Source organism: Mauremys reevesii, linkage group 10 (assembly GCF_016161935.1).
Source record: "Mauremys reevesii isolate NIE-2019 linkage group 10, ASM1616193v1, whole genome shotgun sequence".
Classification (NCBI taxonomy): domain Eukaryota; kingdom Metazoa; phylum Chordata; order Testudines; family Geoemydidae; genus Mauremys; species Mauremys reevesii.
The window spans coordinates 40168442-40311036 of NC_052632.1; the positions used below are offsets into that span (position 1 = coordinate 40168442).

General features: G+C 51.9%; 1 protein-coding gene and 1 long non-coding RNA gene across 4 annotated transcripts; both read right to left on the reverse strand.

Annotated features, from left to right (window-relative positions):
- Positions 1–9653: 9653 nt before the first annotated feature.
- On the reverse strand, positions 9654–58222 carry RBPMS2 (RNA binding protein, mRNA processing factor 2). Of its 3 annotated transcripts, XM_039491405.1 has the most exons (8): positions 57714–58221; positions 35735–35812; positions 33330–33368; positions 31719–31781; positions 29680–29830; positions 28862–29010; positions 11703–11772; positions 9654–10907 (listed from the first exon to the last, which is right to left on the reverse strand). In XM_039491405.1, the coding sequence occupies exons 1-7, from the start codon at positions 57771–57773 to the stop codon at positions 11710–11712; spliced, it is 603 nt and encodes a 200-aa protein (XP_039347339.1). In that variant the 5' UTR covers positions 57774–58221; the 3' UTR covers positions 9654–10907; positions 11703–11709. The 3 variants fall into 3 exon arrangements, with proteins under 3 accessions (XP_039347339.1, XP_039347340.1, XP_039347341.1); XM_039491406.1 differs by lacking the exon at positions 9654–10907 and having other exon boundaries at positions 11699–11772; positions 57714–58222; XM_039491407.1 differs by lacking the exons at positions 9654–10907; positions 11703–11772 and adding an exon at positions 24818–24835.
- Positions 58223–92812: 34590 nt separating this feature from the next.
- On the reverse strand, positions 92813–125811 carry LOC120373795. Its single transcript, XR_005585722.1, has 3 exons — positions 125401–125811; positions 111408–111584; positions 92813–93279 (listed from the first exon to the last, which is right to left on the reverse strand). It is a non-coding gene; the product is annotated as an uncharacterized LOC120373795 (long non-coding RNA).
- Between the last annotated feature and the right edge of the window lie 16784 nt (positions 125812–142595).

Consider the following 142595-nt stretch of genomic DNA (forward strand, 5'->3'; position numbering starts at 1 on the left):
TTCAACAGCCCACGGGCCCCAGCTAGGCCTGGGGAGATTCTAGACAAGCTGAGGGGGATGGAGAACGTGGCCCTGGCGTACATCGATGACATGTGTCTTTAGCCAGACCTGGGAGGAACACGTGTCCCAGGTGAAGAGGGTGCTGGGTTGCCTCAAGGAGGCAGGACTGACGGTAAAAGCCAAAAAGGGCGAGGTGGAGATGATCAGAGATTTGCCCATTCCCCAGACCAAGAAACAAGTCCAGGCCTTTATCAGGAAGGTGGGGTGTTACCAGAGATTTATACACATTAGCCCCCTAGCTGCCCCCATCCCTGAGCTATGTGAGAGGGGTAATCCAGACAAGGTGGTCTGGACCAAGCAGTGCCAGAGGGCTCTCTGTATACTGAAGGAGACTCTAATCCAGGGCCCCAGTGAATCTGGTAAACCCAGACTTTGCCAAGCCTTTTGCAGTGTTCACCAACGCCCCAGACACAGGGCTGGGCACGATGCTGATGCAAGCCGATCTTGATGGGGGGAGACACCCCATCGGGTACCTGAGCAAGAAACTGCTGCCCTGAGAGCAGAACTATGCAGCCTCAGAGAAGAAATGCCTGGCCATGGTGCAGGCCCTTAGAAAGCTGCAGCTGTATCTATGTGGGTGGCGCTTTACTGTGTATACTGACCACTCTCCTCCAACGTGGCGTCAAATGCAAGGGGCTGATGCCGAGCTGCTGGAGACAGAGACACCTGTTCAGAGGGTGGCCAAAGTCAAGATGGAGGTCTTAACCAAGGGAGCCCAAATTGCAGCCCTCCAAACTGGATCACTGGGAAAAGACCCAATCTCAGTTTAAACCCCAGGGGTATTGGGGTGGCAAAAGGGTACAGGCCGCATAAACCTTCCCACATGCAGCCTGCAAGCACCATCAAGCACAACAGACCCACGGGAGGGTGTGAAACTGGGAGGGCCTAGTGTAACTCCCACCAAGGAATGGGAGAGCTGATGGGGCATCCATGGGAATGCTGGTGGGTTCGAACTTCCCCAGGTCACCGGCTAAAGTGACCTCGCTCAGTTCAGTCTCGAAGGGGGGAGAGATGTGATGAAGTGGGACTGTTCTTAATGTTTCCACTGAATACTGTGTGTGTGTCTCAGTTTCCCCAATGCATTTCTTAAGTCTCCAGTGTGCATAAATGGCCAACACTCTGTAGCCTGGCAACAAATGGCTGGGGACCTTCCCCCCAGCAAGTGGATAGCTAAAGGTGAATAAAGAGATCAGGTGATCTCCTGGTCTGGGAAAAAGACAAAGGTCAGAAAGGAGGGGCTGGAGGGGGTTGCAGTTGGAGCTGGCTGGAGATGGGAAGTGAGGGCAGATGGGGTTGTCTGGCTCACTGGGCCCCAGAATGGACCCGGCTGAGGGGTCCTGTTCTCTGTACCTACAAGCTCTGTTTTAGACCTTGTTCCTGTCATCTAATAAACCTCTGTTTTACTGGCTGACTAAGAGTCATGTCTGACTGCGAAGTGGGGGTGCAGGACCCTCTGGCTTCCCCAGGACCCTGCCCTGGGTTGACTCGCTGTGGGAAGCGCACGGAGGGGCTTATGCTGAATGCTCCAAGGAGAGACCCAGGGTGTGAAGCCGTGTGAGCTTCTTGCCCTGAAGACAGTCTGCTCCAAGGGAGAGGAGGCTCCCCAGAGTCCTGACTGGCTTTGTGGGGAGCAGTTCCAGAGCATTGCCCGGGAACTCCGTCACAGCCTGCAGCCAAGGGCCAATGCGAGGGAGCCCAGCTCCCTCTCCCAGCTGCCCCAAACCAACACAGAGGCTCCTTGTCCCATTGCATCCTGCCCAGCCCAGTCTACTGCTGCCCTTTGTCCTCCTGGAGGTGCCAGGTGGGTATGTGGGGCCCTGGAGTCTGTTCAGAGCAAGCAGGGGTTGGAGGGTGTCAAGTGAGCTGGGTGCATCTGTCCCCCTAGTGCTCACTGTAGGACCACTCACTGCAGGGTGTGGATCAGCAGTAGGGTCAGGGTGGCGCTCAGCAGTTGGGCAGCCACAGGGCCGAGACAGAGAAAGCAGACGTGGGGCTGGGGTGGGGCAGGCTGGGGTGGGGCTTGTGTTGAGGGAGGTGTTCACGGTACTAGCCGGGCCTGATGCTGATCCACCCCCAAATTGCTGCCCCTCACCCTGGCACCCGATGCCCATCCCCAGGTCCCTCCTGCATCAGCTGTTCTGTGCCTGTCTGCCCGGCCTAGGGCAGCTCACAGGCAAAGGCACCAGCCACTCCCCTCCGAGCTCAAAGCTGCTACCGTGGCACAGAAAGGTGCCCAGCACGAGAGCAGCAGAAGAACAGGGTGCTGCTGGTCAGGGAGTCCCGCCTGGAGTGTACACCCAGCAAAGGAGCGGGCAGCCAGGCGCTGCATCTCCATGAGCCCTCAGCGCAGCCGTCTCCTTCGCTCAGTGCACATGCCAGGCCATTTGGATAACTCAGCTGCCTGCAGTGCCAGTGTGGCTCTGGGTGGGGCTGGCAGGTAGTACTGCCCCACCCATGGCTCTGCCCCCATCCTGCCCCCAGCAGGAGGCAGCAGGCCCCTGGTCACAAACCCACGCGCGCACACATACACCCCGTCTGTAACACACTGGGCAAAGGTAGGACACAAGGCAAGAAACAGACACCAACCCCCAGGGCTGGCAGCGTTCCCCAGTTTAGTGTGACTCTCGCAATATTTGAGGTGTTTCCTAAATCCCCAGCTCCTGGAGGCAAGTGATTACCGGAGAATCTCAGCTTTCCTGTTAAAAAAAGGAAATCTTTGCCCTGGTGGCTGCAGAGAAAGGTTTGAAAAAATTTGACCTGAAAGCTCAGAAACCAGCTGGCAACGGACGAGAGCCTCACGCTCCCTGTAATTATAAAAGCTTGTGATTTTAGCCAGTTGTGTGATTTTTGGGGACCTGGCTTGTGAGTTTTGGGCACATGGAGGTTTCCTTGCCCAGCCCCCTGCTTTGGCAGCAGATTCTTCACAGCCTCAGGGACAGTAGTCTGGATTTCCCCTTGGCACCGCTGCTGACCTTCCCAGAGCTGTGCCCATCAGAGCTCCCCTGCCAGCTGTGCCCAGGGACAGGAAGAGGAGGCTGTTAAAGTGACAGGGATGTGCCACCTAGCTCAATGGTCCAGATTTCACTGACCATCCCCAGCACCCAGCTGGAGAGCAGCCCCTGCCGCTGCCCAGCGGGAGTCCCACAGGCTCCTGTGGGGCAGACTGAGCCAGAGCCCTTCAGGGCAGGAGTCAGCACCACCACCAGGGCAGGGGAAAGGGAGCCGGGAGGAGCCAGAGCTGCTGGGACATGCTAGGATGGCCCCTGCCCAGGAGAGACCCCATGGGGGGTGAGGGGAGGAACTACACAGCCACAGCCACTGCTGTACCCACCCCCAGGGACAGGGTCAGTGCCCAGCCACACAGAGACAAGGCCAGGCAGGGGCAGCCTGTGATCCTCACACACAGGGAGGGGCACGCACGCACACACACAGGGAGGGGCATGCATGCACACACACACACAGGGAGCGGGTGGGTCAGCGCACACACACAGGACGGGGTAGGTCAGTGTGTGCACACACAGGGAGGGGGTGGGTCAGTGCCTACACACACACACACACACAGGGAAGGGGTAGGTCAGTGTGTGCACACACATGGAAGGGGGGAGTCAGTGCACACACACACACACACACACAGAGGGAGTGGGTCAGCATGTGCACACACACATACAGGGAAGGGGTAGGTCAGCGTGTGCACACACACGGAGGGGGTGGGTCAGCGCGCGCACACAGGGTGGGGTTGGGTCAGTGTGTGCTCACAGGGAGGGGGTGGGTCAGCGCACACAGTGCGGGGTTGGGTCAGCATGTGCACACACACAGAGGGGGTGGGTCAGCGCACACACACACAGGGTGGGGGTGGGTCAGCGTGTGCACACACACAGAGGGAGTGGGTCAGCGCGTGCACACACAGTGGGGGTGGGTCAGCGCGCACACACACAGGGTGGGGGTGGGTCAGTGCACACACACACAGAGGGAGTGGGTCAGCGTATGCACACACAGGGAGGGGGTGGGTCAGCGCACACACACAGGGTGGGGGTGGGTCAGTGTGTGCACACACATGGAGGGGGTGGTTCAGCGCACACACACACGGAGGGGGTGGGTCAGTGCACACACACACACAGGGTGGGGGTGGGTCAGCGTGTGCACACACAGGGAGGGGGTGGGTCAGCGCACACACACACACACAGGGTGGGGTAGGTCAGCCTGTGCGCGCACACACTCGCAGTTTCTACAACAGCCACGGCCGAGGAGTGCTTGGAGCAGCCGTGACCTACTTCGGCGGCAGCACAGGCTGGGCTGGGTCCCTGTGTAAAAGCTGACTAGCACTGGGTGTCAATTATTCATGGCCCAGGCCATGTTAATGCATGTGCTAAAGGTTTTTTAAAATCTTCTCTATAATTTAAAGCCCCGCAGCCCGGCAGCGCTGGCCCCCGGCTCTCCCCTGGGAGGCTTTCCACTTAGGTGAGCAAAGCTGAGACATGGCTGGATCTGGCAGCCAGACGGAGGGGAGAGGAGGTGAGGAGAAAGGCTTACCACAAACCCAGCCAGAGACTTGAGCAGGGAAGAGCTCTGAGGGTGGGGGGAGGCTCTGGGGCAGGCCCTGAGAACCCAGCCCAGTGACAAAACCGGCCCATTCCAGGGGCAGGGCTAGGGGCCCCAGAGCCAACCCTAGGAGAGGTTGGGGGGTGCAGCCTCCCAGCACAAGGGAAGGAGGTTGAATCAGTGATGTGTGGCCCTCAATGCAGTGGGCAAGGTCCTGGTGGGTGGGGTACTAGCATCAACCACTTTGCTCCTGGAAGGGAAGGGAAGGGAAGGGGCCCATTGTAGGCTCCCCAGAGCTCTCTTCCCCCAGCACTGCCAGCCAAGGCCCCAGCCTACATCCCTGCTGCTGCTCACTTTCAGGAGGATACAGCAGAGTGGAGGGGCTCGGTCTCCTGGCCTGGTGCTTGGCCTAGCCCCTGTGTCCCCGGGCCATGCTGATCTCAGCTGCAAGGAGCTGCCCCCAGCCCCACCTTCCGGCCCAGAGCAGAAGGTGAAGCAGCTCTAAAGGCCCTCCCAAGCAAGGAGCCAGGGAGGGAGTCGCTCAGAGACATTTGCTCAGGCTGCCCTGCTCGGAGCTGTTTCTCCTGCCCAGCGGACCTCAGCATGAGCCAATTCCCAGGCATTGTGGCCAGAAGGGCTATTTTTAGAGCTGACTTTTTAAACTCCTTGGTTTTGCTTGTTGCCTTTATTAAGCTGCCTAGTTCTGCCCTTGGAAAGCTGGGCCCTGCTCTGGGGGGAGAGAGAGCGAGCGAGAGAAAACAAGTCCAAGAAGCCACAACCTTTGCAGGAGGAAGCAGAGCCATCAGCAGGCACAGCTGGTTGTGAGATCAGAGCCATCACATGGCCTGCTGGGGACCAAGGTTGCCGGGGCTGCTGGCACAGGGACAGGTCAGCCAGCAGACTGCACAGAGCCATCTAGAGCCACTCAAGGGCAGCGTAGGGCCCACAGCAGGAGCTGGCCCAGGTAAAGACCAGGAGGGTCCGGTCCCCTCCCCTCCCCTCCTGTGGCCAACCATTAAATGCTCCCTCCCCACTCGGGCTAGTAGTGGTGACACTATCCCTGTGCTCTAGCAATGAAAATACCCAGAGGCACTAAGTGCTCCCCTGCTGGGGCTAACTCCACTCATCACTGAGTTGTGCCACAGCAAAGGGGAAGGCAGACCAACCCCGGCCAGCTACACCACCCCACCAGTGGCTAACTCGCAAAACAGGCGGCCTCCTTTTGCCCCACACCACTGTTGCTGGGACACCGTGGGGCATCGTGGCTGTCCCCCCTCCCCCAAAGGCCCACCCTAGCATGGAATTCTAGCAGCTCCAGGAGCAAGGGAAGGAGCTGGCCCAGCTGCACACAGCTACCCCAGAGCAACCATCCTGCAGCTGGGAACTGGCTCACAGCTAGGCTTGGAAGGCCCATGCAGCCTAGGGTGAGCAAGGCCACCCCCTCCCCATCAGCTGCAGGCCTGTTTCTCCTCCAGCTGAAGGGATCTGGAGTGATCACTTCCGCCTGCCTGGCTCTTTCATCATTTATTCATAGGAACACACCTCTCGGTTCAGAGCTCGGCGTAATATTCCACTGGCCCCCCGAGTGGCCCTGAGCCTGTGCAGGCAGAGGGGGAGGGCTGCCCATTCTACCAGCCTAAACAGCAAGAGCTGGTGTCGACTGGAAGCCCACCATGCAGAGCTGGCCCCACCTTTGCTAGCTCCTAGAGCGCTCACCCAGCTGGCTTCTGCAATCACAGCAACCCTTTAAACAGGGGGCAGATGGGAAATACTGGAAGATGGAAGGGGCCTGCCAGCTGCCTTGCTGCAAAGAGCCAGTCAGTCACCCAGCACACACTGCTCCCAAGTCAGGAGCACAGCAACACAGGAGTAGAAGCCTTCCAGCCAAGCCCCTCTTGGCAGCTGATCAGAGCATCAGCCCTCCATTGCTGGAATCCCAGAGCAACCAGGGTGGGCTGGGCTCTTCTGCTCAAGCAGCTTTGTTTTTGGCTAAGATCTCAGGCTAATCTAGCTGTAGGTCACACCTGAGTCAGTGTTCAATGGCTGGGCCAGCAGCAAAGGTTGAAGTGAAGGGAGAAGTGAGCAGCTGCTAACAACATGGGACTGGGCCCAGCACATGGCCTGGGCTGCCAGACTAATGCTGCCTTGTACAGACTTTGCTATGGCTGCAGCCTCGTCTCCTGTTCCCCGCCTTGCCTTCTGGAGCTCTGCAATACTATGGCATAGAGCAAGGGTTTGGCAGCTGAGCCAGCCAGCTCACTGGAGCAAAGGAGTGTACGAGTACTCAGGAGGAGTACGACCACAGGCAGCAGTGGAGGATGTTTTCCTTCTATGGAGATCTCTGCTTTCCCATCCTACTCAGGAAAAACAGCAAAACATTCCGCCAGCCAAGGGAGAGCCCTTCCTATCCTCAGCAGAAGGCTAGAGAGCAGCCTTGCCTTGTGAGTGGGAGCTCAGGGGGCAGCAAAATGGATGAGCGCCTCTGACTGATTAACTTAGAGGTGGTGACAAGCAGAAGTTGCCCCCCCCCAAAAGGTATTACCTCTCACACACACCCCTTGTCACTACTAGCCAGGGACCAACACGGTTACAAAACTGCATCTGATTGCTACAGGCAGACAGCACTTCAGCCAGGAATTGACTGCTCCCCTCCAGCAGCAGAGGCTAAAACCAGAGCCTACAGCAATGTGGAGCAAGGGAAGGGGGCATGGGTAGCTTGTGCTGAGCAGCAGGAAAAGTGCTTGCATGATGCACTTTGGAGGAGCATGTCTACAACCAGGAAAACGTCAGAAGCAGCACCTGGCCAGGACAAACACCCAAGCCCTTAGTCCTGGGGAGAGCATGTCTACAGCCAACTGTTACTCTAGCCCTGGGAAATGCCAGTAAGGGTCAGAGGGGAGAGAGAGATTTCTAGAAGCCAAAGGAATGACTCGGGGTGGGGGTGGAAAGGAGCAGGCTCCACTTTGCCTACATCTTAGTGCTTCACACAGCAAGCTGCTTGGGGAAGTGTTTGACCTCATCCAACCCCTGCCAAGAGCAGAGGGCCTTATGTACAACAAGCAGAGGAAATGTCTCCTTTTGCCTCTGACTGGGGTGTGAGCTAGACCTGAAAGCTTCAGGGCTACACAGACCGAAGTCCCTAGAGTCATCCTGAGATTGGCTGAGACCTTTCTTTTGCCCTTCAACCTGTGCTTCTATGCAAGACCTGGTCAGGTCAGGGCCTGAAGCAGCCACAAAGGGATGGAGAAGAGGAGAAGAGCCTTGGGAATGAGGAAGTGCCTCTGACTTGGGAGAAGCCATCCTGTACACATAGCAGGGCTGTGAAGACAATGCAGGTGGTGAGGTGAAGTCTCTCCATCCAGGCAGGCTCTGACACTGAGTGAAGCAGCAGGTTACTGACTGAGCAAGGTGACGACCCTTTGCAGGCATCAGCCAGGGTGCCCCAGAGTGGGCAGGAAGGTGCCTACTCAGTGTCCTTGCCAAGGTACATCAGATGCTGAATTTGACTGGGAGGGGCAGGCTGGAGGATTTCTGCTGAGAGGGAGTCACAGCATGTGATCACAAGAACCAGGAGACACTTGAGGTGACGGTGAAACAGGGCCAGCTCTAGGTTATTTGCTGCCCCAAACAAAATGTTTTTGGCTACCCCCACCCCAGCCCTGAGCTCTCTTCCCCTCCTCCCTGACCCACACCCCCTGCCACCCCAGCCCTGGGCTCTCCCCCTGCACAAATGTGACCTCATTCATCACAGCAATCCCCATTTACACTTGCAGTGGGGAATCAAACCATTTCTCCTATTTTTATTTCACTTTAGTATAAATCTCATCCCCACCCTGTCCCCTGCAACCCCATCTGTAGTGCTCCAAATGCACATGGAAGGCCTAGGGACTAACCCGCAAACCTTGAAAGGGATGGGGATCTAGTAAAGCGGGTTCAGGCAGAGGAGTGGGTGGAGGGGTGCTTGGGGGCTCTACACTGGCAGAGAAGTGGGGTGTGATGTACTTGTGGAGGAGGAGGGGGATATCAGGAGGGCTGCAGGAGAAGAGGTGCAGGGGAAGTACAAGTGAAGAGGCTGCAAGTGGGATCGAGGGGGGGTGCAAGGGCTGAGAGGGGCAGGTGCTGACAGCTGCTTCCCCAGCCCCGCGCAGGCAGAGCTAAGAGGACAGACACTGACCCCCAGGTGCCTGAGCCATGGGGGTCCCCCGGCAGGGCAGTATCCCCCATTGCCCTGCTTGGATCTGGGCTGTACCTCTCCTTGCCCCAGCACTGTGGGGGCCTGGGACAAGCAGCACAGGGCTGAGGCAGGGGGAGGTGTGCAACAGGCTGGGTCGGGGGGAGCAGCTCTGGCTGCCCAGCCACTTGCCCCATCATCATGTGAGCCAGGATCTGCAACCCCCTACCTGACCCAGCAGCACCCTGCACAGCCCACTGGGGTGGGGAAAATGCCATGCTGCCCTGTGGAGACTCAGCAGCAGGACCCCTCCTCCCTCCCAGGCCCTTCTTCCCTCCCTTCCTGGCTCCTCCAGCTCCAAGGGGATGATGCTCTGGCTCTCCAGCGGCAGCGCTCTGGCCAGGGCCAGCTCCTGGCTTTTTCCCCCACCCCAAGCAAAAAAGTTTAATATAATACATAAAAATCAAGCCAGAGTGCCACCCCTTGGAAAGTGCTGCCCCAAGCCCATGTTTGGAGCACTGGTGCCTGGAGCCAGCCCTGCACGGGAGGCTCCTAGCTTGCAGGGGGAGAAAGAAACTTTAGGGCTGGTAAATTTGTGGCTTTTCAGAGAGACAATCAAGCTGCTCCCCATTTGAGTGCGCAAACCAACCCAAGCGCTTTTTGCTACAAGAATGAGAAAGTTTGTACGTTTCTACCAGAATGCCTGCATTCAGCCACTGACTTGCTGTGACCTTTCTAAGGTCACTCAACCCTGGTGCCTCCCTTTCCTTACCTATGATAGGCATGACAAACCTGCCTCCTAGGGGTGGTGCAACACTCCTCTCAGGCTGAGGTGCTTTGAGAGTTCTGGTGCTCAGAAGAAGAAAGACCACAGACAACAGAAAAGAGTCACAGCAGCCTCTGGGTATATTTTTTGCATTTCATATATTATCCAGTTTCACATTCTCATAGGAACAGCAATTCTCTAGCAACTTATTCTCAGAAGTCTTAATACAAGCAAGACAGCCATGGTTGTATATAATAATACTTAAGCACTTCAATACCAAGCAATAAGATGCTAAAATAAAAAACAAAAATTGCACAGTTTGTTTACTACGCCTGACAGAATCATTGTTACAGAAAAACTTTTCTTTCAAGCTTAACTAAACATTAACTTATCTTACCGGATTACAGTTTCTCTTCAATAATTGCACACAAAAACACACAAAAATTCTTTGATGCATAAATATTTCCTTATTACACATAGTACAAAAATACTCGTACTTTTTGTTCTGAATTCCCATAAGGATAGCTGATTTGGCAACACTGGAATCTCTCCAATCAGAGGGATGTAGGGGGAGGAGAGGACGGAGAAAAAAGTTAGATATTTTACAGCTGTCCTATATATAAGTCTGAGGAAAAAAAAAACCCTGACTTTTTAAAAACGAGAAGAGACCGGACAAGAAAAGAAACCCAGTGCATTGTACTCTAAACAAACATTTTTCAAATCTTCTGGTCAGACTGGAGAACGCAGGGCGGGGGAGGCGGACAAGGAGGGGTGAGACAAGGATAGGATTTTTGAAAGCCAAGTCTTCACAGAAGCAAGATGAAAAACCTTGCTGGATCAATAGTTAGGCCAAGACCTGTTGCTACAGTTACACAAATGCTAGAACAAACTTACACACTCACACATACACAAGTTAAGTGTTCTAAATTCATGCCAGAAAACATGCAAAACTGATTGTCTTTCATTTCCTTCAGCAGAGCTGCATAAAGTTGAGGGCAAGGCAGCCTGAGTTTTGCTCTGTACAGCTAGGCTTCATTTGGCACCAGTGTCTTGGTAGGGACAAACCCGTCTGTTACCACCAGGATTGAGTCCCTCCATCTAGGCTTCAGTGGCACAGGAAGGAGAAACTCACTCTGGGAATCTGTTAGGAGGGGAGGCGGGGGAGGGAAGGAGAGGACAGGCAGAATGCAGTCCACTGAGCTGGGTATGGATATATGCACAGTCTAACGGGGAAGCCCACAACGCCGTACCAGGAGAAATGTGACATTACTGTGGAGTGTCCACAAACCAAACTGATTTTGATGGATCCATTGCTTCATCCCTGGCACATCGCTCCATGGAGAGACAAAGAAGGGAACAAGCCAAGAGACTCTAGAACATAAGAGAAGAGCAATGCTCAGTGTGCCCTGTAATTCATTTACCAGACTATTGTGATTATCTGCAGGGCAGATGCTGTGTCCTGTGGTGAGGGTGAACACACTCACCACAGGACACGCAAGTGAGGGGCTGCCTCCTTCCTGCCGAGATGGTAACATTTAGCAGCACTGGAGCTCTGTCCAAGTGTCAGTGTTACCTGGGCGCTCATGTTAAGGAGTGGGTTTGGAGAATAGTTGTGCTGGACTTGCAGCAGGCATGATGGGACTCAACGTTTACTACCGGGAATCTTCAGTTTTACACACTTACTCTTCATTACCTTTAAGGATTCTCCAAGCCAGCTGCAATCTGAGTGAGCAGATTGACATTCAGACCTTTAATGTAACACACCCAGGCCAATATTTAGCATTAATTTAGCCAGTTTCCTATGCAGTCCTTGGGTTGGGGTCAGTGTATTTACACACCAGCTGTCGGGAACAAGAGAGCCCCAGAACTCATGCAGTTAGTAGAGGAAGAAAAGGGAATTCTGCTACTCTAGTCCCTGCATCATCTAAGCAGGATGCTGTAGGAGACGTGGGCTATTGAGAATGCTTGCCACTCTCTGCCTGGATGAGAGGCTCTTCCCTCCACACCCCTACAATGATACATACTCAAATCCCACTCAAGGCAGTACTGCAAGGCCAGGCCAGATTTTCATGCAGCCTGGAGGTCAGGAATGCAAGGATCCTGAACAGATCACAGCACTGTCCCCACAGCACTGGCCCAGGCCCACTTCCAAGCTGACATACTTACTGAAGAACTAACAAAACTGACGAGACTTCCATCCTTGCTGGGTAGCTTCGGAGGGAGGATACCAGCGCATCTGGAAGAGAAAGCCATTCTGCTACTGTGATAACACGTCGCACTGAGAGACTAGAGACTGGGAGCTGAACACCCCTTCGCACTACAGAACGCCAGTTCCACCCAGCACATGTGGGAGAGTGGCCTCTAAACCAATACCTGGATGCTGTCCCTCAGGAGTGCCTGCTGCTCAAGTCTACCATTATGGCTGCATGCTGCTCCACATGCTGAAATCCAGACCCCAGCACCACCAAGGGCTCTTTGTACAGCTGAGCTTAAGTTACTGTGGGATAAATCAGGAGACTCCTATTCCCATTTTACGCCCTTTAGCCTAAGAGAGCCTCTTCCCCCATTTAGCACCTAAGATTTGGCTTTAGGAATGGGGCCAATATGGAGTTCAAATCCAGACAACTTCCACATCTTGGAAGGACAATCTTAGTTGCCCCTGCACCCCAGAGCACACAAGCTGGCATTGCCAGTACATCAATACAACAGGAGCATGGCTTGGCATCCAGAACTGTTAGAAGCCATCTTGGTAGGAGCCCACAATAGTGGGCCTGTCAAACCTGCAGCATCATATCCCTTGTCTTAACACACTGACAAGTCATTAACCAGAGTACTTGGTCACACCACTCAGATTCGAGTCTAAGGCTAGGTCTTCACTGGTGGGAGTCAACCTAAGATACACAACTTCAGCTACGTGAATAGCAGAGCTGAAGTCGGCGTATTTTAGGTCGATTTACCTGGCCGTGAGGACGGCGGAGAGTCAACTGCTGCTGCTCCCTTGTCGACTCAGCTTCTGCCTCTCGCCGCGGTGGAGTTCCGGAGTCGACGGCCGAGCAAACACGGATTGATTTTATTGTGTCTACACTAGACGCAATAAATTGATCCCCAATAGATCGATCACTACCCACCCACCCCCAATCTGGCAGGTAGCGTAGACATACCCTAAGACCCCAAGCACAACAATCTGCCTTTTTAGGCCTGAATACCATGAGCCCTGGCAACGGTTTCCTAGGGGAGTTTACCTGGGGGCTTGGAGAAGTGTGACACCTCCAACACCATTAGAGCGAGAGGGTCCTTTCACACACCACACTTCTCCCAGTGGAGGTGGGGAGAAAGACTTCCTATAAAGGAAGAGGGAGCAACCAGCTGACTGCCATGCACTCCTCTGAAAAGGTCACTCATGGAGTCACTTAAGGGCAAGTACATCTGATAGCAGCAAGACAGACTAGCATGGGGGGGCATAGGTTGTTACAAGATATACAGGCTACAGAGTTTGGGGGGTAGAAAGCTTCTCAAGTTGGCCTGCTGAGTTCCAGCTGTACAGGAAGTGTTTAACATTGCAACTCATGAGGAAGCTGGGGGAGGGGGAGGGGGTTTCCCCATTGATTATCTAGATGTAGCTATGACATCAAGTTAGTTACAAATTCTCACTGACTCGAACCTTAAACTAAGGACATATGAGACTCTGGGTGGAAGGAGGCAGAGTACCAATGCCCAGCAGCCCTGGTTAGCATTAGGGAAGGAATCTTAGAGTATACTCAACTGGAAGGAAGTCATGGGACATTCGATTCTGTCCCCCAAATAGGGCATATGGAGGGGGAGGGAACCTACCTACACCATCAGGTCTCATGCCCTGCCATAGGGTCTTTAGTGTCCAGACCCACACAGGACCATAGCCTTACATCTCATCCATAGTCCAGCAGAACTGCACCCCCTAGGGGAGATTGAAAGGTGGCACAGCACTGCCACAGAACATGGCTTCAGCCTCTCTGCCTGGGCCTGGCCAGAGGTGGCTAGTACCTACATCCCAATCCTCCTCCACACGACCAGCCCTAGCACATCGAGAAAGTGAAGGGAAGACTCCCTATTGCTTGCCAACCCCTTTCACAGGAGGAGCAACACTAATCAGTCAGGAGATGCTCAAGCCACCAGCAAGGGTGCTGGGGGTTATCAAGCCATCTGGTATTTGTGAAGACCCCAGCAGGGTACATCACAGTAATTATACTTGTGATCCTGGCACATGGAACCCATAGATCACCTGCTGTGGCATTCCTGCTTCATGCCAAGTCCCCCCTCCTTATGGCAATGCATGCCCACCCACCCCCATTTCACCAGGGCCTGCAATCCTGCCCCCAAGAGAGAAACCTGAAGGACAAGCCTGACTCGATCAGACAGCTGGTACAAGATGGGGACATGCCCTTGGCACAGCTGAGTCACAGGGCCTACTTGCTGCTTTCCCCTTCACTAAGTGGACCGGACCCAGCACTGCAACCCCACTCCCAGTCACTGGCTCAGTACAGCTGGGAGGCCAGGTGAGAACTTTTGCCAGAGTAAAAAGGAAATAGAAATAAGATGGGCAGAACAGGCATTTGGCCATCTACTTTCATCCAGCCTGCTAGCAGGGGTATTTGATCCAGTGAAGAGGCCACCAGTATATGGGAGAAACATCACTAGGATGCAGTAGTGTTTGGTCCTCATGGGAAATTCAGTCACATGTCCATAGCACAAGGAGGGATGCTCTGGAACAGCCATGACCACCACTGGTGGATAGCTGCTACTTAGGGGGATTGGGAGCCTTGGCCAATATCAAGACCTGATGTCCTAGAGCTTCCTCCCCCAAGCAGGGGGACACTGCAGCGCCAGCCTAGTGGGATCAGCCCTAGAGAAGGGGGTGCACCCAGGATCCTGGGAGCAGTAAGAAGTGGAGGCATTACCATGATGCAGCAAATAGGGAAGACAAACATTTCCTGGGCCTCACGGTGACCTGCCCCACTGCCTTAGGCTGGCCCTCGGAGATGCCACATACCTAAGCCAAGCGTACACAGCGCCTAGAGCTGAAGGGGCTGTGCCACTCTGAATGGGGAAGCTCCCAGAGGACAATCACTGGATAATCCCAGCTCTGCCAGGGGAATGAGACTAGAATCCTGGCAGGGGAAGAGCAAAGACTGCACAGGCCACTACCAAGCTAGAAAGCCTGATTTAGCTCAGGTTAGCAGAAGGTCCTTTACCTTCCAATTCCTCCATTAGAGGGCAACACCATACTCCTGCCCTGTGTTTATTTAAACACCCATTCACTCGCTAACAGCTGGCACTGCATAGCCCTGCAAGGTGCCAGCCTCACCACTGACAAAGCATCAATGCCAAGAAAGAGCTAGAACTCGGTGAACCTTGGCCTCTTTGCATCAGAGTGAGAATGGCAGCATCAGGAAGACTATCCATTTCAAAGGGAGACGCTGCAGAGTTACAGGAGCAGATGATTGTGTCCAGGCTACTGGCAAGTGGCACCTTCCCTGTGGTAGAGGCTTTAAGCCGACACCACTAGAAGTTACCTTGGAAGAGTCTGCAATAAAGTTCCACCTCCAGCCTGAGGAGGGGGAGGGGGGGCACTCTCACTTGGAGTTTAGAGCTGTAGCTGCAGCCTGTGAGGGGTTAAGCCAGTTACTTCCAGCTAATCCCTTACAGCCAGCTGCTTGCAACAGGCACACTAGAAAGCAGTGGTTTGTGTTAGTCACCACACTGGCTCTCATGCAGGCCAGGCTGGGGGATGCCACAGGAAGCGCATCAAGAGATCTAGTCCATGTTTGATGAAAGCTCTGCAAGCAGAGGCTGTGCACCTCTGGGTATGAGGAAGAGGTTGGCATGCTGGGAGAATGAGGCTGACCGCAGGCAGATGAAGATACTGGAGGTTTTCCAACCCAAGCGCTGGAAAGCCAGACCCCTCCAACCTGCTGATCCAGCTGCACAGACCCAGTATTGAGGGCCCAGGCCTGGTAGTACAGGCAGTAAACTTGCTCTGGGCTGTGGCCTCTCCACAGAAGGAGCAAGCTGTTCACAGAACAGACTCAGTTGTTCTTAAAGTAGATTCCAAGGCAGCCTGAGTCCCATGTGTACAGCAAGTCTTACTGTGCAGGTAGGACATTGGATTCCTAATATTACCTCCTTTCCAGCCAACCAGTAGATTGCTGCAGAAAAATGCCATTCAGAGGCTGTGCTGGAAGCCCCCCTTGGTGGGAGGGGTTTGCAAGTGGGCTGGCTGACAGACCCCCTGCTTAGTCACTGAGCATATTGCATCATCTAGCTCAATAGCAGGAAAGCTAGAGGAGTCTTCCACCCTGTGGCATAGGTGTTCTATGGGAACTGGCACAGTCCTCTCACAGGAGGAGGAACTCCTCCTGATCAGAGAGGCCAAGGGGCTCAGCTGTGTGACTTTATGCTGTTTCTTTCCTTTGACACATTTGCTGCCTTGCTCCCAACTCTACTTGGCAGCAATAGGGTCAGTCAGGAACAGCCTTTCAAGCTTAAAGGTTGGTCCAGGCTGGGGCAGGGTGAGCAGACTGAAGCTGCATTTGAGCCCAAGAAGTGAAGTTCAGAAACAAAACCTCCCCAGCATTGGGATCTGGGGCTCATTTGGCCCATCAGGGAGATGGGATGTCTGGGGGGGTTCGAGATTGGGCCAAGAATTTCACAGCCCTGTAAGACAGGGCATTCTGCATTGATTGAGCCATAATACCTGCAGCCTTCTTTCAAGGAGAGAGAAATCACTCCTAGGAGATGCAATGGAAGCAGACTTGAGCTACTGCAGGCAGCCACATGGCCCTGGACTGAGTTACTTTTAGGGTAGCTGAAAGCCTGAGATTGTCAGAGCTAGAGCATTGCTATGATCATGTCAGAGTTCAGGGGCTGGATTGACAGCCATAGAGACTGGGGTGCTGTGGGTTTACAGGACAGGAACAGCAGAGGCTGAGGGGAAGTCCCCCCCTCCTCCCCCGCAACAGCCCTACTAATCTAGCCTAGTGGGATGACTGAGGCTAATGGCCCTGTTAGTCTCTGGCCCCTTTGAAACTGCTGATGAGTCCAGTTCCAAGTGGACTTCTTGTGACTAGCACATGCATGGTGCTTCAGACATAGCAGGACCATCCCTGCCCCATTGAGCTTGCAATCAAAGCCTCTGTTCCCACTTGTCATTGGCACTCAGGTCACTTCATGTTGCACCCATTCATTCATTTTAAGGCTAACTGGCATCCACTCAGACATGGCTCCTCTTCTGCAGGTGAAAGTTAAAGCCTGAACCCTCTAGTCCCTCCCAGGCTGCAGGAACCTCACCAGCCCAGGGCATGCAGAGGCCATGCCAGGCACTGCTGGGTTGTATAATGGTAGGGTCTCCCCCACTCATCCCCTTCAACCTACCAGACTCTGGACTGGATGCAGAGCCTCCAGCCAGGGGATCTGGCTTAAGTGGCATTGCCAGAGGGCAGTGGGGAGCAAGTTTCAGCTAGGAAATAACTGGGTGTGTCACACTTCGCCCATGGTACTAGTGGGAGGACAAAGGCCATAGCAAGTCTGAGCTGGAATTAGAATTCCATGCCTCAGCCCATTAGGGACTGTCTACACTGCACACCAAGCCTGGGCTTGAATCAGGTTTGAGCCCACCCCACCCCCTCAGTCACTCCCTCTTTGTGTGGATTCACATCAGCAAGCACCAAGGACCCTGCTGGGGGAGAGGCAAGTCAGACCTGAGTCATAGCAGGACCTGGGCTCTAAGCCCCATCGTTCTGCCATGTAGATGCAGCTCAAGCAGCAGAGCTGAGTCAGAAGCAGGGCCGCCCAGAGGGGGCAAGAGGGCATTGCCCCAGGCCCACCGCCGCAGCCCCCCCCCCCCTTTCTGTTTTCTGGGGTCCCGGTTGAGGTTGAGAGCTCGCAGTCATGCCTGCGGCAGGTCACAGGACCAGTGGAGTGGACAGACCGCAGGCATGACTGCGGAGGAGAGCGGGTCCTCGCGGGCTCTGCTGACCTCCTCCGGCAGGTCGGGCGGCGGGACGGGACCGCCCGCCCGCACCAGTCGCTCGGCCTCTGCTCTGTCTGACACCTGCGCCAGCGCTGCCTGCGAAGCTCAACCGAGCCCGCCCCAGGAAAGGAAGGGCCCCCCCCGCGCTGCCTTGGCCGCTGGGGGCCCCTGTCCCCCCGCCCGGGGCCCCCCCCCCCCCCCCCCCCCCCCCCCCCCTTGCTCTGCGGCCCTGGTCAGAAGGCCTGAATTGCACAATATGTATGTGTTGGCACAGCTGAAACACCTAGATCCAGCAGCTGTAAACCCATGTGTTTCCAAGCCTATGTCCCACTCCTGGTTTACAATGCAATGTAGACGTAAGTTTAGAGACCATCATGCCCATCCTCTTCAGGAAGATGCAGTCCTGCTGTGGTGAGCCACCAGGGCCTAACTTTCCAGAGCCTTCTCCTGGGGCAAGTCCCCCTTGCTGCTTATCCTCTCCCTCAGCTCTCTCCTGGTCCCACTGCGCCAGGGAGAGGAAATCTGAGCCACAGGTGCTGAATCCAGTTACAAATTCAGGCCAGTTACTATGATGTCACATTTCAAAGTCCTCCTCCCCAAAACATCTCTCCACACACAGGGACAGCTCAAGCTTATACAAGTTTCCCATACTCCATGTCCTGTCCCTCCCCCACACCATCTGGAATTAGTTTCTTCCATCCTCCCCCTTTACTATGCAGTGTAACTCTTTAACCTGGGCCAGCAGCCTCTGCTGCAGAGAGGCTCCAGCCCCAGAATGGAGCTGAGCCTCCTTTGCAGGGGGCTGAGGAGACTGGAGGTGCTTTAAGCCAGGTGAGGGGGCCCCACTTCAGGGGTTAAACCTCACATTCCACATGGCCTGCACAGCACTGGAGACATCCACCTCCTCACCTGCTGCCCAGAGGCTCATACCAAGCATCCCCTACAGGACTGGGGCTGGAACAGACACCAGCTTTGGCCCTAGGGGAGCAGTGTATTCTGAGCACCTACTACCCCCCCACCCCCTGGCCTGGCAGAAGAAGCCAGCACTGCTTGCACCTGCCTCCAAGATGGAATTGCTGAAGACTAGTTCCCCTGCTTGGAGTGGGAAAGGCTGCAGGAACCTCCATGAGGAACACCTCACGATTGTTTCTTGGATTGTGGCTAGAACAGACATACAGCAAGGATGCTCATACCATCTTCATGTGTAAAGGACAAACAGGCTGGGAGAGAAGCCACATTCCTGAGATCTAGAGAAACTGACCAGTTAGAATCAAGAGAGCTGCAGCCTAGTGGGCAGTCTGAGGCAGACTCCTTTCCTGGAAGGAAGCTTACTGAAAACAGGAGGTAGAAAATTGTAGGTATATTCCAAGATGCTACCAGTTTCTGCCATTGTAGGAAATGGTGGAAGTTCGAATGGAGGAGTTGTGATAGATTCAGAGACCTACAAGTGTATCCAAGCCACTGCTCTGGTCAGATGCACAGCTGAAAAGGAGAAAACTTCAAATGTGTCTTGAGCCAGTGTTGGGAGGCTAGAATGGATAAAAAGGAGTTTCCTGAAGACAAAGGGATGCTGCTGTCTCAGTCATTTCTAGAGCCACATCAGATCAGGCTCTAGAGAGACTTCAGAGACACCAGTGCAGAGTCCAGAGGGTGAGCTGCTTACTGGAACAAGGCAAAGCCTGCCATGGGACTTAGATGAGTCTACTTCCAAGGTAGCCCTTCACAATTAGACATTTGACACAAATCCAGCTGGGATTCTCCTGTATAGAATGACTTCTGGCACTTGTTCATCCCCCAGTGCTGGCTCAGGTCCTAATGGACTGGATAGGAGAGTGAATAATGGTTTTTGGATTTGTTTGTTCACACCATGGCCATTGGGAGAGATGATTCCAGGGGGGAAAAAAACAGGAGCTTTGCTGAGTCTTCCTCTGTGAGACCACCCAACTCATACTGCATGAGCTTCAGGACAGGGACCACATATTCCTATGTCTGCACAGGACCTAGGACAATGGGGTCCTCATCCCAGGTGGAAGCTTTGGCTGCTTCCTGCCCCAAAAAGTGTTTCTGTAGGATGAGATTTAGTGGAGAGTTTTATGCACCCAGCTCTTCATCCCTTGTCTGAGCACAAAGACCAGCATTCCCTCAAGCTTGCTTTGCACACCACAGCTACTTGCCACTTCAGAGCATCATCAGGGATAGACTAAGTTCTTCTCCAAGGGCACAGGGCTGTATCATCAGCAGTGGTAGAGAATCTACCACCTAACAGCCCATGAGCCACCCACCAGTACCTCACACTTGCAGCAGCTCCAAGTGCTTCCCTGCACTGCACAGTGCAAGGATTTGCATTTTCCCCTTGTCCTCCTGTTCAAAGAGGCTTTACTACTTGGTAATAGACAGTGACCCAAGCTGCAGTTTGACACTTCAAGTCATCTGGGAGCTGTAATATTAGCATATAAGAAGCCAGAAGCCTGAGCTAAGATGACCCAGTCAGACCAGTCCCTGGATTTCTGACCAGGGAAATATTAGGAAGGGTGAAGACTCACTCCAGTCGGTGGGAAGAAAATTGGAATGTTTGTGGGAGGGGAGTTCAGTCACCTGAGCCAACCCAATCCTCCACCTGCTCTCTGTGCAGGACTCCCACTACTCAGCCCCACGGGCTAACAATCTGTCAAAAGGATGAGCAGCCCAGGGCAGCCACCTAGGCAGGGGCGGCTCTACGTTTTTGGCCGCCCCAAGCAGTCATGCGCGGGAGGCGCCCCGGAGCCGCGGGAGCAGCGGACCTCCCGCGGCCATGACTGCGGAGGGTCCGCTGGTCCCGCGTGGCTCGGCTGGACCTCCCGCGGCTGCAGACGGTTCGCGGGTCCGGCGGCTCCGCTTGAGCTGCCGCAGTCATGCCTGCGGGAGGTCCAGCCGAGCCGCGGGACGAGCGCCCCCTCCGCAGTCATGCCTGCGGCAGGTCCGGTCGTCCCGGGGCTCCGGTGAACCTCCCGCAGGCATGACTGCGGCAGGTCCGCCGGCCCAGCCTGACGCCCCCCCCAGCCGCAGGGGACGCCCCCTAGATTTTGCCGCCCTAGGCACCAGCTTGTTTTGCTGGTGCCTAGAGCCGCCCCTGCACCTAGGGTACGTCTACACAGCAATTATACAGCTGCAGCCTGCCTGTGATGCAGCTCCCAGGATTGGGGTTAAGGGGCTGTTTCATTACAGTGTAGACACTCAAGCTCTGGGACCCTCCCAGGGTCTAGAGTCCAAAACATCTACACAGCAATTAAGCAGCCTGTTAGCTAGAGCCAGCTGATGTGGGCCAGCCATGGGTTTAATCACAGTGTAGACATACCCATACACTCCTGTACTGCAGAGGTGCTAGTTACTGCCCTTTGCATTGCTTGCTACCTTGCTCAGACAAGAGCTAGTTTAGTAGTTCTCAGAGGCAGGCTCAGGTTAATCAAAGGCACCCAATGCAGCCTCTAGCTGACTGTACAGTAAAGTTTGTCAACAAAATATCCAAGCTGTCAGCCTCAGGCCCCTCATGCACAGTAACGAGACTGACTTTGCACCATGCCCTGGATGCCAGACTAGCTGGCTGAGGGAGTGGGGTGGACTAGCATGAATTCACAGAGTCCCCAGCACTGCTCCAGAGGAGTCTCCTGGAGTCAGACTCAACCTGGCAGCTGCAGGCTGGAATCAGTCTCCAGATTGTGCCTCAACAGAAAAGCTGCAGCCCTGACATGCTGAGAGTACTCGGCACGGCGCAGGCAGGAATGTGCTGTCTGGCTGCCAAGAGAGCCAGCCGCGGGCTGTTAGCGGCTGCACTTCCAGCAGGCTGCAGGTCAGTGTGCCAGCCACCACCCTGCCCTGCAGGCTGAGGTCTTCACAAGAGGGAGAGGAGATGCCAGCTGAGCCCAGCAAGAGCCAAAGGGAGCCCTCTGCCACAGAGAGGAGACTGGGGGCAGGGGGGGAAGTGGTTTCAGCTGCCACTGCCTCTCTGCCACTGGGGCCTGGGCAATCCAGAGTGGAAGTCACACTGATGTGAACATCGAAGGAAATGACAGCTAGACCACCCTAGTGGCAGGCAAAGTACTGTCAGCCCCCCCACCACTGAGCAGCAGCAGGCACTTGACTCAACCCATCTGCTCCCAGGGTGTTCCAGAGGGCTGGGATGTAAGGAGAAGCATTTGGCCAGAAGGGTCTGGCATTAGGACCATAACATGCAGCATGGAGACAGCTTAGCCTGCCCGCAGCAAGAGCCGCCTAGGGCCCAGCTGGAGGAGAGCAGCACCTGCTACACATGCCCAGGCTTCCTAGCAGCCTTGGTTCTGGGGAGGCAGAAAGGAGCTGGTGATGAGAGCTTCTTCCCTACCAAGCACCTTCCAGGGCTGGTGCATGCATGGGCACAGCTTGCTGCTCAGGAGAAGCATTTCAATGACCATTCAGGCCTCATCCACACAGTGCCTTAGGAAGGCATCACCTGGGCAGGAGTCAGAATGAGATTCAGCTAGGCCAGAGCAAGCTGGTTGTAGCTTGAAAGGTAGTGGCTCCCCCTCCTCCAATAGATTCTGAAGGCACCTGAGAATCCCTACCCTGTGTTAGGCAACTAACAAAGCCTGTTTTCAGACAATCCCAAATGGGCACCAAGTTCTGTGAATCTGAAGCACTCATCCTACTGGGCAGGTAACAACTGAATGTGAGGGACTCAAAGGCAGGACATTATGCTGGACTAGATATTGGTTCCCAGACAAGTATTAGAGCCACTCTGCAGTTGCTGCTGAAAGTCAGAACTGGTAACAGTCACTGCCTTCTCCAGAGGAGCAAACCAGACCTCCCATTGAAAAGGACAATTGTGCACCAGACCCTCAAAGCCAACACAACACAAGCTCTCCAGCTCCAGGCTCTCCTCTGCTGGGAAAGTCAGATGGGCTTGGCTTCCTACATGAGATCTAACGTCCTGGATGCTCTCCAGATGGCTTCAGACCAGGACTGACAGTCCTATGGCCCTGAAAGCGGCTCCCCCAAAAATACCAATTGCTAGAGGTCATCTCAGTGGTCACACTACTTGGCCTTTCTGCCACCCAGCCACATGGCATAGCTGAAGTCACTGTGCAGCACTACGATGGCTTTCAGTCCTCTTCAGCAGGAGCTGAGAGCTATTTGAGCATCTGCTCTTCTCCAGAGACATCACCTGCAGTCCCCCAGGATGTGTCCTACCTACCTAACACCCTCTCACACACACTCCACTGACATCTACCTGCTGGCAGGTCACCAGGAACATGAGTACCAAGTAGTCAGCTGCAGCTCCTCCCTACAGATGCAGCCACCACTTTCAGTTCCAGCAGGACACAAGCCCTCAAGTGAGCAGCCAGCTCCTATTAAGCCTGGACAAGGCAGAAATACCAGCTGGGAGGGGAAAGCATGTATCTAGTCACTGACCTCCCCTTCCATCGATGGGCTCTGCCTCCAGTTGCCGGAAAGCCTCAGGTTCTGCTGCCTCCGTACCACGTCTGGAGAGCCAAATGTTAGCATGGAGGAATCCCTTTCTCATCTCCAACTCACTCAGGGGACAGCACTCCTTCAGGGAAGGAGCTGACCAATGAGCCATGCATGCGTCACCTCCAGGCTGGGTAGCTCTGCGGCTGGATGCAGAGGCTGCAGCATACCTGCTGCAGCAGCTGGCCTCTGACAGGCTGCACTGCTGGAAGAATACATCCCCTTGTGCTCTGCTCTCCACCTGCATCCAATCCATGTCCATGGGGAATACTTTGGCTTTTGTTTCTGGTCTTGGCTACATACAGGACCTGCCAAGGCAGCCGTGAGCCAGGAGAAGGCAGCCAAGAGAAGACAGGGTAAAGCACAGGGGAGCTGGAGAATTGCTTCAGGCACTGAAGCGAGCTTCCAGAATCAGGTTGGCTCACCCAGTCTGCCTGCTCTGAGCTCAGTGATGTGCTCCCTTATGGGAGAGCTGTGCCACCAGGGGCCTGGCACAGGAATGTAATGCTTATTGAACAAGTTAGATTACAAGAGCCCCACACTCCCCCATGCAGAGCCTAGGCCAGACTCTGGCCAGCACTCTGCAGCGGGGCACTATGACCCTTTGACCCTGCAGCATTAGGGGTTATAGCAGATCCTTACTTTGCACTTCTAGATCGAGCCAGATAGTCTGGTCCTGGCCCCAGCCTGGCCCCTTCCTGAAGGGCCATGTTGGTATGGGGCAAACTGACCTGCCATGCCCACAGCAGTGCCTAAGCCACAGGAAGCAAGGGTCCTGGTCCCCACACTGGCTCAGAGATTGCTCCAGGAGCAGGAAAAGCCTCCCTGCACCTCTTCCTACTGCAGTTCAGGCCAGGAGAGCCAGAGTGTCCCCACACAGCGCCTCTAACCCCTCTGCTTGAGTAGAGCATTGCGGCGGTGGCAGATGTTCTGCTGCAGAGACCCCACATTCTCCCCCAGCACTGGGGAGCACATTGCTGTGCAGCTCCCCCTCGCTCCAAATCCCCCACACCACATTAGTTAGGGCTCTCCGGAGCTGCCTTCCCAACAACACTGGCAGTCTGCTGAGAGGAGCTGAGCCCCAGGCAGAAGCTGGCTTTGTTTGTGCTAACTGGGGAGGAAAGGTGAAGGTTAGACCTGACAACGTGGGGCTAGTCTATCCCCTTTGGAGAGTCTGGAAGGAAGTGCCTGACAAGTGCTGTTCTCGAACGTGCACAGTAGAGAATTTAGTTGTGTGCTTCCGTCATCATGTCGCTTGCCTCCCCCACCATGTGACATGAGTGAGACAAGGGTGTGGCCAATCGCCTTGGAGGGGGTGGCTAGGGAGAGATGAACTCCTTTGATGCCTAGTAGCAGGTTTTTCCTGCCATGGTTCAATGAGGTTCCTCTCGCCTTGCCCTTCAGCCTCTGACAGGGCTAAGTAAATCCTAGCTTGTTGGGGAGAAGTTCAATGTAACATGGTGCCATGCTGTGGTGCCATATTGTGCTGTCAAGTTGGAGATGTGGGTTAGAAAGAATGCCTGGCATCTCATTCCTCAGGCTCTGGTGGGTGGGTAGCGTGAGGCCCATGCACTGATTGCCAAGGAGATATGGGCTACAGAGATGGGCAGAAGCTTGCAAATCCCGCTGTGCACCCTGGAGAAGAGATGGTTACCTTACCAGTCTTTCCAGACGTGGGGGCCATCATGCTTAGGAATGAAGCTGTAGGACAGCCACTCCACTAGCGGCAATTAGGCATCACTAGGGTGTCCCATCTCCAGGGACAGCTCTGAGCTTCAGGGCTAGCCTGCGCTGGCATCATGGCTGGCGTTCACTAGGGACATCAAAGGAGGGATTTGAGAGAGGGAGGGAAGGCAGATGGTATCATTTAAGTCAGTGATTGGCCACTGTGGGAGTCCCCCTGGCAGAGGCTTGCAGCTGGCAGTACCACACAGTAAGCAGTCACAGGTGTGCCAGCCCGTTGGGCTATGGCATCTCCTCTAGGAGGGCCACAGCAATGCCCAGGTAGTATTGGTAGTGAGACAGGAAATGGTCAATGAGGAGGTTACTGAAAGCTCAGAGCTACTTGAGATCCTAGACCAGCCTCATACCACCGCTTGCCATCTGAGCAGGAGACATGTGCACCAATCCCATGGAGCCAGCTTGGCTGGAGCTATTACACTGAGTCACTCCTAGAGTTATAGCCAAGGCGGCAAACAGTATGCACCCCTCCAGCTGCCACACCACCAGGGGATGGGATCCCTCAGGGATGAGCCATGTGCCCAGACAAGAGCCACATGTCACAGGTCTGGCTTTACTTGGGGTACTTTAACAATTTGTTAGGGGTTCATAGTGCACGTTGTCTCAGGCCAGGAGATCTAAAAAAAAGTTACAGGAGTGTCTCCAACAGGCTATGAAGCTGCTGAAGCCCAGTGTAGGGGGACTAGGTCCCACACTTCAGGGGACCATCCAGGCAGACCAGCATTTTTGCTCACCCTGATTTCCTGGGAAGGAGCAGCTGCAGTGATGAACCTGTGGAACTGTGTATGTGCTTGTATGCTGCATCACAGCAAGAACAGTGCCTCTCTACTAGCCACCATAGCCAGTGTGGATGGAGGACTCTGCCAGTGGTCTGTTTTGTTACATATTGAGAACAGGGTTTGAAGGCCACTTACTTGGCAAAGATTTTATCCACAATTCAAGAACTACAGTCCTCACTCTGATCTCACCCCACCCTGCAGCCCCACCCAGCTGGGCCTCTGCAGCAGAGGGCTCCTGCCTATGGATTAGCTGCTGCCAGCTCAGCCACCCAAGTAATGTTTAACTCCATACATTTTTATTGGGCACCTGTGCACTATGTGGGAATGCCTGAGGACATACCAGCTAGAGATCACAGCATGGGGAGAAACCTGGTAGTGACTCAGAGCTGCAGGAGAGGATGTTCTTCCCAAAACTACTTTAATGGCGACCTGATCAAACTACAGCCCTTTGCCAAACAGACACTCCTCCTCTTCCCTCCCTGCCCCCAGAGTGGGAAAGGCCAGGTGAATGCTACTTGCATGTACAGACTGCTACAGTTTTGGACAAGTTAACCCATTATGCGCCATTCTGGCTGCATGGGCTGTACTGTAGTTAGTATCATCTGCCCAGCCACCCAGCACAACATGGCAGCACTGCCTAGGGCAGAGCTCCTGCTAGTGGGCATTAGCTCCAATACTGCTGCCTGCTGGGCATCTAAGAGGAATTCTAGACATACCAGCCCTGTAGAAGTGGAGCTAACTGAAGAGCTTTTAGAGGACTCATGAGCTAGATGGGCAGAGCTGATCTTGTAAAGCAAGTGCATTAATCTCCCTCTGCATAGGCACTGATTCCATGGGTGCTCCCCCCTGCCCCATCAGAACCTCTTCTCCCCACACCTGCAATCAGCTGTTTTGCAGCATGCAGGAGTCTGGGGTGGGAGGGGGACGATGGGAGAAGAGCAACGATATGACATGCTTGGGGAAGGGGTGGAGTGGGGGCAGGGCCTGGGGGTGAGCACCCCCCAGCTCAAAGGAAAGTTGGTGCCTGTGTCCCTCTGGCTCAAGTCCTAGGGAAGGGTAGGTGAGGCTTCCTGGTCTGGGTAAGCTTCAACTGGACTTCCCTTTCAAGGCCATTCTTGTAAAATGTAGTTGCTGCAATTGCTTCCTTTCCTCTAGCCATCTCAAAAACAGCCTAGGGCTGTATGGAGAGGCAGGGTATGCGACTAATCTAGGAACCCTAGTCATTCTGGAGTACAGTATCCCGAGTCACTACGGCCCATTTAGGATAGGCATGTGTACTTCCAATATTTAACAGCAGTGCAGGGACTTGAGCAACCAAGCGATTGTCAGTCAATACAAGGGCAGACCACTCTCAGTCCAGCCCTATGCAGCTTAGCAGCCTGCTGGACTTCACCTACGTAGTAAAATGCCAAACCATTGGCTAAAGAGGCCCAGCTGGGCAGAGGAGGTCTCTCCATAGTTCAGTCTTTGATGGGTCGTGATGGACAGGATACAGGACACAAGCCTACATGTGCCAATGCCTCAAGCAGGGACGTCAGAGCTACATGGCAACAACAAGAGCAACCAACCATGGCCCTTTGTTGCACATCGGCTGAAACCAGACACAGTAAGATGCAGCAATACAGAGCTGAGGCTCCCTGACAAGGTTAACTATCCATGGTACCTCTATGGCCTCACAGCCCTGTGGCCCCACCCTGGGAGGCAGCGCTGGGCTCTTAATCCCCACTTCCAGATGGGGACTGGAGGCAGAGCCAGTGACTTGTTCAGGCCACCCAAGGCTGTTTGTGGCAGATCAGGGGTCAATTCCTGCTCTTCCATGGTCCAGGCAGGGCTCTAACCACTGAACCTTCCTTCCTCTGCCTCCCCATGGTGATGCCATGCTAGGTTTAAGTTAGCACATTGTGGGTCCCAGATTAGAGTTAAAAGCTTGTTTAAGGTACAATAGGTTCTTATATCCCTCCTCCCCTGCAGGGCATCACTATAGGCAGAAGCACCCAAAACCTTAACAGGTTTGGATTGGGTTTTCAGTGCAATGGTCAACAGGTGCGGGGGTCAGTCACTGGTCTGGGCCCCATTACAACATCCTTGTACTTTGTCCTTAGGGATTCACACTCAACCTTCGCTCCATTTTAGTGTAGGTGATCTTGGAATTCCTAGAATTTTAAGAGAAAAGTCTACACTAACCTTTAACAAGGAGCCCAAAAATTATGCAACGGCTCCATATTCAGAGAGCTGGTAGTAACAGCCTTAAGTCTTATTTTAACTTTGAAAGGGTGGGTTCACGGGCATGCCAAAGCAGCCTGCAAGCTGCAGTTGTGAAGCTTTATCAAAGCAGCTTCCGCAGCCTTGTAAATCTGATCCTTGCCAGAGATTAGAGCCAGGACATGGGCCTCAAGAATCAGGCTCCCTATGGGTGCCAAGGCTTCTGCCTCAGTCCCCCTCCAGGGCTGCCCTGGTGCAGCAGGGCCATGGGGAGCCTTTTAAACACTGCTCCCCCAGCTAGCATATGGCCACAGAACATCAGAGATGAGTAACAGGTGGGCAGAGTCATCTACCAGTGAAGTGACCTGACATGACCAGTCTACCTCATTACTGGAAACAGGATCACTGCATGCAGACAAGCTATAGAAGGGCAAGAACTGGTGGAGTTTGGATTTGTCATCTGAGCTGTTGACCTCACCTTGTCTATAGCATAACCATTAACTCTGCCTAGCTAGTACTAAGTTGATTCAAATGCAGCCTGTGCACAAAGTTCCCTTAGTTTTAGCAATGAGAAGTTTGAAAAAGCACCATTCAGAACAAAGCTAAATCTCCCAAGTACCTAATTTAATTAATGCCTATGGAACTCCTGCCCCACGTGCAAATGGAACGCAGCCTTGGCTACAGAGTCATGACCTGCCCCTCCATAAGCAGGTTGCACAGCTCACCGATCTGCCAGCATTTCCTCCCTCTAGCCCTGCTGAGCAGGATTCTGCTTGGCTTGATGCACTGCCTGCCAGCCAAGTCCCAAGGGCAGGCTTCCCCTGCTGTCAGCAGCCAAGCAGACTGAACCTGCAGTGCCAGAAGTGTCTGGGCTTTCACTGCATGGGGGGCAGGTGACCTCAGGCTGCCTGTTACTCAGTAGCCTGCACTTTCATCAGGGCCCCCAGCACAGCCTGTTTACTTAGAGCAGCAGCGCAGGAATGCACTCCCCTGCTCAGTAGGTGGGTCAAGGTGCAGAAGCCAATGGCCAAGCCAAACAAATAAGGCTCCAAGTTAATGGTTCTCCAGAAGGTGCAGGAGGGCTTCCCTTGGGAGCAGGGCAGCTGGGCATGACTCACCTGAGCGTGAAGGGCAGCAGCGGCAGCAGCAGCGGCTGGGTATGTGAATGCGGCATGGGGGATGGCAGGGGTTAGCTCTGTGGTGTACAGTGGGTAGGGAGCCCACGCCTCTGGAGATGCTGGAATAAGAGCTGCTCCAGCCAGGTCATCTAGACAGTTAGAAACAGCAGTCAGTGTTTGAGATGTGCACCAAGGGGAAACGGAGCTGGACTCTGCAGCAGCAAGACCAAGGCTCAGCAGTTCTTTACTTCTAGAAATCCCTCAGGGAAGGATTAGAGATCTAACCAAACTGGAGTTCCTCTGGAGAGCCACTCCTCTGCCTCCATGCGCTGAATAATTCCTTGCACCCAGAGCCTGGTGCAGCTCAGCCACCAGTGATCAAGCTTAGGAAAGTTATGGCTTGATGTGCTGAGAGGTTTAATGCCAGCAATGCCACCTCCTCTCCTGCCCCAGAGGGGAGGTCTAGCTACTGTGGAGAGCCGGAGGGGCTAACCCTGACAGCCTCTATAGCTCAGAGTACTCATGCTGCTATCTACACCTGGTGAGCCCTCGTACGTGGAGCAGGTGGCCCCCAGCAGAGCCCACAGGCAGGTCCTGCTGCAGCTGTGAGTGAAGGACCAAGCTGGAGCTCTCCCCCATTTCAGTGCCCTCCCAACAGCCAGGCTGTTGCCTGCAGTGGTGATACTGGCACATCTGAGGCCAGCTCCTGCCCAACATGGGCATTAATGGCCATCTAGACAGCAACAAGGGAAGCAGCCACAGCGCCTGCTCCACTGCAGAGCCCCTCCTTCCCCAGCATGGCCCTGGTGGCTACTCACAGGGGTCCCGTGCGATGAAGTGCGCGCCCAGGGCAGGGTGGATGTTGGTGGGGTTCGGTGTGGCCATCAGCTTGCTTTTTGCCATCTTGGTGTTGGCTTTGGCAAACTCCAACCGCAAGGTCTGTGGGTTCTCCGGGTCAAAGCGGATGCCCTGCAGGAGGGGAGCACAGAGTCTTGCACTGAAGCCAATTCTACTCCCCAGGTGGGTTCAGATAGTCCTCCCCCTGGCCAGGGACCAGAGCCCAGCCTGTGACAGCCAGTTATGCAGAGCATAGCAGGATGAGGCTAGGGGACACTAGACCAGAAATAGAGTGCTTGACTCACCCAGGACAGCTGGCTCTCTAGCCTTCTGTGCACTGGGGAATTTTTCCCTCTTGCCAACAGGTACAGCTGATCTGGTGTTGGAAGCATGCGCATGTGGACAGGACCAAGCCCCACACAGCACCATCTTTCAGAGAGTGGGTGAGCTTTGCTCAGGGCAAATTGACAGTGCTGGAGATTGGAGAGCCCTGTCCACACTGGCATTTCCTCCTGTGGGCAATGGGCAAGGCTAGATGCCTGGTAACACTGGGTGGGGACGCACTAGTGCAGAAAAGGCTGCCACAGGCAGCAGCTGCTCAAGTAGGAGGCAGCAAGATGGGCTCCCCAACATGCAATAGCCTGACTTGTCACCTTAGCAAGGTTTATTAGATGGCTTAGGGGCAGGATGCTATGCAGCAGGGAGGAGGAGACATGCATGGCTGAAGGGGTTGTGATGAGTGGTGCACACTTAGCAAGGATAATGCCCTCGGTGTATCTGAGCCAGCAGGTGCATTGGTCCCTGGCAGACACCCAAATGCCATGGTTTATGGAAAAGAAGCCATAAAAAGAGAAACCCCACAGATCTACAGGGCCCATTGTAAGCCAGGTGCTGAGGGCTTCAGAAGTGGATCCACAATAGCTTCCTGCTGAACTGACTTGTCACCCTCCCTGCTTGATGGCACCTAGCCATTCAGCACTAACAGCAAGGCAGCCCTCCTCTGGCAGTGCCACCACATGGGTGTAGCTAACTGCTACCCAGCAATAGAGAACCAGGGGTCTGTAGTCCTCACACCTTCATTTGCAAGTTAAGGCATTAAAGGCACCACTGAGCTAAGCCTACAAGCTCCTACATTTGGAATAAGTATTTGGTAATGGGCTCAAAAGGTATGAGACTCAATGGTTAAATATTAAAGCAAGATCAAGTCAGACCAGAAATGAGGTGTACACTTCTACTAGTGAGGGTAATTAACCATTAGAACAACTTCAAGGATTGTAGCAGCTTCTCCAGAGGAGATTGGGTGTTTTTCTAGTTCAAAGGGAATTGTTGTGGGGAGTCTCTGGCCTGTGCTATACAGAGATCTGACAAAAGGATCACAGGAATCTCTTTGGGCCTTGGAATCTATGAATCTAAGATTCACCCTCTGCTTGTTTGACTGTCCCACAACCAAGGGGAGCCAGAAGTCACCCAGGTTATGCCACCCACACCCTATACTCCAGTCTGATAAGCTAGTTTTGCAGCTAGTGTCTGAAATGAGACATGGTTATGAATGAGGCAGGCTGTGATCAGGCAGTGAAGACCCTTTGCCTCAGAGCTAGAGACCCAGAGGACAGGAGACCTTTAGTCTTCAGCAGAAAGGTATGACAGAAGGGGGATTGAAAGCTGGCAGTGAATAGAAGGAAGCTGTGCAGTATTTGCTGTGCCCAGCTCATTAATGTATCAATCAGCAGATAGGCCAATGCAATGTTACCTAGCTGTGGAGGAGTTCTGAGCAGATGAAGTGTATTGCATTGGCTATCGCTAGTTTCTAGAACAGGCTGAAGTCCTAGTGTGGGTACTGATCCTTGCTAGCCTATGTTTCAGGGTATAGCTGAGGGGCAGGGATCCTTCACATGCTGCTGACAAGCCAAGTATCCATTTAGCTTGCTGCCTGGTTAGAAGTGGCACTAAGCATCAGCTGTTAAAGGTGGGGCTTGTTAGCCACATGAGGCCCCAGCTGGAGTCATAGATGGGTACTTACATTTAAGGCATTCTTTGCTGCTTCAGCACCAGCTCGGCTATCGAAGGTAACAAAACCTACTGGCTGGAGGAGACAATAACTGGTTAGGTCTGAGCACCTCCTCCCATGCTACTCCTCCCCAGGCTGCCAGCACCAGAGGCTCAGCTCCAGTCAGACCAGAATCCTGCAGCATTCAGAGAGCAGCAAGAGGCCAGTGTGGCTGCTCTAAACCAGAATTTAGGGGCAGAGAATTCAGAGAGAAGCCCAAGAGTCATACTAGAGTCCAATTCCTGCCCCCGGTGCTTCTTCTGGCCTGGGCCCAGGGCTGCCTTGTTAGCACTATGGGATTTTGACTGGCCTAATGATCCATCTGCACAGCACCAGACACCACATGGTTTTCTTTCAAGGGCACAGAGATCCAATCGCCCTCGCTCTGGCCCTGGAACAATGTCTGAATTGCAGCCCCAGCTGGTGTTTGAGCTCATCTGGGTTTGCGGGACAGTTTTGCCAGGGCAGACAAGTCATTAGGGTTGAGGAGTAGTGTCAGATCCCAGCCCCTTTATCTCACCTTTGGTCATGTCACATCTGCAGAGAGCTGCATGGACACAGGGCAGCAAACTGCCCCTCCATGAGAGCAGCACGTGCTTAAGCCTTGGGGGTGGGAGGGGACACCACACAGCCTTTGTGAAGGGGCAACACCACTTCCATGTAGCCAGCCAGCTCAGGTCCTGGATTAAGCATTCATCCCCCCTGCCTCCTCCATTATGGAGTCTGGGGAGCTCTGCGTAGGGAGGTGACACACCTATCAGTACTTACGGCAGGAGGGCCCCAGTTACCCATGGGGATTTACACTAAGAGGCTCGGAGTTTGCAGCTTCACAGTTCTGCCTCCTGTTACTAGGCTTTCCTGCTAGCACTCACCTCTCAAACAGGAGGGACCCAGCAGGATACTGGTTGTTCTGTGGCTACCCCTCCCCAGCATTGTTGGAGGGGGGCTGCACTGGACTGCATGCCAGCTTTGTTCACACAGAAGCACAGCTCTCAGTAAGAGGGACTGTAGGGCCATGTCAGCTTGGAGTGACAGCTCCACATCTGAGGCAATGCAGCACCTACTGAGCTTGTCCGATAGACTCAACACAGGCCTGTGCCCTGCCTGGGCTGGGCAACCCTCACCCAAAGGATCTCTCCACAGCCTTAGACTGCCTCTGCCCCACCACTGCGTCATCAAAATGGCCTCTGGTCTAGTCTGCCTGCAACATGATTGCTGCCTACAAGAGCTGGCAGGTTGGGCTCAGCTGGACAAGTGGAACAGGCCAGGTGGGGCTCAGCATTTTATTCCCCAGGGGAAGTCACTGATGGTCCTGCTCCAAGGCTCACTGCCACCCAGCCATGCAGCAGAGGTGGCTGAGAAGACATTTGGGAAAGCTGCACCACAGGCTGGGAGCCAGGGTCTGGATGCAGGTGTGAGCAGGGACTGAGGAGAGAGCCCAGGTTACTAAAGGATGGCATTTCACCCTGCAAGGACTGTGGCATCCTCTCCAAGTCCCATCCTGGGAACCTAATCCCTGCTATACCAGAAGCCATGGAATTAGTGCCCAGGGAAGGGGAGAGGGGATGGAATAAGGCAAGTTACCTGTTTTGATGTTAGTTTGATCAGTGACCCTTCATAGCCCTGGAGAGAGCGAGAGAGAGAGAGAAACCAGAAAGTTATGACTCCTTGAAGACAAGGCAACCAGCAAGGTGTCTGGACAACACAATTGACTCCAGGAATCCCCCACCAGCGTAACTCTGGATGATCCAGCTGTGGTGTTTGAGCTATGTTAGCTTCTCCTCCAAGCCTGGTCCCTCTTCTCATCTCCCACCCTGCTGGACTTGGCAGGCACCATGAGTGCTCGCTCCCACCTGTGCATGCTGGACAAAGGTCTGGAGAGCCTGCAAAGAGTTACTTAGTAGCAAAAGCAGCTTCCCCGCAGCTGCTCACAGCAGGAGTCAGGTCTAAACTTCAGATGCCTCCTCTGTCCATCATCCTACATTTTTGATTCAGAATCTGTTCAGGAAGCTAGATGCCGGGAGGAGGGGGGGCGGGGCGTGCAGAGCACATTAACCCCAGCAGATGCTACTGCCAGCTGATGAAGAAGTTATTGAACAGGAGGAATACTGGAGTGGGTATTCTGGTTTCTGGTCCCCATGCATCCAGAGCAGCAGAACTGCCTAGACCTGTGGTTTTCAACCTTCTCTTTTACAGAGTCAAAATATTTTGAATGGAGGTGTGGACCCCTTTGGAAATCTTAGGCAGTCTGCAGACCCCCAGGGGTCCACAGACCACAGGCTGAAAACCACTGGCCTCAAGTATACAGACTGCAGACCAGGACACCAGCATCAGTTCAGTTTCAGCCCATAGTCTGGGTTTATAGCTTCCCAGACCAGTTACATACATCAAGGTTTGCCCAGAAGGGACGGTTTGTTGTGCCACCAGTGATCAGGTTTGTGCAGTGCCATGCACATGGCCTCACAGGGTCCTTAACACTAGAGGCAGCGCCCCAAGCAAGTCTGGATGTCTCTACAGACGTCTGTGGCAGTGTATTGCTTGTGCCCCAACCCCTATAGCCTAGGGCAAGGGCTAGCCCAAGGCACAGTATGTTCTCATCCAGGTGAGACCTGCAACATTTGGAAAGAGGAGTCTATGCCATAGCAGGGGGGTACAGCCCCTCTTCCCCAAACAGGCCTGTTCTCCAGGTACACTGGAGGGAAAGTTGCCATGGTAGCTGTCCAACAGCTCTCCCCAGCTTAGCTACTCCTCAGCCCCTTGGTGATGACCGAGCAAAAGTTTAGCTGTCACAGGGAATCTGACTCACCTGGGTCAGACATGTCACCCCTCTGCACATTAGGGACAGGGGAGCTCTTCACCTCCCCTTGGAGCAGCAAACAGCAGCTAGAACATGGGACGTCCTGCTCCCTAGGGCTCTGTGGTGCAGTGGGGAGCAAGCAGTGCCTGCAGCGACTTTTAGTACATTGGTATGAGCTCCTGTGAAAGGAGGGAACCACTGTGGGCCCCCAAGGGGCACTTTCTGGGTTATCAGAGGGATATGGTGAGCTCCAAGCTCCCATCGACTCTGGGCTCAGGACAGCGAGGGATTGATGGCTTGCAGTGCCTGGGACAGAAGGGATAGCCTCTACTCCCCAGCTGAGGCTTCTGTAACTCAACTGCCACCAGCATTAGATGCCTCACTATTGTGACTGAGCATCTACCAGGTTACCCTGAAGAGCTCCTCCCCAACCCCCACTGAGCAGCAGCCTGAGTCCCTTCACTCTTCCCATTAGACTTTCGGACCCAGGGGGGAGTGATAGCTCAGTAGTTTGAGCATTGGCCTGCTAAACCCAGGGTTGTGAGTTCAATCCTTGAGGGGGCCATTGGGGAACTGGGGCAAAAGTCTGGGGATTGGTCCTGCTTTGACCAGGGGGTTGGACTAGATGACCTCCTGAGGTCCCTTCCAACCTTATGAACATCTCCTTTGCCCCCACATCATCCTGCCCCCCCCCAAAGAAAAAACCACACTCCCTCAAGCAGATGGCAGCCTGTGCTGCCCAAGGCAGGCCATCTAGAGGACCAACCAGCATGTTGCTAGCAGGGCAGCCCACTTTAGGTTGGTTTAGGATGGGATGTTAGATGGGTTGGGATCTGAGTTACTACAGAGAATTCTTTCCTGGGTGCTGGCTGGTGAGTCTTGCCCACATGCTCAGGGTTTAACTGATCGCCATATTTGGGGTCAGGAAGGAATTTTCCTCCAGGGCAGATTGGCAGAGGCCCTGGAGGTTTTTCGCCTTCCTCTGCAGCATGGGGCACAGGTCACTTTCTGGAGGATTCTCTGCAGCTTGAGGTCTTCAAACCGCAATTTGGGGACTTCAATAACGCAGACATAGGCTAGGGGGTTGTTATAGAAGTGGATGGGTGGTATTCTGTGGCCTGCATTGTGCAGGAGGTCAGACTAGATGATCATAATGGTCCCTTCTGACCTTAAAGTCTATGAGTCTACTCACCTTGAACGGTCGGAAGAGCAGATAGAGCTCTCTGGGTTTGATGTCCACAGGAAGGCCACTGACAAAGAGTGTCCGTACCTAGAAGAGATGGGCCCACACTGAGTGCCAGGCAGGCAGAGGCTGGAGTGCTAGGTAACATGCATTTCAGAGACATGGCCTCAATACATCACCCTTTGCATTCCAGGCCTTTCCCTGGCAAGAGGGGGGAGTGTCATGCCTATGGCAGCATGTTCCTGGGGGTAGAAATGCTGCTCTAGCTCTAGAACTCAAGCTTCTAGATTTGGGGGAAGGGGTGTCTAGCTAGAGAGAGCATTCAAACTGCTGGCTCACCTTCGGAAGCACTGTAGTGCCTCCTTCTGAGGGGGTGGGCCCATCAGAGCTGTTCATTGATCCAGCTTCTCAAGTTACAGAGCCATGTACAGTCACCGTTCACACCCAAACCAGAGCTGCATGTGCTCCTTTATGGCTCTACTAGGCCCAGGCCCTGCCTCTCAGCATGACCTGGACACTAGAGCAGGGCCTGAGACATTGCTCAGAAATGCATGAGCATGGATTAAAGTCTCCTGACTGGGAATTTTGAGATGGGCTGTTCACCTAGGCAAAGATGACCCCTTTAGTTGGTGGAAATCTGCAGTATTTCAATCCCACTGTGCGCTCACTGTGCACCCAGCAAGATCTTTGAGGCAAAACAACCCATCTTCTTGACATAACAGCCCCAGAACATCCTGCAGGGTCACAGAAGTTAGACCTACTCCATCCTTATCAGTGCAGGAAGAGTCTAGCAGGGAGTTCAGTATGCTTCTCAAAGTAAGGGGCCCAGAACTAGGCTTCTGGGTACAGACTCAAAGTCAAAGGACAGCAAGACAACCAATGGAGAATGTTCATTGAAAGCTCCAGTGGTGACAGGTCACACCATATGCACATAGTCCACTGATGGAGTGAGTTGATGGTATCAGAGTGACATTCCCATCTCTGGCTCAATCCTGCAAATCCATAAATCTTTGGGACAGCCCAGGACAATATCAGGCATGCACTCCTTCATGTCTCAATGGAGATCTTAGAGCACTGTATGCTGAGGTCTGTGACATACCCAAAGAACACACAATGCCATGTCTGCATGTGGTAAGCAATTCGAGGAAGCCCAGATCTTAGCAAGACTGGCTTGACTGACTTGCACACTTTATGCTCAGAATTTGGCATGAACAGTGCCTATGGAATGCCTCTAACACCCAGATCTGCCTGTAAGAGGGTCCAGACTCCTGACCCATAGTGATGCAGGTAGTACATAGATCTGCTAGATCCTGAACTTTGTCACAGTGCATAGAGGTTTTCTGCATCCATAGACATGGATGTCATGCAGGAGGCGGTAAGACCTGGCTGTCAAAGGACATTGCTTGCTACAGTTTCCACTCTGACAAGTTAATCAACCAAGGCTGCAAGCACTCTCCATGGTGCTCAACCCCACCTGCACCAAGGTTCAGAACCTTGGTCTTCTGTCCAGCATCTTGGAGACCTTGAAGAGTCACAGAACCTTAGAAATGTAGGGCTGGAAGGGACCTCAAGAAGTCAATCCAGCCCTGTATTATGGCAGGGCCAAGGAAACCTAGATCATCTCTGGCAGGTGTTTGTCCAGCTTGGTTTTTAAGAGCTTCTAGGGAGGGAGGTTGTAGAGTCCCCATCATTGGAAGCCTGCTCCTTCACTGGACATGGAGAACAAGTGATGACAATTGATCACCCTTCTCTTTATAAGAGCCCTTGAAGTATTAGAAGGCTTATCAGGTTGCACCTCAGTCTTCTCTAGACTAAACATGAAGATCCCCCCCTAATCATAGAATATCAGGGTTGGAAGGGACCTCAGGAGGTCATCTAGTCCAACCCCCTGCTCAAAGCAGGACCCATCCCCAGACAGATTAATGCCCCAGACCCTTAAATGGCCCCCCCTCAAGGACTGAACTCAGAACCCTGGGTTTTGCAGGCCAATGCTCAAACCACTGAGCTATCTGTCCCCCCTAATCTTTCCTCATGGTCAGGTTTTCTAAACCTTTTATCATTTTTGTTGCTCTTCTGGACTCTCTCCAATTTGTCAACATCCTTCCTAGAGCGTGATGCCCAGAATTGCCTAGGCCTCACTAGGGTCAAGTAGACCAGGGCAATTACCTTCTGTGTCTTGTATACAGGCAGTCCAGTTAATACACCCTAACACATTACTTTTTTGCAGCTGCACCACAGTGACAAATCAGTTTATGGTCCACTAATCCCCAGCTCCTTCTCAGCTCTGCTACCCCCTAGCCAGTTATTTGATTTTTTCCTTCCTAAGTGATGTACTTTGTACTTCATGACTTTAATCTTGTTGATTTCAGACCAACTTAAAAAAGGACCATGATAAATTAGAGGACAAGTTCCCCAAAGTGCTTGCAACCCCTTCCATGGGCAAGGATCATAAACTTACTCCCCACTCCATTATTCAAGTCATTAATGAAAATATTGGCCAGCGCTGGACCCAGGACTGACCCCTGTTGGACCACACTAGATATACCCTTCCAACATGACAGCAAGGCATTGGTAACTTCCGAGTACAGTCTTTCATCCAGTTATGCACCCACTTTATAATAAGTTTATCTAGCTCACATTTCTCTAGTTTGCTTATGAGAATGTCATGCAAAAAAAAAAATTGTTAAAAGCCTCACTAAAAAACCCAAGGTCTGCCATATCTACTGCTTCCCTCCATCCACTAGATCAGTAATCCTATCAAAAGGAGGAAATTAAGTTGGTTTGGCATGATTTGTTGACAAATCCTTGCTAGCTATTCCTTATAAGCCTTATTACCCTCCAGCTGCTTACAAGTGTATTGTTCAATACCTGGAAAGATACTGGAGCAAGTTTATTGAAGTTAAGCTGACTCGTCTATAATTCCCTGGGTCCTCCTTGTGCACCTTTTTAGAGGGGAGCAAACATAGTACCTTTCTCCAGTCTTTGGGGACTTCTCATCCTCCAGGAATTCTCAAAAGATAAATTGCTAACAGCTCCAAGATTGCTGCAGCTAGTTGCTTAACTACCCTAGGATGAACTTCATCAGGCCCTATGACTAGAACACATCTGTATAAATATTCTGTAACCTGTTTTCCCTATTTAGCTTTCATTCCTTCCCTGGTTGTCTGTATTGTGTTGAGTAACTTATCTTTCTAGCCAAAAAAAAAAGAGAGGCAAAATGGGTATTAAGCACCTCAGCTTTCTTGATAGTTTTTAAACTTTCCTTCCCTACTAAGTAAAGGGCCTACACTTCCCTTTGTCTCTTATTCCTAATATACTTAAAGAATCGTATTGCCTCGTGTTCCCCTTGCTAGGTAAGTCATTTTGTGTCTTAGCCTCAGCATAAGCATATAGAAAAAGTATTCTTTCATACATTCATCATTTAATTCACTGGGGACACAGCCAGTTACTCCCTGCAACCATCAAAGTCCAGCAGACCATTCCAGTCCAGCAAGTGACTGAAAACTGCTTAGTGTCTGGTCCTGTCCTGCCTACCCCAACCCACTTCCATTCCTGGCCACCTGCAGAATCTACTTTGCTGTAGGTATTGTCTCAGCCTGCTAGGTTCCTTCTACCTATCAGGGGTCTCCTTTAATCTGTACCTGGTCTTGGCAGGCTGGACCCTTGCTGAGGCGAGTCCTGGGGTAGTGAGTGGCAGGAGTAGCATTTGAGAGTGATGGCCGTCTCCTGCAGCTGGACTACCTGCTCCTTGAGACTATCAAAAGCAGCCACCATCCAACTGTGCAAGTCAGTCCTGCAGCCTCACTGGAGAAGTAACTGCTTGTCAGAGCTGCTAAGACAAACCAGGGACCCAGCAGCTCAGCCACAGCCTGCATGTAGCTGATGAATAAGAAGCACTAATGGGGAGGCTGGGGAGCATCTGCTGTGCATTTTCAGAAGAGGCCAGCCCATTTTGCACACAGGCAGTGGCCATGTCACCAGTGCTAGGCATGCACGTGCCTCAGCCCTGTGAAACAGCCTTCCCTGTTCAATATTTCAGGATGTGCTCAGGTCCCAGAATGGGATGTTCTCTGTGCAGCAAGATACAGGTCAGATGGCTTTGAAAGTGGTCCTGTACTGTTATTAGCAAGCCCTTGAAACAAGCATGTTAGAAGGGAGAGGCAGCATTAGCTTGAGGACCAGAGTGATGTGGAGACAGTCCCAGGGAACAGCATGAGCAGAAAAGACCCAGGAGACTGGAGAATACATTGAAAGCTCTGTCAGACTCAGGACAAAGATGGATATGGTTGGTAGCCCACTCTGAATTATGAGCCCATCTACACTAGGAAAGGGCTCCACTGCCAGTGACTGCTCCTAGAGAGGCTCCCCACCTTCCACCCCTACTGCATTGTTCGAGATGGTTTCACCACCAGCGTGATGAAACCGGAGTCTTTTCAGCACCATGGCAGAGACCCAGGTCTCAAGCACCATCCCATGACAGGAAGCCTTGTTTGGCCACCAGCTGGGGGGCAGAGTGGGACTCATCCTGGGGAACCTACATCCACTGCCAGCAACAGGGTATTTTTCTCAGATGAGAAACCAAGCCAGCCAATTCTTGCCTAGGGACCCCCTTGCCTAGGGCACCCAGGCTATGACCAATGCTCCCTGCACACACCCAAGCCCTGCCCATTCTTAGCCCAGCCATACCACTGTACTGCTCCACCACACTCAGCCCAATCCCAGAGCCTCAGCCCAGCCTGATCCACAGCAGAAGCTTCTCCCCATCCCACCTCCAACTCTGTACCTAAGCTACCTGGGATAAGGAAGCAGGGTGGCTTATCACTTCCTACATCACCAGCACTCAGCCAGGTGAGAGAGGTGGTGACTTGGACAATGCCATGGCTGTCTTGCCCAGTGAGACATCACTTGGGTCTTCATGCATTTCATGTGCACCCCCCCCCTCAGTAGCAAGCCTGGTACAGAGACAGGGCATTACCCAGCATTTCCCCTCCTCCCACAGCATTGTGGGAAGCCTAGAAAATAATCTGTGGCACCCTCCCAGGCAAGAATCAAGAGAGCTGGCACGGTGGGGGGGGGGGGAAGGAGAGGAGAATGGTTTCTTCTACCAGTCCTCTCCTCAAAGAGCTAGAGATCAGCCAAGATGAACTGTTGCCTATCCATCATGGCAGCCAAAAGAGACCAACAGGCTCTGAGGCAGGAAAGCCCTACATTAAGTTGTTTATTTATTATAATTATATATATATATATATACACACACACACACACACACACACAGAGAGAAAGATCTTGAAGCCCATTGGAGCAAACAGAGCCCTACAGACCAAGGTTGTCCAAACATCTGTAACCAAGCCAGGGAGGTGGAGTTAAATGAACTTTTTAGGAAGCCTTGCAATCAGAGCATCTCAGCAGGGAGCGAACCCCTTCAACAAGTTGCATATAGGGTTGGAAGAATTTGGTTTCTTGATAAGTGTTTTCACCAGACACAAGCTTATGAAGATATTTCCCTTGGAAAGTGAAGTTTACCACTAAGCAAAGACAGAAAGCACTGCCTGAACTAGGAACTTGATTTAAGGCTATTTGCCAGATAGACAATGCAATCTAGGTTTGAATTGTTAAAGCTTTCACTTTTTGAATTTCAACTGTCAAGTTGTCTGACCACCACCACCACCACCCCCTGCACTGAAAAAAGTAAAAAATAAAGTCAGTTATGAGACAATCAAGTTGTGCCAATCCCAGTTCTAGAGTTGTGTCCATGTGCAATATAGGCCATCACAAAGGGACTGGGCAGGAAAGAGGTCAGCATAGACAAATGCTTTTGGCTTTGCCAGAGTTCTGCTGCTAGCACTGGAAGTCTGTCAGTGGAACAGAGTGTGGTTCTAAACATCAGCTGTGCCTCCTCTTAAGGCCCAATGTGCTGTGTGCCCAGGGCACAGCTGCCCTGCCCACAAGAAAGCTGTGCAGGGCTTGTGAGCTGCTAGTCCATCCTGTTCACAGGAGATCTGGCCACTGCACACGGCTGCTGTTTTGCAAAATTGTGTCAGCTCTGGATGAGATGCAGCTGGGGCCACTTGACGATAGCAGGATGGAATGTTGTGAGGCAGCGGCCTGCTCTAAAACCCGGGACTTATAAGGCTTGAGTGATGCAAGGAACACGGGGCTTGCAAAACAAAAACGGCAGGAAGGGAACATTTGGAATCTTAACCATGAAGATTACAAATAGTACATTTGCTGGCAGCCTAATCTTTCAGTCCCAGATATTCTAGCAGAGCCTGTTAGTGACAGGAACTTAGGCACCATGTTACAGGGAGCAGATTTGGTGAGTCTCTGAAATGGAGTGCCATACAAAATGCAAACATAACAAGTAGGTGGGTCACTGTCCCCTTCTTGCCCCCAGTCTGTTGCATTCCTCCCCTCTTTAGTACTTTGCCCTTTTAAGAGCCAGACTAAAGCAACTAAATTAATCAAACCACATGTCCCTGTAAGTTCAGTCTTTCTATAGCTGGTTGTTGGTCAGTCACAGCAACTCTGGTGTTTGGTTGGGAACAGGAGTCATGCCTTAAATCCCAGTTTTCTGCTCTTTATAAAGGGACTTCTCTTACCTGCAGACTGAGCGCCTGGAGAGCTGCAGAACCTTAGCTGCCAGCTCAGAATGAGTGAATTGAAGCCTGTGGCCCAGCCGACACAGCAGTGGCCTCAATTAGAAGCTCAGTGGAGAGGGAAATCACACCCCAGAAACATGCTGTTTGGCCCGCTTAGAGGCCAAGGAGGAAGTCAGGTAACCCGATATGGCCCAGCTCAAGTGGCAAGCCCTTGCACACAAGCAGGCTTCTCCACAGCACTAGGTCTGTGGCCTATATGGCTGCAACAGCAGGCACTGCTTCAGCCTGGAAGCACCCAACTCAGATGAACTTGATGCTGCCAGCTAGCCATTCAGTACTGGCCTCCTCCCTTCTGAAGAGGGAAGGTGCTAGGTAGCACCAGGTAACCCTGTGCTGCGAGGTAGAGTTCCTGACTGCTCCTAGTCATTTAAAGACCATGGCATTTGGTGGGGGTGCCCCCATTCAGCCACATGCCATCTTGGGCTGTGACTGCCAAGCTGAGCTTCCTGATAAGTAGCTCTTAGTTTATTGCATTTAATAATAAATGAGGGAGGGCTAGTTCATGGTTTGAGCATTGGCCTGCTAAACCCAGGGTTGTGAGTTCAATCCTTGACAGGGCCATTTAGGGAACTGGAGTAAAAATCTGTCTGGGGATTGGTCGTGCTTTGAGCAGGGGTTGGACTAGATGACCTCCTGAGGTCCCTTCCAACCTTGATATTCTATGATTTTAAGACAGGAATGGGAGGGACCAGTTTACACAACTGCTATGCATGGCTGAACAGCTGCTGTGCTGCACCCCAGAAGTGGCCATACTACTGAAGTAGGTAGAGAAACATCCAGTGTACACAGCACAGCAGTGCTCTAAGAGGGGAGTGCTGCAAGTGATTTCATTGGTCCACCCCTGCTCTCCCCAAACACCAGATTGCCAGTGACATAACCAGGATCCTGACAAGCATTTGGATTTGATTTTTGAAGCAGAGTTCTTTGCTGTTTGTCTACGCTGTGACCTAGTTGTCTGAAAACCAAGCCAAAGATCTCTCCACATGTCTTAGAAGAGAGTTCCTCACCACCATTCTTCCCCCCATGCTGGCAGAGACCACCCTGCCCCTTAGGGCAATGGCCAGGAAATCAAGCACCCACCATCAACAGCCAGGGATTTATAATGGCAAGTCAAGCAGGGCCTTCGTGGCCTTCTCCACTAGATCAGAGACCCAGCAGAGTGCCCAGGAAGCAGTTGAAGAAGAGAAAGGGGGAAGATTTAGGTTCCCAGTGTGCAGTACATGGGGGGGGCTGAATCCTCATTCTGAGAGCTCAAGGAGAAAAGATCATCCCTTCCCCCTAGACTGCACCACCCAGCTGTGGCACAGCAGCCCACCCTCCCTGCTGGCACACAGGGAGCCAGACATGCTCAGCCTGGCACATTCATTCAGCCTCCATGACTCACGACAGTCAAGTCTTTCTGCCCAACCAAGCATGATTGACATTAAGTCATGGATAAGAATGACATGGAGTCAGAGGAAGCCCATGCCTGCCCCCCCAGAAGAGTGCCAGTATCTGGGCCCCAAAGCAAGTACAGCAACATCTCTGAAAGGGAAGGAGGCTTGAGTGTTTGAGAGTCAGGTTTACAGTGGCAGCCATTGAGAGCAGATATAAATTCAGCTGTGCTGGCTACAAGGCAGAACCATGTGCATGCACGGGGGGGGGGGGGGGAGATGTTCCCCTGCCTCTGCCAATAAAGGCTGTTTAAAGGCTCCTATTCAAGCATTTCATCCTCTTGCACATCTGGGTGAAGGAGTGGTTCTAAACCTGGGTTTTAGCCCAGCCACAGTAGGGCCAGGCAGGAAGACAGCACTGAGCTAGCTGGGAAGCGGAGACAGACATGGGTTTCTGCCTGAAGGAGCAGGAAGCCTACAGCTGGAGATTAGCTTGGTACACCAGGCTATGCACCACTGTGTGCACCCTGAGATTAGACTCACTGGCCTGGTCTGGGAAAGCTTTGCAGTGCAATTGCCGAGCTCTGCACCAAGCTAGTTTACTGCTCTGCTAGCCCAGCTCCCCCCTTTGGGGCAGCCCGGGGTCATGTTTTGGGTATTGTAGCAGATGCATTAGCAGCCTGCCAGAACAGCACCTTTTCACCAGCACTGCAGTCTGTTCAGGGAAAGCAAGTCTGCCATTTAAACCAAGAGCCCATTTCCATGGATTACCCCAGCCAGCTGGACAAGCCTGTCATGAGATATTCCTCCAGAGGACAGCTGCTTGAGTCCCAAGCACTCATGGGTACCTGAAAGTAACTGTTGGAGTTCAGCAAATATTCAATCAATTCCAGAAAGTCTCAGCCTGTTCCTAGGCCAGCCAGAGGCTGTTTGCTGTGAGTGCTTCCCCCCATACTTTACTGGAGTACAAGGGTTGAACATCAGAGGCAGCTAGAGAATAAGGAACAGTCAACATCCTGAAGGTCACTCAGCCAGTCCTTTGCTAGTGTTTATTGTATTAGGGGACATAACGCTGCTTAGATTTTGAAGCCTTGTGTCAATGCTGTGCTGCTGGAGCAGAGAGCTTCTTCACAGGTGCTCACAGGGAGCCAGCTGGGGAAAGGTTGCTTCACACTGAGGTGTCATGAGTCTCCAGTGGTACTAGGGCAACTGGGCCTTTTAGGAAGCTGGTGTCAAGACCACAGGGACTGTAGCTCACAGGGTCACCTTGAGCCATGGGACTCCTCTCCAGGGAGCTTGTTTAGGAGGCATGTACAAAGTTCAGTCCAGGTCCTAGTAACTGCACCCTCAGAACGATAACTGGCATCTCTTGCTATGGTAAGCGAGGACAAGACTGAACTGCACACCCCTACAGGAGGTTCTGGGTCAGGGAAGCCTGTGCTGTAGCTGTTCTGGGGAAACAAGAACATCTGTATCCGTGTCTGTCAGCCTCCCACCTTCCAGCAGCAGAAGGTACATTAGGTGAGCCTGGACATCAAGGGGCAGCCCTAGTTGTGTGCCTGATCTGCAGCTGCAGGGAGCACTGGCTTTACCAGCACCTCTTCCTAGCTTATACCAGGTATATCACACCAAGAAGTTTAGCTTGATGGACATACACCTGCTTGAGCAGCGGCAAGTACCCTCTCTAGCGTCCACAAGGAGCTGGCCCCCAGAGGAACACCTGCTTAGCTCCCCCAAGCAAGAGGTACTCCTGTTCTCCCCTCCAACTGAGGTCCCTGCCAATCACACCCAACTCGACTGGCTGCTCAGCCCTGACACATGCTGCCAGAGGCCAGGTGTGCCGCTCACTCCCAGACTGCCCTTTCTGTTGGAGTGGGCAGGCCTTGCTCTTAGACTGGCTCTGTAGCATCCTTTGCAATGCAAAGCAGGAAGAATTCCAGATCTCCGGAGCCATGGATCTGAGGAGCTGCAGGAGTACAGAAGCAACAGGCCTGTGAGCATCCCCACAGCCCCAAGTGATGTCTTGCTCTCCTCCCCCAGATGAGCTACCAAGTTCCTGTAGTCTTGACACTGGACTCTGCAGTCCTAGTACAGCAGGAAACAAAGGACACCTATGGGAGGAGTTTAGTCCAGCCTTTACTAGTCCCTAGTTCTGGTCAGTGCTGCTAGGGGTGAGTCTATAGGCAGCACCAGCACATGCCAGGGGCTCCTGACTTCAGCCAGCATCCATGCTCTGACCCTCCCACTGCTTCAGAGGCAGGCAGCAGCCTGTGCAAGACATGGGGAGGGAATGAGATATCCCCCCAACGCAGACATGAGGTGCTGAGCACAAGTGGCACAGGCAGGCAAAACAAACCAAGAGCAGGAAGCCCAGGAGGAAGAGTCTGGAGGCTAAGAAAGCAAGTGATAAGTTAGGACAGAGCAGGGGGGAAGGGAAGGGGCAGCACTAAGAGAAGCCAGTAAAGAACACAGCAGGGGGTGGGGAGAACTGCTTCCCTCCCCTCTGGGGCAAGAGAGCCCTAGAATAGCCTACCATGAAGGGTGGCGAAGAGAGGACAGCCTTCCCCTCCCTCAAATCCAACACACAGCACCCCCAGTGTGCCCAGGGGCTTGGGGGGACATCAACACTGAGGTGGGAGGGGAGGTAATGGCTGCACATGTAGGTCTACCCAAGCAAGATTAAAGCGAGCATGTCTGTGTGTGCTGCAGGCACACCTGACCCAGGGGTTACTTCAAAAGCCCAGTCAACCCACCTATTGTTTGGTGACACGTTCCCTAGGACAGCTCTGGATCCTGCCCCTAGACAACTCAGTTTCTGGAGAGGCCAGGAGGAGCTATGTCTGGCCAGACACACCAAGGCATTTAAGAGGCAGCTCTGCAGCCATTTTGGAGTTGCTCCATCTCCCTTCCCCCCCACCTCCAAGAAGGGAGCAGGGAATCTAGGGTGCCATAGGCTGGGAAGGAGAAGCTCTGCCCTGGAGATGTGCATTTAGGCTATGCCACCATGTTTAGTACCTAATGTTCTTGTGGACTCTGTTCCAAAGACTGTTGTTTAGATTGAGATTATCCAGGTCAGACTAGAACCGCAATAGGCCCTTCTGGCCTTACTGTCAATGAAGACTCAAGAGGGTATCCATGCCAAAGCACAGCTGGTAACTCCAGCATGTTGGGTCTATCTGCCCCACACAATGACAGCTCTGCCCAGTCCAGGAGCAGGCAGATACCTAGGTACCACATATGACCACCACACTAGAGATAACACCCAACAGGGCTGAATGAGAATCACTCTGAAAGGGAGCTGCAACGGAGAGGCTGCATTCCCCTGACTGATCACACAGCTCTCTAGCCAAGCTTGGGCAGAGTCTGCACAGGCTCTGGGAGCTTCCTTCACAGGCAGTTAGAGGGGGAAGATGCAGCAGAATCCCCACAAGACCAGAATATCATGCACCTTTGGGATCCTCCTCCAGGGCTGCCCAGAGGGTGGGGGCAAGTGGGGCAATTTGCCCCAGGCCCTGGGCCCCATGAGACCTGGCCCAGCAGCAATCTGGGTCTTGGGCAGCATTGAAGGGCCCCCCACTGCCAAAATGCTGCCGAAGACAGAGCGACTGAAGGGCCCCCCTGCTGCTGAAATGCCACCGAAGACCCGGACCACCACTGGGTGAGTACAAGTGCCACAGCTCCCCTGCTTTGCCCCAGGCCCCCTGAATCCCTCTGAGCAGCCCTCTCCTCCTCCCACCAGGTGTCCCTAGGCCCAGCTCACAAGCCTGGCTGCTCACTATGCTTGTAGTGCTCTGAGACAGCATAGTACAGTGGGCAGCAGGAGTTCAAGACAACTCCCTCCTGTGACCCATTGCAAAGCTCTCTTGGCCAGTTATGGGCAGGATCAGTCCAAAGCTGCACCCCACCCCTCCCACACATGTGAATGGCAAGGCATGTAGCCAGCCATTGACTTGGGGGAATCGAGAGACAGGGTCATCTGCCTTTAAACTTTGATCCAGGTCCTATGAATGGGGCCAAAGAGGAAGCTTCCAGGTAGTACTCCTGTGTCAGGCCTGCCCAGTGGGGCAGTTCAGCCTTGACCCTGACAGCTGCCAGAATCACCATCATTAGGGCTTCCCCTCCCTCTCTACTGCACAGGATTTCATCTTGAGTCATCCCACCCACCTCCCCACCAGTCCCTGCCTTAGTCAGCACCTTGGAGACAAGAGGCTTGGTGGGGCTGCTTGATCCCAGACCAGTCCACTCCATTCGTTCCACACAGGCCATTGCTAGGCCAGGCAAACGTCACTCACTGCCTGCAGCTCTGGCCCCATTGCCAGAGTTCCCAGGGGCACCTGCTTCAGCTGTCCTCCCCCCTGCCCCCCCCCTCCACCATGCTGCATCTGCTGCTCACCCTGCCTTCCAACTGAGAGAAGGGTTTGCACTGCCTCAGCTCCAGCACATTGGCTGCAGGGGGCACCACCAAGTGGCTGTGCTTGCCTAGGGCTGGCTCTGTCCTTTAAGCCACAGCCAGTATCTATGGGGAACATTCCTCTTCCCCTCGTGTCTAGAAAAGGGCAGAAATTAGACTTTTGTAGAAGTTTCTCCTAGTTTCACCTTCCAGGCCGGCATCATACCAATTGGCACTTATATGGCCCTCATCACTACAGCACAAGCACCTCCCAGGTAATAAAGTGGTGGTTTACAAGTGACATCTGAAGGAGTGAAACTACAGTAGAGTAGAGGTTTTTGCAAGTGTGCCTAAGTGGGTGTGGCTGGCTGAGTGCCAAGTGCCAATGAGGACATAGCCCAGGAGCCAGTTCAGTTCTTCAGGGCAAGGTCTGATCCTTCAGCAGTGACGCTCCCTCATTCTGTCTGTTGCACTAGCCACCTCCTCTCAGTACACAGGATTAGTTTGTCTCATTTAAAATGCAGTTACCCCTTCCCACCATGCCCAGGGGCAGGTCAGATGGCACTGCCTCTCCTTTGACCTATAAAGGTCACCAGCATCACTTCCTGCAGCAGCTTGGGTTTTCCTTGGTCTCCCATCCAAATGGGATCACACCTGACAAATGTGATAGTCATATGATCTCAGACTGGTGGGATGGCTACATGACAGGTGTCAGAACATGGCCCACCTGAACCTGTGAAATGTCAGTGCTTTCCAGATGAAGGTAGCAATTGGGGTCTGACAAAATATTTGTCAGTACACGTTTGTCTGGAAACAACCACCACTTTTAGGACCCCTATCCAGCATTAAGGTTGTTTCTCTCGTGTCAGCAACTTTGTCATGCAGAGCCTTTTCAGTACAGGGAGTCACATTCCAGCATGTCAGAGGAGGTTGTTGGTAACCTAGCGCACATTTACCTTCCAAGACCAAACTCTAGGTAAGAGGAACCAGATTTCAGCTACCTAGTTGTTTAGATGTCTAACAGAAAGAGGGAGGGAGGGATCTCTGTTGTAGGCAAATGGTATCTTTATAACATAGGAGCTTCCTTGACTTCTGCAGAGACAGCTACCATTTTATGTGTTGTTTCAAACCCAGAATGAGCCAGTGTCATGTGACTTGTTTTCCTGATCTGACAAGTGTCTTTTAGGTGAGAAAGTAATGCATTAGATTTGACTCTTATGATTTGACTGAATCAGTGCATAACTTTAGAAAGCAGATCACAGGTAAGGCTTGTCGGAGCCTTTGAGATTAGATATTAAATTTTTCCTTGCTAGAACAGTGAAGTGGAAGCTAAGCCAGGAGGTCCCATTTACTTCTGTTATATACAGATAATACCCACTGATGTTAGAGGCACCACATTTAAAACTGGTCAAGATTGTGGAACTCACTTCCCCACAAGATGGAAGCCAAGAGCTTAGCAGGGTTCAGTGGTCAAACAAATAGGGCTATTCAGGTACACAAGCTAGAGCAGACATTTGTCTGCTATAAAGCCTCCTTCAGGGTAGAACCCAGCCATTAAGTGATGTGGAGCAAATTTATAGATGGCAAGGCCAGAAGAGGCCATTGTGATGTAGTCTGACCTCCTAACACAGGCCAGAGACCTTCCCCAAAGTAATCCTTAGAGCAGATCTCTTGGGAGTAATTAACACAGGGGAAACCTTCCTATTACAGGGGTTCTTGTGCCTTCCTCTGACAAGTCTAGAACTGGACCAGTCCCACTATATTTCATTTGCTTGGGCACCATACTGAAGGCTAGAGGCCAGAGTTCTCATTTTAAGCTATGATTCTACATGCCTACTTTGAGAGCAGGCAGCCATAGCTGACTGGGGCTACAGGTGCTCAGTGCCTATGAAAGGTCAGACAGCTATAGCTTCAGTACAGAGTTATGGATTAGGGACACAGCTGTGGCCTAGGCCCCATCAGTTTCACTTTTGCACTTGGAGCTGTGGTGCTTGGTGGCAGACCCAAGGAATGTTTTAGGATTTGACAGTGCTCCTCAGGAGTTGAGAAGGAGCCATTGTCACTACCAACATGACAAGCAACATGAGGAAAGCAGAGATCCCATTTAGCTGCATGGAATAGGAGTGCTTTGCTTGAGACAGAGGCCAGCAAGGAAAGCTAGTGTGCATGACAGTGGGAACCTAAGCTATGCTTTATTTCCCTAAGATGCATTCTGGAGACAAGAAGAGTTGTTTCTTCTGACTTTGAAAAGAATCCCCAGACTCTGATCTGACAAAGGGAGCTGTCTATGTTAGCAATAGCAGGGGTTTGGGGGAAGAACAGCCCTAGAACTAGACTTTTTAAATCATAAGGTTTTGTTTTGAGGGGGTGTGTAATTAAGGCTACACTATCCATCTGGTCTGTTGGAGATTTGTCTAGAAGAGGCAGAAGACTGGATTATACTGCTTGGCTTTAAAACACCCAGGCATCTGTACTCATGCTCTAATACAGTGTTTCTCAGACCGGTGGTTCTGACCCAAAAAGGGGTCTCAAGGTTATGGGGAGCAGGGGTGTCATGAGATGGTATGGTATTGCCACCCTTACTTCTGTGTTGCTGCTGGTGGAGGCACGGCCTTCAGCGCTGAACAGCCAGAGTGGCAGCTGCTGGCCAGGAGCCCAGCTCTGAAGACAGTGCCACCACCAGCAGCAGTGCAGAAATAAGGGTGACATGGTTTGGTATTGCTGTACTTCCCCATACACACCCTATTCCCCAGCCCCCTAGCAGTGTCCTCCATTTAGGAATTTTAAATATTGTCACCCTATTTTACACTTTTCAAAAGGCGTCAGTGCCTTTGACTGCAGGGATAATGATTACATGCTTCATTTAGAGCTCCTATGAGTATGTATAGTAATCTGCTATCACTTTTGGTGGGGGTCATCACAGCCTGAAATATTTTCAAAGGGGGGGCCCAGCAAAAAGTTGGAGAACGCCTGTTTGTGTAGCATGGAAGAGCAGGGCCTAGAGATGTGAAGCCATGGAGACAGCTCTAGTGGATGTAACTGATGCTTGATTGACTCAGCTGGGAGATCACTATAGATCAGGGGTTCTCAAACTGGGGGTCAGGACCCCTCAGGGGGTCATGAGGTTATTACATGGTGGGGGTCACAAGCTGTCAACCTCCACCCCAAACCCTGCTTGCCTCCAGCATTTATAATGGTGTTAAATATTTTTTTTAAATGTGTTTAATTTATTGGGGGTTGCACTCAGAGGCTGTGTGAAAGGGGTCACCAGTAAAAAAAAGTTGGAGACCTCTGCTATAGATAGATCCAAACTTCACTGGGGTGCTAGACCAGGAAGAGGTGGAAGTCATCACTGAGTATCACAAGTATGGCAGGAAGATCTCATTGGCTAATTGAGAAGTGGTGAGAGCTGTTGGGGAAGGATAAGGAATCAGGAATCAAAAGTAGATAGAGCATTTGTGGAAATATCACAGGCCACCAGGAATAGAATTCCAGGACCTGTGATCCAGGCACTCAGCCACTGTTCTCATGGGGCTTTAGTGACAAATGTTTGCCAGTTCAGACTGGTTCAGCTGAGATGTTCTTTACAATCCAGGAAGTGAAGGCACAGGCACCCTCCTGGCTCTGTGTATTCCTACCCTGCTTGGGATGCAGCAATTGAACAGGAAAGCTTATTACAGGTGTTTATTGCAGTAGTGCGCAAGGGCTGACTGACAGGCCCCATTGTACTAGCCACTGTGCAGACAGGCTCTGCCCTGAAGAGCTTATAATCCAAGCACACAACACAGGATAGGAGGAAAGGGGTATAAGACAAGCAGACTTAACACTGATGGCAGCTACTGCCACTAGCTATTCAAGTTTACCATAGTAAGGAACAGGGGCACTGAACACAACAGTCCAGGGTTGTTCAGTTTCAGAAGAGTACGTTTTGGAGAGATAGGTACAGTACATCTGGAGAAAGTCAAAATCCACTTGGGTAGAACGCAGCATAAGCATCCAGAGACATAACTGAGGTCAAAGTACAGTTTCTCTGAAAGAGGAGAGACAAGGAACAAGAGCTGGCTGGTGTGGTTGCATGAGGACTACTCAAAGATTAACAGCAATTAGCAAATAAGAGCATCTATTCTCATCTCTTACCAGCTGGTGAGTGGTAAGTGTGAGCTACCCTCCCCCAGCCCCATTACATCATGGCTAGGAAAAGTGGTTGAGTTTAGGTCAAGCTTGGCTAGAGTGATCTAAACTCAGTCCTTCACTAATGGAGACAGAGCCAGCTTGGGAGAGGGAGAGCAGGACTTCAGCAGGAGACTGGATTCCTGTTGAATTCTCATGCAATGTATCTGCCATCCTAGCCAGAGGCTGGATATAGCAGATGAGTCTCTTCAAGACGAGTCCAGGGACAGATCCCTTGGCTTCTCACCAGGTCTCTGCCCCAACCTCACAGGTGCCCCATATGCCCTCTCCCCTCCTTTATATTCGCTGCAGGCTAGGAGCTGTATGGAACCTCTTGTAGGTGTACTGGCCATCACTGCTGTGAAAGTTAAACTCCCACCCCGGGGAGAGGGCAAGGTGACAGCCATCTAGCAGGTAACACTGTGTTTAGAACAGCATTGCAGTTGACAAAGGATCAATTGCAAATCCTGCTCTGGGGTGCTCTCCTGGTTCTGTTCGTACAGCACCAGGCATACTGGGTCCTGAGATGCTCGTGCAGTATCAATATGTTGCTGTTTTGTTTACTTGTGTGCCAACATCATAAGCAGCAGAGCTACTTACTAGAGCCGTTTGTTTGCTGAGCCAAAGTTAGTGGCTGGAAGAAGGGCTGCAGAGACAACTTTGCATATCAGTTGGTTCAGAATAGCTTGGCATGTGGACTGATGACTGGCTTAGACATGTAAACAAAGGATAATGATAAGTGGCAGTGTATCAAGCTTGGGGAGGTGTCTGGTGAGGTAGGCCAGGGACTAGTGTGAGGCCCTGCTATTTAAGCTTTCCATTATGACCAAGGAGTGGGAGTGAGAGGCACATTAATGAGATCTACAGAGGACACTAATCAGGAGGGGTTGTGAAAGACAGGGACCTTGAGATTAGGTGCCAGTGAGGTTAAATTTGGGAGCGACACAGACAAGTGCCAAGTGGGAAGAAGAGGAATAAGCCAAGGTATGTGTGTTCAGTGAAAGGGACATCCTGGTTTTGCTGAGAGGCTTAAAGGGTGGTTGTAGATGCCAACTTTGATAGGAGTTTACAGTGTGATGTGGCAAAGAGACCAAATTACCCATGCAGAGGCACACATCTAGGAATAGAAGTTTGAGGGCATTCTGAGAAGAGCAGAGTGCTCAGGGCAGGGCAGGAAGGACTAGATCTTAGTGAAGATGCTAAACAACATACTGCTTGCCTCAGTGACAGGGAAGAGGTCCTAGCCATATTCCAGAATTCAAGTGAGCCATGGTTTAACATTAGCAACATTGAAACTGACTGAATTTGGGGTCTGGAAACTGACTAGAATTCTAAAGTCATGTCAAGTCCCCTGCTAGTTTTAGTCACTTGTTTAAATAGATCTATCCCACCCCCATTGATGTGAGATTCCCTGCTGCTTGGGATGGGGGTAATTGGCTATACAAGAGAAATGAATCTTTCTATATCATGCTGTTGAATACACATGGAGGGGAAAAAAAATATTCCCTTCCACTCAGTCACCCAAGGTGTTGTTTGCAACACTAGGAGGAAAGACTTTAGCCCAAAGCATGTTTGGAGATGGCCATGTCTTCTTAGAAGGATGAAGATAAAAGAAGGGAGAGGAATTTGAGTGATGCAGAGAAGTCCCGTGTAACAAGGAATTATGGGAAGGGGAAAATGTCTGACAAACAAGGACACAACCCGACTGGAATGCTCTTCCCAAAGAAGCAGTTTAAGCCTGATAGCTTTGGGAATTAGGCAGCTACATCCAACAAGGAACTAGCAGAGGTGTTGTACTCTAGGAACAAGACTGCTTGGGAGGGGCCAGGTGTCTCTGCATAGAAGCCCTCAGCCTTTTCCATACCATGGCTCTCTACCCTGGGAGCAGACCAGCACCCGCTTTCCATGGATCAAGGACACTCACTCCCATTAGAAGTGACAGGGTGGCCATGACCCCCACCTTGAAAACCCATGCTCTAAAAGTTAGTCTTGGAGGAGACCTACTATACTTATCTGGGCTTTTATACAAGCCTGTGCAGCTCTACTGATCTGTGGATTGCAGATGCTGCTCCCCTCCCCCCCACCCATGGGCATGCACAGCAGCCTCCTCTACCGGAGGGGCAGGATGAGAGCATGCCAAACAATTGTTTTATTCACACCCCTTTGCTCTCATCCTGCTCATGGTGAACAGACATTGAAATACAGTTGAGACTAGCTTTCTTGGAAGAGTCAAGTCCCATCCTAGTACCACACATCACTGTTGCATGGGGAAGGTAGGAACACCTGGCCCTTCCAATAGCATATTGTCACAATACCAGCATGTATCCAAGGATAGTAGAACTTGAAGTGTCCACTTTGCTAGTCCACCAGCCAATAGCTCTCAGCAGATGTAACAATAGTAAACCTTACTCCAGCACGAGGACTGATAGCCTGCCAAATCAGCATGCTAGTAAGTGTTGTGCAAGGTATGGGGTGCACTAGATAGTACACCTCTACCCCAATATGCCACCTGATACAACACAAATTCGGTTATAACGCAGTAAAGCAGTGCTCTGAGAGGTGAAACTGCGTTGTATCGCCCATAATGTGGTAAGATTTTTTGGCTCCTGAGGACAGCATTATATCACAGTAGAGGTGTAGCTGAAACAAAATTACACCTGACTAATTAAGGGACCCAGGATCTTGGATTTCACTGGCCTGCAGAACTTGCCAGTGAATAATCAGATCAAGGATCTGCAATGGGTTTTCCCAGGCATTAGTGCCTATTAGTTAGGCTGTACTGTAGCAGATTCCCCACAGGCAGTGCTGATCAACTGCTGGTAATAATGCTTCTGTAACACAGGAAGGGGTTTAACTGGACTAGTTTGGCTAATTAGGGGTGAGGGAAGGAGAGGGAAAACTAGGAAAGTGCCAAGCAGGGGGAGACAAACCTGAAGTTAAACCCATGACTAGAAATCCAGGCATGCTATAAAATGCCGCTGCCGCAGCCACCACAATATCTCCAGCTGTACCAAGGCACTAAGTATTAGACCCCTCCTCTCCATCTGAACCCTCAAGAAATTCAATGGAAAAAGCAGTCACCACCCTGTTCCCAGACAGTGCTTTGCACCATCTCACTCCACTAGCCATTAACATCTTCCCAACCCACTTGCCGCAGACCTAGGTAAGTGCTATCCTTTGTTCCGGCACACACATGCCCCCCCCCCCCCCAAGAACAGTGAGAGGGTGGACAGGTAGCCTCAGCATTAAGGGGTTTTCTTATGTAGTTGTTGAGAATTCCCTGATCAATAGCTCAGCATGCTTCACCAATGTACTGGGAGCATTTTGCCCAATGCCAGGGTGGAAACACGGCCGCCATTCTGCACCAGCAATGCTACACGGCTCCTTCTAGGAGAGCAGGGGGAGGGGATGGGAAGAATAGCATAGCCAACTGAAGCTACCAGGGAATTCATGCTTCCCTCCAGCACTGAGAACTACACACGTACGACGGTTAGGTCTCCCCCCCGAAGGGTGAGCATCCTTGGGCTTACTTCAGAGACTTCTCAGAGCTCCATGAAAAGTCAGAGACCATGCTAAGTACTCTGGTGCAGTGACTAAAGGGGACAGACCTTCTGGTGGAGGAGATGGCAGTGACACGGGGGGATTGTTTTCCCTGCTGCCCAGCAGCAGGCCACAAGGCAGGAGTCACAGCAGTGCAGCCATCCGGACACCAGGCTGAACGGTTTCTGTTCTAGGCTTCTCCTGCAGAGAGCAGTATCCCAGGTCGCTCTGCCCTCCCTCCCCACACAGGGTTCTCAGAGCCAGCACAAAGCTAACCAGAGTCCCAGTTTGCACCTCTAGCCATCAGTGGTCAGGAAGGAGACAAATGAGCCTGGCAAACCTCTGTGCCCTGAGTGGCTCTTGCCCACCCATGATACTGAAAGCAGACAGGTCTCCAGCAGAGCAGCCCTGCAACCAGTGGGGGTCTCCTCAAGCCCAGAAGCTAAGGAGCCTTGTCCTCATTCCCCAGAGCCACACTCTAGGGCTCCTGCACCAGGCAGGGCCAGGCTAGCAGATCTCCAAGGTCACGCAGGAGGTCAAGCCAGGCAAAATAGAATGAGACACAAGGTAATGTTCCTGACCTCTAGCTGGCCTGCAACAGTCCTCGGCCGGGAAGCCAGTGCATTCTCAGAGGAGAGCAGGAGGCGACTATGCAGTTCACACCAGATTACCGAGCATTTCAAGGCTCCAAGGAGAGCACCTCTCCACACCAGACCAGGCCTGCTTAAACAGCTGCACTTCCCTATGAGCCCCCTCCATCACCCCAGCTACATACCAGGGGATCATTTAATTGATATGTTCCCCACCCCCAGGAGCCCCTCTGCCCAAGCTTTGGGGTGAAGGGGAATCAGGGCTGGATGAGGGGCATCATGTTTCCCCTCTGGGGGCTGTGAGGGGCCCTTTGCCTAGCAATACAAACAGGAATGGGCTGCAATACACCAGCCAGCAGCACTTAGTATATGCATATTTACGGGGTGGGGTATAGCTAGGGGTTCACAGACACAGCCAAGGTTTCTTTGAAAGAAGTCAAACCAGCTCACAGCAAGCACACTTCTCCTGACTTGCCAAAGCTGCTGCTCCCATATTATGGTAGAGCCCCTCTCACACACACACTTTTAAGATCACTTTAAGCACTAAGCAGTGCAAGATTTTTAGTGGTGAAATGGGGAGAGAAAATTCTCCTGGCTTGTGAATGGGGTCCTGGAGAATCTGGGTGCCAGTTCCAGCTGAAGATACAGAAAACTATCCCAGACCAAGAGCCAAGCTCAGGGATGGCAAAGGTCAAGCATTACCCCCAGCTTCAGACAAGATTGTTCCCAGCTCAACAGAAAGGTACAGCCGTGGGTTAGCTGCCTGGCCACAGCAGGGCTTAGAGCAGCTCTGGCTTTCGCTGGAGCAGGGCTCCCACCCAGCAGATTTTTAGAAAGTTAGTTTGTTCTCTTTCACTACTCCACTCTGAGCCGGAAGCAAGCAGGAATCTGACTGCGCAGCCAGCCGCCCAGCCCCAGACAAGGTGGGCACTGGAGGAAGAGCAGGGCTTACATTTCTGGTGGACTTAGACACTTTGGACCGATTAAGGAGGCTCAGCCCTGCAGAGGGGAAGTGGGGTGTACTTGTGGGAGCACCTTAGGTGCTCTTTGAGGCCAGCCCATGCCTACACCCCCAACAAGGAGAACACACTCAGGTCCTCATCCCACCTAGCTAAGGGTAGAGAGACCAGGATCCAAATTCCCCATTAAGCCCTACCCCTCCCTACCCAATTTACCACCCCCAGACAGGCAAGGACCCCCAAACCCAACCCCTCCCAGGAAGGGGGCAAAGCCCCCGCCAGTAGCAGCAGCTCCCCAGCCCCCTACCTCCTCCTCGATGTTGTTGCTGCTGTTACTGTGCTCGCTCTCCTTGTTGAGGTTGCTCATGGCGGGGGTGCAGGGGGCTGAGTGGACGGTCCTGGGTTCTTTGTAGCTTCTTTGTCCAAGGATCGCAGGGCTTCCCCCGGGCTTGGCTCTCTTGGGGGCAGGAGGCTCTCGGGGGAGCTGCGGTCCTGGGCTGGGCTTAGAAATGGTGCCTGTGGGTGACCAACAAACAAAAGGCTCCGGGGTGCAGCTAGGTGCGGAGAGGGTGCCCAGGCTGGGTGCCCTGGTGCTGCCCGGGAGGGTGCGGGGCGGGCTGGCCACTGCCCAACTGAACGGGGGTGCGGCGTGGGCGAGGTGCGCGGTGTGGGGGGGAACGCGGCGCGGGGCTATTTGTACCCGGCCGGGCTCACATGGAGTTGGCTGAGGAGCAATTAAGGGAGGGGGAAGGTGCCAACGAGCTGCAGCCGCCGGCCCCGAGTGCAGCCCCGAGCTGCCGCCTGCGCTTTTTCAATACGGTCATCAATGGCTCGGCGCAGCCCGCCCGGGCGGGGGGGAGGAGAGGGGGGCTCAGCTGGGCTCCGGCCCGGCCCCTCGCCCTGCATCACCGTCTCCCGGGGAACCCGCAGCCAATCCCCGCCGCCCGCAGCCAACTTTCCTGCCCCCCCACCCACCGCTTTTTTTCCAAGAAAAACTTTTTAAACTTTGATGAACTCGCACGATTGAACTTTCTTAAAGGGCCAGCGGCCCCGTTCCGCCCGGAGCCGGTCCCGGCCCGTCCCCACTTCGCCGGGCCGCTCCCCCGGCTCTGACCGGCCGGGCCGCGCCACCCACCCACTCTGCTGCCTACAGGGCACCGCGCCCCAACCGGTGCGACGGCAGCCCCCCTCGGAGCGCCAGCCGGCCAGGGGAGGGCCGCACAAATAGAGACCGCAGGCCGGGTCACGCAGGATCGGCCCGTGGGCCACCGAGATGCTTCAGACTAAGGGAGAAGAGCCTTGTAGAGGGGGGTCTCTGACCCCCCTCTCCCCCAGCCTGATCCCCATGGGGAGAGGTTACCTTAAGCCCTGAAGTAGGGAGTGTCATACAACAAGTGGAGCCTCTCCTATTGTCCCACTGGGAGCCTGCTGCATCTCAGCATATCACCTTGGGCACCCGCATCTAGCCCCTGGATCCAGCCCTGACGTTTCGCCTCACAAAGACAAGACTGGTGAGGAAATATCTTGTATTGGACCAGCCTCTGTTGGGGGGAGAGACAAGCTTTCCCTCCAGCCCACAGTGTCACTCTGAGTATCTTGCCCACACCTGAAGACCTGTGTAGCTCCAAAACTTGTCTCTCTCACCAACAGAAGTTAGTCCAATAAGAGACATCACCTCACCCACCTTGTCTCTCTCGTATCCTGGGACCCACAAGGCTACAACAACACTGCAGACATTTACACACACACACACACATCCCCTCCAGATGCCAGCATATTCCAGGACAACGGCACCACCAGAACTCAGATCCAGCATGGGGTGGGGGGGGGTGTCTCTATTGAACCAATGGAATTTGCAGGGATTGGGGTTAAATATGGGCAGGATACATGAGGATATATTTTTCCAGCGCTGTTATGCCAGGACACCTAGATCTCTTTTCTTGGTGCTCAAGCGAGTAGCTAGACTTGTTCTCCATTTAGGCAGTGGAATTCGGGGGGGAGGATTGTGCCAGACCGCTAAACAATGCTCATCTCCCTAATGGGCCAAGGCATGCCCTTGGGGGGTGGGGAACAGGGGAAATGGAGCAGGAGCAGCTAAGAGGAGAAATCAATATTTAAAAGAGACGAGGATGAGCGTGTCTTGGAGCCCTGTGAGAGGAGGATAGTCGGAATTGTCTGCCTTTAGACTGCATGCTCCAGGCACAAGGTGGGGTCTTTCCTTTGTGTGGCTTGTGACGATCTCCTGGTTGTGATTTTTGTTCTTGTGCTTTATTGAACAATTCAATAAATGTAACTTACCATAAAAGGAAGCCGGAAAGAGCCTTTGGGGGAATACGCATTTAGATTTCATTGTGCAAATAACCACAAATCAGAAAGGTGGGAATTGTTAAAATCCTAACGAGGTAACGAATCCCTGTGTTTTTCTGTGCTCTCCCTGGGTCACTGTTCATGGAGACGGCAATTTTAGTCCAGTTTTGGTTCAGCTCCCTCTAATTCTGCTGTTTATGTAGGGAACAAGCCTAGTTGTTGCAATTGCACCAATAAAATCCATTGCGGTCCCACAAATACTCAGATTTGGCACCTGGACCAAGTGAATTTTGACCCTGCCCTGCAAATTCTAATGCCTATATAGAGAAGTGATGCTGGCTAGTTTTATGTTTGACTGAAGGGCGGGTTGTACAATAATCCTGTAATTGCTTCTCTAACCTATCCCCCTTATTGGATTTCTCTTTTGTTTAGTTTAGCTGTTCCCTAGGGAGCAAGAAGCTTTGCGATCGCCACCGAGACTCCTTCATTTAGCTGGTATTGCTGCGGATTTACCAAGCCTGCCATAACTGTGTTTGAACCCTCAGCTCCTCTTGCCTGCAGAGCGAGACAACATGAGGATAAAACACCAGAGTCCTGTTCTACATTGCTGCTTCCCCTGCCAGTGGATCTGCAACGGTGACAACGTCTGGTCCTAAATTTGTCAGGGTCGACACAGCTCTAGAGCGAGCCCCGGCCCAACTTCAGGGCTTTCTCGGCTTTGTTTTTCACCTTTTCTCTGGTGGCTTTTTAACTGTCTCTTGGTGCATGTTGTTGTTCAGGCATGTGACTGGCAGGCAATGGAATCCAGCAAGCGACATGTGGGAGTGGGAGCCAGAAGCAGACATGGCCCTGTTTGTCACCGCAGACAGTGTATTCTGTGAATTTCAGTTGGTGAACTGTCCATGAGAAGGTCATGCTTCGGGGGAACTGTTCAATGAATAGTTTATGTGAACAACTGTCAGCCCATGCTCCTGCACCATTCACTGAGGATACCCTATTAGAGCTATGTGTTTAGTCCCCAAAGTCAGAGCTTCACAAATTGTGCTCCATAGGATCTGCTGATCACACAGCGCTGGCTCTTCTTCCTTCCTTCCAGCTACTGAACTGCAGCACAGACCGCTACAGTCCATTCAATACCTTCCTATATCACTCTTCCATAGAAGTAATGGCTGCTGTTGGCACACTATTGTACATGGGATGGGAGTGGATCGGAGTAGTGGTGGCTGGGAATGGACAGGAGGGTGATGTCTCTGTGAAGGCATGAAGATGGTCTGTGTGAGCACAGTGGGGAGAGGAGGAGGCTGAGTCATTGTAGACAGCCAGGGTGGTGTTTTATGGGATCATGGATGTAAGGCCAGGTGATTATGAAATGATCTTTGTGTAAAAATGTGATCCAAGAAGTCTGAGCCTCTCTGACTCAGTCACAGGGGAATATCTCTGTTCTCTGACTGGGTGACCTAACCTTTAGCACCCACTTCCCTGACTGCCCAAAATGAACTGAGTTTCACGACAATATTCAATTTGTTCTACAATTGAGCACATCTCAGCAGCAGGCCTGGAATTTATCTTCAGTGACTGGTTGGCAATAACATTTTGCTCAGATGAGCGTCCTAGAACTGCTTGCTATAAAAGGCGGGAACAGAAGCAGACAAATTTCCATTCAGAAATCACAATTGTTCCCCTATAGCCAGCTAGCTTTATTCCTGCCTTGTGACCCCACTCTGCCACTGACTCACTGTGTGGCCTTGGCCAGATCACTCATAGCCACATTTTCAACAGCAGCCATGGCTTTGGGGTGACTCCACCTTGAGACATAGGAGACAGGATTGTCCAAGCTGCTGAGTGCACGCACAGTTCTCGTGGGCACAAAGAGCTGTGGGCGTTGAGCACTTCCACAGCTCAGGTCCTACCTGGCTCAAGTTGGGTATGCTCGAAATCAGAAGCTGCTTTTGAAAATTCCACCACCCTCCACTACAGACCAGACTCCCCCACCCACCGCTGTCACTGCAGACCGTCGGGTTTGGGTAAGGAGGTGCTGGAAGGCTGGTCCTGCAGCTGGACGGAGTTATGGTTGTGGCGCACTCGCTGTGGCAGAGGTAGTCAAGCTAATGCAGTGATGTGTGTCTGTAGAAGAGGGATCAGAAGGCACGGACTATTGGGAACCTCAACTTTTCATTGCCTTGCTGAAGGCTGTTAAGAGCAACCTTAACTCACATGCAGAACACTGTTTTTGTGTATTCATTTCCCAGTTATTTCCAAGAGACAATGACAAAGCAATGACTCCATTTACCAACATCCTGGTGTGCATGAAATGAGCCCCTGCTAAGTCAGAGATCCTGAGCTTCATTAAACTGTTTAGCTGGTTCACAAGTTCTGCCCTGAATCAACTGGACAGTAGAACTGCTTGGAGTTTTTTAACGTGAATTTTTTTGTCAAAAAACTGTGCCATTTTTGCCTGAAAATACTACTTTTATTTATTTATTTAAAAAATGATTCACTATTTACATTTGCTTTAACGACCATATTTGAAATGGGGGGAAAATTCACTCAAAAATTTTGACCCTCTCTCCTGTCCAGGTGATTCAGGAACAGAGCTCTTGAGCCATCTGCACAAAGAGCCGGATCTTTGCCATAGCGATGGCTCCATCAGTGCAGAGCAAGCAGCAATGGATTGCCCCACATCCTGGTCTTCTTTTAAATCTTCAGCCAGTTCAGGAGGTCCTGAACAGTTTCATGGAGGCAACAGTTTCTATGGTGAAGATCTTGATTGTCAGGAAACTATAATACTTTGGTCTAATTCTGGTTACTGGGCTTGGTGTATGGGTGCTGGGTGATGGTGGTGGCCTGTGATACACAGGACCTGATAGTCCCTTCTAGCGTTAAACTCTGTGACTCTTCGAGCATGTTTACTCTGCAAAGAAAAACCTGCAGCACCAAGCCTCAGAGTCCAGGCAAGCTTGTGAGGCTCAGGCTGCAGGCATAGCTGTGTAGACATTCCCACCTCAGCTCTGAGACTCTCCCTCTGCAATGGTTTTCAAAGGCCAGGCTCCAGCTCAAGCAAGACAATTACACTGCAAAGCACATCTTCAGCCCGAGCCACATCAGCCCAAGTCAATTGACCAGGCAATATGGGTTTTTCTTTGCTGTGTAGATGTACCCTCTGATCCTTGATGAACCACCAGATATTACTCCTGGCCATCATGAATCAGATCACCACCATTTATACAGATTCAGTTCTGATGAAGAATCCTTTTTTTTTTAATTTGGGTTAATTAACAAAATAATGATGTAGCCCCAACAAGCCCACCAAACTCTCATTGGGCTCACTTTTTTGACTTTCTCCAGTTTGTAGTTTTTAAGCCAGTGGGGTTGAAAGATCACGAGACTCAGAATGTGAACTTCTGGGGGACAATTTGTCATTGATTAGAACTCAGGAAATCAGTAACTGGTTCTCTTCAAACTCTTGCAGAAATTCCAGTCTTACCGGGAGATTAAGGGCTGAATATTTGGGGCAGATACACTGCACTTTGCACATGCATTTGAATGCCCATTTTAAGGATTAGCAGAATGCAACCTGAACTATAGTATCACAACAATGGAAGTGGGTCCACTGATACTGCATCACTCATGCAAACTCCTTGCTTTCCACTGGGAGGTTGGAATCCACTGACTCCATTCTCCACCTAATACCCACAATGCATTTGTGCTGTGGCCTCTGCCATGTGTTCTTGCTGGCCCAGCCCTTCCTGTGTGATGTGCCTTCACAGCTACAGACTATAGATTGTGCTGCCCCAGCCAATGCAGCAAGGAAGCCCAAATGTACTAGGAAGAAGGCCGTGTGATGTTCAGGCAAAGGCTTACAGTGATGCCATTACAGGCTCACACGCCAGCAAGCAACATGTAAGCGTTATTGTCAGAGCCACATGAAACATGCAGCTGGGGCAGGGGAGGTGTTTTGTTTCCCAGACAGGGTGGGATCCAGATCAGCACAACAGCAGAGGGCACCCATTCAGCTAGTTCACAGTAGATTTGCCTATATTCACTAAAACCAGACTCCTTCAATCAGACCAACCCATTTTGTGAGCTGATCTTGCTCTAGATGGGCAGATGCAGACAGAAGTACATGTATTAGGTCCAATGCAGTGATTCAGACTGTACTATATAGCAGGAGTTCTCAACCTTTTTCTTGCTGAGCCCCCTCTCCCCCCAACATGCTATAAAAACACCAGGGTCCAGCAGGGAGGGAGAACAGGGGGCTCCAAGCTGGGGGGGAACCCTTGGGCATAGGCATAGTTTTACTTCTACTGGGGGCGGGGGGCAAAGGCTGGCAGTGCTCAAACCAGCTCTGCACAGCAGGGTCTGGGAAGGGAGTGCCACTTCCACCCCCTGACTCACTCAGGAGGCCACCCAGCCTGTCTGGGCTGGGGGTGGGGGGATGCAACCAAAATATAACTCAAAGGGGGGGACTCAGTTCAAAAAGTTTTAAAACCACTCAGGGTTCAGGGAGGGGGTAGCTAGGGACTGCATGAAGTGAGGGGAGTAGTTCAGGGTGCAGGGAGGGGCAGGGGCGGCTCTAGACATTTTGCCGCCCCAAGCACAGCGGGCAGGCTGTCTTCGGCGGCTTGTCTGCGGAGGGTCCGCTGGTCCCTCAGCTTTGGCGGCCTGCGGGAGGTCCACCAAAGCCGCGGGACCAGCGGACCCTCCGCAGGCAAGCTGCTGAGGGCAGCCTGCCTGCTGCCCTCGCGGCGCCGGCAGAGCGCCCCCCGTGGCTTGCTGCCCCAAGCACGCGCTTGGCATGCTGGGGCCTGGAGCCGCCCCTGGGGAGGGGGTAGTTAGGGGCTGTGTGCAGGCAGGGGGTAGCTCAGGGTGCAGGCAGGGAGGGGGCTCCCAGTGCAGCTCCCAGCTTCAGCGGGGCAGGGGGTGCTGGGGCTCCCGGCTTCAGCCCCCCACTGCTCCTGACTTGGGGAGGGAGGTTTGCCGGCTTAAGCCCCACATTGCTCCCAGCTTCGGGGACTTCGGAGAGGGGAGGGGGCATGCCAGCTTCAGCGGCTTTCAGCCCCATGTCACTCCTGGCTTCGAAGCCTTGGGGCGGGGGGGGGGGCAGCTTCAGCCCTGCACCACTCCCAGCTGGGGTGGGGGGCCCACTGGCTTCAGCCCCATGCCGCTCCCGGCTTCAGAGCTGGGGCTTGGGCCACCAGGTTTAGCTGTGAGGCTCCGCGGACCCCCAATTGAGAACCGTTGCTATATAGGGTCTGTGTTTACTTACACAGGTACATTGGATACAGTATTGTTATACAAGGTACTACAAGAGTCCTGCTTATTCTTGACACAACACAATGATTATGGTTATTAGCAGTAGTGTTAGAGTACTCACAGCAAAGCTGTCAGTAAGATCAACCTAGTAAGATACCCTGTTCCTAGAAACTTCCAGGGTAAATAGACAAGACTGACAAAGGGTGGGAGAATAGAAGTGCAGATAGGCACCAGGTCTACAGGGGCTTTTGCGCCTCATGGTTTTTCAGGTGTCTCAGGGCTCCAGGGCAATGAAAAGGTGTTTTTCATAAGTAACAGTAATGGTCAATGTTCCCTGCATGCTGGGGTCCCCTGCCCATGCTGTGAATCACCAGGGTTGATCTGTACCAGGCTATGCTCAGTGGCACAGATTTCACAGGATGATTTGAAGCTGGAGCAAAAGGCTGTGTGGACCCCACTGATTTTGATTTAAACCCAATTTATTTCACATTAGCTTAAGGCAATGTCCTCACTGTAAAAACAGGTGTGCTTTTCACAGCGAGATAGGTACCTCAAGAGAGCATCTCAGTATGAAACCTTAGTGGAAATGAGGCTCTGTGGTTTTTAACCTCGCTGTGGCTAGTTGAGGTCAGCTAGGATTTACCTTGACTAGCTGCAGCAGCACGCTGGTGTGTCAGAAAGATCGGAAGAATAGTAAGAGGCCAATATGGCTCGCTCAGGAGCTCTTCAATGATCTGGAAAGAAAAGGGAATAAAACAAAAAGTAGAAATGTGGACAAATTGCTCAGGAGTACACAAGAACAAGCAAGCAGGGACAAGATTAGAAAGGCTAAGGCACGAAATGAATTACACCTAGCAAGGGACATAAAAGGCAATAAGAAGAGGTTCTATGAATACAGCAGGAAAAAGATAGAAGGGAAGTGGAAGTCCTCTACTTAGCACGGAAGGAGCATTCCTAACTGACAGCGGGAGGGAGAGCTCAGTGGCTTAAGCATTGGCCTGTTAAAGCCAGTGTTGAGAGTTCAATCCTTGAGGGGGCCGTTTAGGGCTCCAGGGATTGGTCCTGCTCTGAACAGGGGGTTGGACTAGATGATCTCCTGAGGTCCCTTCCAACCCTGATATTCTATGACATCAAGAAGCCTGGAGCATTCCATGCCTATCTTGCTTCAGTCTTCAATAAAAGGGTAATTGTGACCAGAAAATTAATATTAACAACAAGGGGGAAGGAACACAAGCCAAACTAGGGAAAGAAGACATTAAAGAATATTTAGATAAGATAGATGTGTTCAAGTTGGCAGGGTGTGGCAAAGTGGAGATTTTCCCTTGTTATGTTGTATGAGTCTTACTGTTTTACATGAATGCTGTCTGTGCCTCAGTTTCCGTTGGCATTGCACCAATGTCTAGGTGGTGGGAATAAGCATGTGTGACTTTTGTGGGGGTTGCTCCAGCTGCCTGCGTGGATGCTATGGCCGCCCCTTCATAACCTGAGACCAGGAGGGGGATGCGACCAGGTGACTCTTGGCTTGGGAAGCGAAACAAAGGCCGAAGGAGGAGCAGCTGGAAGCTAGTCGCTCTCTACTGGCTTGGGGCACAGGAGGAGGGCCAGAGCCCTGGCTCTTGGCTCCCTTTCTCCCAAGATGGACTTGGCTGTAAGTCACTCATTTCTGTGCTAACAAGTTCCATTCTACCTGTGTTTCTGTCGACTAATAAACCTTCTGTATTACCGGCTGGCTGAGAGTCACGTCTGACTGCAGAGTCGGGGTGCAGGGCCCTCTGGCTTTCCCAGGAGCCCCGCTTAGGTGGACTCGCTGCAGGAAGCGCACAGTGTGGAAGAGGATGCTCCGAGGTCAGACCCAGGAAGGTTGAAGCTGTGTAAGCTTCTTGCCCTGGAGACAGTCTGCTCAGTGAGAGGAGGCTCTCCCAGAGTCCTGACTGGCTTTGTAGAAAGTAGTTCTAGAGCATTGCCCTGGTGACACTGTGACAACTGGTGGCAGTGGTGGGATAAACTGCACCCTGCGGACAGAGCATCCTGCAGTAAGTGACTGGGGAGCAGTAAAACGAAGGGGGATTAGCAGGAGACAGGCATGCTGGAGGCTCCAAGAGGTGCGGTTCCATGAGGCGAAGGAGCCTATGGCTTAACCCCGAGAGAGTGGACCCCCGAGAAGGGCTGTCACTCTTAAGGGGTTCCTCAGGGATCGTGGGGAGTGGAGAGAGCACAGGCCTGTGAGTCCGTGACCACTTGGGAACAGCATGGAGATGCCCTATAACCATCTCCTTCAGCAGGACATTGTAGAGCTGTGCAGAGAGAGAGGGCTGCACATTGGAAAGCTCACTAAAGCACAGCTGATTACTCAGTTGGAAGAGGAGGCTCACTCTAAGGAGCTGGCTCCTGACCCAGCTGGAGGCCCGAGAAAGGCTGAGAGCCCCAGGGTCTACATCGGCTCCTGACCCAGCTGGGGCCACGCGAGACCCACGAGGGTTCCCAGTCGGTGGATCTGAGACAGATGGAATTGGAGCTGAGATCGAAGGAGTCAGAGGACCATGAGAGACTGGGAAGGCATGAAGCAGAACAGCAGGAGAGACAGGGGCAGCAGGAACTGGCGATGGCTGAGCTGAGAGGCAGAGGGACTCATCCAGGGATGAGTGGGGATGGACCCATAGATGCCAATTCCGCAGGGAATCTCGACACTAAATTGCCGCCCCAGGTTAAGGAGGGGGGAGATAGAGATGCCTGTCTCATGGGGTTACTGGCATACTAGACATAATATATCTCGATTTTAATAAGGCTTTGGACAAGCTCCCACATGACAGGCCTGGTCTATACTACGCGTTTATACCAAATTTAGCAGTGTTAAACCGATTTTATGCTGCACCCGTCCACACAACGAAGCCCTTTATATCGATATAAAGGGCTCTTAAAACCGATATCTGTACTCCTCCCCGACGAGGGGAGTAGCGCTCAAATCGGTATTGCCATGTTGGATTAGGGTTAGTGTGGCCGCAATTCGACGGTATTGGCTTCCGGGAGCTATCCCACAGTGCACCATTGTGACCGCTCTGGAAAGCCATCTGAACTCGGATGCACTGGCCAGGTAGACAGGAAAAGCCCCACGAACTTTTGAATTTCATTTCCTTTTTGGCCAGCATGGAGAGCTCACCAGCACAGGTGACCACGCAGAGCTCATCAGCACAGGTAACAATGCAGTCTCCTGAGAATCGAAAAAGAGCTCCAGCATGTACTGCATGGGAGGTACTGGATCTGATCGCTGTATGGGGAGAGGATTCCGTGCTAACAGAACTCCGTTCCAAAAGACGAAATGTAAAAACATTTGAAAAAATTTCCAAGGCCATGATGCAGAGAGGCCACACCAGGGACTCATTACAGTTCCGTGTGAAAGTTAAGGAGCTCAGACAAGCCTACCAGAAAACCAAAGAAGCAAACGGAAAGTCCGGGGCAGGGCCAAAAACATGCCGCTTCTATGCTGAGCTGCATGCAATTCTAGGGGGGTCCGCCACCACTACCCCACCCCTGTCCGTGGATTCCAAGGTGGGGGTGTTAATTGCAGCCATGGCTGAGGATTCTGCGGACAGGGAAAATGAGGAGGAAGAGGAGGACAAGCTTGTAGAGAGCACACAGCACTCCATTCTCCCCAACAGCCAGGAGCTTTTTCTCACCCTGACGGAATTACCCTCCCAGCCCTCCCAAGCAACTATCCCAGACAATGAAGCCATGGAAGGGACCTCTGGTGAGTGTACCTTGTAAATATAAGACATGGTTTAAAAGCAAGCGTTTTTTAATGATTAATTTGCCCTGAGGACTTGGGATGCATTCGCAGCCAGTACAGTTACTGGAAAAGTCTGTTAACATGTCTGGGGATGGAGCGGAAGTCCTCCAGGGACATCTCCATGAAGCTCTCCTGGAGGTACTCCAAAAGCCTTTGCAGAAGGTTTCTGGGCAGCGCTGCTTTAGTCCGTCCTCCATGGTAGACACTTAACCATGCCATGCATGTAGCAAGTAATCTGGTATCATTGCATGACAAAGCCTAGCTGCGTATGGTCCCGGTGATTGCTGGCATTCAAGCAACATCCGTTCTTTATCTCGCTGGGTTATACTCAGGAGAGTGATATCGTTCATGGTAACCTGGTTGAAATTCAGGAATTTAAGTAAGGGGACAGAGATGGCCATTTCTACTGGGCTGTTTGCCTGTGGCTTAAAAGAAATCCTTCCCTGCAGGTAGCCAAGCGGGGGGAAGGGGGGAGCGCGATTGGCGCTGAGCTTTTTCGCGTTTGGCTAGCAGGGATCTTTCCTGCTACCAGCCACGCGGTTGTGGGGGGAGGGAAAGGGGGGTGTTTAACAGTGATCTTCCATGATGCCAGCCACGGGGTGGTTTCTGCTGCTGCACATTAACAGGAAAGAAGCAGCACTCAACGGTAACACCAAAGCTGCAGGCACTCAATATTAAGATGCAAAATGCGACCTTGTAGTGAAGACACATGTGCTATGTAAGGTGAATAGTGTTGTTCACCGTGAAAGAGTATGACCATTGTTCTCTAAAATGTATCTTTTTAAATACTTCTCTCCCTTTTTTCCCTCCCTCACGCAGGTGCAAATTTTTCAAGCCTCCCTACTCCATCCCGAAGACTATCTCAGATAAGGCGGCGGAAAAAAAAGACGCGAGAAGAAATGTTTTCGGAAATCATGGAAGTGACCCACAATGAAAGAGCACATCTGAATGAGTGGAAGGACATGGTAGCAAAGTACAGGAAAGATGCCAGTGACTGTGAGGACAGGAGGGACCAACGTGAGGACAGGAGGGACAAACGTGAGGACAGGAGAGACGCTCGAGATGAGAGGAGAGATGCTCGAGATGAGAGGTGGTGGCAGGAAGATCAGCGGTGGCGGGATGCAACTCTGGGGCTGCTGCGTGATCAAACTGACATGCTCCGGCGTATGGTGGAGCTTCAGGAACGGCAGCAGGATCACAGAGTGCCGCTGCAGCCCCTGTATAACCACCTTCCCCCCTCACCATGTTCCTTAGCCTCCTCGCCCGCCAGACAAGTTAGAACTCGTGGGGGTAGGCTCCGTGCACCCGCCCACTCCACCCCAGTGGACAGCCCAACCAAAAGGCTCTCGTTATTATGAAATTTTTTTAGTGGCCTTTTCCTTCCCTACTATTCTCCTCCCAAACCCCACCCGGGCTACCTTGTCAGTTCTCTCCCTCTTTTTATAATTAAGTAATAAAGAATACATGATTTTTAAACGAGAGTGACTTTATTTCCGTAGAAAGCAAGCTGTGATTGAAGGGGAGGGGGCGTGGGTGGCTTACAGGGAATGAGTCAATCAAGTGGGGGGGGGTCATCAAGGAGAAACAAACACAACAGTCACACTGTACCCTGGCCAGTGATGAAATTGGTTTTCAAATCTTCTCTAATGCGCACCGCTTCCTGGTGTGCTCTTCTAATCGCCCTGGTATCTGGCTGTGCGTAATCAGCAGCCAGGTGATTTGCCTCAGCCTCCCACCCCACCATAAAGGTCTCCCCCTTACTCTCACAGAGATTGTGGAGCACACAGCAAGCAGCAATAACAATGGGGACATTGGTTTGGCTGAGGTCTGAGCGAGTCAGTAATGTGCGCCAGCACGCCTTTAAATGGCCAAATGCACATTCTACCACCATTCTGCACTTGCTCAGCCTGTAGTTGAACAGCTCCTGACTACTGTCCAGGCTGCCTGTGTATGGCTTCATGAGCCACGGCATCAAGGGGTAGGCTGGGTCCCCCAGGATAATGACAGGCATTTCAACATCCCCAACTGTTAATTTCTGGTCTGGGAAGTAATTCCCTTGCTGCAGCCGTTTAAACAGAGTAGTGTTCCTGAAGACGCGAGCGTCATGAACCCTTCCCGGCCATCCCACGTGGATGTTGGTGAAACGTCCCTTGTGATCCATCAGTGCTTGCAGCACCATTGAAAAGTACCTCTTGTGGTTTATGTAGTGGGTGCCCTGGTGTTCCAGTGCCAAGATAGGGATATGGGTTCCATCTATCGCCCCACCACAGTTAGGGAATCCCATTGCAGCAAAGCCATCCACTATAACCTGCACATTTCCCAGAGTCACTACCTTTCGTAGCAGCAGCTTAATGATTGCTTTGGCTACTTGCATCACAGCAGCCCCCACAGTAGATTTGCCCACTCCAAATTGATTCCCGACTGACCGGTAGCTGTCTGGCATTGCAAGCTTCCACAGGGCTATCGCCACTCGCTTCTCAACTGTGAGGGCTGCTCTCATCTTTGTATTCTGGTGCTTCAGGGCAGGGGAAAGCAAGTCACAAAGTTCCATGAAAGTGCCCTTACGCATGTGAAAGTTTCGCAGCCACTGGGAATCGTCCCACACCTGCAACACTATGCAGACCCACCAGTCTGTGCTTGTTTCCCGGGCCCAAAATTGGCATTCAATGGCTAGAACCTGCCCCATTACTAGCAGGATCTCCAAAGCGCAGGGGCCCACAGTTTGACAGAATTCTGTGTCCATGTCCTCATCACTCTTGTTGCCGCGCTGCCGTAGCTGCCGCCTCCTTGCCTGGCTTTGCAGGTCCTGGTTCAGCATAGACTGCACAATAATGCACGAGGTGTTTAAAACGTCCATGATTGCTGTCTTGAGCTCAGCAGGGTCCATGCTTGCCATGGAATGGTGTCTGCACAGTTCACCCAGGAAAAAAGGCGCGAAACGGTTGGCTGCTGCTGCTTTCATGGAGGGAGGGGTGAGGCTGTACCCAGAAGCACCCGCGACAATGTTTTTTGCCCCATCAGGCACTGGGATCTCAACCCAGAATTCCAATGGGCGGGGGAGACTGCGGGAACTATGGGATAGCTATGGGATAGCTACCCACAGTGCAACGCTCAGGAAATTGACGCTAGCCTCGGTACATGGACGCACACCGCCGTATTAATGTGCTTAGTGAGGCCGCGTGCACTCGACTTTATACAATCTGTTTTAAAAAACCGGTTTCTGTAAAATCGGAATAATCCCGTAGTGTAGATGTAACCACAGTCTCATAAACAAACTAGGGAAAAGTGGTATAGATGCAATCACTATAAGGCGGGTGCACAACTGGTTGAAATACTGTACTCAGAGTTGTTATCAATGGTTGGCTGTCAAACAGAGAGGACATATCTAGTGGGGTCCCACAGGAATCTGTCCTGTGTCTGGGGACGCACCAGTTGTAAGTAACGGATGAGGAGAAGGACCTAGGAGTCTTGGTTGATCGTAGGATGACTATGAGTAGGCAATGTGATGTGGCCGTTAAAAAAGCTAATGCGGTCTTGGGATGCATTAGGCGAGGTATTTCTAGTAGAGATAAGGAGGTGCTAGTCCCATTATATAAGGCGTTGGTGAGACCTCATTTGGAGTATTGTGTGCAGTTTTGGTCTCCCATGTTTAAGAAGGATGAATTCAAACTGGAACGGGTACAAAGAAGGGCCACTAGAATGATCCGAGGAATGGAAAGCCTGTCGTATGAAAGGAGACTTGAGGAGCTCGGTTTGTTTTCCTTAACCAAAAGAAGGTTGAGAGGAGCAGGGGCGGCTCTAGGCACCAGCAAAACAAGCTGGTGCCTAGGGCGGCCAAATCTAGGGGGCGGCAGGCTGGGCCGGCGGACGTGCCGCAGTCATGCCTGCGGGAGGTCCACCGGAGCCCCGGGACGACGGGACCTGCCGCAGGCATGACTGCGGAGGGGGCGCTCGTCCCGCGGCTCGGCTGGACCTCCCGCAGGCATGGCTGCGGCAGCTCAAGCGGAGCCGCGGGATCCGCGAACCGTCCGCAGCCGCGGGGGGTCCAGCCGAGCCACGCGGGACCAGCGGACCCTCTGCAGTCATGTCCGCGGGAGGTCCGCTGCTCCCGCGGCTCCGGGGCGCCTCCCGCGCATGACTGCTTGGGGCGGCCAAAACGGTAGAGCCGCCCCTGGAGAGGAGATATGATTGCTCTCTTTAAATATATCAGAGGGATAAATACCAGGGAAGGAGAGGAATTATTTCAGCTCAGTGCTAATGTGGACACGAGGATAAACGGATATAAATTGTCAGTCAGAAAATTTAGGCTTGAAATTAGACGAAGGTTTCTAACCATCAGAGGAGTGCAATTCTGGAACAGCCTACCGAGGGAAACAGTGGGGGTGAAGGACCTCCATGACTTTAAGATTAAGCTGGATAAGTTTATGGAGGGGATGGTATGATAGGATAATGGGTTTAGTCAATAGGTCAATAACATGCCACACTGGTAATTAGTACAAAGGGTCAATGTTGGGATATTGTTAGCCTTTTCCAGAGGGTCTGGCTGGAGAGTCTTGCCCACATGATCGGGGTTCAGCTGATCACCATATTTGGGGTCGGGAAGGAATTTTCCTCCAGGGTAGATTGGCAGTGGCCCTGGAGGTTTTTCGCCTTCCTCCGAAGCATGGGGCAGGGGTCGCTTGCTGGTGGATTATCTGCTACTTGAAGTCTTGAAATCATGATTTGGAGCATTCAACAGCAGAGTCAAGGGAGAGAATTAGTTCAGGAGTGGGTGGATCAGCTTATGTGGCCTGCATCTTGCAGGAGGTCAGACTAGATGATCATAATGGTCCCTTCTGATCCTGAATTCTATGATTCTATGGTACTATTCGATATTTTCATATATGAGTTGGATAATGGAATGTAGATTATGCTTAAAAAAATTGCAGTTGACATCAGGCTGGGAGGGGTTGCAAGCACTTTGGAGGACAGGATTCTAATTTAAAATGACCATGACAAATTGGAGAATTGTTCTGAAATCAACAAGATGAAATTCAGTAAAGACAAGTGCAAAGTACTTCACCTAGGAAGGAAAAATCAAATGCACAACCATGAAATCGGGAATAACTGGTGAGGTGTTAGTACTGCTGAAAATGAGTTGGGGGTAATAGTGGGTCACAAATTGAATATGAGCCAACAAAGTGATGTGGTTGCAAAAAAGGCTAATATTCTGGGATGCATTAACAGGAGTGTCATATGTAAGACACTGGAGGTAATTGTCCTGCTCTACACAATGAGGCCTCAGCTGAAATACTGTGTCCAATTCTGGGCACCACACTTTAAGGAAGATGTGGACAAATTGGAGAGAGTCCAGAGGAGAACAACAAAAATAAAACATTTCGCAAACCTGACCTATGAGGAAAGATTAAAAACACCGGCTATGCTTAGTCCTGAGAAAATAAGACTGAGGGGGACCTGACAACAGTCTTCAAATATGTCCAGGGCTGCTATAAAGAGGACGGTGAGCAATTGTTCTCCATGACCACTGAAGGTAGGATGAGAAGTAATGGGCTTAATCCGCAGCAAGAGAGATTTAGGTTAGATATTAGGAAATCTTTCTAACCATAAAGATAGTCAAGCTCTGGAATCGGCTTCCAAAGGAGGTTGTGGAATCCCAGTCACTGGAAGTTTTTAGTAACAGGTTAGACAAACACCCACAAGGATGGTCTAGGTTTACTTGGTCCTGTGTCAGCACAGGGGGCTGGACTTGATGACCTCTGTGATAAATTATGGTGGGGGGAGGGTAGCTCCCTTTTATGGACACCCAGCCAGCCAGTAGCTATAAAATCCCTCTTAGTATCTGTTCTCTAATTGCTCTACCTGTAAAGGGTTAAAAAGTCTCACTGTTATGCATAGGTAAAAGGAAGTGAGTGGGCACCTGGCCAAAAGAGCCAACGGGAAGGCTAGAACTTTTTAAAATTGAAAAAAGACTCCCCTTTTGTTTGTCGGTTGTTGTTCTTCCGGGGAGAGGCGGACAGGGAAGCAGCTATGCTGTAAGATGCTTGAAAAATCATCAGTATTAGACCTAGAAACTACTCATTTGAAACCCCAGATATGTAAGTAGATCAGGAAATGGCTATGAAGACGCAATTAGGTTTATCCTTTTTATTTTGTTATGGCTTCTGGATTCCTCTGTGCTAACCCCAGATACTTTTGTTTTGCTTGTAACCTTTAAGCTGGACCTCAAGAAAACTATTCTTGGTGCTTAATCCTTGTAGTTGCTCTTTTAAAATCTAGCAATAGTCTGAGTTTCCAGATGTATTTTCTTTCTTTTTTTTTATTAAAATTTTTTACCTTTTTTAAGAACAGAATTGGATTTTTGTGTCTTAAGAGGTTTATGTACGTTGTTTAATTATCTGGTGGCAACAGCTGATTTCCTTTTTTTCCTCTCAGCTCTTCCTTGGACGCAGGGGTGAAAGGGCTTGAGGTTGCCCCACAGGAAGGAATTCCCAAGTGCGCCTTCCTGGGCTCTCAAAGAGGTTCTGCACATGGGTGGTGGCAGCATCTACCCATCCAAGGTCAGAGAGAAGCTGTAACCTTGGGAGTTTAATACAAGCCTGGAGTGGCCAGTATTAATTTTTAGAATCCTTGTGGGCCCCCACCTTCTGCACTCGAAGTGCCAGAGTGGGGAAATCAGCCTTGACAACCTCCTAAGGTCCCTTCTAGCCCAAGATTTCTATGATCCTATGACATGCTGGCAGTGCAAACATAACTAGGGTTACCAGATAGCAACTGTGAAAAAATGGGATGGGGGTGGGCGGTAATAGGCACCTATATAAGAAAAAGTCCCAAAGAACGGGACTGTCCCTTTAAAAATGGGACATCTGGTCACCCTAAACATAACCTATGTTGTTTAGGAACTAGTTTAAGCTCAATCAAAATAAGTTATTCTTAAACCAAAACCAGAGTATCCACAGAGCCTTTGGAATTACAGTTTAAGTTAAACTAGTATGACGTCCCGGTGTATTTCTAAAGCTTACATGGAAGAGGCTGTGCTTCCAAACAGTTAACGCAGGGCCTGGCCCTTTGGGCTCTCAGTTCTGTTGTTGTTACTGGCACTGATGCTCGTGATGCAACTTTATCTCTGAGTATCTCAGTTTCTATAAAATATAGGGACAGCACTGCCAGAGCTTGCAATGAGACTTCCTGTATTTGATAATAATTTAATAATATTGATAATGTAATCATAATAAAAAGATTATAAAATGACCAGTATTAATAAAGCTAATAACAATAAAACTCGATGAAATGTTTAATGTTGGAGACCTTTGGTGGGAAAGGTTCAGGCCAAGAATGATAAAGCATGACAAGGAAATAGAAAGAAAAGTTTAAAGGAAAGAGATCCTTTAATGTTAGGTGCATGTAACATCACTAGGAGCACATCTGGATTCATAAGCAGAGGCTCAGAGGCATGTGAACTGGATATTGAGAAGGTGTCTGCACTAGGGAGTGAAATGAAGCCAATGCAGGAGAGGTGAGAGCCTGCCCTGGGATATCACTTGCCACTGCTGGAAGATCCCTGACCACGCAGGTCACTGTTCCCAGCTCCTACCCCCGCAACCTAGCCACCAAAGCACACACCCTCTGGGGCGCATCGCCCTCTTGGGTAGCTGGGCAAGAGGGAGGGCCGAGCATGGCAACCCCGCGACCCGCCTCCCCGGTGGAGCACGGCAAGCCCTGGGGCTAAGTGTCCAGTTTCAGTCCTGTGACTGAGTTTTCCTGATAGACTCAGCTCTATGCAGCACAAAGTCAGCTCCAGCCCCATGGGAGGGAAGGACAGACCCCTTTCCCTTGGCACGAAGCCTGATGGCATCTCCTCCTTGGGTCCACTATGCCTCCAGTAGGAAGTCCTGGGTCATTGCTGCTGGGCTACCAGCATGGCCAATAGCCAACGAATGGTTACCAGTCTTGGTTATTCTATTCCCGGGATTTTTATGAACATCTGAATAATTCTGTTAATTCTATTTCCAGCTCTGCTACTGGATGGCTTGGGCACATGCTTTTGTCTCTCTGAAAATCAGTTTCTTCATCTGTGAAATCACTTTCCTGACCCTCCCTGTGCTGCATAAAATGCTTGGGGACCAGAAGGGCCATACAAGGGGCTATTGTACTTGAACCAAGGTACACATGTATGGCTTACCTGTGCACACTGGAGAAGGAGCACCAGGCAGCCCATTCATCACACAACATTGTGCCTGGGCACTGAGCACCATACGAAACCCAGCCAGGGGGGTGGGATTCAGAGCCTGGATTCTGGCTTGAGCCCAACATCTACACAACTATTTATAGCCCCACAGCCCAAGCCCTGCCAGCCCGAGTCAGCTGACCCCGGCTCTTAGACTCACTGCCGCAGGGTTTGTTTTTGCTGTGTAGACGTACCCTCAAAGGCACTGCGCTGCCTGTGTTATGCTTTCCATATGATCCACTCCAACAGCTCAGCCTCGGCATGGACAAGGAAAGCCGAGACAGACTCTTGGATTTGCTTAGACTTTCTGGCTTGCTCAAGAACGTCACCTTGGCCAGATGCTGCCACGAGGAGATTGTGCAGACAAGGCAGCGCTAGGCTGTGAGCACCCTTGAACCAAGGCAGCAAGATGTCACCTACCCACAGAACCTGATGAAAAGCAAGCCAGGCCACTGGTGCATGGCAGCCTGACATTTCACATTGACTCATGGCCAGCGCTGGGAATGTTTCCTTTTAAACATGCACAAGCCAAATCCGTCCTGTATCTGCACTTGCAGGGAAGAAGGAAGGATGGTGTCATGGACTCACAGATCGTGCCTACTCTTGGTCTCGTGGGGTCCGTGGGGGGTGCCCCTTTGAGTGAGACAGCCCTTCTAGGGGGTCCACTCTCTCTCGGGGTTAGGCCCCTCCACCTCCTGGAGCCGCACCTCTCTGAGCCTTAGCACACCTGTTTCTCGCCGTGTTTCCCCTCAGGGAGGCCACTCGCTCTGGACCCCCAGGCCTCCACCCCAAAAGGGGTTGATGCAGCCCTGTTCTCTAGACCGGAGTGACTCTCAGCCAGCGTAAAACAGGCGGGTTTATTGAGAGTTGAACACAGCACAGGAAACTCTCTGGCCTCAAGCCTGGCCTCCCTCAGCCCAGCACATCCCAGTCCCCCTGCATCCCGGTGGGCTTTGCCTGCTCCCCCTCTCCAGACCAGATCCCCCCTGCTTCCCAGCTGGGCATCTGATATCACCGGCCCAAGCCCCGCCTCTGTCCATTGTCTTTTCTCCAGGTAAACAGGGTCGTAACCTGGTCGCCAGACCTCCTCCCCTCGCTTCTGTCCTCTGGCCCCCTCTCGCTGGAACCGGCTGGTTAGGTCATGGGGTCCTCTCTTCGCAGCCCATTGTCCTCCCACTGACCAGAACTGGTTGCAACTCCTGAGCTGGGTCCTCGGGTCACCAGGTCACCAGTCTCTGGGGTATCCATTCTCCAGGCCATCAGCTGGGGTCCCAAGTTCCCTCTCTGGTCCTCTGTAACAACAAACTCCCTCTCCCCTCACCTCGTTAAACCAGCAACACCCAGGGAAACTGAGTCTCACCCCCTCTGCATGCAAACCACTGGAAAACAACAGAAAAACAAGAAAATCCCCCACTTCATCACAGATGGTGCAATGATTAGGACACTAGCTTGGGACTTCAGAGTTCAATTCTTTGTTCCATCACAGACTTACTCTGTGCAAGTTACTCCGTTTCTCTATGGCCCAGTCCCCCATCAGTAAAATGGGGACAGTAGCATTTTCCTACTTCACAGGAAGGCTGAGAGGATAAATACATTGAATACTGTGAGGTGCTCAGAGACTACAGTAATGGGGGCCAGATAAGTTCCAAAGATATCTAGAAATAGGGCTATAATTAACCAGCCTCCATGGAGAAGTCAGTTGTGGGGCTAAAACCTGCAGCTTCCCCAGAGTAGTGTACTATTGCTGAACTACAAGTGTCAGCTGCAGTAGCTCAAGCCAGAGGAAACACTTTTTTTTAAACAGAGTTCCTGGTGCATTCCTTGATGTTTGCTTACTACATTGCAATAACAAGGGGCAAGTCAAGGAAATTAAAATGTGGAACTGATAAAAACTTTTCACACAGTTCATAATTAACCTATGGAACTCACTGCCACAGGAAGTCACTGAGGCCACAAAATTAGCAAGATTAAAAAAGGATGGACATTTCTATGGATCACAAGAATATCCAGAGTTGCCATAGTTAATGCTAACAAATATTTTGATAAGGACATTAAACCTACTTCAGTGCTTAAGCTGATCTCTGTTAGCCAGGATGAGACCTATGGGCAGAGAGGAGGGGAAATATTATCCCCAATTTTCTACTACAGGGTTCTTACACCTGCCTCTAACCAGCTGGTTCTGGCCACTGTCAGAAATGGATGCTGGGCAAGATGTTCCTTGGGTCTGACCCAGTTGATTCCTATTAATAAAAGGGAGGGCATGTCTTCTTGAGGTTAGAGCAAAGGATGGAAAGCTAGGACATCTGGGTTCTATTTGTAGTTGTGCCATCGATTCATTTTGTGACCTTGGACATGTCATTTAATTGTGACTCTATTTCCCCATCTGTAAAATTGGCATAATTTTCTGTTATTACTACTACAATGCTGATTTGCTTTTCAAGGGCTTGTGAGGCTTGGCTAATGTCTGCAAAGTGCAACTCAGGTGCCAGGAGCATTAAAGATAATAAAAGCCCGTTGTCATCAGAGATCAGTTGGGGAGCTGGACATTAATGGGCAGATTTTCTGGATCTCAATGCACTGACTGTGGGGGTCTCTGGAAATCTAGCCCTAAGTCCATGAAGACACAGGGCAGTGGATGAAGCTTTGAGAGAATCTCCCCCAGTGCAATAGACTGAAATCTTGCTCAAGGCTTGATTTTCAGAGGTGATGCAGACTTCCTCTGCAAGTCAGGGCAGAGTTGCTTTGCATGGAGGTGTCTGTGGCCCTATGCCACCTGGATCTTGCCTCAAGTAAGGGTTCCGAAACCATGCATGAGAGTGCACATATACCATTAGGAAGAAGCCGTGCTCTGCAGGGATCCAGCCTTGATTGGCTACTGTCACGTCTGCAGGAAAGATTTAGTGCATGGAAGAAGGGAGAAGATGTGATGGTCACCTTGCCTGCCAGGGATAATTTCTGGGCTGGTTGGCTCTGGTTTTATTAAAACAATCTAAAGCGGAATCAAGACAATGCTCAATAAGTCAGATCCTATCGCCGGTGGGTATCAGGAGTAACTCTGTGGTAGCCAATGCAGCTGCGCAGGTGTATAGCTAGTGTACGCAAGGGTGGTATCAGGCCAACTATGCTTTCCTTACAAGAAGTCTTCGCAGAGCTCAGATGTGTAAATAAATCAATAGAGGTTTGTGACCAGTGGAGCCAGGGCAGCCAGCATCGTTTCACCATTTTTTTCTGGCTGTCTGCGATAACGGCAAGGCCTGGAACTCATCCTAGGACAAAGGGGAGAATATTGGGCTATTTTCTGCTTGTTTAGATTTATGACTGAATTTAGTAGTTGTGAAAGAAGGGCTAAGAGCCATGAGTTCCTCCGGATACAGTGCTAGGAGATGCTGGGAAATTTCCTCTGATGGCTCTGCCTGCACCTCATTAAGCACCTGTAGATTCCTGTCTATTCCAGTGCTGGGCTCCACACACTGCTCTGCTAACATCAGAATGTAGGGCTGGAAGGAACCTCGAGAGGTCATCTAGTCCATCCTCCTGTACTGAGGAAGGACCAAGTAAACCTAGACCATTCCTGGCAGGTGTTTGTCCAGCCTGTAGGATGCAGATTCCACAACCTCCCTTGGAAGCTATTCCAGAACTTATCCTTATAGTCAGAAAGCTTTTCCTAATATCTAAATTAATCTCCCTTAAGCCCATTACTTCTTCATGATCACTTGCACCCAAATTGCCTCCCACCTTCAGAATCAAGTCTAAAACGACTGCCCCATGTTACTTCACTTTCTGAAACAAAAAGTTGTCTCCTTTACATTCCAAGAACTTATTGGACTGTCTAGGTTTTGCCATATTTCTTTTCCAACAGCTCTCTGGGTAGTTAAAGTCCTGCATTACCCCCAGGTCTTGTGTTTTGCATATGTCGGTTATGTGTTCTAAAAATGCCTCATCCATCTCCTTCTCCTGATTTGGTGGCATGACCATCACCCCTTTTTTTTTTCTCCTTTTTATTCTCACCCAGAGACTTTCAGTCCATCTGCCTCTCACCTCCTTCTGGACCTCAGAACAGGTGTATATATTCTTGATGTACAATGCCAATCTCCTCCCTTTTCCCCTTGTCTGTCCTTCCTGAACAAGCTATACCCCTTTATACCAGTATTCCAGTCATGAGACTTATCCCACCAAGTCTCAGTGATACCAATTAAGTCAGAATTTAGTTTATGTATTAATACTTCCAGTTTTTCCTGTTTGTTCCCCATGCTCCTTGCTTGTATTTATTTAAAGACACTCCCAGCCTACATTCCCCCCAGCTATTCCAGTCCTAGGCTTTCCCCCCACCCCACCATCACTCACACAGCTCTACTAATGCCCCTCCATCCCACCCCACAGTCCCCTGCTATTCCACCTGATGGTTATCCTACAACCACAGTTCTGATGCTGCCCTCAGTCCTGCCCTGCAGACCCTCTGCTAGTCCAGACCTGCACTGTTTCTCAGCTCTGCCAACACCCCTCCATCCTGACAGGCTGTCCTTGCCCCATTCCCACCATTCCTTTCCTAGGTCTCGCTGGAGCAAAGACTGTGGGGTTGTTTGGATGTTGTGTTCTGGGGGCACACTCTCCATTACAGCACCCCCTTGCACCAGGGTATGATGATGCAGAAATTGGTATCTCTAGTGCCACCTGCCGGTCGTCTGTCTCTGTGCATGCCTCAGTTGTCCAGCTGAGAAGTATCTAAGTCCATCCCTTTCAGGGCGACAAAAGCTCAAACTAATAATTGGAGTCTCTCAACAAATCTACCCTCCATCTTCTTCCGCTGCTCCTCCCCCCGCTCCAGCATTAAGCGCTGGCCCCTCAGAATGAGCTGGTCTGAGATCTCCGCTCTCTTGCAGACTGACTCAGGCTCCTTCACAGAAGTCCTTCTCCTCCCTGTGGTTCCTCCCTTGGGGCTGAACTCTCCCCACTGTTATGGGGCCCAGCTGTCCATTAAGTTGTCATCTGCTGCCTCCCTGTCTCACCCTGCTGGCCAACAAACATCTAATTAGATACATCTATTGCACCTGTGCCATAATCAGCAATTAGCTCCTTCCCAACAGGATGCTTTTTGGACATTACAATGCTGGTCTAAACCACCTTCCAATTCCTCTTCTAGTTCATGCACCCACATAAGCCATTGGTCTTTTTCCTCCAGAATCTCTTGATAATCTCCTTTCATCCACTTTTACTTGTATCACATTTTGTAGAGCCTGTTCAGTGCCTGTTCTCCGGACCTCACCTCAACTTTCTCCGGTTTCCTCTGAGGTCAAAAATTAGTTTCTGTGACTAGTGCAGCCTCCTCTGTCCTCTCCCAAAGGCTGTCCTTCTCCCAGAGGCCTGCCCAGTTTCTTCCTTTTCAGCCCCAATGGACACCTGTTCCCAGCTTACAGGAGTGACTGCCCTGTTTTGCTGCCTACCACGTATTCAGCTCTTGTTCAAGCAATTGGCAAAGATACTTTTCCTGTTCCAGTTCTGTTTTTGTCTGGACTAATTCCTGTTCCTGTATCTCTGTTTCCAGGAGGCCTTAATTTCTTCCACCCCTCACCTTGCCTCTTGTAATGCACCTCCAGGCTTTGATAGGACTTAATCTCCTGTTTGGCCCTTTCAATATCTCCTGCATGGAGCATCTGGTCTCTCTGATCACTTCCTGCCTGCTCGGCAGGGCTAACCAGCCCCGAGCCTGGCTCCTGGCACTTGTCAACAGTCGACTCGGTTGGTACCCTGTGTTGCATCAGCATCAGGAAACCCCACAGTCTCAGCCCACAGTCATGGGCCAGGGAGGTTCCTTATCACCCCAACCCTCAGCTGACCTTGCTGACCCCATACTTCCATTCGACCTCCACTATCGGGCAAACGTGGGTCTTGCCATGCACAAATGAAATGTGGACTGGCAGGTGTCTGACCACTTCTACTATCCAGAGACTGCTCCTCTGGACTAACCACAGCCTGCAGCCAGACTCGACCAGGCTCTTTATTACCCAGTACCCTCATCTAAAAGGCACTATATACAGTGGGATTCGACACCAATTAAGAGAGCCTCCAGGGCCACAAACTTGGCTATAATAGCACTCAGGTTGTTGCATTCCATAAGGGGGCAGTCTCTTTGTATATGGTCAGGCTGAGCACAGTGGAAACAAACCATATAGTGTTCCTGAGTGCCCCCAGTGGGCCCTTGTAGGTTTGCAGGAGCTCCTGGTGCGTTGATAGCTTCTGGGGTTATTGCAGCATCAAACCATCCAGAAATTTCTCTATCTGTATGATGCCTTTGACCTTTGGGGGTTGGGGTTTGACGCTGCCCGTCTCCCTTGCTACAATACCCTTAACCTGGGCCCTTGTTTGAGCTACTCAATAGTACCATTGGTCTCTAGCTAGGCCTCTGTCTTCTCTACAGACTCTTCGGTAGCACATGGCCAAAATCTTTGGACCCAACTTTGGGCTCCAGCTAATAAGACCAATAGAAGTTGTTCTAACACTATCAAGTCCAGGACTTTTGTAACCCCCTTGGGGTTTAGAGAGCAGGGCCCCTTTAAAAACCTCATCTTGAGGGAGAGGAAGTGGGGGGTGTTCCAGGGGGAGGGGAGTCAAGATGGGGAGAGAGACATGGGTGTGGGGGGTGTCTGTAGCTCCAGACAAGAGGGCCTATGGTAAGCAGGCCCTCACACAGTAAACCAGCCAAGAACCAGCCCAAAGCCCAAGAGACAGAGAGGCCAACTGGAGACATCCCAGGACAGGAGCCAGGAAGGACTCATCTGAGAAGGACAAACCAGAGCCGGACCCAGCATCACTGTCGCCCAGAACTCCATGAATATTGGGGTTTGTGACTTTGCACTGGGATAAGGAAAGAGGCTGTAGCTAGTTAAGTGGGGAAGCTGTCGCTCTGTGTGGGTTTGCGGAGAGCAGCAGAAGAGGGCACTGGAGCAGTTTGTAGGGAAGTTTACTGGGTCAAGAAATAAACAGGACCACCCAGGACTCACTGCAGGACTGGAAATCTGCCCAGGATTGTGGAACTCTGAGGCTAGACACAGTGTTTGGCAACTATCCTTTTATACTGTGGTACCACTGGGTGCATGGGTCCTCGTGGTGGATGTAATCCCGTTTTACCAGTCCCCCTATCTTCTCACTGTGACCGAATGCACACCTGTATTCACACCCAACACACTATTGTAATAATCCTTGCACAAAATATGCCTTCTGAGGTATCATTTGAAATCTAAAACTCACAGGTCAATAATACCATGATGAAATGCATGCAGCAACATTATATATAAAGTTATAAACATAAGCTGAAATTAGGTCTGAAATGTATTTACCATACAAGTCTGGGTAAACCCGTTTCTCTTTCACCCTGAAACTCCATGACTCCAACCTCACAGTGGGAATGAACTTTATCTAGGGATAACTGTCAGAAAAATGCATTTAAAAGGGGATCAGGACTATAAAGTGAGGGGCAAAAACACCCCATGGTATCACTCCCTATCCAGCTCTAAGACAAAAGAAACAATCTGTGGACTTTGGGAGCAGATACGGGCCTGAAAATTTGGTCAGCAATGTTACTGGGTAAGGGAATTCACCTTGAATCAAGTCTGGTTTGTTACGTTTTAGTACTAGGAAGCATTTTATCTTTATTGTCTTATAATCATTTCTGACTTTAATACCTTATACTTGTACTCACTGAAAACCTATCTCCGTGTTGTTAAATAAACTTGTTTTATTCTTTAATCAAAACTAATCCAGTGTTGTGAACTGTGTAGGTAACTCCATTCAAGGGGAGCAAACGTTTGTATCTTGATCCCCTTAGAAGGGCAATGGACCTGATATATCTGGACTGTCGAGAAGAGAGCTGGACAGTGCAGAACACACATTCTGGCGGGAACTCCAGCACTGAGAGTGTGTTGGGGTCACCCTAAAAGTGTTAACCAAGATTGGGGTGGAAGCCAGAGTGTGACTGGAGTTTTGCTGGCAGGCTGCAGCTTTACACACACTCAGGATGTGACTTGCAGGCTGGTTGTGAGCAGCCCAGGTGGAAGCTTGTGACATTCTATACCTTGGGGGAGCATGCTGTAATCTCCATATTCCTCATTTTCATCTAATCGTGATCTTATGTATAAAGCATGCCTTGTAAGGTATCGGGGAAAGGTTGTAACCTGCTGAAAGTCATTTCTCTATCCATATATGCATAACATTAATGCATATGAAGTTATGAGAATTGTGTAGTATGGTTGTCACTAAAACATGCTGTAAATTGGGGGAATCAGCCAGATATTAGCTCCCCAGTGGCAACAGCAAGGAAAGTAACCAATGCCTGGGCGGGGTGTCAAAAAACCCATCAACAGCTATTGTCCAGCAAGGGAGCTACAATGCAATGACCCAGCTGCCTGAGGCCACACCAGGGGAATTGCTCAGCCTTGTTTGGAGAGACTCAGTAATGCTCAACTGACTCTGAAGGGGGGAAGGGCAAAGCCAAGGGGGAGGACTGGACATGATAAAAGGGAGAGACATTTGCCATGCTCTTCCTCTCTCTTCCACTTACATCTACAGACACCACACCAAGTGACTGAAGTGCTGATCAAAGGGGAAAGCCTGGCTGAAAAGCAACCAGCCAGCCTGTGGTGAGAAGTCTCTAAGTTTGTAAGCGCATTGTAAGTGTTAAGATCAGCTTAGAATGCGTTTTGCTTTTATTTTATTTGAACAAATCTGACTTGTTATGCTTTGACTTATAATCACTTAAAATCTATCTTTGTAGTTAATAAATCTGTTTGTTTATTCTACCTGAAGCAGTGCGTTTGGTTTGAAGTGTGCTAGAGAATCCCCTTGGGATAACAAGCCTGATACATATTGATTTCTTTGTTAAAGTGACGAATTCATATAAGCTTGCAGCATCCAGCAGGTATAACTGGACACTGCAAGACAGAGGTTCCTAGGGTTGTTTCTGGGACCAGAGGTATTGGCTAGTGTCATTCGGTTGCAAGTAGTTGAGAGCAGCTTACATGCCAGAGGCTGTGCGTGAACAGCCCAGGAGTGGGCATTTTCATAGCAAAGCAGGATAAGCCTGGCTCCCAGAGTCAAAGATTGGAGTGACTTAGCAGATCACCAGTCCAGGTAACACCAGCGTGGAACGTCACAGAGCTACAGGAGGAAAGCATTGTGAGGCACCCAAGGTTGCAGGGCAGAGATGACACAGCCCCTCAGTGGTCTGGATTGTACCCCAGAATGTCATACTCCCCCTGTTTTTCTCCATTCATCCCTTGTAAATAAATGTTTGTCTTTCCAGTCTCCACTGTACTAGTCTGGGGTGTGTTAACTCCAGGGGGGGTTGGAACAGGTGCCTCTGGGGTAGAGAGAAGTTTCCACACTGTTTTTTTAGATGTACCTTTTCTTGTCCAGAACCACCCATGGAGTGGACTCCATATTGGCCACGAGGGTGCTATAGTTTACTTAATGAGTTCAATTCCAGATGCAACCACCATGTTGCCAAGACCCATAGGTGCTGAGTCACCACTCTGGGATGTCAACCCCAGGGAAAGGGCTCTACTCTAAAGTAATATGTCTAGGTTTCTGAGGAAACTTCTAACCGGTCTATTATCATACAGGAGGCTACGTAAGATTTTGCTTGTCCATCTGATGGGGTGTGATATGTGGCTTGTGCTTCTCCCCAGTGAAATAGAGCCACCCAGGCTGTCCAAGATGGTCCAGCCCAACCTGTTACAACAACATGCACACCAGTTCTGGTCACCTAATCCACAGTTCAGAACTGAATTGTAATTATCTGGGGTTATCCTGAAATTCATTTCATTGAATTTTATTGAAAATCACTAATTTCTTTAATGTTTTGCACTTGCAAAACCTTTGACAGTCATGGCTGAAGGTAAACTGCTGTGGCCGAGTACCAATCTCTAAAGTGACAACAGCTTGCATAATTTTCACCATAGCATTTTAAGTATGCTTGTAATACACAGAATCATGGTTTAGTTTCATTATAATAAGTTCCAGGCTGTTTGCATGCTTGAACATTTTTTTTTAAATAAAACAGTGTGTTCAATTAAAAATGTGATGTCCTTCATTTCAAGGTGTGTGGTCCCTTATTTCAGAATCTGGGTATTCAGAGGCATGGCCAGGCCACACTGACAGTCTATGCTGAGCTGATGGTAAAATGACTGTCTGCCTCTGTGGAGACTAGAACAGTGTTCTTGGTGATTTCAAGGACCAGTACACAGGAAACAGCTACAATACCTCCTGTCCAGAACACTTTCACTAAGGAGTTGAAAGTTCACTAAGGCTGAGGATGTTAGGGAGATTCCCAAACCTGAGCTGGCTTTTGTAGGTGACAAATCTGAGGAACTGTCACAGATTGAAGTGTCACTAGAGGAGGTTTTGGAATTAATTGATAAACTCAACATTAACAAGTCACCGGGACCAGATGGCATTCACCCAAGAGTTCTGAAAGAACTCAAATGTGAAGTTGCGAAACTATTAACTAAGGTTTGTAACCTGTCCTTTAAATCGGCTTCGGTACCCAATGACTGGAAGTTAGCCAATATTTAAAAAGGGCTCTAGGGGTGATCCCAGCAATTACAGACCGGTAAGTCTAACGCCGGTACCGGGCAAATTAGTTGAAACAATAGTAAAGAATAAAATTGTCAGACACATAGAAAAACATAAACTCTTGAGCAATAGTCAACATGGTTTCTGTAAAGGGAAATCGTGTCTTACTAATCTATTAGAGTTCTTTGAAGGGGTCAACAAACATGTGGACAAGGGGGATCCGGTGGACATAGTGTACTTAGATTTCCAGAAAGCCTTTGACAAGGTCCCTCACCAAAGGCTCTTAAGTAAATTAAGCTGGCATGGGATAAAAGGAAAGGTCCTTTCATGGATTGAGAACTGGTTAAAGGACAGGGAACAAAGGGTAGGAATTAATGGTAAATTCTCAGAATGGAGAGGGGTAACTAGTTGTGTTCCCCAAGGGTCAGTCCTAGGACCAATCCTATTCAATTTATTCATAAATGATCTGGAGAAAGGGGTAAACAGTGAGGTGGCAAAGTTTGCAGATGATACTAAACTACTCAAGATAGTTAAGACCAAAGCAGATTGTGAAGAACTTCAAAAAGATCTCACAAAACTAAGTGATTGGGCAACAAAATGGCAAATGAAATTTAATGTGGATAAATGTAAAGTAATGCACATTGGAAAAAATAACCGCAACTATACATACAACATGATGGGGGCTAATTTAGCTACAACGATTCAGGAAAAAGATCTTGGAGTTATCGTGGATAGTTCTCTGAAGATGTCCACGCAGTGTGCAGAGGCGGTCAAAAAAGCAAACAGGATGTTAGGAATCATTAAAAAGGGGATAGAGAATAAGACTGAGAATATATTATTGCCCTTATATAAATCCATGGTACGCCCACATCTCGAATACTGTGTACAGATGTGGTCTCCTCACCTCAAAAAAGATATTCTAGCACTAGAAAAGGTTCAGAAAAGAGCAACTAAAATGATTAGGGGGTTAGAGAGGGTCCCATATGAGGAAAGATTAAAGAGGCTAGGACTCTTCAGTTTGGAAAAGGGAAGACTAAGGGGGGACATGATAGAGGTATATAAAATCATGAGTGATGTTGAGAAAGTGGATAAGGAAAAGTTATTTACTTATTCCCATAATACAAGAACTAGGGGTCACCAAATGAAATTAATAGGCAGCAGGTTTAAAACAAATAAAAGGAAGTTCTTCTTCACGCAGCGCACAGTCAACTTGTGGAACTCCTTACCTGAGGAGGTTGTGAAGGCTAGGACTATAACAATGTTTAAAAGGGGACTGGATAAATTCATGGTGGCTAAGTCCATAAATGGCTATTAGCCAGGATGGGTAAGAATGGTGTCCCTAGCCTCTGTTCGTCAGAGGATGGAGATGGATGGCAGGAGAGAGATCACTTGATCATTGCCTGTTAGGTTCACTCCCTCTGTGGCACCTGGCATTCGCCACTGTAGGTAGACAGCTACTGGGCTAGATGGACCTTTGGTCTGACCCGGTACGGCCTTTCTTATGTTCTTATGTTCTTATGAGTTAAACCATATTCCCTCCCGCTCTCTTCCCCCCACCCCCTACTTCCACCTTGTCCCCTGGCTTACAAATAAAGATGCAACTGAGCAAAAATGCCAGGGGACAGATTATTTTCCAAACCTGTTTGATCCCCCATGGGGGGGCACCAGCCTCTGAAATGAGGGCAAGGCTCACAGCCAGCCCAGAATCTCAAAAGCACCTCAAGTTGGGTGCATGTCAGTGACTGGGTGCCCAACGGGAGATGCCAGGGAACCTTCAGCCTGAGCTTGGGCTGCTTGGGCCCCTGATTCAGACTCCAGGTGTCTGAAGTTGGACCCTCCCATGAGCAAGCACTTTGGGAACAGTGGGGTGGGGTAATTCTGGGAGGAGGCAGGCAGCATGTTTTCCATTCCCCCCAGGAGGTATCTTACAGAATGCTGAGCCTGGCAGAACCTGTCCATCTCCATGACCACAGAGATTGATCCTAACTACCCAGCTTCCATACAAACAACACCACCCCACTGGAGACAGCACCACTCCTAGCATAGCTAAAAGATGCACCATTGCCACGGACACAGAAAGGACAGACAAATGCACTGGAGGCAACACACACAGCAACACCCCGCAGATAACACAGTAGAACACAGTCAACCATTAGACACATGGCATGGCACAGAAAACCCCAGCCTTTCCCATGTGTTTAATTGCATTAAACCTAGTTGGATTGCACTAAACAAACAACTGGCCCATCAGAGCCCAGACTTTTCACTCTACAGTATGGGCAACACTCTCCCCTGTGCAGAGGGCCTATGCAGCTCTTTGTCAGGATCCTAACAAGGGCAGTCAGGACCAAGGGTCAGAGCAGAGTCAAACTGGAGGCTGGGAGTAGCCAAGGAGTTCATAGTGAGGTTCCAGGCCAGGGTTGATACCGAGGGTCAGAGTCTGAGTTGGTTTCAGGGTTCAGGTCAGGAGGCAAAGTCCAAATCAAGGTGAGGTTGATGCCAGGAGTAGGAATGGTCATGGCAGCTACAAGTAAGCCGCACTATTGCCTGGACATTTCCTGGAATACCCCTTGGGTTTATATAGGGTGGGAAGCCAATCAGGGGCCATGAGGCTGCTGCCTGTCAGACCCCCTGACAGGCAGGGGGTCATGGGCAATGGAGTGCAACCTGGGTACAGCTGCTGCTGGGTGGGTTCTAGACTCACAGGGCCTTATACTCTTCTACCCTCAAAACAGAGCTTCAGTTAGACCCTCCCTTGGCCTTGGGCTGGCCCTTTGCACAGAGCTGAATGCCACCTCTAATCCAGACTGGATCTCTACATGGCTCTTGTGTGCTGCTAAATGGGCCATGATTCTGATCCAAACACTGTGAAAGACTGGCTGTTAAGACATGAATCTGAGTAACATTCAGAGATTGTCTTGGTCCTGGCTGGACGTCTCTACATGTGCAAAGTGATGTATTCCCAGTATGCCCCAGGTAACTGAATGCTACCCCATGTACAGCTTTGTCAAATGGTATCTGCCTCGGAACACATCGCCCCCTGCATGGGAACCAAGCCTCAGAGGAGAAGCATCTAGGAGTCTGGGAAAGACCTAATGTCAGGATGTTTCCCATTGAGGAAGCACACTCCTGTGCTCTGCTCAGAGCAGTGTGGCCAGGGCCCTGGTGGGTCTCTTGAAAGGCTCTCAGTTTGCAACTGGGTTAAATAAATTAAAAATTAAAAAACAAAGAATCCAGCAAGCCAGGACTGGCGCTCCTGTCCGTTCTCCCCCACACAAAGCCGTCCAGCTCTGCTTCCCAGATGGGAGGAGGATGAGGAATGGATGATGCATGTGGCAGTGCCAAGGGGCCAATTTGTACTAGGTGCTGTACACAGTACAGTAATGCCGATAGCCACACACCTGGATCCCATAGCAAGGCGCGTGGGGCTCTAGGCCAGTGGTGACCCCTTTCACACAGCAAGCCTCTGAGTGCGACCCCCCTTATAAATTAAAAACATTTTAAAAATATATTTAACACCATTATAAATGCTGGAGGCAAAGCGGGGTTTGGGGTGGAGGCTGACAGCTCGTGACCCCCCCATGTAATAACCTTGCGACCCCCGAGGGGTCCCGACCCCCAGTTTGAGAACCCCTGCTCTAGGTGTTCACTGTGTCCAGGTAACTGTGTGAGATTCGGGAGCCTCCTGGCCCTTTAAGCCCTGGTGACTGATTCAATGGCCATTGCTAAACTTTTACCAACAGGTTTTATTAATCCTGCAGCAAGTGACTGAAGGTCAGATCAGCTCCCTCATCCTCCCTTCCCCCAACAGAGCCTCTCATCACGCCCCATTCCAGAGACACATGTGAAGCCCACTCAGCTATTAACTCTTCTCGGTTCCTTTCCCTGCGCTGACTCAGGTGGGAGCCTCAGTCAGACCGTCCATGGCCACGCAGGCCCAGCCTCACACTCAGGCGTCCAGTTTTCGACCAGAACAGCCAGTTGAAAAGGGACCCTGGCAGCTCCGGTCAGCACCACTGACCAGACCATTAAAAGTCCGGTTGGTGGCGCAGGCAGGCTCCCTACCTAGCTCCATTCGGCTCCTGGGAAGCGGTGACATGTCCCTGAAGCTCCTAGACATAGGGGTGGCCACGGTGGCACCGCACGCTGCCCCCGCCCTGTGCAACAACTCTGCAGCTCTCACTAGCTGGGAACCACAGCCAATGGGAGCTGTGGGGGTGGTGCCTGCAGGCGGGGAAGCATGCAGAGACCCCATGGCCCCCCTCCCCCTAGGAGCCGGAGGGACATGTCGCCGATTCCTGGAAGCCACCTGAGGTAATTGCCCACCCCCATAGCCAAAGCCCTCACCACCACCTGCATCCCAACCCCCTGCCCCAGCCCGGAGCCTCCTCCTGAACCCCAAAACCCTCATCCCCAGCCCCACCACAGTGCCTGCACACCCAGCTGGAGCCCTAAACCCCTCCCGCACCCCAATCCCCTGCCCCAGCCCCGTGAAAATGAGTGAGAGAATGAGGGTGGGGAGAGCGAGCAACAGAGGGAGGGGGGATGGAGTGAGTGAGGGTAAAGCCTTGGAGAAGGGGCGGGAAAGGGGCATGGCCTCTGGGAAGGGGTGGGGCAGGGTGCGGGGCAAAGGTGTTTGGTGTTCTGCTATTAGAATACCAACTCACAGTCAGCCTGTCCATGTCTGCGCAGGCCCAGCCTTACAGTCAGACTGTTCATGGCCGTGCAGGCCCTGCCTCATGTGCTACACAGGAGCCATCCTGGGCATCACAGAGATGGCTGCAAAGGCTGCGAGATCAATCCCCAGCCGAGGCCAACTAATTTCAGAGCCACGGACAGAAAGAAGGAGATGAAGGGCAAGGAGGAACAGAGAACAGGGTGTGGGGCCAGGGCTCAGGGTGACAGAGAACGGGGTGTGGGGCTAGTGGTTCAGGCTGACAGAGAACGGGGTGTAGTGCCAGAGGGCTCAGGGTGGCAGATGGTTTGGTGCCTAGACAGGGTCCCCAGGGGTTCTGGGTAGCACATCATATAGCATTGGGGCTGAGGAGGGGCCTGGAGGAATCTGGGCAATAGACAATGTGACACTGTGGCTTGACAGGGCTGTAGAATGTCAGGGCTTGTCTAACATTCCCAGCATAGATATTCCAAGAACCTCAGTGTATGTTTTCAATCTTTAATTGCCCGTCTGCACATCACTGCCCATTTTTCCCAGCTCTGCCCTCCTCCCCTGGGAGGATGATCTGAAGCTAACAGAGAAAGACAAGGGCCTTGGAGGTGTATGGAAATGTTTGTTCCAGATGCATCAGATCCCTGCAAATCTTCTTTTATGGGCATTTCAGAGCAGCTCTTGGCAGCACTGCTTACAGCCCAGGGTCTGAGGACGTTCCTCGCCTGCCATTTATGAGGACATTTCAAATCCGATACTAAATTTGCTTCCAGCCAAAAGCAGCAGCCAGGTTTTCCCAATCCCACGGGCTGCGAGGGGGCTTAGTTTGCAAAAGTGAAATTCACTGTGCCCCAAACTTAAGTTTTGTGAAATGATTGTTTAGAGGTCAACAGCAACAGGAACAGCCAGCGTAAGTGCCCCTCTCTGATGGGTTACAGTTGTGATTTGTCTTGTGTTCCTCTGGCTCAGGGACATTCCTGGTCAGGAGAGATGCTTTGCAGCTTGTTAGTCTGTGCGATGACGCAGTTGCTTTGGTCTCCACTTCAGCTCTTTGGCTTTTGCCTGGAGAGTTCCTTTAGGAATTGAGATAGGTAGGACGTATTTAGAACAAATAGAAATATCCCTCATTTCTAATCCTCGGAAAATAGCCTATAGCAACCATTCTCAAGCTGTGGCACATGCAGCACTGGTGGCAGGCAGGTTGCAATTGGGGAAGGCAGGTTGATTTGGAAAATGGGATCAGAATAAAAATACAGTTTCATGACTGAGATTGTAGAGTGGGGATACCCTGAGCTTTGAGGTTTTTAGCTGTGTTATGTTAGGCCTTAGAGTCAGGGCTGGTGCAAGGATGTTTTGCGCCCTAGGCGAAACTTCCACCTTGCGCCCCCCCTCCCCTGCGGCAGCTCCCCCCTCTGCCCTGAGGTGCCCCCCTTGTGGCAGCACCCCCCTCACAACTCACCCCTGCCCCACCTCCTTCCCGAGCACACCATCGCTGCTTCACTTCTCCCACCTCCCAGGCTTGCGGTGCCAATCAGCTTAGGTCCCGCAAGCCTGGGAGGCGGGAGAAGTGAAGCAGCCACAGCGTGCTCGGGGAGGAGGCGGCACAGGGGTGAGCAGGGGCAGGGAGTTCCCCTGCGTGCCGCCCCTTCCTTACTTGCTGCAGGCAGCCCTCCCCGTGCCCCTCTGCCCCAGCTTCCTCTGCCTAAATGCCAACGGCAACCAAGGCGGCCGAAGATCTGGCCGCCGCGGTTGCTGCCGAAGAAAATGGCGCCCCCCAAATCCGGTCGCCTAAATGGTTGCACCGGCCCTGCTTAGAGTCTGAGAAGGACTGAGCTGCAGAATTCTACAGCAGTGATCCAGAGAGCCATAGCCACTGTGGTGTATGGACCTTAACTTTAGATTACTATAGTACTGTTGGATACATTCATAATTCAGGTGCATTAACTACAGAAGAGTTACAGCATAGTTCTAATTTGTGTCCCATGTAATTACCTCTAATTCATATAACCAGAAGCTATTCTTAATGCCAGATTTACTTGGGCCACTATAGTATTTTGCTGCCCATGGAAAAAAATTAGTGTGTGTTTAGCACCCACTGGAAGCCAAGTTCCCCTCCCTCCCTCTTTCCCCCCCCCCCAGCACCTCCCGCCTGCTGCAATCAGCTGTTCCAGGGTGTCCAGGAGGCACTGGGAGGTAGGGGGAGGAGAGGGTATGGGGCGTGCTCTGGGGAGGGGGGTGGAAAGAGGCAGGGAAGAGGCAGGGTGGGGGCAGGAAGAGTTGGGGAGGGTTGGGACCTGGGGGTAGAGGTGGAGTGGGGGCAAGGGCGAGGGTGGAGTGAGGGCGGGAAGAGGCAAGGCAGGGGTGGGGCTTGGAGGAAGGGGTGGAGTGGGGCGGGGCCTGTGGCGGAGAGTGGGTCAAGCACCCCCTGGGTAGAGAGGAAGTGAGCACCTATGTTAGGGTATGTCTACACTACGGGATTATTCTGATATTACATAAACCAGTTTTGTAAAACAGATTGTATAAAGTCGAGTGCACACGGCCACACTAAGCACATTAATTAGGTGGTGTGCGTCCATGTACCGAGGCTAGCATCGATTTCCAGAGCATTGCACTATGGGTAGCTATCATAGAATCATAGAATCATAGAATCTCAGGGTTGGAAGGGACCTCAGGAGGTCATCTAGTCCAACCCCCTGCTCAAAGCAGGACCAAACCCAACTAAATCATCCCAGCCAGGGCTTTGTCAAGCCTGACCTTAAAAATCTCTAAGGAAGGAGATTCCACTACCTCCCTAGGTAACCCATTCCAGTTCTTCACCACCCTACTAGTGAAAAAGTTTTTCCTAATGTCCAACCTAAACCTCCCACTCTGCAACTTGAGACCATTACTCCTTGTTCTGTCATCTTCTACCACTGAGAACAGTCTAGATCCATCCTCTTTGGAACTCCCTTTCAGGTAGTTGAAAGCAGCTATCAAATCCCCCCTCATTCTTCTCTTCTGCAGACTAAACAATCCCATCCATAGTTCCCACAGTCTCCCCCGCCCATTGGAATTCTGGGCTGAGATCCCAATGCAAAAACAGTGTCGCAGGTGATTCTGGGTAAATGTCGTCACTCAATCCTTCCTCCATGAAAGCAACGGCCGACAATCATTTTGCGCCCTTTTTCCCTGGATTGCCCTGGCAGACGCCATAGCATGGCAACCATGGAGTCCGTTTTGCCTTGTCACTGTCACCGTATGTGTACTGGATGCTGCTGACAGACGTGGTACTGCAGTGCTACACAGCAGCATTCATTTGCCTTTGCAAGGTAGCAGAGACGGTTACCATCCCTATTGCACCATCTGCCATTGTAAATTGGTGATGAGATGAGGGTTATCGGTCGTTTTTTACCATCTGCTGCTGTCATGGGTGCTCCTGGCTGGCCTCGCTGAAGTCGGCCGGGGGCGCATGGACAAAAATGGGAATGACTCCCCGGGTCATTTCCTTCTTTATGTTTTGTCTAAAAATAGAGTCAGTCCTGCCTAGAATATGGGGCAAGTGTACTAGGGAACCAGAGAGCACAGCCGCTCCGTGTCAGAGCCCCAGAGATCCTGCAGAAATGATGAGCTGCATGCCATTCTAGGGGGTGTCCCTGCAACAACCCCACCCGTTGCTTCCCTCCTCCCCCAACCCTCCTGGGCTACCGTGGCAGTGTCCCCCCATTTGTGTGATGAAGCAATAAAGAATGCAGGAATAAGAAACACTGACTTTTTAGTGAGATAAAATGAGGGGGAGGAAGCCTCCAGCTGCTATGATAGTCCAGGCAGGACATTAAAGGGTGTGGGGGAGAGGAGCACAGCCTCCTGCTGCTATGATAGTCCAGGCAGTACAGAATCTTTTCTTTAGACATGAAAGCGGGGGGCTGATGGAGCTCAGCCTCCAGTTGCTATGATAAGGACGGTTACCAGCCGTTTTGTACCATCTGCCGGGAATGACCGGGAGTCATTCCCATTGTTACCCAGGAGCCCCCGGCCGACCTCACCGAGGCCAGCCAGGAGCACTCACAGGCTGATGATGACAATGGATATCAGTCATATTGTACCATCTGCCACCAGGAAGGGGATGCTGGTGTTCAGCGCTGCAGCACCCCGTCTACCAGCAGCATGCAGTAGACATGGGGTGACATTGAAAAAAGGCGAGAAACGGTTTTTTTCCCTTTTCTTTAGGGGGGGAGGAGGGTGTAAATTGACAACATATACCCTGAAACACCCGGGAAAATGTTTTTGACCCTTCAGGCATTGGGAGCTCAGCCAAGAATGCAAATGCTTTTCAGAGACTGCAGGGACTGTGGGATAGCTGGAGTCCTCAGTACCACCTCCCTCCCTCCATGAGCGTCCATTTGATTCTTTGGCTTTCCGTTACACTTGTCACACAGCACTGTGCTGTGGACTCTGTATCATAGCCTGGAGATTTTTTTCAAATGCTTTGGCATTTCGTCTTCTGTAATGGAGCTCTGATAGAACAGATTTGTCTCCCCATACAGCGATCAGATCCAGTATCTCCCGTATGGTCCATGCTGGAGCTCTTTTTGGATTTGGGACTGCATCGCCACCCATGCTGATCAGAGCTCCACGCTGGGCAAACAGGAAATGAAATTCAAAAGTTCGCGGGGCTTTTCCTGTCTACCTGGCCAGTGCATCCGAGTTCAGATTGCTGTCCAGAGCAGTCACAATGGTGCACTGTAGGATACCGCCCGGAGGCCAATACCGTCGATTTGCGGCCACACTAACCCTAATCCGATATGGTAATACCGATTTCAACGCTACTCCTCTCGTCGGGGAGGAGTACAGAAACCAGTTTAAAGAGCCCTTTATCGATATAAAGGGCCTCGTTGTGTGGACGGGTGCAGCGTTAAATCGGTTTAACACTGCTAAAATCGGTTTAAACGCGTAGTGTAGACCAGGCCCTAGATGGCCTCTGGGTAGATACTGCCTGACCTTTCATCCTACTTGCAAAAGCTACAATCAGTCTCAGGAAGACTCTGAAAGATTCGGTCCTATCCAGATGAAATGATGGAACCTTGAGCATACCCAGGTCATGCAATCTGGGACCCCTGTGGTGGGAGTGGGGTTAAGGAAAAAGACATATGATTCAAATGTCTGAGATTACCTTAGATAAAAATTTAGGATGGGGTCTAAAGGTGAGCTTCTCCTTATGGCATACAATGTGGGTCAGCCATAAGTGCCTGTTATTTCCCCTATTCTCCAGGCTGATGTGATTGCCACTAAAAAGCCATTTTCACAGACAAATGATTGTGTGGACGGGTGCAGGGTTAAATCGGTTTAACGCTGCTAAATTCAGTTTAAACGAGTAGTGTAGACCAGGCCTTAGTAACTCCACCTCCACCAGAGGCGTAGAGTCAATGTCACTGTAGTTAGGTCGATGCAGTCTCAGTGTAGACACTGTTGGTTGCATAATAGACTGTTGCGGCTTTCAGAAGCCATCCCACAATGCCCCACACTGACAGTTCAATCAGTGCAAGCACTCCTGGTGATGATGCGCACTGCCAACACAAGGAGCACAGCATAGACATGCACAAGCAATATAATTACTATTGTGGCTATATGCTGATGATGTAAGTTTGGTCAACTTTAGTTTGTAGTGTAGATATGTCCTGAGATCATAGCAATGTCAACCCCACTCTTTGTGCTCTGATACAGCTCGCTCCTTAGAGTTCTTCTTGACTGTTCCAAACAGGGCTCACCTAAGCAGCATCTTTCACAGGGGAGCACCTCATGCTGCCATCCTCCTCCCTAAACACACAGTTGTGAATAGTGCAAACAAGAGGCATGCCCAGCAAGTGTCCAGTTATGAACAACAGGTGCTGAAGTTCATGGAGATGAACAAATGACAAGTGTTACACCAAACCCCCATAGCTGTTCAGAGGCACTTGAGTGATTATGGGTGGAAGGATCAGTATTTCACAATCAGAAAAGAATGGGAATGGGAATACCCAACCTTGCTCCTGTTGCGTTTGATTTAGCTTACCATGTGAAACACAGTACTAATGATCAATAGGGATGAGCTGCAATTCTTTAGAAAAAGCTGTACGTCAAGTGGAAGTTGCAGCTAGCAAAGGCTCGTGAGAAGCAGACCGAGTTCAATCCATAGGTGTTTTCACTGCATCTCCCTCCCCGGCTACAGCGGGAGCCAGGTACTGGCACAGAACATGCTGATGCCATCGAAGCTCCCTTCCTCAGAGCAGGAATGCCAGGTTGCCAATATGCATTTACACTGGCTTCCCAGCCCAGCACCCTCTGAAGAACACTCCCCTCTCTACTCAGAGATGTGCAGCTCACAGCATGCATCAATAACAGTGGAGACTTATTTCATACCATAGCTGGTGAGCCTCACTCAACACTCCACCTTCCGCAGGCCCCGAGGAGCTCCTCCAGCCGCCACCACTCAGCACCTGCTGAGATGATAGCAGAAGACACCTGGTTCCTATCTTGATATTACCCAGGAACCAGGGGCAGCTTGGATTCCCTCGAGACATGGCAGCAAAAGTAACCCATTCCTTTCTCTAGTGGGAGGCAGGGAAAGCTGCCCCTCCCTAGGAATTCTGACCAATTCTCAGTGTTAGTATCAATGAACCAGCAGTAGGGCCCTACTGGAGCCTGCACCACTCTAGAGGAAAAGCATTTGGGGTTCCAGCTTTATGAGATGTGGAAATACATATGTGCCATCTGTGGTATCCCCAGGTGTCAGCAAAACTGCACTCACGCTCATTCCCCTCTGTTACCTCAGAGACATTGTGAATGGCTGCCACATGTGGCAGGAAACTGGGCATGCATCCAACACAATAACATCCCGCCCCCACCAGTCATACCATTCTTTGTACCACACAAATGTGCCAGGGAGCATTGGCAGTCAACTTCCACAAGGCAACACCCATTTGCTTGCCCACCAGATGCATCTTGTCCACAGGCCTCACTCATTGAGAAGTTGGCCAGCCGTTCCCAGTTGGTCCGTTTTCCTATTGCTACTCCGTCCCAGGCACAGGGAGTGCGCAGTCTAGGTGTTCATCTCCTTATGGCACAGATCAGAAATGCAGATGTCCTGAGATGTCTGTAACAGAGTCCTGCTGCCTCCCTGATTTGCAGCAGCCTCTCTCCTGCCAAAGGGTTAGAGCAACACACTTGCAAAGCCAGAGAATACAAGACCCTGAATTGGCTCCCGGGTTGGAACTGCCCACCGTGCCCTGAGTCATCACCAATGGATTCTGGGATTGGCATTGCTAGGTGACAATAGAGGATGACCTAGGAAAACACCCACAATGCCTTGCTCCTAGCACCAGTTGCTTAAACATTGTGGGATAATTGCCTAAAGTTCCCACAATGCACAGGCACATACACCCCTGTTCAAGTGTCTATATTTTCAAATTGCCATGCAGAGTGCTGTAGGTGCAGAGAGGCCTCTGCGGCCAACACGCCTGTGCTCCAAGAATGGTGTTGGGGTCTGGATGCTAGTACAACCAATCTAGCTACAACCATTCCAGACAATGGCTTCAAAGCTCTGAGCCTGACTCCTGTGAAATTGCTGCGTAGATGGGGCCACAGATATTCACAGAGGATTTAACAAAGGCCAGTCAGTGACTGAAGGCTAGTGAAGAGGGCTCCTTCCAGGGAAGAGATGTAAACATCTGGCCCAGGCAGGACCAGGAAAAGCTCTATGTTTCATGTAGAGCCTGGGCACTTTAATTGTTGTGCTTTCAATGTTTCTGCAAATTTCTAGTGTTCGTGGAACTATAGGTGACAGCTAGAGCATGAGGCAGTGCTTTGCAACTCTTCCCTTACACGCAGCTTTGCCAATGCCCCTTAGCAGACCTGCACCCCCTGCTATGGGGGACAGGGGCTCCCCACACACCGCTGTGCCAGTGTGCCTCACAAGCCCCCTTCCAATAATCTAGCCCAGGAGCCCCCTGATAATCTCCCACTGGAAAGTCCTAGCCTTTGTGATTGCTCCCCTAATCATTCGGGAGAGATGTTCAGACCTGGTGCTGGGCTGGGAATGTTGGATCTCCTCCACTCACTCCCTGCTAGCCTCCAGCCAAGTGAGCAGCTGTATGGATGTTCCCATGGGAGATTATTGGGGGACTCCCAACCTAGATGATGGGGAGGGGACTCAGACCCTCCCAGTCCCAAACATTCACTCCTTCCATCACGCCAGTGAGAAGTAAACTGCCTCCCCCCACATTTCAGAACACACACTGGGCTCCATTTTCTCCTCAGTGGGAGCAGGGGGCTATGGGTTAAAACAGGAGCTGCAATGTCAGGACTCCTGGTTCAAGCCCCAGGAATGCCCTCAGCTCTCTATATGTCCTTGGTCAAGTCACTTCCTCTCTCTGTTGCCTTAGCTCCCTCATCTGTGAAATGGGGATGATGGCACCAAGTTGCCCTTTGGGAACAATGGGTGTGTTCTCTGTGGGTGACAGCACCAGAGCTCTGCTCCAGCCACTGGAGCTGGTCACATGTGTGTTTCAAGGCCTGGCAGTGGTAAAGCATGTCTACAGGCCAAGGTTCCTAACCCCAGCACAGCCTTCAGGGCAGCAGCTTTTTACCAGCCTTTCGAAGAGCATTGAAAAGAGCCCGGAGGGAGGGAGCTGAGGACTGACCCTTTCTGCCTTTCTCCAGCAGCCAACGGGGAGCCCTAAGAGCCTCTGGGGAAGGATCTGGAGACCATCAGCCCCACTCTGTCACTGCAAAGTGCCATAAGCAGAAGTGGAGCTTGTGTTATCAGATGGAAGTTGCTAATAACCAGGCTGCCGGAGCAGGAATTCAGCAGAGGATGGCTGGGTGGTCTGAGGCACAAGCACCATAGCTGTAGTAACACTTTTCAGCTTGTCTTCAAAGCAGCATTTAAAGGAACAGGCACCTTCAGTTACAACAAGTGACTTGCACTGCTCAAGACCTGAAATGGGTTTGGGGCACAAGAGAAAAGAGTTTGGTGGTTTCAGTTTGCTGCAAATGGCAGCCTCTGCTCAGGAGGATACACCTCTTAGGGCTGAATTGATTTATTATTTTCCCTGCTTTGCCCTTTGTACCAACCAACACATTTGTGATCCCATGTCTTTTTATCGTTAGAAAAGTGAAATTAACAAAGGTGTTAGAAATTGAAAATTGTTAGAAATGACCCATCTGTAATTACAATAATGGGAAAAAAGCTTGTAGGAATATTAATAAAAATACAGCCACCAACAAAAATTAGGCTGGGAAACTGTCATGCTAAAATCAGCCGCAAGCAGCACTGCCATCTCTTGGGTTTTTAGCATAAGCCTTGCAGTATTCTGGATTTTACTTCAAACTCCAGCTCCTGGAGGCACGTGATTTTATAAGAATCGGCTTTCCTTTTTTAAAAGAAGTATCTTTTTAGCCCTCATGGTTGGAGAAAAGCCTGGAAATGTGACCTGAGCATGACCCAAAGGCTCAGTAGGGGAAAAAAAACTCCACAATTTTTAAACCAATCTTGTGATTTTTGGAATCTGACTCATGAATTCTGAACACTTGGTGCTGGCAATGCTGCACTAGACTAAGCACCATCAGTTCCATGAGCAGGAAAGAAACGGTTTGATTTACAAAGATAGACTGACATGTCAAAGCAGCTGCTAGTGAAAGACAGAGATGTGCAGCATAAGATTGGTCTGTCCTCACAGTTTGGCCAACATTAGTATAAAAGCCTTCTCCTTTGCAGTCCCCACCACCCTGCAACAGCCTCCAGCACCTCATCAGCTCCTTTCTTTTCATATCTCCCTCCCCATGACTCTTAACTGCTCCCTCCTCCTGCTGTTGATGGTTTATAAAGGCAGGACCTGAGCCCCATTGCTAGCTCCTTGTGCAACCTTTTACAGAGCAGAGAGTGGGGGGGAGTTTTGCACCCACATGCACAGGTATCAATAATGGCTCAAGCAGTGTAGAAACAGGCCCCCACTGACAGGTTCAAGATCATCCCTCACATGCTCGGTCTCTGGGGATTGCAAAGGAGCCCTTAGTGACTCCTCAGTTAAAGAATCCGGCATCCTAATCCCTCCAAACAGACAGATGCCTACTGGGAGCTCTTTGCTGGTCACACGGAGGGGGCACCATGCAGCTCTCATCCCACACCCAATGGCAGCCTGCACACTCTTGAGCCCCAGCCCTGCTTTTCCCCACCTCCATCTTTTCCATTGTCTCTGCTCTGAAGGTGTGAGCGGTCTCCGAGCACACACACACACACACACACACACACACACACCAGATCTAGCACTGGTGGAGCTAATGCTCCCCTTCCAAGGATGCAATCCGATCTGTAACCGACACTGCACCGTATCCTTTTGAACTTAGAATACGGCCCCTCAGTCATGTGGATAACAAGAGGGATTAGCAAATCGGGGGGGATGAGAGCTAAATGAAGCATCATCCTGGAAGAGACTGCTCGATCCCTCACATGTTTGCCTTTGAAAGGAAAGAGGAGGGAGGCAAAATGGACTGAGACACTCTGAGAGGAACAGAGAAGCGGGGGAGGGGCAGAAGATGGGCCCAAGGTGAATGCATTACTGCAAAGGCAGGTCAGCACTGGTGATGGCAGAGGCCAACACTCCCACCCTCAGCGTGGCACTAGCCAGCACAGCTCCCTGGGGGCAGTGGTGGCGTGAGAGCTGGTGAAGATGGGGCTCAGGCGTTTGTACCAGTGTGTCAGCTGGGCCTGCTCTGAGCAAGGCTGGACACATGGGGAGAGGGAGGAATGCCAGTGACTGACCCACACTGGCCTCTCCATCGCTGCTACCAGCATTGGGGCCATGCTTCTGGGAGGGCATTCCCCACAGACGAGAGAGGAAAGAGACTGAGAGAGAGGGAATGAGACAGGGCAAGCTGGATAAGCCAGGGGAACCAGCCCAGGACCCAGTGTGTCAAAGAAGGGGCCAGGAGACACCACAGCCTGAGGAGATGCCAAGAGAGGAGGAAGGGAGAGGTGAAGAGAGGAGAGGGTGAAGGAGCGAGCCAGTGGGGGGCAGAGGTGTGAATGGTGCTGATCTACAGCAACCAGATGGGAAGGAGCTCACCTCCCCTGGGATGCCACCACCGCTCGTGCAAAGCACAAAGACGAGGCAGAGGTTCCCAGCCCCATCTGTGCACAGCCCCTATGTTGTCCCTGCTGCACTGCCTCTTGGCAGCCTCGTCGGCTGATTGGACTGGCTGTGGTGGCCATTCCCTAATGGGGCAGGGGGCATTCTCCTCAGACTGGATCACCGGCACCACCATCATGGAGTCCAGCCCTGAATTACCACAATGAGGAGAATCAGTCTCTTCTCTCCAGGGTCCACCCTGAGTGCCTCTGATTCCATGGTCCTGTGGACTCCGGACAATAGCAAGGCACTGCATTTTCAAAGGGCTGGAAGGGAGTGAGGGACCTGTCTCCTCTCAACTTCTCATTTCATCCCCTTTCCCAGTGCTGCACACACTCCAGCCCTTCCCAGTCCAAACTCCCCCTGCGAAGCCGCAGCATCCCCATGCCCAGTGGAGCAGCAAGAGGCCAGGGAAGGGGGAAGGACTCACCCAAGGACTCATCCACACAGCAACTCAATAGCTGATCTCAGGAGCTCTGCTGGCTCCTGGCTGGGGCTTGATCCATAGGCCCTGCTGCCTCTGCTTGCCAAGGTTCCACCTCCCCATATGTGGATCGTGCTCCTAGAGGCACCCTGTCAGATTCATAAGAACAGCCACACTCAGTCAGACCAATGGTCCATCTAGCCCAGTATCCTGTAGTTGGAGGTTTGGGAACCATCTTGGCTAATAGCCATTGTTGGACCTCAAGTATCAGAGGGGTAGCCGTGTTAGTCTGGATCTGTATAAAGCAACAAAGAATCCTGTGGCACCTTATAGACTAACAGACGTATTGGAGCATAAGCTTTCGTGGGTGAATACCCACTTCATCAGACGCATTGTTGGACCTATCCTCCATGAACTTATTTAATTCTTTTCTGAGCCCATTTACACTTTTGGCCATCAAAACACCCCATAGCAATGAATTCCACAGATTAACTGTGCATTGGGTGAAGAAGTACTTCCCTACATTTCTTGTAAACTTGCTGCCTATTACTTTCCCCAGCTGACCCCTAGTTCTTGTCTTATGTGAAGGGGTAAATAAGTCTTCCCTATTCACTTTTTCCACACGTTTCATGTCCTCTATCGTATCCCCCCTTACTCATCTCTTTTCTAAGCTGAACAGTCCCAGTCTTTTTCTCTCTCCTCATACGGAAGCTGTTCCATCCCCCTCATCATTTTTGTTGCCCTTCTCTGCACCTTTTCCAGTGCTAATATATCTTTTTGTAAGATGTGGTGACCAGACCTGCACGCAGTATTCAAGATGTGGGTGTACCATGGATTTATATAGTGGCGTTATGATATTTGCTGTATTATCATCTATCCCTTTCCTAATGGTCCCTAACATTCTGTTAGCATTTTTGACTGATGCCGTGCATTGAGTGGATGTTTTCAGAGAACTATCAATGATGACTCCAAGATCTTTCTTGAGTAGTAACAGTTAATTTAGACCCCATCATGTTGTATGTATAGTTGGAGTTATTTTTTCCAATATGCATTACTTTGCACTTATCGACATTGAATTTCATCTGCCATTTTGTTTCCCTGAAGAAGAGCTCTGTGTGACTCGAAAGCTTGTCTCTCTCACCAACAGAAGTTGGTCCCATAAAAAATATTACCTCACCCATCTTGTCTCTCTAATTTTGTTTCCCAGGCACCCAGTTTGGTGAGCTCCCTTTATAATTCTTTGCAGTCAGATTTGGACTTAACTATCTTGAGTAATTTCGTATCATCGTCAATTTTACCACCTCGCTGTTCACCCCGTTTTCCAGATCATTTATGAGTATGTTAAACAGCACATGTCCCAGTACAGATCTTTGGGGGACCCCGTTATTTACGCCTCTCCATAGTAAAAACTGACCATTTATTCTGACCCTTTGTTTCCTTTTAACCAGTTACTGATCCATGAGAGGATTTTCCCTCATCACATGACTGCTTATTTGCTGAAGATAGTTATTTGACAAAGGCTTTCTGAAAGTCCAAGTACACTGTATCAAACGGATCACCCTTGTGCACATGCTTATTGACACACTCACAGAATTGTAATAGATTGGTGAGACATGATTTCCCTTTACAAAAGCTGTGCTGACTCTTCCCTAACAAATCGTATTCACCTATGTGTCTGATAATCCTGTTATTTACTATAGTTTCAACCAATTTGCCTGGTACTGAATTTAGACTTAACAGCCTGTTGTTACCAGGATCAACTTTCAAGCCTTTTTTAAAAATTGGTGGTATATTACCTGCCCTCTAGTTATCTGGTACAGGGGCTAATTTAAGAGATTGGTTACATATCAAAGGTAGTAGTTCTGCAATTTCATATTTGAGTTCCTTCAGAACTCTTGGGTGAATACCGTCTGGTCCTGATGTCTTATTATGGTTTAATTTATCAGCTTGTTCCAAAAACCTCCTCTATTGACATCTCAGTCTGGGACAGAGCCTCTGATTTGTCACCTAAAGAATTCATTTATTTTCCCTACAACAGTCTTGTCTTCCTTGAGCCCCTTGATCATCCAGTGGCCCAACTGATTGTTTGGCAGACTTCCTACTTCTGATGGACTTAAAAAATTGCTGTTCGTTTTTGTGTCATTAGCTAGTTAATCTCCAAAATCTTTTTCGGCTTACCTAATTACACTTTTACACTTGACTTGCCAGAGTTTATGTTCCTATCTATTTTCCTCAGTAGGATTTGACTTCCAGTTTTTTAAAGGGTGCCTTTTTGTCTCTAACCACCTCTTTTACTCTGCTGTTTAAACCAGGTGGCATTTTTTGTCCTCTTACTGGTTTTTTGTTTGTTTGTTTGTTTTTTAATTTGGAGTATACATTTAGTTTAAGTCTTTATTATGGGTTTTTTTAATAGTCTCCATGCAGTTTGCAGGCATTTCATCCTTGTTATTATTCCTTTTAATTTCCATGTAACTAGCTTCCTCATTTCTGTGTAGTTCCCTTTTTGAAGTTAAATGCTACTATGGTGGCTTTCTTTGGCATTTTTCCCTCTGCAAGATTCTGCTCACAGACTCCTGCTTTCTCTCTCTTAACAGATGTTTTATATAATTGTATGTGTTCTTTGACTTACCCATTGGTATAGAAAGAGATTAGATAGCTAGAAAGGAATAGGTGTTCCAAATAAAAGATGCAGTGAGGCTGCACAGTTACCATAACTACACAGGTCAAGGAATGATTGAAAGTATAACCTTAACTCTGCCTCCTTTTGTGTCTGCATTGCACAAGTCTTTAATTGCATTGCACACTGTTTCTCATTGCATCCAATATTACATCCAAAAAACATGAAAAGAAGGTTGCAAAGTCAAGTAACGTTATGAGATGCCAGAATTCAGGTAGCCTATGCAACTGTAAGCAGAGTCAGGATGAGCTCTACCCTGACATCTGGTGGTAGATTATGGGGAGTGCAGAGTGGAAGTTTCAAGTATTTGCATTAGCATTTCAGTTATTTGCATGGGCACTCCCACCCCACTTAGCATACCGCAAAGCAGCATGGGATGGTTATTTTCACAGCTGTGGGAGCCCCAATTTCGGTGTTATTGGGGCAGGAGGAATGAAATGTTGTCACCCTGATTGGGTAAATGGGGAAATACAAAATTGTCTTGTGATGGGGGGTTTCATTGTCAGCTGGATAGCGCTTGCTAGATGGGGCACATGGGTTCCAAAACCCGTTGAAAGAGAGAGGCTGTGGACAGATATCTGTACTTGGTGGTATAGGCTACTTGTGTGAGCCAGAAGCACCAATTCTACCTATGCCTCTCTCCACTGTGGAATGTCAGAGTTAATTTTTGATTCCCTTAAGAATCTAGATGCAGGTTACTGAGCTGAATTCACTGGTACTGGGGCTCCCCTACTATGAGCTGGAATCACTAAGAGCTGAAATCACTGAAGAGCTGGACTTGCTGAGCTGAGAGCACTGTGCTAATGAATGGAGCTGAAATCACTGAAGAGCTGGACTTGCTGAGCTGAGAGCTCTGTGCTAATGAATGGGGGAGCCTGAAGCAATACTGGCAGAGCAGAGTGGAGCAGTTTGTGCAGCCACTGGGTGAGTGGAGCTGAGCAGCTCATGAGGACGGCTGGAGCAGATCACAGGACAGCTGGTGGACCAGAGCAGCTGGCAGAGCGGAGCAGCCCACAGAGCAAGCAGAGCTGAGCTGTTTGCGGGGACGACTAGTGGAAGCAGAACCCCACGAAGAGGCAGGGCAGTTGGCCCCGAACCATGTAAGGTGCCCCTTTCTACCTAGGCTGGGGAGGGGGACCTCTGCAAAGAGACTCTTGAACTCTGGTGCTGCACTGACCCGGGACAGAGACTTTTGAATTGTGGGACTTTTGGGACTGTGGGTGATTTGGGGGGTTGCTGGACTCAAGGGCCCAGAGAGAAGGACACGGCCCAATTTGCTGGGGTGGGTCTTTGCTCACGGTTTGACTTATGAACTCTAGTTGAGGTATTTTCCAAATTTAATGCTTGTTGTTTATCTTATGTGATTAAACCTTTTCCACTACACCAAGAGTCTGTGCTTGCGAGAGGGGAAGTGGCACCATGGGGTGTGTGTAAGATTTTCCCATTTCACTGGGTGGGGGCTCGAGCTGGTTTGCATTACGTGGTGGGGAAGGGACCCCTATGTATTGAACCTGGCCCTTGCTGCTATCATTTCAGCCTAGCAGAGGGGTTGCACAACATTCATTCACCTCCCTTGCATGTATGCATTATGATAGTCTGTAATTACATTATCACAATTTTTTTCCACAGAACCCCTGCCTTGTTCACAGTGCACATTTTCCCCTGCCAACCCTAGTCTCTCTCTGTCCCAGACCCCAGTCTTTCCCCCACAGGTTCCTTGTCTGAATCTACAGTCTCCCACTCCCAACCAAATCTTATCTTGTCAGCATTCCATGAGGGCTGCTTCCTCCCCCACCTCAGCTGCGCACCAGTGGTGGAAGCACTGAGCAGTCTGCCAGCTCTCAGTTCTGGTGCCCTGCAGCAGCCAGGAAGAGCAATTGCAGGGAAAGTCCTGCTTAGCCTGACAAGCTCAGTATTTTTTTAAATGATTGGAGATATACCAATCTCCTAGAACTGGAAGGGACCTTGGAAGGTCATTGAGTCCAGCTCCCTGCCTTCACTTGCAGGACCAATTTTTGCCCCAGATCCCTAAGTGGCCCCCTCAAGGATTGAATTTACAACCCTGGGTTTAGCAGGCCAGTGCTCAAACCACTGAGCTATCCGTCCCCCAGTACAGAGGGAATCTTCAGGTAATTTAGTTGTCCAGCTCAGAAAGTCTCTACTGAGCATGTGCAAAATGAGATTTTTCAAAGGATATTACTGGTCCAGATTTTGGTGTTTTTTTCACGGAAACAGCAAAAGGCACATCCCTAAGCACCAGGGTGACTCCTCCTGCCAAATCTCAAGTCCCTTCTCTAAGCCAAAACATGTTTTTTTCCTAATCTCATTCTTGAAAATGCCTAAACTGTTTAAACTGAAACTTTCAAAAAATATTCAGCCTGAGTTGGACACCTGGCATGGAAACATTCATCCTAAATGGTTTCGCAAAGTTATAAGGAGACCTGGGCAAAATTTTTGTCTGAAACTTTTTTGGCAAAAAATGCAGATTCAGTGACACCAAAACATTTTGCAAATTGTTTCAATAAAAAAAAACTTTTAAAAAATACCAAAAATTAAAACTTTTTCCTGTATTTTTTTTAAATTGGTTCAAAATTACTTTTTGTTTCAAAATTTCCTGTAATTCTATGTTAAAAAAAATCAGAAACATATTTAAATAGTCAAAATTGAAACAAAACATTTCATTCAACCTGAAATCAATTTTTTTTAACTTTTGGATTCCCTGAAAATTTTGAAAACATTCATTTTCAGTTTGACCTGAAATTATTTTTTTAAAATTTTTCAGTAATGCCAAGCAAACTGACAAATTTGTTATTTGCACAGCTCTGGTTATAAGCAAATGAAAACAGGATCTTACAATGGTAACTGTTGGGGAACTTTAACTGTAGATGGTGCTGCCCATTCTGAATTAATATAAATATTATACCATAGCATATAAAAGCTATTTATGACCACAGCATAAACACACGTTTAGATATCAGTAAACTCCAAATGTTCAAATCCTTGTTACCTGAATTTCAGATGATGTGAAATTCAGATATCTCTCAAATCCAAAATATCATATAGCTGAATCTTCAATTCTCTCAATGTTTTAGACATTTTCAGGCTTGAGTATTTCTCTGTAAGAGTTTTTCCTAAGCCAACATGTAACTGTGACTATAAATCCTGTATTTTCAAACAGTTCAGTGAAGCAACTGAGTGGAAGTTGAGTGAACATGTTTAACTCTAATGCCCACATTTTTGTGCAGCCTTGACATTGCATTGGTATCAATTTTAGCCTTTCATTTCCTAGGGTTTCTTTTCAAAGGAAGCAAAGTGGAGAAGAGGCTCGACTCTCCAAGGTGTGGAAGCTGATGTAGCAAATCCCAAACCTCCCAAGCTCTGCTAGTGGAACCTGTATGTAAGGGGACTGTTGGCCCCTTACTAAAACTCAATGAGGTGTTTTGGTTGGCTAGCTCCCAGTACCAAAAGAAAGGGGAAGGGTTGATGGGAAATCAGGACTCTGAGACTGACAGTCCCCAGGAACAATGGGGAGAGGCCAATGCTCCGGGTCAGCCTGATTGACAGGGCAGGCAGGCTAATGAGGGAGTCAGGAGTATAGGCGCCAACGTTCTCCGGTGCCGGTTGGTGCCCGCACCCTCCAGCCCCTTTCCCTACCTCGACTCCACCCCATCCCCACCCCTAGCCCCACCCCATTCCAACCCCATCCCCAAAGTCCCCACCCTAACTCCGTCCCCTCCCTGCCCCATTGGATCCCTTCCCCAAATCCGTAGCCCCACCTCTTCCCCAGTGCGCCGCGTTCCCCCTCCTCCCGCCTCCCTCCCTGCCCTGCAAATCAACTGTTTCATGGTGCAAGCGCTGGGAGGGAGAGGGGAGAAGCAGGATGCGGCTGCGAGCTCGGGGAGGTGGCGGAGGCGAGCTGGAGCAGGGGGGCAGGGCCACGGGGAGCTGCCGGTGGGTGCTGAGCACCCACCAGAGAGAGCACCCATGGAGTCGGCACCTATGGTCAGGAGGCCTGGGGGACCCTGTCCTCCATGTGAGCTGGAGCTAAAGAAAGAGCAGGGGCCCGAACTGAGCTGGGGAGCAGAGCCATGCCAGATCCAGAGAAGCAGCCCAGGGAGCAGGTCAATGCTAGGTGCAGAGCCACAGAAGCAGCCCAGAGAGCAGACCTGCGCTGAGAGGAGAGCTACAGCAACCAGAGCCAGAGGGATCAGAGAAGCAGCCCAGGGAGCTGGAGGAAGAGTAGCAGCAGTGCTGGGGCTGGAGCTGGAGCAGTCCGGAGGCAGGTGCGGTGAGCAGCAAGGGAGTGCGAGGGGGACCCTGGGCAGCAGGCCTAGTGCAGGGAGCCCCACCAGCCAAGAGGCCTTGGAGGGGGATCATTACCCCAATGGAGGCGGGGAGGGGGCCTGATGCTGGGAAGAAGGACCTGCCACCTAGAGCCTGAAGACGTGTGGCCACTACCAGAGCAAGTGTTCAACCCGCGGCATCCCTGGGATGTGTGAGGAACAGGCTGTGAACTGCCCTGGCATTCCAGCCAGGGCTGGTTGTGATGTCCCCGTGCCACAGAGTGGGGTGACGGTTTTCCTTTCACCCTTCCTTATTTTTTTAATTAGCCGCTGTTTAATAAATTGTATTTGCTCAAACTATAGGCACTGATCAGTGGGTCAGGGAAGCATCCAGTGCAGAGAGAACACCCCAGACTGGGGACACCCTAGCCCCTGCCCTAAGTGACCATGACAAGGTGGGGGGTTGAGCCCCCCCAGGAATCCTGGGCCCACTCTTGTTGGGGTTACAAGGACCCTGCCTCACAGGAGAGTGGAAGGGGAGCCCCCGAGGTCAGGCAGGCCTCTGGGTAAAGGAAGTGGCAGTGAAGACTCAGATCCTTTCGCTAGCCCATTTCACTGGGGTAGTGTATAAGCCAGGAAAGTTCCCCACAGTAGGGGGACCATTCCCCACACTTACATGTAGGTTAGTAATGCTCCCAGCCCAGCTAGCTGCGTGTGCTCATCCGAGTGCAAACCAACAGCCGTTTTTGCTGGGTATGTTCAATGCCATCGCTTTGCTGTATGAACCTCCTCCCCAAGGCACCCCTCCATGCTGATGGTGCTATGTCATAGGACAGCCATCTTGGAATTATCCCTGTCAGGGAACAAAAGGCATTGCAATTATTTTTGAAGCAGGCCAGTGTTGACTCTCTCTAAATCCCAAACTGGCTGGAGAGCTTGTGCCCAGGGGAATAATTCATCGTCAGGCAGGGGTCGTGGCTAGAAACTTCCAGTCACAGTGGGGAATGTCAAGAGAAAGCATGGGCTATAATGGAAACTGCTTTGCAGCCTAATTCTAGCAGTTACTTCTACCCCAATGGCTACAACACACCCAGCACCTCTGTCCCATTAAGCCGTCAGCAGCTCTACCTTCCAAGGGAACTCATTCCCTTCCCCCCACCCCAGCAGGCCCCGTCATCCCTTCTGGAAAGTGCGCAAGAGCTGCTGAGTGTGCTGGAGCCCAGGAGGCCTGGGCTGCCCTCCTGCTCACACGCCCCGCTGGGCAGGTCCTGGGAATGCCTGATTTATAGGCTCGTGCCTTGCAATGTTTACTCCAGGCGAGTTATTTTAAACCAGGAGAGCGAGAGGAGCTGGGCTTTGTTTAAAATCAGGCAAGGAGGTTTGCCTTAAATAGTCAACAGCAGAGAGCCAAAGGGAGGCCACGTGGCAGCCAGGCCTCCAGAGTGGGAGCCAGAGTCTGGCACATGCAAGGGGAACTGGCTCTGTGTAGCGCAGGGGGCAGGCGTTCCTCGGGATTAACCCTTTGGGAGCCTCCTGCCCTCCAAGGCATGGCTGCCAAGGGCAACCCCCAGGTGGCGCTATGTGGCATATAGAATCCCCAGATCCAAACAAACTTCATCACATAAATCTGAACCACAGACAGATTGTCACCAGCCAGTGAGATTCCATCAATAGGGAAAGAGACGAGAGTGCTCAAAGCACCACATAGCAAACCCACAACTCACCTGACAGTCACTGCTGGTGCTGTCTCATAGCAAGCGTCGTGCATTGGGAGCACACGGGGAGGCCAGTGGAACCCGCCCTGCCGCCCCACAGACAGCTGAGCCTCAGTCACTGCAGACCATGTTTCTGGTAAGTGAATCTCTGCTTAGTGCATATGATACATACAGAGCTGCAACCACATCCTGCACACAATCCTGCTGTGACTCCACATTTACCTCTGCACGATGCACACAGCATCTCTGCTTACTGCAGACAGTACTGCCTTAGCTGGCTTCCTCAGCCTTCCCCGTGCCCTCTGAAGGACTCAGACATGTGGGAGCATGCCACAATCCTCTTCCCCTCAGATGTCCGTGGGGAGCGCCAGTAGTGCAGGATCAGGCCCCGCGTTCCCAGCAGCCAGAAGGAGGCCAGAATATTCCACACATCCTCCTGATCCTGCACTTTTAATGAGCATAATTGCTCACTAGGAAAACATGGACAAGAAATGTTCCTTTCACAAGGCGTTAGCGAGACGAGGAGCATGGCAAGGCTGGGCGGTGGGGAGGCGGAGGAGAAATACCAGTGAACAGCTAGCTCAGAGGAAAGGGAATGTGTGAGAGACAGGGAGGGGAAGTGGAGGCAAGGGAGGGCTGATGGGGAGGGAGGCCAGGAGCATGTGAGAGAGACAGTGAAGGCTGTAAAACTGGGCCTGGGTTTTTTGCGTCCCAGCATCTGGTCTTTGAAGCCATCGAGTGAACCTAGAACTGTCCCACCCCTGCCCTGTGGCTGGGCCAGCCTGGCCGCCTCGCTGGCCTGTGAGCAGCAGAATAGGCAGCCTCGCCATCCCTGCTGCCTCACTCGAGCAGGCCTGCACGGTGGGAGACTACTCCAGCCCACAGGATGAAATATTTAGAGGTGTTTAGAGCAATTTCATGTCCCGAGCAGAGCGAGCCGATGAATATTTCACAGCACTGCACAACTGCCAGCCCCCGAAGCATGCTGGGAAAAGACCGAAGGGGGAACTTTCCAGAGCCACCTCTCCTCATTCCATGACCCTTCCCCCATCTCTGGGTCTCTCTCACCTCAGCACCGTACCCCACGGAGATGAAGCCCTGCTGGTCCCCATGGGGCTGTGGAGGCAGGATGTTCCCCTGGTCCAGCAGAAACAGCCCAGCATTTCCAAACCAGGAGCTCCTGCATATCTATCTATCTATCTATCTATCTATCTATTCTCTTAAGGTTTTATACTGCTGCCCACCATTGTAGTGTCTGAGCACCTTCCACGTTAAAAGAACAGCAATAGCAAAGCCCTTAGTGGACTTCATGGAGTTTCTGGCACCTCCCTCTTTTTGGGGTCAGAACTTTGCTCAGGGCAGGGTGCTTTTATTTGTGGGCGAGGTCGGTAGAGGGTTGGGGGTAAAAGGAGTGTTTGAATAGTGAGCGTTACTTACGGTTACAGCTATGAGTCTGTTGCAGAGGTGACGGATTCTGTGACATTACAAGACCTCCGCGACTTCCTGAAAATTCCAATAATTCAGCCCTTGCGCAGCGGAGCTGGGGCTCTGGCTTCAGCCCCGTGTGGTGGGGCTCTGGCTTCAGTCCTGTATGGTGTGGAGGGGCTTCAGCTTCAGCTCCGTGTGGCGGGGCTCCAGCTTCCGTGATTTATTGTTTATTGACCATGTCCTGTCTGTGACTTTTACTAAAAATACATGTACCAAAATACCTGTATCTTACATACAGTGGAAAGGCTTTCTCAAAGGGGAAGGCCTTGCCATGTCTCCTAAAGACAACCAGGCTCTGGATTCACCTGATCTCCTCCGAAAGATTGTTACAAAGCTGGATCCTCTGGACAGAGAAGCTCTCACATGCTTCATCCTGAGCTGTCATCTGCAATGTCCCAGAGGAGTGTAGCTATCGCAGGGTTTCAAAGATGTTCAGTCTTTGATGTAGCTAGGGCTGGAGCCATTAACTGCTTTGAAAATTAGGACCAAAGACCTGAAACTGGGTTAAGAAGCTGACCAGGAGCCAGTGGAGGGATGAGAATACAGGCCTGATATGCTCACAGCAGCCTTAACCATGGACAAGTAGACAGCCGCCGTCTGTATCAGCTGGAACCTGGGCATCATCGACGCATTCAGCTTCAGACACAATGAGTTACAGTGGTCCAGCCCAGTGGGCACACATGCCTGGATTGCAGAGGCTAGTGCCTCGTCAGGGAGGAAGGGGCAAAGATTCCTAGTGAGCTGGAGGGGGGAAAGAAGCCATGTGGGGAAACTGATGCCACCTAGTCAGCCAGACGTACTGAGGAGTCAGACAGGATCCTGAGGCTTCGCCCCACTCTGAGAAACAGGGACTGTACAACTGTGATGGAAGATGAGACAGACAATGTCTGGCCAGCTCTTCGAAGCATTCCCCTTTTTGACTAGCGCCACTTGGTCTTGCCTGGGTTCAGCTGGAGCCAGCTGCTCTTCATCCAAGAGCTGATTTCCTGTAGGCATTCTGACATTCAGCAGTGGTTGCTCCAGCTGCCAGTGAGATCTAGTTGAGCCCATGGCATCTCCCTGTCGCTCCCAGCGGGCTCATGCAGATGTTGAAGAGAAACAGAAATAGTGAAGGATCCCACAAGCAAGAGCCTACAGAGATGAGGAGCAATTACCCATCACCATTCTGAGTTGTGCTGCGGAGGGACAACTGGAGCCATTGTAGTGCTGGGCCATCTACTGCTATGTCATGTAGGTGGGTTAGCAGTACCCAGTGGCCACTGAGTCAAAAGCTGCAGAGGAGCCCAGCATTGTGACTAGGGAGATCTTCCCTGTGTCCATAGCCACAAAAGGCTGTCTTCTAGTGTCTCTCCCCCACCCGCCAGCCTTGCCATGCTCCCCGGTACATCCCTGACTGTCTTGGCTAATAGTCGTTGATGGACCTATCCTCCAGGAACTGATCTAGCTCATTTTTTTAACCCTGTTATACTTTTGGCTTCACAATGTCCCCTGGCAATGAGTTCCACAGGTTGACTGTACGTTGTGTGAAGAAGTACTTCCTTCTGTTTGTTTTAAACCTGCTGCCTATTAATTTCAGTGGGTGACTCCAGTGTAGCGGGCAGGTGTAGGTTCCCCTACCGGTCACTGGGGATATGGCATGGACAGGGCAGTGGACTTTGAAGAGTGCCTGAGGAGGTTTGTTTACAGAGACTTTGATAACCTGAGAGGGGGGAAACTATGATGACCTGGCCAGGGGGCCAACCCACAGAGAGGAAGCACTGAAGCTCTTGGAGCGTGAGAGATGCTGCCTAGTGAAAGATTGGGACAAGGAACCTGAGAAAGTGCAAGAGGAGGCATCAAACCAGTGGTGAGCTAATCCCCAAATGAGCCTGAAGGAGGCGCCACAGTGGTGAGTGGAATGAATCTCATGACACTCCCCCTTAGTCATTTCTTTTCCAAGCTGAACAGTCCCAGTCTTTTTCTCTCTCCTCATATGGAAGCTGTAAAGGATTGTTTTCCAATGTACATTACTTTGCATTTATCAATATTGAATTTCATCTGCCATTTTTTTGCCCAGTCACCCAGTTTTGTGAGATCCCTTTGTAATTCTTCACAGTCTGCTAAACTATCTTGAGTAATTTTGTATCATCTTAAAACTTGGCCACCTCACTGTTTACCCCTTTTCCCAGATCATTTATGAATATGTTGAACTGCACTGGTCCCAGAACACATCCCTGGGGGACACAACTATTTACATCTCCCCATTGTGAAAACTGACCATTTATTCCTACCCTTTATATCCTATCTTTTAACCAATTACAGATCCATGAGAGAACCTTTCCTCTTATCCCATGACTGCCTACTTTGCTTCAGAGCCTTTGGTGAGGGACCTTGTTAAAGGCTTTCTGAAAGTCCAAGTACACTGTATCCACTGGATCCCCCTTGTCCACATGCTTGTTGACCCCCTTAAAGAATTCTAGTAGATTGGTGACACATGATTTCCCTTTACAAAGGCTATGTTGACTCTTCACTAACAAATTGTGTTTATCTATGTGTCTGAGAATTCTGTTCTTTACTACAGTTTCAACCAATTTGCCTGTTACAGAAGTTAGGCTTACCAGCCTGTAATTGTCAGGATCACCTCTGGAGCCTTTTCTAAAAATCGACATCACGCTAGCTATCCACCAGTCATTTGGTAGAGAGATGATTTAAGTGATAGGTTATATACCACAGTTAATAGTTCTGAAATTTCATATTTGAGTTCCTTCAGAACTCTTGGGTGAATACCAGCTGGTTCTGGTGACTTATTACTGTTTAATTTATCTATTTGTTCCAAAATCTCCTCTATCAATTCCTCAATCTGGGACAGTTCTTCAGATCTCTCACCTAAAAAGAATGGCTCAGGTGTGGGAATCTGCAGTGAAGACTGATACAAAGAATTCATTTAGCTTCTCTGCTATGGCTTTGTCTTCCTTGAGTGCTCCTTTAGCACCTGGATCATCCAGTGGCCCACTGACTGGCCGATTTCCTGCTTCTGATGTTCTTAAAAAAAAATTGCTGTTAGGTTTTGTCTTTTATTTGAAGTTGTTCTTCAAATTCTTTTTGGGCCTGCCTAATTACACTTTTACACTTGACTTGCCAAAGTTTGTGTTCCTTTCTATTTTCCTCAGTAGGATTTGACTTCCAATTTTCAAAGGATGCCTTTTTGCCTCTAACTTCCTCTTTTACTCTGTTGTTTAGCCATGATTGCATTTTTTTGTCTTCTTACTGTTTTTTGTTCTTGTTCTTAATTTGAAGTATACACTTAATTTGAGCCTCTATTATGGGTTTAAAAAAAAATTCTATGCAGTTTGCAGGCATGATGCTCGTGAAATTGCACAAGTAGTCATTAAATATGAACTACAGGCCCAGAAAGTAGGTTTGTATCATTTCCAAGACTACCTATCAATAGTGAAAGCCAGGAGCTGCATGAGGAGGAGTCTGAAGTAAAAATGACTGAAGTGTTACTCATTTCCAAAACACAATTCGGCCAAGAAACACAAAATAATCCAACCTTACCACAGCTTGAGAGAGTGACTCTATACGGACAGACAACAGAAAAAGCCCAGGCACCTCCAAGCATAAGAAAGTATTGGGACTGTGGAGATGGAATTACTGCAGTTCCATACCAAGGACCTTGTGTCATGATACCACAAGGCCCGAGGTCAGAAATGCTAAGTATAAAGCACCCTGCCCAGCTGAATATTGAGAAATGTGAGACAAAGAGCTTGAGATGCCATTGAAGGAAGGGATCCATGTGTGAAATCTGAGGCCAATAAAGGTATCAGAATGAAAAAGATCCACAGAAGTCACCAGATATTGCTAATTGCTCTTGGTCCAAGCTTGGCGTAGATTTATTTGAATTAAACAGGAAAGATCACCTCTTATGAGTGGACTGCTTCTCAGTTGTTGTTTTTTTAACACAGAGCTATTGCACAACACATCAAGTAGCACAGTCATAGCATAGTGTAATGCAGCGTTTGCTCCCGATGGGAACCCACATGAGTTAATAATAGATAATGGCCCACAATTGCTGAGTGGTTCATTTCAGCAATACTCTTTGCAATCCCATTTCAAGAGCAATGTGTCAAGCCCTTACCAGTACAGGCAAGTGGGTAGGCAGACAAGTCAGTGAAAAGGGCAAAGAACTTGATAAAATAATAGCACTGGTGGATTCACGGGCTCCCTACTTAGAAATGTTAGAATATGGCAGCATGGCCCACACAACTTTATTAGACTCCCAGTTCAGAGACTCATGGACAGCTGGACAAAAACCTTCATGTCAACCTCTTCTTGAGCCAAAAAAAAGCTCCCTCCTAGCCCAGGCAGTTACAAAAGCGTTATTCACCAGGAAACTAGAACAGGAGAAATCCTCTGAAAAGAATGGTAAACAGGAGCCCCCCGGCAGGGGCAGAGAATGCTAGATCCAAATAGAAAGTGCGTGCAGCTGGCCAAGGAAACAGCAAGCCCCTCCACACCAAGATCAGGCGTCTGGGAGGAACAGAGGCAGCTAAGCAAAGCCAAGGAGGATGCTGTCTCTGTTTCTAGAGGACACCCAGAGCACTGCTGACAGGGCCCTGTGCTGGCACAGGCCAACTCACTCACCCAGCACATTCAGCTGAGCTCCTCTCACCTAACCCCAGCTGTATCTCAGCGCTAAACAAACGGAGCAGGACTGAGCACAGGAACTGGCCAGATGGGCAGAGGGCCTTAGAGACTCGCAGAGAGCAGGTCTTGGTAGATGACCAGTGAGAAGCAAGACAATCCTCTGATGTGCCAGGTGGGGTCGGGCATTGGCCTCCCTGTACCTATCTCAGGCTGGGTTTGGTGTCTGGGGCTGTGTTCGCCTAGGGCTGTCATTTGGGACTGACAGTCTATTTTATTTGCATTTCATCTGCCAAAAACAAAAGTAGTCGCTGGAGCCATGGGAAACTGATGCTGGTCCTGTGATCCTGCCCCAGCTCAGGTGACTGGGGCCAGGGACTGAAGAACCCTAAGCATTCATTGGATATAGAACAACAGATGCTGCGAAGGCGTAGCAGATGCGGGGAGGGGAGGGAGGCAGCGGTGATAGGAGCATGTGGTTACTGTAGGAAGTGTAGAGCCATTGAAAATGTGAAATAAATAAACCTACCTGTGTTCCCTGCTGAGCCACAATCCTCTGGCCCTGCTGGGGATTTGAAGCAGGGCAGTAGTAGCTTTATTGGCCAAGTTGGGGGAGAGAGTTCCATGCATAAGGCGCAGGGCCGGCAGTTCCACTAGGCGACCCTAGGCGGTCGCCTAGGGTGGCAGGGTTTGGGGGGCGGCATTTTGCCACCCTCGGCGGAAATTCGGCGGCAGGGGGTCCTTCTGCTCCGGGTCTTTGGCGGAAATTCGGCGGCGGGTCCTTCACTCACTCCAGGACCCGCCACCGAAGTGCCCCAAAGACGTGGAGCGGAAGGACCCCCGCCGCCGAATGCTCAGAGGAGGAGCGCTGCCGCAAAAACCGTGGTGCCACTCCTGGTAAGGCAGAAGATGTGAAGGCCCTGGTGGGATAAACAAGTGATGACATTTGCTGGCTCAGTGGAGTGGGGGCAGAGTTGAGAAGGGACTCACAGGGGAGGACAAGACATGCTGGAGAAGGGGGAGCCAGTCGAGGGGCCCAAGGAGGAGGGTGAGCACACGGCGGGAGGTGGTGCGGGCCTGGCGCTGTCTCCTAGCAGAACACCCACTGGCTTGCCCAGGAACAGGGGTTAGTGACGTAACAGAGTGTGGAAGAGACACCCAGAGGGGGGATGAGCCTTTGAGAGGAAGAGAACATGGTCTGGGACGGGGCAGGAGAAGTGAGACTGAGGAACTCGGTGGTCTCTATCCCTTGTGCTCCTGGAAAGCCCGAGAGGACAGTGCTCTGGGTGGCTGCAGCACAGGCTAGCACAGGGGGTCTCCATCCTGCCACTGCCAGGGGCTCGCCCACATTAGTCCCTGTGCACCATGCACCCTGCCCTGGCCCCTGCTCTCAGGGAGACCTGCCATTCTGCTGGTGGTGTGTGGAGGAGCTGTCAGAAGGAATCACATCAGCGCATGGTGCAAACCACCAGGGACAGCCTAGCTCCTTCGGCTGAGCTCATCTCCCCTAGCAGAAGTGCCCTCCCTCACCATGCACACACCCGGGCACACACAGCATGAATACATACACGGAGTGCACACACACATGGTGCACTCACAGCACACAGGATACACACAGAGACCATGGAATTCCACAGCACGGGGGAAATTCTGCGGTGAAGGGGAATTGAGGTGAGGGCTGGCTGGGTTCCACAGCAGGGAGAATTCAACAGAGGAGGGAATTCTGCACTGGGGCAAGAATCTTGCAGCAGGGGAATGTCACGGTGGGGCGGATTTGGTGGCAGGTGGGGAAGTTCTGCAGTCGGAGGGTGTGGGGGGGATTCTGCAGCAGTGTTACACAACTGTTCAGGAGCCTTTGGCTTATTGAAGAAATTCTTCAAATGTACCATGAGGTGAAACGCCCCAACACTGTACAGGAGCTCTCTGCACTTTGACAGGGAGGTGACTCCTGCATACAGCAGGGAGAGCCTTGCACTGCAGCTGACTGGGGGAGTGCAGCCATGCCAGGTCAGGAGGGCCAAAGAGGAGGGAAAGAGGACGTAATTGCCATACCTAGCTCCCCTCCTACAGAGTATCAAGACTCCACATGACAGCTGCCTTTCCCTGATGTGCAGCTCCTACGCTATGGAGAAACACACAGGTGTGGGGAGGACGGCAAAGTGGTGTGAAGGGGAGACGGTGGGAAATTACCATTTCTGTGGCCTCATGTGGCACAGACCGAGAATCTAGTACATCTGTGGGCCGGATCCCTGGCCATACTGCAGCCCGGAGGGTGATGTAACTTCTGGCAGAGGATATCCCCAGGAACAGGCTGCCTTAGAGCCTGTCCTTCCCCACCTGCAGAGCCTGCAAAAGTGCAGCTTACCCAGAACCTGAGGAACGGATCCAATATTTTCTCTAGGTCTCCCAGTTTGTAGCAAGTTCTCTCTGTTCGGAGCCGCCAGCTCTAAGTCACTGCAAGAGCAGGTGTAAATGGAAGGGTTGGCAGATGAACTGTAACATGTAGACCATCACAGATCTCGTCACTGACCAGACACTTCACAGCTCATGGACCAAGTCCAACATCTCCCTGCCCTTCACACCAGTCATGCCTGCAAGGTCCATCCTACGCTTTGCTGTCTGAATCTGGGGCAAAGGTTTAATGAGGATATTTACCTTAGGGCCAGTCTGAGACCATTAACTAACTGATATGTTAACCCTGACGTCTTAGCCCCATAGCTCTCAGCGTGCCTCACCTGGGCTCCATGGAGAGGATAAGGAAGGTGCATAAATCTCTCAACAGAGGTGCTTGAAGTTTTTCCCATGAAATATTTCTCCCCAAGAGAACGTGGATTTTGATGAAATGTTTCAATTTTCCAATCAGGAAATTGGAAACAAAAAATTCTGCCTCACGCCACCATGTTGAAGTAAAATGGATCTACACAATACAATAAGATAAAGGCCTGAACCTGCCTTTAGCCCACATCTGGTGTTTCCTGAGTCCAGGCCTTGGTACAATTTGCTTTTGCCTGGTCCCTAGCTTCCTAGCCCCTTGTCCTTTAGGCTGTCCCCCTCTTTAGCTCAAGAGAAGCGCCTTAGGAACGAGGCCTGGCTTTGTGCACTGTGTGCTCTGGAGCAATGTTCGCTTGGGCTCCAGTGTCAGATTTTGATTTAATAGCACAAGTGTCAGGACCCAGTGAGATACCAGCGGCCAGTTGGCTTGCGCAGGGAAGATCTGTTGGTGCCAATTGCCCCTGCAAAGGGAGTTCATTTCTTCCTGGTGTACAGGGATGATCTTTTAAAGGACACGTTTCTGCTCTGGGGTCCTTAAAGTGGTGAGCAACCACAAGTTGGTCTTCTGAACAAGCTTCAGGTGATGGGGAAACCTGACAGAAGTCCTGCACCGGAGCAAGGATTTTCAACTGCATACTGTCTGTGCACTCATTACAGCCTGCCCTGTGTTTGCAAATATCGTGCCAAGAGGCCTTATACATGCACTGAGTCACAAGAGAGATGGTACAGAGCTCGGAGGGGTGGAGGGGCACTTCACTGCGAACCCCTTGGTGCTGACTCCTATCCTTTAGTTATGACTTTAACCACTGATAGGTAACTCAAGACTCACCAGCAACCACTCTTTGTCACCATGGACACAATCAGCGCCAGCAGATCCAACGCTGCTGAGGGATGCCCATGAACCCAACGGCCAACAGGCCCCAGTCTGAAACCAGCCAGAGACTGATTGCTCATGGCCTGGCAATTCAGCCTCCACTAAAAGGGACCTGGCAGGTATGTGACATGTGGCCTAGTGATCCCAGAACTGAGACGCCCTTGCTGCCCCGAGGAGGGGGTGGTTTGGGAGCCTGTAGATTTATGCTCCAGCCAGCCCACAGGCCATAGGCAACAGGATCAGAGCCACAAGTGGTGACTCTCAGAGAACCCCAACGTGAGGTGAGGAGTCATCCCTGACCTAGAGCTGAGTAAGCCGCGTGCGGGGATGAGTCACTCCTGTGCAGGATTCCAGCCCATCCACAAGTCAGGAGTTGGTCTGGTGGTTCTCAGGGCAGGTATCTAAGCCTCAGAGGAGGAGCAGCAGATCAGTTTGCCCAATATCATGGCATTGCATGGAACTCGCTCTTCCTGATAGTTGTGATAGACTCCACAGGCCTCAGCCTGCTCCAGCCCAGCTCGGATTCCAGCCCTCCTCCTGCTCCAGCCTAGCTCCAAGCCCTATTCTTGCTTTGTTCCCAACCTGCTCTTGACTCCTGACTCTGGCTCCAGTTCCTGGTCTGACTCTCCAAGTCTTTGTTTCTGCCATCCAAGAACTGTCGACACCCTCACCAGACACTAACTCCAGCCAGGCCAGGGGGCACTCTTCCTTCAGGCACTCGTGTTTCCTGCTCTCCAACACCCCAGAAGCCTTAACAGTTTATCTGTGAAGAACATAAGAAACTCCTCACCATTCTAAACTAGTAATTACTGACCAGGCCTTGCCACCGGGGCTAGCCCACTGGGACATGACTCCCCGGGGTAAGGAGGCCTACAGCTGGGAATTGGTGATGGCTGGTTGACACTTTGGCTAGAAGGGGAAGCCAGTTATGAACTGGCATCTGTAACAAAGTACAAAACTCCACAGAACTTCTAGCTCCCCCAGCCAGGAGGAAACAGACCGGCCGTGGCACTGATATAGGGTAGGATAACCCTAAACTGAAACACACAAGGTGCTGAGGAGCTGAACTATCCACCCTAGAGTGTGGGTGAAGCTGAGCCCAGGGAATACTCTCCTCAGCCCTCTGGGAAGAGCCAAGAGAGCCCAGAGCCTGCCAGAAAACACTTCTGAGCTGGAGTTGGTAACCTGAGAGACACCGTCTGCAGAGGTGTTCTTGGTCTGAGAGCCCCTAGTTCCAGCCCAGCCCCTGCAGGGGGGTCCCAGAGTGGTGGGATGGGATGTGGGTTACAAGCAATGAAATGGTTAACAGGACCCTGAGCCCAGTGAGGTCACTGGGTGGCAACTGGAGGGGTGTTAGGCACAACTGGTGATCAAAACCAATGCACAGAGCTGGGTCTGCATACAGGAAGGAGCAGAGGGCAATGGAGAAGTGGCCAGGGAGGAGCACCAGGTGAGAAGTAGCTGGGAGTTTCCTCTCTTGGGCTGAAGGCTGAGACGCCTGGGAGGCCAGGCAGCCTGGACCACAGGCGGGTTATCCTGAGCCAGGAGGAAGCTGGAGGCAGTGATGGAAAAGCCTCAGGGGTGTTTGAGCCTGAAGAAGGGCGCTGAAGAGAGAAGGAGGAACTCTGCAGCCTCTCTCAGGGAACAGAGTGTGGAGAGGCCTGCAGGGTCAAGAGAAAGCTAGGGGACGTTTGGCCCTGGGATCCTCTCCTAAGTAGAGACATCTGGCAAAAGGCTGGGAGAGAGACAGAACAGCCACCCAGGTGCTGAGCCCTGAGACAGGGCAGGAGCTGGACTTCCAGGGAGGGAGCCCAGGGACGTGTTCGGCTGTGGAACAGAGCAGGGGAAATGATCCAGCGCAATGTGGCAGGGTGAGCTGACGTTTTATACTTCGTTTGGGACTTTGCTGGGGGATTCCCAGGGAGAGCCCTGTGAGCCATGGCCCTGAGGAAAGGGTGAACCTAGTGAGCTTGTGGGGAGAAGGACTGAGCAAGAGACTACTGTAAGTGCAAGGTGATGGCAGTCAGCAAGCAGTCTGACAGAGCAGGCCTGGGTCCCCGGGCTGGAACTCGGTGTAGATGGTGGGCCTGGGTTCCCCTACCAGCCACTGGGGAAGGAATGAGGCCCCTGAGAAGTGGACAAGGACAACAGAGAGCCCTGAGAGAAGGGTTTGGGGACCATGGGTCCCAAAGGTGGAGCCAAATACTTTTATAAAGACATTGGACTATTGTGTGGTGGATGGTGTTAACCCAGAAGGGCTGGGTCCAAAATGTGACCTGGCTGGAAGGCCAAGTCAGGAGAGGAGGCAGACCACAGCAGGGCCAAAGCAACCCTCAGCAGGGGGTGCTAGCAGGAAACCTGCTACGCCACACCCAGTCACAAGGGGGAACACTGCTGGTGAGTCAGATCTTCCACAGCAGGGCCAACGGCAAAGACTGGAAAGCGGGGTAGGGTTGCCACCCGTCTGGTATTCGCCCAGACAGTACGGGTTTCGGTTTGTGTGCCCAGGTGCCATTTAACAAGCCCCGATGTCCATTTTTTTGGTTGTTTTTTTTATCTTTGGAAAAGGGGAACCCTAAGCAGAAGAAAGGAGCAGGAACTGCTGCCTCTGGGGCCAGGCTGCTCGTGCAGCTCGCAGTGGTGCATGGCCCTGTGCAGCCCCCAGGTGGCACACAAGGTGGCCTTGGCCATGCTGGTGAAGACTCTGCAAGCGATGGGGGCAGGGCTTGGGGGAAAGTGATGGAGCAGAGGCGGTGCCTGGGGGAAAGTGCAGGGGCGGGGCCTCGAGGGCAGGGGCAGGACCTGGGCGGGAGAGGTGGGGTAGAGTGTGGAGCCTTGGAGATCTGATTACCAGCTAAAGCAGTAACCCTAGAGCTGGGCCACGTGTGGAAATGAAATGTTCACAGTGCTGCAGGGGAAATCTCCAGCGCTATGTGGGTTCAGTAAAAGCAAGTGATGTGTGAACCTCAGTAGGCTGGGGGTCAGTTTGGACAAGCACCCAAACATTATCCACATTTTGTAAGCCTGTACGTTTGGCTTGAAATCACCCACCCAGCTGTCTAATCTGGCTGGCTATGCTTTTACACCATGCCCATCATCCTAGTGTCTGGGTGTGAGCATGGCAGGGGCACACTGGAGAGCAGGAGGAAAAAGGTTTGCGCTGTCATTGCCCGGCCTGCCCCTACTCTGGGGCTCACCTGGGCGTCAGGTTCCAGGGCCATCAATCCACCAACTGTCACTAGCAAGAAATTCACTTTAAATGCGAGCGGAGCGTTCCTCAGGCCTCTCGAACACAGAGATGAATCCCTTCCCTTCTCCTTCATCAGCAGCCCCCAGCCCGCCTCACAGCTGTCACGAGGGAGACCCCAGCTTCCCGGGGTGGCACACAGTGCTGTGGGTAGGCACAGGAGGGGTGTGAAGAAAGTGCGGAGGCCCCTTTCTGCAGTGACAGCAGCTCTCCCTTTGGAGGAGAGCGGACTGCATTCCCGGTGTGACAGAGAAAAGCTCCTGCTGGGGTCCTCGCTTCCTTAAAAGGGGCGGCCCATCACTCCTGCCCCATCTGGCTTGTCTCAGCACTTGGGGCCGCCGGTGGAAAGAACTCGGGATCACTCAGCGTTGGCAGCGGGATGGGCATGCCATTCTCCCCTCCCCCATCTCCGCTTTCTCTGCTGGGGGCTTAGGGGAGCAGAGGTCACCTTATCTGCTCCACCGTATGGCCTTGGATAACTGAGTGCTAAGTGCCTCGCTGAGCAGCACATACTAGGGCAAAGACTCAGAGTTGGGGCCAGCTCTTCCAGGGTGTGCCTAGCGCCACCAAGCATCCAGCCGCTGTTTGCTGGAGTGCCAGCAGAGTGCTCGACACGGACACTTGCCAGTTTGCTTAGGGCAGCCGAAGCTTAGAGGAGTGAACAAAGCACTCGCAGAGACATGGCCCTGGGCCTGTATTGCCCCTCACACCTGCAGAGAGAACGGTGACCCACTGCCAGGGAGGCAGTGAGCATGGAGAGGAGGAAGCTCTCCCCTTTGCTCCTCTGTGCCGGGAGCAAGATGCCCACAGCAACTGGGTGAGTAGCTATGGAGCAGGCTCCACACCCCGGAAACCAGCCAAGGGTGTATCTACCCTCCAGCTGGCCATACCCACACTAGCTTGGATCCAGCTAGTGCACTAAAGCAACGTAGCCGCAGTGGCTGAGCAGCGGGACGGGCTAGCCACACAGTACCTGCCTAGGGCCTCGCACAGGATCGGACCCGGGCGGCTGGTCCCTCCTGTCACTCACACCACTGTGGCTGACTTCTGGTTTTCGTGCACTGGCAGGGGTATGTCCGCTCGTGGGGGGAATCGCAGCACCAGTTCCAGTTCTGACGTCCCCAGAGCAGGGATTGTTTGTATCTCCACAAGCCCTAGTCCCACTGCAGTGCCTTAGCTATGAGACCATCCTTTCTCTTCCTGCAGTCCCTGCTTCACTGACCGCACGTCTCCCAGACCAGGCAGGGCTGCTACACACAGCAGCCCTCTTCCCTACACACCCCTGGGCTTTTCCCCGAGCACTGATTCTTTTCCCCCGGGGTCTCCCATCCAACCCCACCCTGCTTTAGCCCTCAAGAGCTGGTGGAATCCCAGCATATTTTCTTTTGTTGGTGCGGGGCTATAATTTTGGGACTAACCTGAGCTGTCGGCCTGGGCCCCAGCCTGTCCCCCAGGGAACCCTTCTGAACTCACAGGGGCTACTTCAGAATGACTGTAAGGTTGATGTTGGTTAAAAACCAAACCAACAGGAAAGGTTCGCGCCCCTGGGGCCAGCAGGGCAGTAATGGCTCTCAGGGCAGGAGTGTGGCTAACGGAGGGAACGGGGTGTGGGCTGATGGCAATAGCACCAACTGAAGGGCCCCAGGGACAAGGCTGTGCCCTGCTCCCGTTCCTGATGGTTTCCTCTGAGAGCTGAGCCCCCACCTTCCCTATGGCTGTTCCCATTGCATTAGCAGGTTCGAGTGCAGCAAACTGGGAGGGCAGCTCTTAGTGGGAGGAGGCAGGGCTTTCTTCTGACATCACCCCTCATTTGGCCAGCGTCTCCTCTGCTAGATGGAACCTCACCCTTGTCCCTGGGCATGGACTGAGCCCCGCACCTCACCGCCCCAATGCTAGGATGCTCGGCTCCTCCTGGGGGAGGGGGTCGCAGTGGCACAGCAGTTGGCGAGGTGCTGCCGAAGGGAAGGGAAAGGCACACGTATGTGTGAACATGGACGGGAAACGGGAGGGGGCCTGGCTGTGCTCCTGTGCGTTACTGCAGAGACTCACCTCTTTCCTCCCCCTCCTCCCACCCCAAAGACAGCATCAGAGTGCAATCTTCTGCCTGCACGCCTGGCTGCAGCCGTCACATCCCATAAACGTTAGGCAGCTGCGAAGCACTTAGCCTCTACTCCCAGTGCCCTCACTTCACCAGGGAGAGCTGCCTTTCCAGCTCACATGAAACTTCCTTGGGCTGGTGCAATTAAAGGGACATGCGCCTCTCTCTAGGACCTGCACTCCCCCTCCCCCGGCCCTCCTCCCACCCTCTTTGCAAACCCGGACAGCCTTAGCACCAGAACCAGATGCAGCTGGCTCAGCTCCTCCTGCTAATGAGCAGGGGAAGTGCGGACACATGGCTTGGCCTGGCCCCTCCCTGCGCCATGTTCTGGATGCAATAAATGATGCACCTCCAGGTTTGTGGACATCCCCAAGTACCCCTGCCTGCCGTGGCTTGTGCTCTTCACGGTAAGTGGCGCAATGTGCTAATCGGGCATTAGTAACTCGGCCAGTCTCCAGGGCCTCCTTGCAGTGATGCCGCAGCCTGACATCACTTAAGAGGAGACGCCCATCAGCCTCCTCTTCCTGGGCTCTCCAGGCTTCTCAATCAGCACAAAGGACAGCAGGGGGTGATGCTGGCTGCTAACACCTGACAGGAGCCTTCCCAGGAGACACACCAGCTCTCTGAGCCTGTGGGATCATCCCCCAGGAAAGGCATAGAGAGAGAGCGACATGGAGGCACAGACACTGAGCGAAGAGCTGCTCCCTATAACAGGGAAGGACCTTACCATCAGCTTGGAGAGGGAGTGAGGCCCCAGAAGAGGGGCACGAGCCAGTGAGTAAGCACTGAGTCAGCCGGGAATACAGACTGCATGAACAGAGCTCTCCTGGCCCCCTGCATCCCAGTAAATAGGGGCAAGGGTTCCAGGGACAACTCTGGGGACAGCATAGTAGGCGACTGTCAAATCTGATCAGTCCATGCCCCGTGCAAGCATTGGCAAGATGGGTCCATGGCAGGTGGCTGCTTCCCTCGGAATCAGTGTTGATCCTGCAGGACACTCAGGGGTGCTGTGCTGATGTAGGCGCAAACCGACATGTTAAGCCCGAGCCCTGAGCACTCTTGAAACATTGCCCAGCATAAGAGAAAGGAAGGGTGGCTATTAACCATGGAGTCCTGGCCAAATCCCAACATCGCTAACTCTAGTCCACTGATCCATATTCCCCCTGCAATCTCAGGAGGCTAAAGTACTCACATCCGTGCATCCTAAACAGCCACACGCCATTGATGGGAGCTGCTAAGCAGCTGCTATGTTCTGCCCCAGAAGTGGCTGCATTTTGGTGGTTGAAGAAGTGATTCTGGTGTATAGTCTGTAAACTGCTTTGGGGTTCATTAGCGGGAAGACGATCCACACAGCAACTGTAAAATATTATTACTACTCAGCTAAGGAGAAATGCCGAGTGCTTTGACCTCTCAGCATTTCTGCTGGGTACAGATATGGAAAAACCTTCTCCCTCCACCAGCAGCCAGTTAGCTGGCTGGCTGAGGTCACGGGGTCAAGGGCCTTCTGCAGTTCAAGGCACTAATGGCTCAGCTGCTGGAGAGCAGGCCCAGCTTCAAGGGCCCTCCCTCAGGCAACCACCTGAGGAACTAGAAGGGGCAGCCAGCCGCATTTGTGATTATCTTTCCTTGCTGGCCTGGGAGGGATAAGAACTTAGCATGAGAACTTAGAGCAGAGATGGGCAAACTACAGCCCGTGGGCCACATCCAGCCAGTGGGACCCTCCTGCCCAGCCCCTGAGCTCAGGGGCAGCTCCGGGCACCAGCACGCCAAGCATGTGCTTGGGGCGGCAAGCCACGGGGGGTGCTCTGCCGGTCGCCGCGAGGGCGGCAGGCAGGTTGCCTTCGGTGGCTTGCCTGCTGAGGGTCCGCTGGTCCCATGGCTTCGGCGGACCTCCCGCAGGTGTTCCCGCGGCTTCGGCGGACCTCCCACAGGCAGGTGGGTCCGCCAAAGCCGCAGGACCAGCGGACCCTCTGCAGACAAGCCACCGAAGGCAACCTGCCTGCAGTGCTTGGGGCAGCAAAATGCCTAGAGCCGCCCCTGCCTGAGCTCCTGCCTTGGGAGGCTACCCCCGGCCCCTCCGCTGCTGTTCCCCCTCCCCCTCAGCCTCAGCTCGCCTCGCCACCAGTGCCAGCGAGCTCCTGGGGCTGCACAGCTGCAGAGCCGGGGCCTGACCTGGTGTTATGAGCTGCGCAGTGGCATGGCAGGCTCCAGCCGGGGGGCAGTCAGGGGCAGGGGTTCCAGGGGCAGTCATGGGACAGGGAGAAGGGGTGGTGCAGGCCTGGGCTGGGCTGCTGGGCCTGGGCACTCCCGCCATGTTCTTGGTGAGGTGGAAGAGACTCTGCAGCACATCTGGGTCACGCCAGGGTGTGGGGCTGGTGGATCTGGATCCTTTAGTCTGAATCCCTCCTGCCCCGACGCCCCTGCTGGCTGTAACAGGGTCAGCTCAGGGATCCAGCCCATTGAGACACATGGCTGCACTTTCCAATGATGCTGCTGTTGCAGATCTGCCCCAGGAGGGAGCGGAAAGGGCTAGGAGGAAGAATGGTTGGAGAGCAGAGCAGAACCAAAATGCTGGCAGGAGGCCAGCATGGCCAGGGTTCCCACTGCGCCCCGGTGGAACAGGCAGGGATCGGTGCAGCACTGCCATGCCATACAGCACATACCCAGGGAAGCCTGGTGAGCAGCCCCAGCCCAGGGGATCCTTCCAGGATGCTTGATGCGTGCTCTCCAGCACGTGGCTGGGAGGGAACCCAACCCAGAGGAGACTGAAAGCGGAAAGCCCATGGGAGGCTCCTCCTACTCTCATCTGACTGGCCGGGACCCATGGCCCTTGTTAACCGTTTTACTCCCAAGGGCATCCAAGGGAAGCCAGAGCATTGCCAGCACCAGCGGGAATAGCAGCCTGGACGAGAACTCACCCCAGGAATGTCCGCCAGCTCCAGGGACTGGCTCTGTCACTCGCATGACGGGATCTCCACCGATCTCCCATAAAGCAGAAAGAGTGATTCCTCCTCCTGTCTGGCAAGCGTCAATATGCCAATCGGCACAGGCACCAGCTCACTCATCTGGCAAATTACGTGGCATGGCTGCTTGTGATGCCCCATTTCCAGATGGCCCATTGACAAGAACGTGTTTGCATAAAGCGCTGGCTGAGCAGTTGTGATCGAGGACCAATCTGGTAGGAACCACAATCTGCTGGTGGATCATCTGCCAGACAGACCAATGACGGGACAGCGTCCACATTAAAGAACAAGCCAGCCCACGTCCCGGGAACTAATCCGGGGACTCCAGCCACTGAGCCCCCAGAGCTGGGGCCTCATTTCCTCTGGGCTGAAAAGCCTTTGCTAATCTCAGCAATTAGAGCTCTCTCTCTTTTGCAGCTGGAATGGTGCTAACTCGCCTGTCATTCACACCCCTGCTATGAGCATAACTTCTGCGCAGCGAGCAGAAATCAGTCAGGCCTGGGCCTCCACGAAGCCAAATATTTAGTCCAATGCTATGGTTACGTGACTGCTTGAGTTAATGAATAATATGGCAAGTATTTGCCTGGCAGTGGAAATGAGCGACAGTGACTATTCAGCACAGAGACCACATCGTACCTAACCAGCACAAAGATGAACAATAGAGCAATCCCTTTCTTAAAGTGCCCCCCCCCCCTTCAGAGGTTCAAGAGGCAAGAGGTGTTAGGAAAGGGTCTGGATCCATCCTCTCAGCATGAGCTCAAGGAGCAGGGAGGGGAGAGCACACATCAGCTGTGAGCACCTCAGTCCCGGAAGGATGTCGGTAAACTGGGAGCAAGTTCAGAGTGGGGAGGGATAGCTCAGTGGTTTGAGCATTGGCCTGCTAAATCCAGGGATGTGAGCTCAATCCTTGAGGCAGTCACTTAGGGATCTGGGGCAAAAATCAGTACTTGGTCCTGCTAGTGAAGGCAGGGGGCTGGACTTGATGACCTTTCAAGGTCCCTTCCAGTTCTAGGAGATAGGATATCTCCATTAATTTAATTTAAGAGCTGCTGGGGTGGGGGGCTGAGGGCAGGCCTATGTGAGCAGGTTACACATCACTGGGCCAAGTGAAGGCTGAAGTGAGACATGCCAATGGCCTGCAGATTGTAAATGCCAAGCAGAGAGAACTGATTCAGGCAGAGCAAGGGGTGTACTGCACAGAGGGATGGAATTGAGCGAAGGGAAATGTAGGTTGAATACTGAGAGATCTTCTCTGCTAGTGCGATCGTCCAGCTCAGGGAACAGTGTCCCAAGGGACAGACAGGCTGGGAACTCCATTGCTTGAGTCATTGAAAACTAGGACCTGGAGAATACAGCATAGAATAGATAACTACCCTGTGTCATGGAGTTCCCCAGGCGATGCTCTGGAACTGCTCCCCACCAAGCCAGTCAGGACTTTGGGGAGCCTGTCTCCGGGGCAAGAAGGTCACACAGCTTCACCTCCTGGGTCTCTCCTTGGAGCATTCAGCATCCTCTGCCCCTTTGTGCGCTTCCTCCAGCGAGTCCACCCAGGTGGGGTCCTGGGGAAGCCAGAGGGTCCTGCACCCCCACTTCGCAGTCAGACGTGACTCTCAGCCAGCCAGTAAAACAAAGGTTTATTTGATGACAGGAACACAGTCTAAAACAGAGCTTGTAGGTACAGAGAACTGGACCCCTCGGCCGGGTCCATTCTGGGGCCCAGCGAGGCAGACCCCCACGTCTGCCCTCACTCCTCGTCCCCAGCCAGCTCCCAAACTGAAAACCCCCTCCAGCCCCTCCTTCTCTGCTGAGTTCCTTTCCTGGGCCAGGAGGTCACCTGACCTCTTTGTTCTCCCACACCTTTAGCATCCCCTTGCAGGGGGGAAGGGCTGGGCCATTAGTTGCTAGGCGACAGAAGGTCGGCCAGAAACTGAGGCACCCACACAGTATTCAGAGGAAACATTAAGAACAGTCCCACTTCGTTACATCCTGCACCAGCCCCCAGGGAAGGACTATGAGCTAATGCAGCTGGTCTCTCCAGTTCCCACCCCTGCTTTCTATTAAGCCTACGATGCGAAGGCAAAACACCAGCTCTCATCACTCTCAGGTTCCCTTAACCGTGCTGCAGGGAGGACCATGTCTGCTTCCCCAGCATTTGTAACAGCTGATTCACTCCAACTCCAGGATGAGCACAGTCAGCAAACAATACGCCCCCATGCCAGGCTCAGGGCTGCACTGCTCAGAGGGGGCAGATAGCCTGCAGAGGCCAAGACAGCTACCTGAACTCATCTCCCCTGGCTGCACTGGGATAGTAGAAGGTGCCCTCTGTGGCTGCCATTAGGATCAGAGTTCGCCTCCCCACTTTGTCTCCTTCACTTTTCTGACCTGGGCTTGGCCTTACGCTCCAGGCACCAGGAATCTCCGCTTTGAAACAAGCACTACTGAATGGGCAGCCCCCACGGGTGTTCCCAGGTCCCACCTGCTCATTCCTTGCAGTCCCAAAGCCATGTTCCAAGGACCCACAGCGCATGCTGGTGGGCTGATCTTAGGAGCTGATGCCCAGACGCAGCCCAAACCTTGCAAATGCAGAAGTCTGATCTACTACCCGAGCCTTTTGAGTCCGTGGCCCAGCCCAGCCTAAGGCACCCCTGCTGCAGGGTCCCTGGCTGTTTGGTGCCTGCTATTCCAGCCATGGACCAATAGCTCTGCTTGTTCCCCTCAATCCCAACCTGCAGCTCCCTGCTATCCTGGAGCTGGGCCTCTCCTAAGCCAACCCTGCCATTCCCTCTGGATGCTAGCGTGTGACTCCTTTGGGGGTTCACGCTCAGCGCAGACGAAGAGCCCAAGTCACTTGCAACTGCGCTCAAAATATGGAGGCCAAGCCAGCTCCCCAGTGGGAGCAACTCCCTGGGGAGCCTGGTTCTGCTGCCATCGAATCCTGCCCCCAGCCACCCTGACTTTGGAATTATCACAGGCACCCCAGGCTGCTCCCCACACTGGCCCCAGGGACACTGTGTTTGTTCAGCCATCTCCAGCTCTCCCATTGTGGCAGCAGCCAGGCTCTTTAGCTGTTACTAAATTTAGGTCACTCCCCTCCCCCCGGCCCTGTTATTGATTCCCATCATCGGTCTCTCACTCCCACCCCCTCGTTTCTCTCCCTTCCTGCCACCCCCTGCCTGCGGGCCAGGAAGTTCCCAGAGTGTCTCCCTTTGCTCAGTCTGGCTGGGAGTGAACGATTTCACATGTGACGTCAGGACGGCCAGAGCCCCTTGAGGAGCCTGTGGGGCTAGAGCCAAAATCCCAGCATGCCCTAGGCCTCCCTCGAAACTGGAACCTCATCCCTCCCCGTCCGGCCACTCATCCTGATCCCATGCAGTCTGAAGTGGGGGGGGGGGGGCGGGGGCAGGCATGTGAGCATGCGATGGCACCTCCATTATCCCCGGTGCCCTGGGCTCCTGCCTGGCACACCTCCCAACAGACCCTCACACCCTGCCACATTTTCCTCCACAGCATCTCCCAAACCAGCGTCTCCTCTGCCACCACATCAGGCAGGTGCTGCTTGGCCTGGCTTTAAGGGCCCTCAAGAATTCGCCCTGCCCACCTTGCTGGCCTTTACCCCACCCCACCTGGGCGGTGCTAGCCTTTGCCACCTGCCAGGCTTCTTCCAAAACACCCCTTCACAAGCTCTCCTGATGTGCTCCTGCTGGCTGCAGCACCAGCCCCTGCATGTGGGAGCTGCTCCGTGGCCACATTCCCCCACACCACCACCACTCCCCGCAGCCATCGCATCCACTCCCTGGCTTCGGGGCAAGGGCTGTCTCTGTGCGACCGGCTTGCACAGTGCACCACGAGCCAGGAGGAGCAGAGCTGGAGCCTGTGATGGGGCGCACCAGGCCCTTTGATGCCCCCCACTGGAAGCCTTGCAGTCCTACTGCACCCTGCCCCAGGAAGGGGGTAGTGCAGGTGGATCCTCTGGGCCTGTCTAGAGAGGCTGCATGGAAGCAGCCAGTCAGAGCTCAGCAGGCTGAGTTAAAAGGAGCTGCAGGGATACAGTGGGTCAGTGACTGGCTGAGAGCAGAAGGTGCAAGTAAGGGAGGGAAGGTTGTAAGGCTCCCCTGGCAGAGAGGCCAGGGCGAGACCCTGCACAAACAGGGAACAGACAGAGAAACAAGAGGGTGATGGGGCCAGTGGGATGCAGACCAGAGAATGCAGCAGTGACTATTAAAGGGAAGCAGCACGTGGCTGCTATTTATAGGGTCCCTGGGTGGGGACCGGAGTAGTGGGTGGGTCTGGGTTCCCCCAACAGCTGCTGGGGAAGTGGCTTAAGTCCCAAGAAGGGGAGAAGACTCAGCACTAAAAGCCTAAGAGAGGGACTAGAATGTAAACAGGCCCAGAGATGGGGCTGAAGACATCGGAGAAAACCAACCATGTGTTGGACTGTGTTATCCCGGAAGGGTTCCTTCATGTGTGTGACTTGGCCAGAGACCCGCCTGACGGGCAAAAGCCAGCAGGGTGTTGGGAGCGGAGAAAGGACAGCGTGCAGGAGTGCCCCCAGCCAAGAGGAGATACTCACGAGAAGCGAGTGCCCTCCATCACAGAGCCCCACATCATAGATGTTAGAGGCCTCCCCCCCCCCCCAACACACACACATGCCCCATGACCTACTCACATCTGCCACATGCACCCTACCCCTGGTGTGCGTGAGAGGTAGGCCATGTCTCCACAGCCCCACACATGCTGCCCTGCCCCTGCCCCTGCCCTGTGCATCCTGCCCCCTAACATGCCACAAATGGTACATACGCTCCACTCCATCCCCACACTCCTCTGAACAACCCCCTCCGATTATGGGAGGTTAGAGGCCCCCACACACACACTCCTGGGGGCACGGGAGCTGGGAGCACAGCGCTCATAGCTGGGAGGTTAGTGCAGGAGCCAGGGCAGAGGCTGCCGGCCCAGGAGCTTTCCCAGGCCATATAAGGCAGATGCAACAAGCCACTGTCTCCTTGGAAATTCAGCTCCCCAGGGGCCTCTTGCAGCATCCTTGCAGCAGGGAGCAGGGAGGCTGCAGGCCAGACCCCAGCTAGCTCTGGGTAGCATGGGGATGGGTATTGAGGGGCATTGAGGAGGGAGCAGGGAAGCTGGTGGGGGGAAGGAGTGTGGGATCACATCCTGGTCCAACTGCTCAGTGGCCTGGGTCAGAGTAAGCCTCCCCCAATGCCCCTGGCCCAGAGCCACTGTGGCTAGATGGAATGCCCATGAGGGGTGGTGGGCCCTTGTGGCCATGAGAGATGCCCCAAGAGAGCCAAGCTGATGGCCCCAAGTGGCATTGGCCCCAGCTGTCCTGCCAGGGCCCTATCCAGGCCTATGGCTTTCCCTCCACCCAGCCTGGGAGCCAGGCACTGACTGGGTGGGGGTGGGTATATTCTGCTAGTTCAGCCTCACAGCAGCCTGCGCCATTTCAGACAGATCAGACCACCTGGGGGGATGTGACCTGACCCTGCAAGGCCAGATCATTTCAGTCCTGACCCACAGCCCTGCTTCCCCAACTCAGGCTTCCCTCCTGGCTCTGCCGGGGCCCCTCAATCCTGACCTGCAGCCCCTGCTACTCCCATCCTGGGCTCCCTCCCCCATAGATCTATCAATGCCCCTCAAACCGACCCACAGTCCCCCATTATTCCAGCCCTGGTCTCCCCCAGTTCTGCCAATGTGCCTCAATCCCAACCTGCAGCCCCCCATTATTCCAGCCCTGGTCTCCCCCAGTTCTGCCAATGCTCCTCAATCCCAACCTGCAGCCCCCCTGCTATCCCAGCCCTGAGTTCCTCGGGACCACACAGTTCAGCCAATGCACCTCAGCAGTAATTCCAAGGCCACTGCTACCCCAGTCCTGTAACACACAGCAGGCTGGCTGCTTAGGGGCTGTCACTTGCATGCTCTCTGTCTCACACCCACACTTCTGCCAGTCACAGCACACCCCTCTTGCAATCTGGGGATCCCCTGGGGACATGCTGACAGACCCACCCAGCCTACTTGTGCTTGTGATTTAAAGCCCAGGTTTCTGCAGGTGAAAGACGGGTACATTAACCCCTCGTGTGGCTTGCCCAGCGAAGGGGCCTGCAGCGTGCCTGGTGCAACTTGTGGGAGGCCGGGGCTCAGTTTCTCTAGCATCAGCACTTGGCTAAAGGGTCCCAAGGTCTGCGCTCGCCTCAGTGCCCCAGCGTCACACACCCACTCACTCTGCACCCGATGCTTCCCAGCCCTGCTGAGCACTGACTGTCACACGTCCTGCCAGGGACTCGGCCCAGAGGGCAGCAGCCCCCCAGGTTAGATAAACACCTCACTCCTGTTTATCCATCTGGCAGTTTTTAATGAAAGAACAACATGGGCGCTAGCACAGCCCCACCCGCTGGCCCCAGCCGGCTGGGCTAGGGACAGGCCTGCGTAGCTGGACTGAGCTCTTGGCCCTCCCTGGCCTGCCCAGTTACAGGAAGCTCCCAGGAGGATTCAGAGACAAGGAACAAGAATGATGGAGGCCAGGAAAACCTGCCTTCTGGTGGGAGAACGACAGCAGCCCAGCGTATGTGGAGAAGTTTATCCCAGATGGATAGCTTGGTCTGTACCTATGTGGGGACCTGAATCTTGCACGGTCCCTCCTGCTCTGGGATCAGGAGCTGAACTGGGGTTACTTTGCTCGCTGTGTCCTGTTAAATGAACACCCAGCTCTGTGTGGCCGAGTGCGCTGCTCTGGCGCTCTCTGCTTCTCTCTCCTCCCCCATCTCTCAGCGCCTCAGCATTCCAGGCAGGGCACAGCCATGACCTTCGTCTCACTGGTTTCTAATTGTATTTTCCAACAGCCCTTTATAGGGAAGTTACGAGCCTGGAAATAAAACCTGTTGAGAACAAGAAGAGTTGGGTGCCAGGACTTGCAGGCTCTGTGCTGTGTTGGCAGCCAGGCAATCCACCTCCAGCACCCTCGTCCCTCCCTATGGAACGTGGCAGCTCTGGAATGCCAGGGAAGGGGCAGTGGTGACCGTGCCAAGCCCCCAGGCCATCACAGTGGGTGCAGATAGCACTCTCCCTTCCCCCCAGCTGATAACGGCCTGAAGTGGCCAGAAAATAAACCACAGCCAAGCTGTCATGAGCCCAAAGTGTTTGTCCCAGCCTGGACCCCCTGCCAGTCCCCAACTCGCTACGCCCTTCTCCCTCACCAGATCCCCCCCACAAACCATCCAGAGGAGGACATGGAGCAGGACAGACCAATGCAGAACCTGTAGGGGCAGCCAGGCAACCTCAGGCAGAGCGGAACACCCACAGAGCCCATGCAGGGTGAGCAGCCCTGCAGCCTGCAAGCTTCTGCAAGGGGATCCATGTGCCCACCCAGCCTGCAAAGACTACAGGGACCACTGGCAATGTGCCATCATGGCATTCAGGCAAAGGAGGATGCAGCTTGGATCCAGACGCAGATGGAGCTTTGCATGCTGGGACCTGTCGCCTGTGCAGACCACAGCTGTGTATTAGAGGTGATGAGCCCACACCCACTCACACAGTGCCGAGTGGGTGCCATGCTGTGCAGTCCAAATGGGAGCGTTCTACAGCCACTTTGCACGGGAGTCAATGACCACAGCAGGGCCATGGCAATGGTAAAGCAGCCCCCAAACCAGGGTGTCAGCACTCCACCAAGGGGGAGCGGATCTCAGGGCCTGGCAGGTTGGCTTCCCCTGGGAAGAATCCATGACGTGGAGTCTGGGCACGTTCTCAGCCTAACTGGTTTATTTACACTAGCTACACCAGTTCTGCTAGAGAAGGGGTCACACTTAGGACAAGCGGCAGCCCCCTTGCCCAGGTCTCTCAGCTCAAACCCAATGCCCAGTTCCCAGCTGATAAATCTGCCTCAAAAATTGACTCTAGTTAGAGAGCTCCAGGCAGAGCACAAACTCCCTGGCTGTTTGCGATAGCTCCTCCCAAAAGAAATTGCACCAGAAAACTAACATCCCAAGGCTGAGCAATGCCCATGTGAGGGGTTTGCTCTGCCCTCTGCTATGTCCCACCCTAGAGTCCTGGAGCAGGAATAGGATTGGAAAGGCTGGGACAGGTGGTTGCAGGCGAACCCTTATGGGACAGGCCGTGCGCTCACTCTGGTTACACCGAGTAAGGTGCTCTTGTGCCCTCTGCTGTTGCGTGCTGGCTGTGATGGTGCTGGGGTGTGACATTGACAGAGTTTGGCCTGTAGCCACCAGCTGTACCCATTGGTGCTCATAGGCTAAAACAGGGCCAGGCCTGTCCAGTGCTGGGACAGAGCCCACGCACCCACAGAACTGATGCTGGGGAATCAGTAGGTTGTGCTCGCCTCCCTAGGTCAGTATTGAGCCCAGGCTGTAGGCTGGTGCCAGCAAGAGGGCTGTGCTGGGGAGCAGGTAACTTTGGGATCAAAGATCGAAGAGAAACCTGAACTATTTGTGGTCCTGGAAGATCCCAATACACAGACTGCCAGGCTGGGAGCGTTAGCCCCAGGGCCCAGACAAATCTGGACTCATAGTTACACTCCATCCCCTAAAATCCTCGCTAGATTGATCTGGACACAGGCGTGTTGCTGGCTGTGGTACACAGCTACCACCACCCGCCACACAGAGAGCTGAACTGGACATAGGAGCAGGCTCTGGCCTTTTAATCCTGGCTTGGCCACCTGTTCTTTGTGCTCTTGGGCAACCCACTCCACTTCTCTGCCTCAACTTCCCAGTCAGTGACGTGGGGATAATGACATGTATTTACCCTCCTCACAGGAGGATTGAGGGTTAATTCGCTAATCTAAGCACATGGCTTTGAGCTGGCATGCGTGCATGTGTGTGTTTTCACTGCAGAATAAGCCCAGATTCTTCCCCAGGTGTTGCCACGAGCTAGAGTACCAGACAGCAAGTGTGAAAAATCGGGACAGGGGGTGGGGGGGTAATAGGATCCTATATAAGAAAAAGACCCAAAAATTGGGACTGTCCCTATAAAATTGGGACATCTGGTCACCCTACCCCGAGCCCCACTCCTGTCCTCTCACCTGAGTTTTGTGGTGTTATCAACCTGGGCTAGCTGGCCTGGCTAGGGGGGTGGGTTAGAGCATGGGTGCAGCAGCATCAGTTGGGCTGGAACCCACCCACTTTGCAGTGAGGCCATAGGTGAATCACCTAAGTGCTGACAGTCCTCCTCTGCCTTCCCACAATCCCCCATTGTGCCCAGAAGGACAGACAAGTTTTCCCACTATTGACTAGGAAGGAATCATAGCGCGACTCAGCTCCCTGCAGCACCAAGGACCATGGGATGTGCCCCCCAGACATCCTAGCGACACACATGGGAGAGCACAGCACCTGCGAGGAGGCAGTAACTGGAGTTGGACTCTGCAGTGCAGCTGCTTATGCCAGATGAGACCCAGTGCTGACCACCAGGGCTAACTGCTGTGAATACACAGTGCATGCGCACATGTGTGTGTGTGTGTGTGAGAGAGAGAGAGTGAGAACACCAGGGTGCTTAACTGCTGTGAAGACACTGTGTGTGTGTATGTTTGTGTGTGAGAGAGATCACCCAGATGAGCAGCTGTGAAGACACCCACTGGGGTTATGGGGGGAGTCAGCCTGTCAGTCAGTGTGTCTGGGCACCACTGCTCTCTGCGGTATGAAAGCAGAACTGTGCACACGTGTTACAATTCGGAGTCTCTGGTAGCCTGCATGGCAGGTCCGGTCCCTTGGGGCACTGCATTGCAGGGTGTGAACGATGGTGAAGTTCCTCTGTGTGGCTTCCATACAAAGCGTTATGGCAGGGCAGAGCGCTATTGTCCTGAGGATGGGCACAGCGCTTGCCATTTGCAAGGGGCACTGTACAGCTCAATGGGACAGCGACACCAAGGATGAGAGTGACTCATAGAGCTGTGTCTCTACACACCCCGCTGTGGGACTGTGCACTAGGGAGTGGCCATTGGCCATCAGCGTTTGGCTGGTTGGCGTTCAGCAGAGTGCAGGGAAGTGGGGGGGGGGGGCGCAGGGTTGCTGGGTGCTCGGCTGAGAGGCAGCAGCATAAGCCAGATAGCCGCAGGCCAGGCAGGAGCCGGGCCATGAAATATTGAGCATGCTGAGAGGCCTCAGCATAAGCAAGGCTGATTGGATGTGACCGGCGACTGTAACATGCTGTGCCAGGGAAGGAGGGGGCACCTCACTGCGCTTTGCCCTCCCAGCTGTGCCCCTGCCTCCCCACTGGCTCCTCATGACACCCAGCCAAATGCCACGCCACAGGGTCAGCAAAGCCAGAGCCCTCCCACTGGCTTGGGGGGCTTCTCAGCAGCACCGAGGCGGGAGTCAAATCCAGCTCTGAAACTGCCCTGCAGGATGGGGAACTCGCCACCAGAGGCTCAAAGAGCTCAGGAACGTCCCAGGCCGCACAGCGGTGCTGGGGGACCAGGGAGTGACCAGGAGGAGCAGCCTTTGGCACAGAGCCCCACTTTGTGCATCAGCCACGGGTCAGCCACAAGCAGCAGGGTCTGCTTGGTATGCTGAGCTCCAGTGTTGAGCTGGGGGGCCCCTGAGGTCTGCTTAACTCCATATTGCCCATCATGGAGCTTGAGGGCTCTGGATTCTCCTTAGCCCCATAGAGCTCTGGGGGAAGGACCCCAGCCTGGCTGTCAGGCCCCAGAGCGAACCAAACAGCTGGAGCCAAACAGCTCCTGCTGGGCATAAGAGAGTCCTCACACGACGCCAGCCGTACCCATCCAGGAGGGTCCTGTTCCACCCAGGGCCCCTTTAACACGCAGGCCAGACACCCAGAAGATGTGGGTTCTGTTCCCACTTCTGCTGCTGTGGGGCCTGGCCAGGGCTCCTCGCCTCAGGGCATCTACATCGGCACTGGAGGTGCAATGTCCAGCTCAGGGAACCCCCAGACTGAACGTGGCAGGGTAGCCATGGTGGCGAGCAGGGGGACAGCCTGACCATCCAGCTACCGCCCCACAATTTGGGCCAGGATTGTCCTTGGGGTGGCCGGCCCCTCCCACCGCCACAGCTACAGTGTATGATTAGCTGTGTAGTGAGGCCTTATTGGAAATCCTGGGAGGTGTCTAAAGGCTCCTCCCTCAGCCTCAGTCTGCAGCCGGGCAGATGGATGAACCCAGGGGCGTCCCAAGGTTGAGAGTGGCAACCTGGGGCAAGGGGGAAAGAGGAGGAGGAGGCAGCATGACCAAGCCGCCACCCAGATCAAGGCCCGCTGGCAAAGGTCATCCTCCCCCGGGGTGATTGGGGTCAGTCCCAGGGCCCTGATCTCCTCAAAGATGGAAGTGAAGTCACCCCCTCCCCCACCGCCCCAGAGTCCTCCCCGCCAGCAACCAAGGCAGCAATTACCTCGGCGCCGACAGGGGGCACAGGTGACAAAGGGGGTGTGGGGGCTCCATCTGAGGCGCCCTTAGGGAAAGACTCCACGAGGGAGGCGGTTCTGCCCCCCTCTACTGCCATGGTGTCTGTGGCCGCTTCACCTGCTGGGCTCCATCAGGGGCATGGCAGAAGGCTCGGCAGCAGCAGCCCCCCTCATGGTTTTGCGGGGGGCTTCCCCCACACACACATCGAGAGGGAGGTTCTGAGCCCGAGCCTTACTTTTGCCGCACTTCCCCTGCATGAGGAGGGCTGGCCAGCAGGGGTGGGGCCAGGGGGCAAGGGCAAAGGTGCCATGGGTTGGGTGGCAAGGAGGGGACACAGTGGGGGGAAGGGAAACCTCCCCAGGGGGTGGGCCCTCTCCCGGCAATGGCCCTGCCAGACTACACATGACAGAGGCAGGGCCCACCCGCTCATCTGGGCGCAATGGTGGGGCTGCCCCCAGAGCCAGAGCGGGAGCAATGGCAGAAGGAAGAAGGGCAGTTATGGGGTCTGGGCCACCGGGGTCATCCCAGCGATGGAGGTCCCAGGTCTCGGGGGGATCCCAGGTCTCGGGGGTCCCAGGAACCCCTCCGTGCCGGGCCAGGGGGCAGTCCCTCCGGACATGCCCCATTGCCTGGCAGAGGTAACACCTGGCTTCCCCTGAAGAGTAGTACACCCGGTAGTGGGCCCCCTCGTAGGGCACTAAAAAGGACCC

Coding starts and splice junctions, on each gene's coding strand:
- RBPMS2 (XM_039491405.1), bottom strand. CDS start 57,773: ATGAGCAACCTCAACAAGGAGAGCGAGCACAGTAACAGCAGCAACAAC. Junction 31,782..33,329: donor TCAAACTAACATCAAAACAG/GTAACTTGCCTT, acceptor TGTCTCCTCCAG/CCAGTAGGTTTTGTTACCTT. Junction 29,011..29,679: donor CTTCATCGCACGGGACCCCT/GTGAGTAGCCAC, acceptor CTAACTGTCTAG/ATGACCTGGCTGGAGCAGCT.